Source organism: Momordica charantia (genome assembly GCF_013281855.1).
Source record: "Momordica charantia cultivar OHB3-1 chromosome 11 unlocalized genomic scaffold, Mcharantia_2.0 BLBB01000011.1, whole genome shotgun sequence".
NCBI classification, from domain to species: domain Eukaryota; kingdom Viridiplantae; phylum Streptophyta; class Magnoliopsida; order Cucurbitales; family Cucurbitaceae; genus Momordica; species Momordica charantia.
The window spans coordinates 20,226,730-20,370,908 of NW_028275159.1; the positions used below are offsets into that span (position 1 = coordinate 20,226,730).

At 38.2% G+C, this 144,179-nt stretch overlaps 3 protein-coding genes, 1 non-coding gene and 3 pseudogenes across 4 annotated transcripts; 1 reads left to right on the forward strand and 6 right to left on the reverse strand.

Moving 5' to 3' along the window:
* Positions 1-19,810: 19,810 nt before the first annotated feature.
* On the reverse strand, positions 19,811-21,099 carry LOC148208281 (putative carboxylesterase 18 pseudogene; annotated as a pseudogene).
* A 6,492-nt stretch (positions 21,100-27,591) lies between these two features.
* Positions 27,592-29,014, reverse strand: LOC111025630 (putative carboxylesterase 18 pseudogene; annotated as a pseudogene).
* Positions 29,015-29,688: 674 nt separating this feature from the next.
* LOC111025628 (glucan endo-1,3-beta-D-glucosidase) lies at positions 29,689-32,159 on the reverse strand. The gene has a single exon (XM_022303516.2). It carries the CDS (start codon positions 31,892-31,894, stop codon positions 29,831-29,833), a length of 2,064 nt encoding a protein of 687 aa, XP_022159208.1. The 5' UTR covers positions 31,895-32,159; the 3' UTR covers positions 29,689-29,830.
* Positions 32,160-44,346: 12,187 nt separating this feature from the next.
* On the reverse strand, positions 44,347-45,643 carry LOC148208282 (putative carboxylesterase 18 pseudogene; annotated as a pseudogene).
* Positions 45,644-46,441: 798 nt separating this feature from the next.
* On the reverse strand, positions 46,442-48,937 carry LOC148208283 (glucan endo-1,3-beta-D-glucosidase-like). Its single transcript, XM_088119286.1, has one exon. It carries the CDS (start codon positions 48,627-48,629, stop codon positions 46,584-46,586), a length of 2,046 nt encoding a protein of 681 aa, XP_087975412.1. The 5' UTR covers positions 48,630-48,937; the 3' UTR covers positions 46,442-46,583.
* Positions 48,938-69,548: 20,611 nt separating this feature from the next.
* LOC111025629 (F-box protein At2g17036-like) lies at positions 69,549-71,374 on the reverse strand. The gene has a single exon (XM_022303517.2). The coding sequence runs from the start codon at positions 70,584-70,586 to the stop codon at positions 69,633-69,635; it is 954 nt and encodes a 317-aa protein (XP_022159209.2). The 5' UTR covers positions 70,587-71,374; the 3' UTR covers positions 69,549-69,632.
* Positions 71,375-90,334: 18,960 nt separating this feature from the next.
* LOC148208284 (small nucleolar RNA R71) lies at positions 90,335-90,441 on the forward strand. The gene has a single exon (XR_015789134.1). It is a non-coding gene; the product is annotated as a small nucleolar RNA R71 (small nucleolar RNA).
* Positions 90,442-144,179: the final 53,738 nt, after the last annotated feature.

Consider the following 144,179-nt stretch of genomic DNA (forward strand, 5'->3'; position numbering starts at 1 on the left):
GGAGCAGCTCTTCCTCATTTGCCATAGGCTCGTAACGCTCTACTCTGTCAGATGGCATGCCGATCTCAACCGGGACTACAGCTTCGGAGCCGAAGGCCAGGGAGAACGGGGTCTCACCCGTCGATTCTCTTTGGGTGGTCTGGTACGACCATAGAACCTCTGGTAGCTCCTCGGCCCACCTGCCTTTCTTGGAGTCCAGTCTAAGTTTGATGTCTCGCTTGATGATCTTGTTCACTGCCTCCACCTGCCCATTTGCTTGCGGATGTGTGGGGGACGAGCTAAGGTGACTTATGCCAAGCTTGCTGCAAAAGTCTTTGAACTTGGCGTTGTCAAACTGCTTCCCATTGTCTGTCACAATGGCCTGCGGTATACCAAAGCGACATATGATATTTGTCCATACGAAGGACGTGACTCTGGATTCCGTTATGTGGGAGAGCGCCTCGGCCTCGGCCCACTTTGTGAAGTAATCCACAGCAACCACAGCGAACTTGGTCTGGCCCTTGCCCAAAGGGAAAGGACCAATGATATCTACCCCCCACTGCGCGAATGGTCACGGGGCCGAGATGGGGGTGAGCAGCTCAGGAGGTTGGTGGATTATGGTTCCGTAGCGTTAGCAATTGTCGCAAGTTCTAACGAACTTCTTGGCGTCCTGGCTGAGGGTCGGCCAATAGTATCCTTGTCGGATCACTTTGGCTGACCGCGACCGGGCGCCTGAGTGATTGCCGCACACTCCTTCGTGGATTTCTCTGAGGACGTACAAGCCCTCTTCAGGGGTTAGGCATCTCAATAGAGGCAGGGAAAAGCCGCGTCGGTACAATGCTCCACCTCGGACCACGAACAGAGTTGCTCGCCTTGCCAACTTTCTGCGCTCCTTGGGGTCTTGTGGTGAATTGCCCCTAATGAAGTCCGCAATCGGGTCCATCCATGAGGACTCTGGAGCGCCGATCTCCATCAGATCTGGCTCTGAGATCGAGGGATTATCTAAGATCTCGACGGGGACCGGCCTGGCCAGGTCGGTCTTGTACGCCGATGCTAACTTGGCCAAGGCGTCAGCATTAGAATTTTCTGCTCGGGGAACCCGGCTTACTTCGTAAGTTCGAAACTGGGCGAGGTACGATCTGACCTTGCCCAAATACTTCTCCATTCGGGAGTCTTTGGCTTGGTACTCTTCCTTGATCTGGCTCACAACCAGCTGGGAGTCGCTGAAGACCTTAACACAAGAGGCCCCCGATGCTCTAGCGATTCGCAGGCCGGCAATAAATGCTTCATACTCAGCCTCGTTGTTAGAAGTCCAGAAGCCGAACCGCAAGGCATACTCAAATCGCTCGCCTCCTGGTCCGAGCAAGAGGACCCCGGCCCCGCACCCCTTCTCATTGGAGGATCCGTCGACATAGATTGTCCACGGTAGGTCGGACTCGCTCAGCTCGGAAGGTGGTGTGAGCTCGACTATGAAATCTGCCGCTGCTTGTCCTTTCAACGCAGTTCTGGGTTCGAACTGGATGTCGTACTCACTTAGCTCCATTGCCCACTTCATCAGGCGTTCAGAAGCTTCTGGCTTATGGAAGATGTTTTTTAGGGGCAAGTTAGTGAGCACCACCACAGTATGGGCTTGGAAGTATGGTCTAAGCCGTCGGGCCGAGGTGACTAAAGCAAGAGCCAACTTTTCCATTTGAGGGTATCTGGTCTCGGCTTCGGTCATAGCCTTGCTTGTGTAGTAGACCGGGTTTTGCCGCGCTTCCTCTTGCCTGATTAGGGCCGAGCTGACGGTGGTGTCAGACACTGCTAAGTACAATTGGAGCTTGTCCCCCGGCATGGGCTTGGCAAGCAAAGGTGCCGAACAGAGGTAGCTTTTCAACTGCTGAAATGCTTGCTCGCACTCCGCTGTCCATTCAAACGGCCCTTTCCTCCGTAGGACTTTGAAGAAAGGAAGGCACTTACCTGTCGATCTTGAAACAAACCGGTTCAGGGCCGCAATCCTGCCATTGAGGCACTGAAGCTGCTTCAGCGTCTTAGGTGCCTCCATCTCGAGCACGGCTTTAATCTTTTCGGGGTTGGCCTCGATTCCCCGGTTGTTCACCATGAAGCCAAGGAATTTTCCCGAACAGACTCCAAAGGCACATTTAGCTGGGTTGAGCTTCATTTTATATGTCCTCAGAACCTCGAAGGCTTCGGTCAGATCGGAGAGATGCGACTTATACTGCTTGCTCTTGATAAGCATGTCGTCCACATACACTTCCATATTCCGGCCGATCTGCTTCGCGAACATTTTGTTCACCATTCTCTGGTAGGTCGCTCATGCGTTCTTTAACCCGAAGGGCATGACCTTGTAACAGTACAGACCTTGGTCTGTTATGAATGCGGTATGACCTTGATCTGGGACATGCATCTTGATTTGGTTGTACCCAGAGTAGGCGTCCATGAAGGTGAGCAGTTTGTGCCCGGCTGTGGCGTCCACGAGCTGATCAATCCTCGGCAGTGGGAAGCAATCTTTCGGGCATGCCTTATTTAGCTGGCTTTAATCTTTTCGGGGTTGGCCTCGATTCCCTGGTTGTTCACCATGAAGCCAAGGAATTTTCCCGAAGAGACTCCAAAGGCACATTTAGCTGGGTTGAGCTTCATTTGATATGTCCTCAGAACCTCGAAGGCTTCGGTCAGATCGGAGAGATGCGACTTAGACTGCTTGCTCTTGATAAGCATGTCGTCCACATACACTTCCATATTCCGGCCGATCTGCTTGGCGAACATTTTGTTCACCATTCTCTAGTAGGTCGCTCCTGCGTTCTTTAACCCGAAGGGCATGACCTTGTAACAGTTCAGACCTTGGTCTGTTATGAATGCGGTATGACCTTGATCTGGGACATGCATCTTGATTTGGTTGTACCCAGAGTAGGCGTCCATGAAGGTGAGCAGTTCGTGCCCGGCTGTGGCGTCCACGAGCTGATCAATCCTCGGCAGTGGGAAGCAATCTTTCGGGCATGCCTTATTTAAGTTCGTAAAATCTACGCACATTCTCCACTTTCCGTTAGATTTTTTAACTAATACAACATTGGAGAGCCACTCGGGATACGAAATTTCTCTTATGTATTCAGCTTTCAAAAGTTTGCTAACTTCCTCAACAATTACATCACTTCGCTCCTTGTTTATAGGTCTTCTTTTTTGCTTTACAGGTCGGAATGACGGATCTATGCTGAGGCGATGCGTCATAATTTTCGGGTCAATGCCAGGCATGTCCTCATGGGACCACGCAAAGACATCCGAGTTGGATCTGAGGAAGTGGATTAGCTCCTCTCTGTCGGTGGCCCCCAGCTTGTTTCTTATGCTTACTTGCTTCTCGGGACTAAGCAGAGGAACAAGTTCGAGCTCCTCAGTGGGTGCGGCAAACTCCCTCCTCGGCAGGTCGGCCTCGAACTCGAGCGTCCCATCCCTACCGGCGAGAGTTTCGAGGGCGCAGACGGATGAGCCTTTGAGTGCGGAGGCATAACACTCCCTCGAAGCGGTCTGTTCTCCTCGGACCGTGCCCACGCCATTGGGGGTGGAATACTTCAAAATTTGATGAAGTGTCGAGGGAATGGCCCGAAATGAGTGGATGATGGGTCTCCCAAAGATGGCGTTATAGGCCGATCTACCGTCAATTACCACGAACTCGGCCATTTGGGTGACCTGAGTTTGGTCCTGCCCAAGTGTGACCGGCAAGTCAATGCAACCCTCTGGGATGACCGATTCTCCAGAGAACCCAACCAGCGGTGTCGGACTTTTCGTCAATTGCGACCTCGTCCAACCCAGGGCGGGTAAGTCGGTAAGGACAGGATGTTAGCAGATGCGCCTCCGTCTATCAGCACCCTCCTGACCACCACATGATCAATCAAGGGAGCGATCACAAGTGCATCATTGTGGGGCAGGTGGACCTCCTCTAAGTCTGTACTGTCGAAGGTGATTGGACAGGTCGGCCTCTGCTCCCTGATGATGCACACCTCGCGCCTGGCTGCACGAGCTAGCTCCTTTCTTTTATGTCCGGACTGACCCCCGCTTGGCCCTCCGAAAATGGTATTGATGACCGCAGGTCGGTCAGTGCGCCGGGGCGGCGTCCTCGAACGCTTCCGCTCTTCCTTTTTCTCTGCCGAGCTGGTCCTGGGCTTTCCCACAAATTTCTTGAAGTAGCCATCTTGAATTAGATCCTCAATTTGGCGCTTCAACTCCCAGCAGTCCGACGTGTTATGGCCGTGCTCCCGATGGAAGCGGCAATACTTGTCCTTGCTGCGCCTTTCCGGGGCTCCCGAAGCTTCTCAGGACGCTTGAGTAGTTTTTCCATTCCAGCTCGGCCGCCCTTCGATACTCAGCTTGGAATCGTGGTCGGGGTGAAACGTTCGTAAGGTCGGCTCCTGGTAGGTCCGTTCTCCGCCCTTCGATACTCAGCTCGGCCGCTGGAAAAGGATCCCTTGTCCTTGGACTTGGGATCTGCCTTTTCTATATCCTTTCCACTTCTGCCCCGACCGATCTTTCGTTCTGGTCGGCCGGTTTTGGTTCGAAGGAGCTCCTGTCCATCGATGACTTTCTTCGCCTTCTGAAGCACCTCGGCGAAGGTGGCCGGGGCCTCCTCTCCAAGTTTCACCGTGAGGGCTTCGTCGGCTAGACCGGTGAGGAAATAGCACATGGCCGAGTCATCGGAGCAGTGTGCGACCTTCAATTGCTCCTCCTGGAATCTGGTGACATATTCTCGCAGCGTCTCACCCTCCTTCTGTCTGATGGTGGCGAGATGGGTCGCTGTCTTTTTGTCATAATGCCGAGAAGAGAACTGGGCAAGGAACTCCCTTCTCAGCTGAGAGTAGGTCGAGATCGACCTAGCTGGCAGTCTCCGATACCACAATCGCGCGCTGCCAGTAAGCGCGATCTGAAAAGCGCGGCATTTGATTGCGTCTGATGCCGCTTGGAAATCCATGAGGCCTTCAAAGACCTCAACATAATCCTTGGGGTCCTTCGACCCATCATAAGGCTTCACGGTAGGAGCTTTGAACTTCGGAGGGATCGGTGCTTCCAAAACGTCCGAGGTGAAGGGCGATTCTCCCAAGTCGCCATCGTTCAGTGAACCTTCTTTCTGCTCACATTTGGCCTTTAAGGCCTCCACCTGAGCGTCGAGCTTGCCCCTCAGCTGGTCGAACTCCGCCCTTGTGATCACCCCTGCGGGAGTTGCTGGGTTGTGAGAGGATTCAGCCTGCTGGTTGGGCTCCTGTGTGAGCGGGATGGTGACTGTCCTTTTCGGAGAGATGAGCCTCTCTTTCTGTTGAGGTGTTCACGAAGGTTTCCCCTCTGGCGAGTGTGTCCCTCGCTCTCGTTGTCTTCGGGATGTTCCTCCTCGACTGGGCCGAGGTGGGAACCCCTTTGCTCGCGTATGTCAATGCGCGTCATTCGATTTTCAGATCGGGACCCTGCGCCTGCAGCTAGTATTATCTCGTTATACATTTCCTCCATGGACCGCATTTGTGTGCGCATTGCCTCCATTTCTCTCTGGAGTGCGTCAAAGTTCTCACTTGGTGGAGCCGGGGCTGGACCCCGGGCGCCCTTCTTAGAGGTCCCACCTCGGCCACGAGTGGCCTTGGATGTCCTTGGGTGCGCAGGTGGTAGGACAGGCGCGGTGATTCGTGCCGACCTGTGGAGGGGTTCTGTTGCTAGGCCGTTGTGACCTTGCCCCTCTACCACTGCTGCTCCGACCTCCCTCTGGTGGGCATCGCTGGCAGCTAGAGTCCTTCGATCTGCCGTATTGGTCGAGTTTGCTGGTTGAACCATTTTCGCTCACGTATTGATTTAAAAGGATTGGGATGACTTAGATTGTCGTTCCCACAGACGGCGCCAAATGTTTATGCAAGGATATGCACAACAGTGTATTTCAGATTGCAGCTCGAACTCGGCCTCCGGACCGATCTGAATACTTGGGCGGACCTGCACGAAAAGGTGAGCACTCCGACGATCAAGTCAGTATAGGTCGGATTCCCAGTTTAGTTCGAGGTCAGAAATCATCGTACCTGATCGTGGAGTGAAGTCCTCTACTTATGGGTGGTAGTCCCGCTAATCTCGCGACGGTTACACCCGGTAATCTCGGGACCGTCGGTTACACCCGGTAATCTCGGGACCGACGGTTATACCCGATAATCACGCCGCTGACAGTAGCTCACATCGGCCCCCACCGAGCTTCCCGGTAGGTCGGTCCTCGGCCCTCATACTTAGCATTTGTCAACGCTAGTGGTGGTGATCTCGGCGGTCCGAGCTGAGGCATGACTCATGGTCACCTTGGGGCACCAATGGCTGTCCTCCACATGTCCAGGGTATTCTTTCCCCCAAACACACCTGCATGCGTCGTATTTGTTCCTCTCCTCTATTCACCTTCATCGTATTTGTTCAATTTTATATTTTGAGTATAATTTTCAATAATGATTTTCTTGTTCAAATTTTGTTTTATATTGTAATTTAATGAATATTTTTCTAGTATAATTCTCCTAAAAATTGGTTGGGAAAATATTTGAATCAGAAAAGATAGGTAAGATTCTAAAAATATTTGAATTATCATAAAATAGAAAAATGTAGTAGGATTTTCCTGTTAAAAATGAAAAATAATATATTCATTTTAAAACCATTTTAGGGAGGGTAATTTCATACTGTTGTTATTCCTATTAATATAAATTATAAATTTGGTCACTAAATTTTGATAATTGTATCTCTTAATTAGCAAGGATTAAAATATTTCAATCATATCACTAAACTTTTGTTTTTTATCCTAACAATTTTTTTTAGTACAACATGTGAGGGTGGAGGATCAAACTCACAACCTCATCGTTGAAGGTATATGTCAATTACCGCTGAGTTATGATCACTTTGGCTTTTCTAGTAAAATTAAGTTGTCTTTTTTTATTTTAAGTATAAGTTGTCTTAATTGTTACTTTTTGTTATTTAAAAGTTGATATGACATATTTATCCTGCTAGTGATGATTTTATATAATTTTACATTATAAACAAAAAAAAATTTATATTTTAAATCATACTTTTAGCTCACTCTAATTATCATATCTAATAGTCCTGCTCATATCTAATCTAATAGTCCTGCTCAGTATATATATTTTTTTCAATTATCTTTTTCTATTTTATATATTTTTTTTAACTCCTTTCTTTTTTTTTCTAACCTCTTTTTTTTTTAACATCTCATTTAAGTCAAATTTTATCTAATCAATCCATGTTTTCTTAGAGATAAAAAGACTGTTTAGAAACAAACAAATTTAAGAAAAGTCTATCGATCAAGAAAATTGAAAAATAGTTATTTAATTTTACAATTAAACTTTACAAAAATATTTTATTTAATAGGGCGACTATCCACATATGTCTCAAAATGAAGTCGGTTTTTTGGTAGAGAAATGAGATAACTACAAAAAAAAAAAAAAAAAAATAGGTTTTGAGATCAAGAGAGGTAGGGTGTGAGATTGAGAAAATGAGATTAAAAAATGTTTTAATTATAGTGGGGAGGGTTATATTCTGTCTTTTTAACCATTTAAAGATGGTCTAATTGCATGAACCAAAAATGATCGAGAGAAAAAAAGGAGGGAGTGAAAGGGGAAATTGTCATTTCTTTGCCATACAGGTTTCATTTTAGAAGTTTGAATCAATTTTTAAGAACTTGCTTTTTTTTAGTTTTTTTCATTTTGGGCATGAAGTATACTTTGAAATTATTTTTGGGTTTTTGGGCTGAACAGCCTTTCTCAAATGTTCATTATGAAATATGGTATCTCTCCCCATTTTTATGTTTTGTAAACATTTGCTGACATCATCCCATATACCAAATGACCATTATGTCCATCCATTACTGTTAAATTTTTACTTTTTCTCCCTCTTTTTCATTTGAATCTGATTTTCTCTCTCCTTCTCTTTCTTCTCGTTCATCATCTTCTTCTCTCCCTCATCTCTCTTTGTGTTCCTTCTCTCTCTTCCCTCTCCCTAAAACTTTCTCTATCTTCAACGAAGAAATGAAAGAAACCGCCTCGCTTTTTCTGTCATTCAAAGAACATTGCAAGCGTAAAGTAGATCTTGTTCTCAATCCAGGATCGAAAAAGAGGAGATGATTTCCTGATGTAAGGATAGAAAATTGTTTATGAAAGACGTTGTCGCCGCCCGGAATGCCTTCGTGGAGAAAACAACAAAACGAGAAGGGAGAACAATAAAACGAGAAGAGAGAGAGGGAGAAAAACGAGAAAAGAGAGAAAGCGAGAAAGAGAACGAAAGAGGAGAGAGAAAACGAGAAGAGAGAGAAAAAGAAAACGAGAGAGGAGAAAGAGAACGAGAGAGTGAGAAAGAGAGAGAAGATAGAGCGAGAAAGAAAATGAGAAAGAGGAGAGAGAGCGACAAGAGAGCGTGAAAGAGGGTGAAAAAATCCAAGTTTGATTGCTTAATTTTTGAAACGTTTGAAATGAGTTTTTATTAAAAATTGAAATGATGAATCTTTTTAATTTGAGAATCAATTGCCAATTCAACAAATCAACAAAAACCCTCCAATCTTCCAATAACAGAATTCATGCAAATCTTTTCAAAAAAGGAAAAAAAAATCCACCTAAATCAACATAAATGCTCCGCATAAATGCATTGATATTTAAAGAAAAAAAAGAGAAACTGAAACAACTGCTATCCCCATTGATGTTAAAAATATAATAATAATAAAATAAAATAAAACGAAACTGCAATCCCAGCTGGGATTGCACTTTCAGTTTTTTTTTTTTTAATATCAGTGGGGATAGCAGTTTCAGTTTTTCTTTTTTTTTTTAAATATCAGTGCATTTATGTGGAACATTTAAGTTAAGACGTGAATTTTTTTTTCTTTTTTTGAAAATATTTGCATGAATTCTGTTATTGGAAGATTAAGCTGTATATGAGAGGATTAGAGGATTTTTGTTGGTTTGTTGAATAAGTAATTGATTCTCAAATTAAAAAGATTCATCATTTCAGTTTTGAAAAAAAAAAAAAAAAACTCATTTCAAACATTTCCAAAATTAAGCAGTCAAATTTGGTTTTTTTTTTCTCCCTCTTTCACACTCTCTTTGTCGCTCTCTCTCCTTTCTCTCTCGTTCTCTTTCTCGCTCTGTCTTCTCTCTCTCCTCTCTCATTCTCTTTCTCGTTTTCTCTCTCCTCTATCATTCTCTTTCTCGTTTCCTCTCTCTTCTCGTTTTTCTCCCTCTCTCTATTCTTATTTTTTCTCTCACTGTCTTTCTTTAAAGTTGCTCCCAAAAACAACTTTTTTTATTGGAACTAAAACTTTTTATTTCTTAAAGATAAACCTTTTGTTTTAAAAATTAATTTTAAAAGATAATTTGTTTTTAGATCTTTTTTAAAGAAAGGGTTTTATTAGAAGATAAATCTTTATATTTTTAGGTTAGACTTTTTTTAAAAAAAGATTTTAACTCTAGGTTTTATTTTCTTAGACGCCTAGACCTAGTTTTCTGTTGAGAGGAAAAAATAAAAAAATAAAAGAGGAATGGTATTTTCTCTCAAGATCGGTAAGTTTTTTTCCCTATTGTTTTTATTTTATTTTTCTAGTTCTTTAATTCAATTTGTTGGGAAAAATTTTTAGGTCTTTGTTATTAGAATAAAATAGTTTGGAAACTTTTTGCCGTAAAAATTTTCCAGAATTTTTTGTTCGAATCTTTGTTGTTTATAAAACTGTTTTTAGGCTATTTTGAGACTCTTTTTGCATAAAAAGTTTACCTATTTGAATCTCATAAACTATAGCTTATTGTTTGATTTTTACATGAAAAATTGTATGTTTTTACCAAATTTTAAAGGTTTTCTATACAATTTTTCAGATCTGATTTTTCTATAAAAATCAGTAAAATCATCAAATTTTCAATTGTTTAGAAGGTTTTAAGTTTGTTTTGTTGAGAAACTTTTTGTAAATTTAGCCCGTATTGATAAGTATCGATTCTTGGACTGTTAAAGTTGTTATTTTTAAATTTTGAGGCTTCTTAACCTAGTTTTTAAGATCTGGTTTTAGATTTGCTTAGTAATTGGTTGAATTTTAAATCCTTATGTAAGATTTTAGGATTGATTTTGGATATTGGTTGTGTTTTAGGCCTCTAACAAAGTTGAGAATAAGTTAGTTAGATTTGTAGTATTTTCGATAGAGGTAAGTGATTTACCATATCCCTTCAAAAAATATTGTAAAGAATTTGTCATATCCCTTCGTGATAAATATTTTGGTAATTGATATTATATTTATTTGCAAAATATTTGAAGTATGTTTTGTATGACTTGATAAAGTTTGTTTGAAATTATTTAAATGTTTGAATTTGATATTTGGTTATTCGCAAACAAGGATGCATCGCATAGTCCACAATGATGTTGCCGCTTGTGAAGCAGCAAAAGAGGCGGTGTGGCTTAGAAAGTTCTTAACTAATTTGGAAGTTGTTTCAAACATGACTTTGCCCATCACACTTTATTGTCATAACAGTGGTGCAGTGACAAATTCTAAAGAACCCAGAAGTCACAAAAGAGGCAAACACATCGAGAGGAAATATCACTTGATACGAGAAATAGTGCTACGAGGGGACGTGATCGTCACGAAGATCGCTTCGGAGCATAACATTGCTGACTCGTTTACAAAGGCTCTTACGGCTAAAGTATTCGAGGACCATCTAGATAGTCTAGGCCTACAAGATATGTACTAGTGGGAGACTTGTAAAGGGTATAGTGTATGCTCTAGTTTATTGTATTTGTACTTTATTGTACAACTCTCTGTTGCTTTTAGTTTTTGTACACCCTACTAGAGTTTAGTTCAAGTGGGAGTTTATTGGGTTTTATGCCCTAAACTCGTGGTTTATAAACATAAAACAAATATTCATTCAATAAAGTTGTTATTGATAGAATTGTATTAACCCAAATCCAATAAACTAACAGTTAGGTTATGTGATGTAACTGGAATAGTATATAACAGATATACATTATATATTTAATATACAACGTATATATTTGATATACAGTATATATAGATATAGTATATATTCGATATACAGGTGGATAATGTTCCAGTAGTAACCTAAAGGGTCTATAGTATATGGATAAGGTTTGGTACCTTATCCTGGTAACACTATGGATACGGCCCACTTTGTAATAGTTACAAATGACTTGATCTAGGTCATTCATGTGGAGACATGCGAGTGGGGATATCCTATACAATGAGTTTGTATAAAACCGGACCACAAAATAATTAATCTTTAGCTGTAACACCGTTAGCTAATAGATTAATATTTCAATAGGATGACCAGGTAACTCAATCTCAATCCTGAGTGAGTTATGGACTCCTGCCTGTTAGAGCTCGTCCTTTGATTTGTATGGGTGAGAGTGGCTCGAGTCGCCGACTCAATATGCCTACCATTTTGGAGACGAGACCGAATGGGGAGCTGGGAACATAACTACACAATATGAAATTCACTCCTTCCCGACTTTAGGGTAAGTAGATGAGTGTTCTCTTAAGTGCTGACTCCGGGACTTGAACAAGGGGCCCCACCCTCTCACTGGCCCGAAAGGAACTTCCGATTATTGGTTGGACCATAACCGAGTTGTTCATTAGAGGATCAGTGGTACTTAAGGTACAAGATGTAACACAGGGGTAAAACGGTAATTTGACCCAACTGTGGTTACGAACACTCGTGAAGAATTGACTTACCGTTAATGGTCAAAATCCATGGACACAAAATATTCTACAGTGAGAAGAGTGCAACTGTGGGTCTTTAGTGGAGTTAACGAATGTTGATTAATACTATGGGTCTTTAGTGGAGTTAACGAATGTTGATTAATATGGTTAATGAATTTAATCAATTAATCTCGTATCATTGGAGCTTCCGATCTGTAGGTCCATTTGGTCTTCTTGTTAGCTCGTAAAGGATAGTTAAGAACAGTTAATCTTGAAAAGAATTTGAATTGTTCAAATTAGTTAAAGAGAATTAAGATTAATTATATGAGATGCAATTAATATAATGTATGTTGATACATTATAACATAAAGTTAATTTTGAATTGGATTCAAAATTATGAGAGAGATAAATATTAGAATTTGATTCTAATATAATTGATTAATTTAATTAAATGTGATTTAATTAAATTAATGTGATATATTAATTTGGTTAAATTAAATTAGTTTTAATTTAATTAAGTTAATAATTTTTTTGTAATTAATTAAATTAGATTTAATTAATTATTATTTTAATTAAACTTGTTTTAACTAAAATAAAAGAAAAAAGAAAGAAAGAAAATGGGAGAAAACCTCCCACTTTCCACCTTTAACGGTGGGAAGTGGGGAAGTGGTGAATTCCCCCTCACTCCTCCTTCCCTGTAAAAGGGAGGTTCTCCCATTTCTTTTCGATCGCCTGAACGTCAATTGGTTGAGTTTCTGAAACTCCAACGAGAAAATCTCTCTCTTGATTTCTCAGTTTCCCTTTGAATTATAAGACGGTTCCCACAAACCGAGTTCGTAACTTCCAGAAGATAGCAAGGAAGACTTTGTGGTGGCGTTGGTGTCTACATTAAAGAGGTGTCTTCAAAGGTATGTATCACTGACTTTCCCTTTATTCATGCTTATATGTCTTTTCTTTGTTGTAATTCTAAGACAAGATCAAAGCACACGCGTTCGCGCGCTTCCGCTGCAGAATCTGATCCTTCAATAGTGTGGCGCACGATTTGGCAAAGAAGGCATGCGAGGAGAACGTTTCATCTTCTTGGGTTTTGACATGCCCCATGTGGCTAGTTGATTTATTATTTGTTGACACTTATTAATTTCTTTTGTTGTACTGCTCCAAAAAAAAAGCAAGTATTTGTTTTGCATATTTATTTAAAAGATATTTTTTTATTAATTTGATAAGACTATACAATTATGTCATTTTTGTTTTGAGGAATATTTTGTCTTTTTGGTAGTAGCCTAATTTGGAATTGATGGATTTCTGTTCTGACTTATTTGTAGGAAGATACTTTTGTGATTTAGCATTCCTTAGGAATGAAGATTCATGTGTATGTTATTCACTTGCTTGACCTCACACTTAAGTAACCGCTATATTTATTCTAGTCGATATTATTTCGACAACTCTGTTCTGGTCAATATTAGTTCGACAACTCTGATTGAAGCTTCTGATTGATTGGTGCTACCAACAAGTAATCACATATGTTATTGTGGATTTAGTGTAGTTGAAACCAATTGAAAGTTGGGTAATTAGCTTTAACCATAAGTGGATAGATCAAAAAAAGCTATAAATGCATGTAATAATCCTTTGGTCAAAAGGCTTCATCTTGTCATAAAAATTACTCCAAGACAGTGAAAGAATACCTGCCCTTGACGGTGGATGTAGGCAATTGTTGAACCACACTAAATCTTGTCTCATTCTTCTTCTCCTTTGTCTTCTTCCTTTAGCTCTTCTGTGATCCCTAACGGTTATGTTGTCTACCCAAATAATGTAACTTCCTACTCTGATTTTGAAAGTATGAATGAATGAAATATTGTTTTAAACGTTTGAATAATTTAGTTTATTTGAAAGTTTGAAAGTTGTACTAAATGTTTTAGGACTTTTATAAGTTTTTATCTGTTTACATTTTTGTTTACAAATGTTTTGAAAGGAAAATTCAAAATTTGATATGTAAATTGCTTATTGAGTATTTTTGTACTCATTTTTCTGCTTTCTAAATGTTTTCAGATGAAACTTCGAATGACCGCTCAGATAGTGATTGAGGAATACCATTCTGACATGAGAAGTTGGAAATCTTTAGTATTTTCCATTTTTTTTCAAAGTTGGACTTGTCCTTATCTTTTGTGTAGTATCAGTGTTTATTTGTGTACGCTTCTACATTTTTGTTAAAATGACCGTATTAGAAAATACGGATTGTTACACCTATTATTTGCCGTATTTATGCTGGCTTGGATTTAAAACACAAAAAAGCAATTCAAGCCAGTATATTGGCCAAAATTCTTGTCGAAATCATTGACTCCAGTTGGTATTCTAGTAGAGTGGAAGTGGTGGAGGAGCGTTGCAAAAACCGAAAGTCTCACCAAAAAAAAATTATATCTTCCTCTCGTTCCTAAAACGATTCTCAACTTGGTGATGTCTTTGCCCATCGTCACCATAGCCTGATAGTTCGTCATAATCAATTTCACCTCCAACTGATTTATTTCTGTGAGAGGTTGAAGTATTTCTTCAAGATAAAAGAAAAAAAATGAAGAAAGGTAAAAGGTTTTTAAGTTTTCAAAGAAAGAAAGAAAACTGAGAACTTATAGGTTGAAACAAGAAGAATGAGTTTGAACTGTAAAAAGAATAACTGTGTGGTACAAAAATGGCAATACATTTTAATTTCTAGAGATAGAGAAATAAAAGACAATTGAGTATTAGAAAGAAACTTTTAACTTTCGTTTCAGCAATCAGCCTTTCCATGAAATTCTTCATCTCCCCCATTCAAATAAAAAACTTCAAAAATTAGGTGTAGCAAATAATTTTATTTTCTAAATTCGTATCTAAAAATGAAAAAAAATAATGTATATTCTTATTTCAACTTTATCCTCACATATATATATATATAACTGATGTTCTATTTGAGATAGGGCATGCAGAGCCCTACCCTTAAAAAAATAAAATAAAATTATTCACTGTACTGATAAACTGAATATTTAATTACAAATTTGGTCGATGAATTTTGATAATTGTATCTATTTAATCTATAAACATTAAAATATTTCAATTATAATTTCAAATAATATAGTAGGGATAAGTACACTTAGAGATTCAATTTAGATAATGGTTCGTATAGGATGGAGCCCTCTAGAATTTTACAAATTTGTCATCTTAAATATTTATTTAATAAATAATTAAAAAATTCACATATGCGAAAATCTTTAATTTAGAAAATTTGAATTTCAAATCTATTTTCTCTCAAAAATCATATCTCCCTCCCTCTTTCTCTACTTCCTTCAATAAAATCGTAATCTCTCTCTTAAAAGAGTATAATATTTATCATATTATTGAAAAAAGGATATCAGAAAAAAAATAATATATTATGGAAAATTCAAACAAGAACAACCCAACGATTAAAGGATTTGAATGTTTATTTTGATTATATAAAAATATGAGAAATTTGTTTTTGTTATAAAAATGGAATGTTTTAGAGTATATCAGGTAGAAAATTAAGGAAATAAATGAATTTGGTCCACGAGAAATTAATATTTGAAAATCTAAATATATCATATTTGATATGACAAATTTAAATTTGGAAATATTTAATTAAAAATAATATTTAAATAAAACACAAATCTTATTAAATATAAAAGTAATAAAGTAATAATAAATAATAAATGAGGACAATCTTATGTAAAATTGAAAACGCAACCCATTGATAAAAAATAGTTTTAAAGGACTCACGTAATATAATTCCTCAATATAGTGTGAACAACTAAACAAAACCATAGTGTAAGTTAAAAAATATATTTTAAACCAAACTTTTAGCTCACTTTAATTTAATTATCATATCTAATAGCCCTCCTCACCTATGCTATTTAAAACTGTATATATATTTTTTTCAATTACCTTTTTCTACTTTTTATATTGTTTTAACTCCTTTTATTTTTTAATTCCTTTATTTCCTTTGTTTTCTTTTTTCTTTTTTCTTTTTTTAACATCTTAGTTTAAGCCAATTTTATCTAATCCATCCAAAGAAACAAACAAACAAATTTAAGAAAATCCTATCCATCAAGAAAATTAAAAATAATATTTAATTTTGCAATTAAATTTTACTAAAATATCTTATTCACGACCCTCCATATGTCCCAATATAAAGTCTCTTTTTTTCAGAGAAATGAGAGAACTACGAAAAGGTTTTAAGATTAAGGTAGGATTGAGAGTGATTTTAGCGGGTTAAAATCAATTTTGCCGTGTCAAAATCATTAAGAACACATTTGGTAACAATTACATTTTTAGTTTTTAGTTTTTTAAAAAATAGGGAGGTTTCATAACCAATTTAATTTTTTGTTTTTTAAAAACCATTTTCAAATTCTACGAAATTTTAAAAAAAAAATAGTTTAAAAACATATTTCTTGATCTGATTTTTTTCTCCTAATGGTCAACTTTTTTTTCTTTCTCATATTTATCTCTAAAACATTTCTTTCTCATTCTAAAATATTTTTCTTTCTAAATTTCTCTTTACAAAATTTATCTTTTTCTCTCTAAAATTTTCCTATTTTGAATATTTATTATTATTTGTTTTCTAACCCATCAATTTCATTTCTCTCTCTAAAAATTTAATATCTTTCCAAATTTTTTTCTCTCTAAAATATCCTCTTTTATAACCTTTCTTCCTATTTGTAATACATTTTTTCCTTTCAAAATTATATCTTATTTTCTCGTTCAGTTTTCTTTTACTGTAACTTTTATTTATCTCTATATTTATTTTTTTTGCTCTAAAAATTATATTTTGAATATTATTTTTATCTCTAAATTTTTTTCAACTATAATTTTTATCTTTCTTTCCAATTTCTTTTTTTCTTTAACATATCTTTTCCAATTTTTGTCTTTTAACTTTTCTTTCACTATTTTTTTAAATCTTTTTATTTATCTCTCTAAAATTTATTTTCCAAAAGTTTATTTACATCTGTCTAAACTTGTATTTTCATGTCTCTTAAGGTAATGCATGTCTCGACCCCGTCCCCGATTCATTTTTTAAATAATTAATATATATTTATTACACTTTTTTATTTTTAAAATTCTAAAAACAATTATAAACAATTATAAAATCGATAATTTTTCTCGAGAACATCTCTCAGACCGAAGAACGAGGTGGAGACGAGGATTAAAAATTTTCACGACCACGAGAATGGAGGAGAGCATCCTCACTTTCACCCACACTATTTTCATATCTTCTTTACATAGATTTTTCTTTCTCTAATATGTATTTTCAATTTTCTAACTTTTAAAAAACAAAAAACTAAAAATGGTTACCAAACATATATGGTTTTTGTTTTTTAAAAACAAAAAACCAAAAACCAAAAACTAAAAACCAAAAACCAAAAACCAAAAACAGAAATGGTTATCAAACGGGCACTTGGTGATTTTTTAAAATCAATTATACTTAAATCTTTTTTTCAAAATAATTCATTCTACCTTCATTCCCAAACACTCTAAGGTCATGTTTACTTCAAGGAATGGAAATCAATTTTTTCATTCCTTTGATAGTGTTTAACAAATTGTTGGGATGTGAATAAAATGGTGGGACCCACCCACTTTTTTCATTTTCATCCCCTAAAAGGGGCAATCTCATTTCTCTACTACACCCTCATCAATTCTATTCTTTCGTGGGTCTCACATATTTATTGCATTCACTTTTCTATCTTTACCGACTAATGAGACTCATAACTTTTTATTTAATTGTTTTATACTTTTATTTTTTTTCATTTATACTACTAATATTTTTTTCTTTTAGTAAAAATTTATACCACTTTTATTAGCTAATGTGATATTATTATAAAAAAAAATTATTTTTTAATTCAATTTTGTTATTATTAATTAATGTCAGATTTTCTAAAAATAATAAAATTTAATTACATTATTATTAAATATTATTTATAATAAAATTTAATAATATTTTACATTACATAAGGATGGTTGTAATAAAATAGTATTTTAGTGGATGTAATTAGGGGATGTAATTTTATTTTCATTATTTATTATCTCTTAATATTGATATTAAATAAATTGTTTTGGTAAAAAAAAATTTACTAACAATGATATAGTAATAAAATAAATTATTACTGTAATTAAAAAATTAGCACCACAATGTATGTGTGATTAGTTACAAAGTAGACAAATGTATACTAGTAATTGTCGTATATTTGATTCTGATTTCGATTCCAGATAGTTTTAGTAAATAACATCAAAGAGTTCTGATTCCAATTCGAGAAAATTGTTGGTAAACAGCATCCAAAGAATAACATTCTCATTCCGATTAATTTGATTCCAATTGATTTTCATTCCGATTTGTTTGCATTCTGATTTCTAATAGGTAAACAAAGGTTAAGAGAGAGGTAGAGGGTGGGATTGAGAAAATGAGATTAAAAGAAGGTTTTAATTATAGTGGGGGAGGGTTTTAGAGTTAAATGGTTCTATTCTATGTCCTTTTAACCATTTAAAGATTGTCTTAATTACATGTGCTTTTAACCATTTAAAGATTGTCTTAATTACATGGACCAATAAGCTCATTTTCATATGTATCTCCACCCCAAAATTTATGTTTGTCAACCGCTGGTTGACATCATCATATAAAGCAAATGAACATCACTATCCCTCCACTAACTTTGACTTAAATTTTTACTTTCCTTTTTCTTTTTTTTTTTTCATTTGATCTTTCTTCCACATTTTCATCTTCTTCTCCCTTCCTTATCTCTCTTCATGTTTCCTTCTCTCTCTCCTCAATTGTTTGAAGTTGAATCCTAACAAGTGCATGCTCGGAGTCATCTCAGGAAATTTCTCGACTTCATGGTCCATCAACGTGAAATAATGCATCAAAAATTGCTAATTACCTGAAGCGTACAAGTCAAGTTCTAATATAGTTAGTAAGTTAATATGATATCATCATCTAGATTGAGTTCTAACTCAGAGTACCACAGGTACAATTGCTCAATCTCACAAATGCACCATTCATATTGAATCTGGATTGTGATCACTATGTCAACAGCAAAGTTGTAAGGGAGGCCATGTGCTTTCCAATGGATCCTCAGCTTTGGCAAGAAGCTATGCTATGTTCACTTTCCTCGAAGATTTGATGGTATTGATCGTCACGATAGATGTGCTAATCGAAATATTCTGTTCTTCGATGTAAGTCATGAGTTTTTTTAGAATTTTACGGATTTTCAAAATTAAAATGTACAATTTTTTCCCTACTTCCCTCTACTTCCCTCCCACTCTCCCCTGTTTCGCATTTTTTTTTTGCATGAATTAACGAATTTTTTTTAATATTCTTTGATCAACGAAGTAGATGGATTCTATACATGAGTAACTTCATTTTTTTTTCCTGTGAGAAAATCAAGAACTGGGCTTGGGTGTGGGAGAAAACCAAAGCGAGATTGAGGGAGAGAAGAGGAAGAAAAGAGAGAAGAGAGAGCAAGAAAAGAGAGAGAAAAGAGAGCGAGACCGAGGTTGAGCCTGAGAGCAAGACCGAGACCGAGAAGAGAGAGAAAAGGAATCCCCGATGAATTATGTCATCAATTTTGACGGAGGCAGAGATTAGAATCCCGATTCGTTTTTTTTAATTCAATTTTTAATAGATTTGAAATACCATTAATATTTATTTATTATTATTATTATTTTATATCATTGATTGAAGAAGCAACTCCACCCAGTATGTCCAAATTCTGGTCGAAATTATTGATTCTGATCGGTATTCTCTAGCTGGAATCACAAGAACTGAAAGTCTCAAACAGAAAAAATAAAGACAACATCTTCCCCGCTGTCATAAAAGATTCTCAACTCGGGTCGGCTCGGTTTTAAATTAATTAACAGTCCGATTCGGTTTATAGTTTGGCTCTAAAATCAAGCTGAACCAAACCGTTTACACCCCTTATCATGGCCCAACAGTCCGTCGGAACCAATTTCACATTTGTTTTCTCAAGTTTTCTTCTTTTCTTTGATAAATCCACACAGAGGTTGAAGTTTTTGTAAAAGTTAAAAGAAAAAATTAAAAAAAAAAAAAAGGGTGAAAAGTTGAAGTTCCTTTGCTGAGAGAGAAAAGTTAAAAGGAAAAAAGAAAGAAAAGTGAGAACTAACCGATTGAAAAATAATTTCAAACCATACCGGCAAGAAAAACAAACTTTTAATAAACCACCCAGAATTCTAAAAAGAAAATTTTACAGTACAAAAATGACAAACAATACATTTTAATTTCTAGAGATAGAGAAACAAAGGACCCGAAATACCTAACATTTGGAGCCTCCATCAACAATCGGCCTGGCCATGAAATTCTTCATCTCCCCAATCATGGAAGCATATTCCGGCAGCGCCGGGAAGCCGGAGAATCCATGGATTGCGTTCGGAAACTCCACCAATTCCACATCTTTTCCCGATCTCTTCAGCCACTCCTCATACCTTCTCTGTCGATCTCGTAGCAGATCAAATCCTCCGACCATGATCAGCGTCGCCGGAAATTTCGCCAGCCCTGAAATCTCCCTCCCGTTGGGTCCGACGACGTTTGCCGCCGCGTGATCCCGATCCGACCCCACCGGCAGAAACGCCTTCCAGAACCAATCCGCAGTTTTCAGAGTCAATGGAAGCTGATTACAGAGTCGGATCTCGGACTCTGTTCTCTCCTCTCCGCCGAAAAACGGCTGCACGGCCACAAATCCGGCAACCGTCACCTTCTTGGACGCGTACTCGCTCGCCCTCACCGCCACGTGGTGCCCCAGATTCCCGCCGGCGCTCTCGCCCAGGATGAAGCAACGGCTCAGATCTGCCGCCGCCGGCAGCGCGGCGCCGTCGATTTCGTCGAGGAATTTCAGAGCGTCGAACCCGTCGTCGTACGGACACGGAAATCGGAACTCCGGAGCAAGGCGGTAGTTTACGGAGATCACGACGGCGCGTAACTCCGTGGCGTACCGGCGAGCGGCGACGTCGAAGGCGACGGAATCGGCGTGGAAGAGGGCGAATCCGCCGCCGTGGAAGTACAGAACAACCGGGAGGGTGGGGGAATCGCCGCCGTGGGCGGTGGGGGTGAAGATTCTTACAAAGAGGTTGCGAGAAGAATCGACGGTGAGATCGGAAGAGGAAACGCCGTCGCGTGGTTCAGAGGAGGCGGGGGCTTTCCGGTCAACGAATTGGAGAAGCCGGCGATTGACGGTGAAATCTGATCGGAGAGCGGTGTGGAAGAACAGAGAAGCAAATCGGAGCATTGCCCGATGCTTCCATGGAAGCTGGGGTTCAGATTTTGAAACTTCAGAAGAAGAATTTGACGATGCCATTTTCAATTTCTCAGCTCTGTGTGGTTCAGATTTTTTAGTTTTTTTACCAACTTTTTAGCCGAAGATATAGTCTTTCGAAAAATATAAATTTCTTGAACGAAGAAAAGAACTTGTACGAAAATTCCAAATTGAATACTATTATTACATTGAATTACAAAGAAAACAAATACAATTATTACACATAGATATACGTTGCCAAAACAGCGAGCATGGTTCAATAATAATTAGCATGTACCTCCGTGAGTTCGAATCCCTTCTCGCGACACTTGAGTGGTTGTGGCTACCAAGTTTGTTTCCCATGAATTTAGTAACGATATTTTTCAAGTGTATAATTCTAGATAGTCATTATTATAATACTCAGAAGTAAGATACACATAATTGTATGGTGATATCTTGAACGAGATCTTCATTGTAATGTTTCCAACTATGGTAGGACCCGTTTTAGTAATATTTTTTTGGCACTAACATTTTTGCATAATAATCATCGCACAATCGATGCAAATTAAAGTTGCTTGAAACCTTATTTATTTATAAATTTGAACTTTCTTCGTCTAAAAATTTACGAAAGTAATAATTCACATCATTTAACTTATTTTTACAGTCAAGAACAACTATAATATATAACAATAAATTGATTCTTCTCAGTACTTATACTCCAATATTTATTAAATTTTGTTTGCATGCTTGATGTCATCTTACTCAACAACACATTTTTATACCAACAATATTCACAAATCGTTTCCTGTACATTTCATGGAAAGTATGTTCGAAATCATAGATATGTATGCAAAACAATTTAGAGTAACATCTGATAAAGTTTTAAAAAACCTATAAATACTTTAACGTTATCATAATTCTCATTGGTATTTGCAATATGGTAGGAGATGACCAAACATACTTCACAACATTCCTATTATGAATGATAGATACATGCAAATCCATCACAAGAAATAAATTTCAAGATGTGAAAACACATCATACATTGAGAAATTCACCATCTAACACCAACACAGTTCTTTCCTTTAACTTTCTAATCAACAATCACACTAAAAAGTTTGTCAATATCCCAACTTTGTAAGTATTTTTCAATTGCTTTTTCTATTGTATCTTCTTTGTGATTAGCTACTTAAAAAAATTCAAAACCTTTTTGTGTAAGTTCCAATCACCATAAATATTATGAGCTCTTATAATCATATAATTAATATTTTGAACTAAAGTCCGTCAGGGAGAAGGTCCCGATGTCATTCGTCGAGAAACTCTATTTTCGCATTGAATTTTAAAAAGTATTTATTTTTAACTAAAAATAAAACCCCCACATTACATTTCAATTCCAAATTTTTTACTTTTTTAGTACAAAATGTAAAGTAGAGATTCAAACTCGTAACTAGAGAGAAGTGACTTAACCAATTAACTAGGTTGAGATTTGTTTCAATTCTAGTCTCTAGAAACGAATAAATAAATAAATTTGATTAAATAAATCTTAAAAGAATTCGACAAAAAAAAAATCTACACGTGAAACCCGTGAAAGTTTTACTTTAGCTCGAGTCGGTGCACACTTGATCGGCGAGGAGCTAGGTGTTTGATTTCACGGCGTTAGAGTTCCGACCTCGCCCCAGGCGATGAAGTATTATTGCTACAGAAAAATGAGCTAGCTATTTGTGTTTCTAATTATTATTGCTACAGAAAAATATTAAAAAAAAAGGAGAAATGGGTAATCAACATGAGTGAAAAATAGTACATAAATAATAATATTTAAAACATAACTAATAATACGACTTCCTGGTACAGTATTATTTATTTATTGCATAAATCTTGGTCCCTTGATTTTTTTAAAAATTTATTTGGGATATGACCATTAACATCGAACTTGAATCTCACCCGAGATTGCATAAATCTCACTTAAGACTCATGCAAATTTACCCAAAACTCAGGCGAATTTAAAGGGAACACATCCTAGATTCATGTAAAACTCAAGCTAAGTTCAAAAAAATTTGTCCGAGAATCATGGGAAACTCGGGCAAGTTCGTAGAAACTTTGTCCAAATTATGAAATTGCGGATTCACACAATAATTTAGAATGAATTTTAGATGAAGTCAAATGGTAGGTCATTTGAGTAAATTGAATTTTTTTTTTTCAGAATAAAATATCAGGCTGTTGTGGGCCAAAACAAAGAAGCCAACTATGTCAACAAGAGTTCCATCTCTCACTTCCAAGAGCTCTCCTCACAATTGAAAAACTCGTTGTTTCATATTTGTCAAATTGAAATAGGTATATTGATTAATAAATCTTAAAAGAATTTGAAAAAAAATAATAAAATCTACACGTGAAACCCGTGGAAAACATGGCAATCAAAAATCAAAATCCCCTTTCTACCAACTCTGTCCTGGCCGGCTGTAAATCCCCTTTCTACCCCTGGTCGGTAAACAGCCGCTCCGTCACCGGGGCACCACCGGCAGCACTGAATCCGAAATCCTCCGTCGTGCTCGAAGCGCCGTTTTCCATCACCAATCCGGCCCCTTTCCGTTCATACAGAAACCCGTTTTTACCAAATTTCCCGTTCAGCCACGGCCGAATCCCGTTCCTCAAGAACTTCGCCACCGCTGGAATTGTTGATTCAATAGATACAATTTTTAAAATATCAAAGACAAAATATGCATTCTAACTTTGTAATTTGTAAATCATATGTAACAACAATTCAAAAACTTCAAGAATTAAGTGCGGTGAATAATTTTTTTTTCTAACTTCGTTCCTATTTAAGGAAAAAAAATGGAAGGTATTTTCTTCTATTTGAATCTATTTAACCTTAAAAATTAATATATTTTAAGTTTTGATTTTTGGTTTTCTGTTTTTAAAAAACAAAATTCTTGATAAACATTTTTTGTTTCTTGTTTTTAAAAAATAAAAAACCAAAATATATTTGGTAACAATTTTTAGTTTTTTGTTTTTAAAAAGTTAGAAAATTGAAAATACATATTAGAGACAAAATTTTATATAGAGTAGAGATGGTGTGAGTGCGAGTGAGGATGTTCTCCCCCATTATCGGGCTCGTGAAAATTTTTAGTCTCCGTCTCCACCTCGTTCTTGGATCCGAGAGATGTTCTCGAGAAAAATTATCGATTTTATAATTGTTTTTAATTATTTTTATAATTTAAATATAAAAAAGTGTAATAAAAATATATTAATTATTTAAAAAATGAAATCGGGGATAGGGATGGGGTCGGAACATGCATTTTCTATTTTTTGGACCAAATCCTGCGGAAATGTTTGTCTTCCCCTGATGTAGAAACATGAAATAGAGATGTAAATAAACTTTTGGAAGATAAATTTTAGAGAGATAAATAAAAATATTTAGAAAAAAAATAGGTTGGGAAAAATTAAAGACAAAAAAGAGAAAAATTTTGGAGAAAAAAATAAAGTTGAGAGGAAAAGATATGTTAAAAAAAATTATAAAGAAAGAGAAAATTACAGTGGAAACAAATTTAGAGATAAAAACAATATTCAAAATATAATTTTTATATAAAATAAATAAAAACAAAGATAAATAAAAGTTACAGTGAAAGAAAATTGAACGAGAAAATAAAATATAATTTTTAGAAAAAAAAAGATTACTAGAGACAGAAAAATAAAATATTAAATTTTCGAGAGAGAAAAATTAGAAAAAATATTAATTTTTTAGCGAGAGAAATGAAACTGACTTGTTAGAAAAAAAACAAAAATACAGAAAATGTTGAAGAGAGACAAATAACAATAAATATTCAAAATATGAAAATTTTAAAGAGAGAAAAAATACATTTTGTAGAGAGAAATTTAGAAATAAAAAATTAGAGTAAAAAATAAATTTTTTAGGGATAAATATAAGAAAGAAAAAAAAGTTGAATATTAGAAGAAGAAATGAGATTTTGAAAAACAAAAATCTGATCTTTGAAAACTACCTTTTTTTTTAATTTACATAGAATTTGAAAATGGTTTTTGAAAAACAAAAAATAGAAAATTGAATATCAAGCAATCCTGTTTTTAAAAAACTAAAAACAAAAATCGAAAAACCTAAACTTTTGGTTTTTTATTCTAACAGTTAAATTGTTCTCTCCAATATTGTTTAAATGTTGATGTGACGGTGTTTATTGGGCTAACAAGTGATGATTTTGTATAATTTTACATAATATAGTACGTATAATTAAATAAAACAACAATGTTTGATTAGGATAAATTTAAGAGGGAACGAGCGAATGACTTATTTGTAAATTAGTATACGAAGTCCCCCGACAAAGTTTTTGGATTGCCACCGACTATATCGATGTTAGAACTAATTTCTAGTCTTTGTAGAAGCTAACGAAGAAATGAAGAGGGGTGAAAAAGTTGATTTTTTTTTTTCAGAGGTTAAAAGAAGAAATGAAGAGAAGTGAGAACTAATGGGTTGAAACGTAATTTCAAAGTATACAGGCAAGAAACACAGTACACCCAAAATTCTAAAAAGAAAAACTTTGTTACAAAAATGACCCTGCATTTTAATTTCTAGAGATAGAGAAGAAATAAAGGGGGAAATTGCCTCAAATCAAATGACCCACCCCTTAAAATGTGGGGAAATTGATCCAAATGACATTTAAAAGTTTTATTTTTGCTCAAATAATCTACCTATCAGTGAGTGTGAAAGTACGAAACTGTCCTTGATGAAAAATCTCAAGTTTGAAGAAAAAATCCTGGCCCGAACTTGGGTGAGTTCGTGGATAACTCGCCCGAGTTTTATGAAATTTGGTCGAAACTATTAGTTCAGGAGCGAGTTTTTGGAATTCTCGGGCGAATTTATAATTTACACTATATAGTTTAATTTCTAAATGTGGTAGAAAAACAATGTTAGGCTCGGTGGTATGTGTCTCTGTGTTTTAGTCTCCACCATAGTCAAAGCCAACGAGCAACATACAACTTTTTACAGAAGGAATCAAATATTATTATTTATATTAAATTTTAATCTCGGCCTAAAAACAATTCCACTCATGGAAACTCACTCGTGTACCCATTGTTTCGGGCGAGTTATCTCCAAACTCGAGCGAGTTTTGCCCAACTTGTGTCACAGAATTCTAAAGCCTCCAACAAAGCTTACTCGATTTTTGAATCCAATCTTGCCCGATATTAAAGCTTGAGATTTATGATCATTTAATTTCAAAAGACCAAATAAAAAAATCGAGAGATTCAAGCAAACTTGGTGAAATTGCATGAATCTCAACCGAGATTTATGCGATCTCGGACGAGATTCATGCTCAAGATTTATTATCATTTAATTTTAACGAATCCAAATAAAAAGAAAAAAATGAAGGGACTAGATTTATTCAATCTCGGTGGAAGTCAAGTTTGATATTTATGTCCATTTTAATTTTAATGAGACTAAATAAAATGAAGAAGAAAGATTGAAGAGAAGAAGAGGAACGAAGAAGACAACCGAAGGGGAAAAAAGGAAGAGAAAGAGAGATTTCTTTTTTGGATGGAGGGATACGGCTGTAATTTCACTTCCATTTAAATTTAATTAAATATTAAAGTGTATCATACACTTTACATAGGTGGGTCATTTGAGCATTTAAAAAACAATTGGGGTCATTTGGGTCAATTTCTCCAAAATGTGCCCAAATGACCCACTTGAATATTTAATTAATCTTAAAAGTTAGCGAAATTACATTACTACCTTTTGTTCAAAAACCCAAACTGTTCGAGCTACCTTTACCCCTTCCTCGCCGTTTTCAGCCTAAGTTCGTCATCTCGGTTTTTCTTTGCAGTCCCTTCGAATTTCTTCTTCATTTTCGTTTCTCTTGGCGACTGACTTTGATTTTATGTGTGTTGAGGAGTTGAATGGTTGTTTATTTGTGTCGATTCAGTTTTTCGATGTTTAGATGAACGAATACATGTATAACATTGCATCGATTTAGGTTTTTTCCCGTTGATTTTGTTTTCCGATGTTCTTCTTTGTTTCGTTTCCTATTTTTTCTTCGATTTTTCATTTATGTTGGAATTAAGGTCTGTGGCTGCGGGAGTTTGATTTGAAACATTTGAAGTGGTGTGGTGGGAGGTTGAAGACAAAGAAGTATTTCGAGCGAAGTGGGATGGACCTCAAGCGAGGTTGAAGAGATTTGAAATGTCGCTCAAGGTTTGGTAAGCCTCTGTCATTTTTTTTCGGGTTCGACATCGGGCGAGGTTGAGTCCGAGATAATTGAAAGAGGATCAACCTTGAGAAACCTCACTCGAGGCTGAGCCTTTTTCAATTACCTCGGGCTCAATCTCGCCCGAGGTCGAACCCGAGAAAAATGACAGAGGCTTAGAAATGTCGAGGTTGCGTCAACTTTTTCTATCACCAACTGTTGACCTCGGGCGAAACTTACAAAACCCAGCCCGAGGCTCATCGTTTCTTATGAAACTCGGTCGGGAAACCATAACTCCCGCTCGAGGTTCATAGTCAACCTTTACAGAATCAATGCCGACAAAACTAAATTAAATCAAAGCAAACAAAACAGCAAAATTGCTTTTCAAATGTAGTTCAATCTTAAGAAGAAATCGAAAGCATCAAAATTAAGGGCAATGGTTGTTGTGAATTAAATCATTCCCGAGGGAGAATTAAAATGACCCCAATCGAGGTTTTGTCAACGATCATGTCTTATAATTAAGACCATTTTGGTAATTTCATCACCTCTAATACATCATTAATTCCTAAAGTAGGTCATTTGGACACATTGCATTGGTGGATCATTTGAGCATTTAAAAAACTTGAGCATTTAAAAAACTTTGAAGAGTCAATTTCCCAAACAAAGGATAATTGAGTATTAGAAAAGAAACTTTTTAACTTTAAGCCAAAATAGCTAAAATTTTGGAGCCCTTTCCATGAAATTCTTCATCTCTCTAATCATGGAAGAATATTCCGGCAGGTCCGGGAGGCCGGAGAATCCATGAATTGCATTTGAAAACTCCACAAGCTCTACTTTCTTTCCCGATCTCTTCAGCCACTCCTCATACATCCTCTGTCGATCACATAACAGATCAAATCCTCCGACCAAAATCAGCGTCGCCGGAAACTTCCTCCTGGAAATGTCCTCTCCCTTGGGTCCGAACACGTTCGCCGCCGCGTGGTCCCGGTCCGACCCGACCGGCAAAAACGCCTTCCAAAACCAATCCGCCATTTCCCGAGTGAATGGAGGCTGATTACACAGCCGGATCTCCGACTTTGTTCTCTCCTCTCCGCCGAAAAACGGCTGCACGGCGACAAATCCGGCCACCGTCACCTTCTTGAACGCGTACTCGCTCGCCCTCACCGCCACGTGGTGCCCCAGATTCCCGCCGGCGCTCTCGCCGAGGATGAAGCAACGGCCCAGATCGGCCGCCGCCGGCAGCACGCCGTCGTCGATTTCGTCCAGAAATTTCAAAGCGTCGAATCCGTCGTCGTACGGAGACGGAAATCGGAACTCCGGAGCGAGGCGGTAGTTGACGGAGATTACGACGGCGCGTAACTCTCCGGCGTACCGGCGAGCGGCAACGTCGCAGGCAAGTGTATCGGCGTGAAAGAGGGCGAATCCTCCGCCGTGGAAGAACAGAACAACCGGCAGCTTGGGAGAATCGCCGCCGTGAGCAGTGGGGGTGTAGATTCGGATCCACAGGCTTCGAGAAGTATCGATGGTGAGATCGGAAGAGGAAATGCCGTCGAGTGGCTCGGAGGAGGCGGGGGCTTTCCGGTCAACAAATTGGAGAAGCCGGCGATTGACGGTGGAATCCGATCGGAAAGCAATGTGGAAGAACAGAGGAGCAAATCGGAGCATCACCCGATACTTCCATGGAAGCTGGGGCCGGTTTGAAACTTCGGAAGAACAACTTGACGATGCCATTCTTCGATCTCTCAACTCTCAGTGGTTAAGATTTTTTTTATCTCTTTCCCACTTTTTAGCCTAGGATATAGTTTTTATAAAAAATCCAAATTGAATACTATTATACATTGTATTCAGAAACAACAAATACAATTATTACACATAGATATATACCTATTAGGATTGAGCATCGACCTAGTCGGTTTCTTTGATATTGGAAGAGCCGATCGACCGACTAATCGATTTTTTACGGTGAAAAACCGACATCGACCGACTCATCCCTTAAACCGACCGACCGACGTCGGTTCGGTCGGTTTTAGTTGGTCGGATCGGTTTTTCGACTTGGTTTGATCACCCCTAATAAATGTCATGAAAGTATAGATGTCTTAATTTTATGGAAATGTCGTTAGGTTATCAATGTCGATGAATATTTTTCGAAAAAGATACGTGATAATATCGATATGTCGACGGATATTTCGTGTATTGCTGCACAAACGTACATTTTTGTTTAAGTTAATGACTACCATTAACCATACAACTTAAAAAAAAAAAAGAAGAATATATATAAAAATACATTTAGACTATGTACTTTAGTTAAAGTAAGGTATCGTTGTACTGTAAAATTTGTTACAATTTGGTGTCCAACTAGAATCAGTTAACACTTGACAGGTGAGGAGGTGTTTTATTTCACAGCGGTCGAGTCTGCCATCGTCATCGTTTCGACTTCCCCCAACTTGATGATGGTGAGTTGACTCGATGGACGAATCAGTAGCTAGAATATTTTATTTGTATTTCTAATTATTGTTGATAAAGAAAATATTGTTAAAGGAAATGGGTATTCAAAACGAGAAATAGTACATAATTGTGAAACCCATATGAGTATGTATATTGATTAATAAACCTTGAAAGAATTCTAAAGAATAAATCACTCACAAAAAGATAAATCTACACCTGAAAAACGTGGAAAACATCACAATCAAAAATATCAAAATCTCTGTTCTTCAAGAACTTCCGTTCGGCCGGCTGTAAATCCACCACAGAAGATTACTGAGAGAATTCCCATCATCATGATTCTTCAACTTCTTAATTTTCTCAACTCCATTTTTCTTATCATAAATCCCTTCCAACGCGTACGCAAATCCCTTCCACCCTTCCCCGGCGTCCTCCCGCTCCACCGCCGCCGCCGCCCACTCCACCGCCTCCCTCACATACTCCTCGTCGGAAAACAGCCGCTCCGTCACCGGCAGCACCGGCAGCACCTGAATCCCCAGCCGGCACTCCCTCCACTCCGCTGGCGCAAACCACAGCCGGCTCTCCCTCGCGCCGCTCCACAAAATCCCCACCACTCTGTTTTCCTCCACAAATCCCCTCTCGTAAATCCCGCTGTCTCTCCTCACGTGCCACCACGTCTGCGCCGCGAGAATCTCCGCCGTCGCCAGCGCCGTCCCGGCGGCAGCGAAGGACTCGTCGCCGTACGCCAGACCCAGCAGCGCCGCCGCGTAATATGCGTTCACGGCCTCGCTGGTGCTCTCCTGATTCCGGCCGTCGGGAAATGGGTGCAATCCAGCGGCCCAGGAATGGAGCTTCCAGAAATCGAAATTTCTAAACGGAATTGAGAATGGGAATTTTTTGGGTCTGAAATTCATGTAATCGGAGACCAAAGCGTACGCGTGGGGCTTGTATTTTTCCCCCCAATTTGGGTCAATTTTTGCAAGAACGGCGATTGAGTAAACGAAATAGCCCAAATGAAAATGGTGGTCGTTGTAAACTCCGAATCCGAAATCCTCCGTCGTGCTCGAAGCGCCGTTTTCCGTCACCAATCCGGCCCATTTCCGTTCATACCGGAACCCGTTTCGCCCAAATTTCCCGTCCAGCCACGGCTGAATCCCGTTTCTCAAGAACTTCGCCACCGCCGGAACCACGTCGCCGGCGAAATCCACCTCCTCGGCGATCAGCGCTAATCTCGCCGCTCTCGCAATCAACTTCCCGTAGAAATAAGACGACGCCGTGGAGGAAAGCTCTGTCGTGTTCAGAGCCTTCACGTCCCGGCGAAGCGCGGCGGCGATCTCCGGGAAGAATTGCTTATTGATTCCGTTGATTGAGTGCCAAGTCACCGGAATAGGATCGAAATTCAAATCCCACGAGCCTCCTCCGACGACGCCCACAAGGTCGCCGTCTATGCTGCCGTACCGGAGATTTTGGAGAACCGTTTGATTTTCAGGCAAGAGTCGGCGGTGCAATGGGTGAGCCAGCATGAGGAGATCTCCACTACCCCTCTTCTGCCATTTGTATTGAACTCCAAATTTCTCCGACAATTTCGCAAACCCAGAAACAGGGTAGCATCCCCTGTACCGATCAAGAATTTTCTCCGACTCCCCCTCTGAATCCGGCAGAACAGCAACTCGGATCACGCCGGAGAATCCGCCGGAAGTGACGATCCGATAAGTACTAGACTTAATTAGATCAATCGCCGCCGTGGAGTAAAGTACCCAGTTCCGGCCGTTGCTCAGCCGAACGATGTGTTTGGTGGAAAAATCGTAAGAATCAACAGAACGGACGCCATGGCCAGTGGAAATGGAAACAGAGGAGGTTTCGAGAACAGAGAAAGTCAAATAAGGACTCCCACGAACGAGATGGAATCTGAAATCGCCGATGTCCAAATCAACGGCAAGATCGCTGAAGGAAGAAACGAAATGGGTTCTGTTGAAGGAATCAATGGTGAGATCGGGGACGAAGGGCAATTGGGTGATTGAGGAATTGGAAGAACGAGATGGGTAAGAAACAGAGAGCGAGGAATTTGCGATTCTGATGAGATACGGGTGAATGTATTCCGGCAGGTCGCCATTGGAGAGGACAAAGTTTTGGAAGAAGGAATTGGTGGGAAGTGGGGAGGAGAGGAGTGAGGGGGAGAAGAAATTGGCCGGGTCGGGAACCACCGTGGAGGCGGTTTCCGGGAAGGGGAATTGGGAGGTCGACGGCGGAGGGTGGTCGGGAACCGCCGCTGCAAATGCAGAGAAGAAAAGGAAGAAGAAGAGGGAAATTGGCCATGGTTTGGGCTCTGCCATGGCGATTGTGTACAGAGATGAGAAATTGTTGCAGAACAATTTTATAAAAAGATCACAGTGGATTTTTTTCTTAAGAAATGGTCTCTTTTTTAACGTTATGATTTGTTTTTCAAAAGGAAGAGTTTAACGTCATTATTCCCTCGGGAACAGAAGCAAATAATAATATAATGTAAAGAAGAAAAAGTTTCAATTATATAATTTCTTCAAAAGGAGGCAATAAATACGGACAGAGATCGAAGTTTACGGTTTTATTTATTTATATTTAACCTTTTTTTTTCTTGAAAATGATCTAAGTTTATGGTTAATTAAATTGGAGTGAACTTTTGAAGAACTTGAGGATACTCAAATTGATTGGGTTGGCGTAAAGAGCTGAATTTGGGAAAACTCTGATAGTTTTTGTTTCTTGTTCTCTCTCTTATTACATTTTGATTTTTGAATTCAAATATAGTTTCTCGTTGAATGCTTAAATTAAAATCCAATTTTAATTGGTAAATAGAGTATTAAATTTTCATTGACACGTCATATTTCTATAGTATTTTCATATGTTAATAGATTCGGTTACATTTTCATAGTATTATAAAGAATATGTACATCCACATTTTAAACTTCCTTCTCAAACTTATACTTTTTTTTTTCTCATAACATCCGGATTTAGAGTGCTCAAATTTTACCAACAATAAATCTTTAAACTTCTTGCTAACATGAGTTTAGTTCAACTGTAAATGTCGTGTGTCTTTGACCAAGAGTTTATGAGTCCGGATCTCCACCCCACTTCACTATTTTGACATGTTTTAGAGACTAAATAGGAAGTTTAAAATTTAAGGGAATAAAATAAAAGAATTGGAGTAGAAAAAATAGAAAAATAAAATATAATGTAAATTTAATTTGATTTGATTTGATTAGAATCTGAAAGGGACAAAAGATAGTAGGTGGGAAAGAAGAATGAAGAGACAAGAATTGGCTGAACGAATCCATGAAAATGTGACCAACTAAAGTGACTCTTTCACATGCATTTGAGAGCTTTCCATAACTTTTGAATTATAAAAGAAGGTTGGTGGAGTTTGAGCTTTCTCAAATCATCCATCAAAATATGGTAAATCTTTTGTGACCGTTGGAGAAGAGAATTTTGAAAACTTTTAAAATAATTTATAATTTATATAAAATGTGATGGTTGGTCCACGCGTCTTTTCGATTACGCCGATGAATAAATCAACCTGCAACAATAGACCTCGACACTACTGTGATGCTCGCCTATGATCTTCTGATAGTCAAGTTAGTAAGTCGGGGGATAAAGGAGGATAATAGAGAGCATCTCATGTCTAGAGTGATAGATTTTTTACTTACCTTGTGAGGTGAAATTTTATCCCTTTTTATAGATGACAGGGCCGACCATGGAGAACATTTGACTTGGACCGTGGTTAGTCCCATTTGCATACGGACACTGGCAGGTTGTTAGGGGACATTCTGGACGCGTGGTATCGTCCTCCATCGCCTATCATCTAGACCCACCGCAGCGAGGTGTGTTTCGTAACTGTTCGCACGGTATTGTCGTCCCTCCCTCAGTTGATCGTATGTCCATAGTGGGGTTGGTCTCTACTACCATGTGTTACCCTACGCTCCGTAGCGTAATTTTTACCCTCAACATAAAAAATTAATTCATCAATCTTTTATATATATATACATATAATTAATTCCTGTGGTAGTTATTTTAAACCAAAAAATAAAATAATTTGTACGAACGTGCCAGCATGATCCAACTACAAGGGGTGTGTACACGCTAATATTATAAGTATTCATTTTTTATTTTCTATTTTGAAAAATTATACTTAGATTTCCCAACATTTATTATTGTACCTTCTTTTAGAAACACATTTAAATTATTGACTAGATTTCAAAAATAAATTTTTAAAAACTTTTTTTTTCTTTTTCAAAATTTGATCGGGATTTCGTAGAAACACCGACGTCTTTAACCTATATCTGTATATGTATCTATACTGTATCTAAACGAGACTATGAATCTTTACCTCCTCATTTTGCCCCCAACTTTTAAATACATACCTATTTTGCCCTTCAAATTTCTACGACTGTTCAAGTTAAAGTGTCTGTTGAGATAACAAATCCAAAAAAATTGTGGCCATTCGATGAAACAAGGAATTTAATCCAAAAGAGTTGTAACTGTTCGAGTGAAAAGGTGTATTGAGAGAAGTTAATCCGATGAAAAGTAACTGTTTGATGAAGAGAGACATCTATCCACGTATAGGTGCCCTAATAAATCTATAAAATGAAAGATTATGTCTTTTTTTTCTATGACCTAAAGCTCATTTCCAAAATATTAATGAAGATTTTTCTTATCTTCATGAGTGAAAACTGAACCATGTCAAAACAATATTTGAGAATTCAGAAACATATTTAATCGATTAAGAGGCAGAGTAACAAAATTATGTATTCGTATTATCTTCGACTTTTATTTTTTCAGATTATTTTAATATTTTTATGTAGATTACTTTTAAGTTATATATTCATGATACCTTCGTGTTTTAATATTTAGTTAATGTTATTTTCAAGTTTGATTTAATATTTAGTTAATGTTGGTTTGATTTATATTTTAATATTAGTTTTCTTATTTATCTTAATATGACTTTTTGATTGCTGTTGTTCTTATTTTTTTTTTATTGGTCATGTGATTCTTTATCCCACATTTTTCAATAATTTCATGGTAGTATACAGTATTCAATTTCTTTCTCAAATTTCAATTCTTTAATTTTGGTTCATTCTTCCTTATTACATAATATACAAAAGATAAAAGAATGAGTAAATAATTTAAGAAAACACACAAAAAGATTATTGTTGTATTCTTTAAAAAAAAATTGACAACGAATAAGAATTGTTCCGTTCAAATGAATTTTGCATTGAAATTATGTTTGCATAGATAGTAATGAATCATTGTGGGCACTGGGCAGATGGAAGTTTAGGAGAGAGCAATATAAAGTTCTCACTTTAAAAATATTTTAAAAAAATAATTATTGAAACTAATAATTAATAAATTGAGGAGGAAAGAGACAGATCCTCATTCAGAGAAGATTATATTTTTTTTTCTTACTTACTATTTTGGTTTAATTTATATTTACGTCATAAACTTCAATTTTTGTATTCTGTCTATTTTATTTTTAGTTTTTTAATATCAAAACAATATTTCTTTAACCACATAATATTACCTTAATATATTTAATTATACCATCCATTTTTTAAATTGTATCCATATTTATATTAAGAAAGTTGTTAATAATTGTGCCAATACGTATAGATTGTATTTTTTAATTATTATTATATTTAAATGGTGTAGTATAATTTATATTTATCCTTTTAAAAATAGAAAAAAATATATTTGATTTTTCAATTTTAGAAGGTAGCTTAAGAGTAAAAATAAGTAATTTTATTTGTTCAAATCATTTAATATTTAATTATAATTTTGACAATCTAACAAAGTATTTCACTACTGTTCAAATTTTTAGTTACATAATTTGATTTAATTTATTATGTCTCAATTAACAATAAACTTGATTATCAAAAATTGATAACCACATTAATTATTTCAATTTTATAGTATATTCAATATTTTTTATACCTCTTATTTTATTGTTTTAGTGTGAAGACTGTACTTTTTTTTATTGAAAATGTCAACAAATAATAATATATTTTATTTGAAACAAAATATTAGTACCATTTTTGTTATTCTATATGTTAAATTGGTAGAAATATTATATTAATATATTTTATTTGAAACAAAATATTAGTACATTTAAAAGTTCCGTTGAGTTGTTATTCTATATGTTAAATTGTTAGAAATATTATATTAAAATGTTTATAACCACGTGCAATGCACGTGATACTAACTAGTCTATATATTTCTGACCTATCTTTGACCAAAAGGTCATGAGTTCAAACCCCCATCCCCACATGTTGTATCAAAAAAAAAAAATACTAACTAGTCTATATAAAAGGGGCTATAGGGAGAAACTTTTTCTCCCTATTTTGCCCATTTAATTTCAACATTCCCAGATATTTTGGGGGCAATTTTGTCCTTCAAATATAAATTTTTCTCTCTCACTCCCCCTCTCCCACGCCACTTTCCGTTTTTTTTTCATTTCTTTTGAAATATTTAATCTCCATTCTTACAAATTTTACTTTTCTTAAATTAATTTTTTCTTTCTAATAAACTCTCCCTCTCAAAGGTTAGAATATAAAGAGTTAGAATATGAAGGGTTTTGTCTCTTTATTTCTATGAATTAATTAAAAAGTTATAATTTATTTTGAATTATAATTAGTAAGGAATTTTAAAAGTTTCGTAACTTTTTATTTTCTACAACCATATAAAGAGTTTTTTCTTACTCTTCTCCCAACTTTTTCTTCATCAAAACTTGAGTTTCTTTTCTCTTTCGGTATGTTAATTTTCTCCTTTAGTCAATGTCTTGTGTTTTCTTATATTTAGTTAGATTGTTTAATCGAATATTTAACTTTTTTAGTTATTTTTTTCCAATGCAAGTCTTGAAAACGACTCAATCAACTGGAAAAAAAGGAAAGGGAAAATGAGTGATAAGATTGAATCACTTTAGACGGATCCACTCTGGGATGACACTTGATAATCGTAAGGACTCAAAATTTGCTAAGGCAAGGAATTCCGACGAGCTAGGGCAAGGAATCGAACCAGAACTCGAACATAGCGAAGAACGGCTGCCCTGAACGCCATCTCTTTCTCTATCACTTTTCTTCATGGGGTGACTCCTCAATTGCTCGAACTCGGGAACTTATTAGTGATCCAATAGAATCTGAAGGGAATGTGCATTTGGCCTGCACAAAACACATGTATTTTAAAGAATACTTGATCACCTACAATATATAAGTATTTTATTCAAAAAGTTTAAGAGATGACATGCTTGCTGCTTTTTTTTTGTTGCCATTTTTTTTCAATGACTAAAATAAGAAATCGAAACAAAATTTTATTTACTTTTATGTATTGTTATGTTTAGGGAAAAAAAAAGACGAAAAATCCATGAATATGTGTTTTTTAGGAAAAAATTTAATTAATTGAAAAATAATACTTTTAGTCACACTAATCGAATCAGTGGGTGATGAGAATTATTGAAATATTGATTTTTTGAGATAAACATGGAAAATACGGAAAAACTTGGTGAGGTAAATATTTAGAGATAAGAAAAGCCAAATTATATTATAAATTTTAACTATTTAATTAATTTTTATATCTTTAAACATTGAAATAAAAACTATGAGGTGCACGTGTTTCTTACTGTTAAATTAAAATCAGAGATTCTTGAAATTAAAATTGGAGAGATTATTAGAGAAAGAGATTCACTGAGATCTTTCTATCTTCAATTATCTTTCCATAATTGAATTGGAATTGGAGAGAGTCCCACGAAATCCTTCCAATTACCATCTTGAAATTGAATTGAGAACCTAAAAATCTTTATCTTTGTTATAGAGAACAAAAACGACCCGAAACGAGACAAGAGATTGAAGTCCGAGATCATCGACTAGGGGAGGCCGGCCCGTGACGTAATGGACCGGCCCATGCCAAAAGATGACCCGTCATCGAGGCCATCACGGCGCCTCGGCACCGACTTCTCACCTTGGCCTTCAGGCCAAGGTGCAATTCGACTTCCTCTGCTCGGATCTAATGTCAAGAGGTTAAACACACCTGGGGCCGAGCCCAACATCCACCATCTTCTATTGATTAACAATCGTTGAGCCTTGTAACTTCGAATTAGGGCTCGACTACAGAAGGTTCTGGAACCATCATCACAACTATAAATAACAGTGCAGCCTAACCCTAAAGAGGCAAGTAACATGCTTGAAACTCACTATTTCACAACTCCCCTTTGCTAACTTAGGCATCGGAGCTCATGTGTGATTAGTTACAAAGTAGACAAATGTATACTAGTAATTGTCGTATATTTGATTCTGATTTCGATTCCAGATAGTTTTAGTAAATAACATCAAAAGAGTTCTGATTCCAATTCGAGAAAATTGTTGGTAAACAGCATCCAAAGAATAACATTCTCATTCCGATTAATTTGATTCCAATTGATTTTCATTCCGATTTGTTTGCATTCTGATTTCTAATAGGTAAACAAAGGTTAAGAGAGAGGTAGGAGGGTGGGATTGAGAAAAATGAGATAAAAGAAGGTTTTTAATTATAGTGGGGGAGGGTTTTAGAGTTAAATGTGTCTATTCTATGTCCTTTTAACCATTTAAAGATTGTCTTAATTACATGTGCTTTTAACCATTTAAAGATTGTCTTAATTACATGGACCAATAAGCTCATTTTCAGATGTATCTCCACCCCAAAATTTATGTTTGTCAACCGCTGGTTGACATCATCATATAAAGCAAATGAACATCACTATCCCTCCACTAACTTTGACTTAAATTTTTACTTTCCTTTTTCTTTTTTTTTTTTCATTTGATCTTTCTTCCACATTTTCATCTTCTTCTCCCTTCCTTATCTCTCTTCAGGTTCCTTCTCTCTCTCCTCAATTGTTTTGAAGTTGAATCCTAACAAGTGCATGCTCGGAGTCATCTCAGGAAAATTTCTCGACTTCATGGTCCATCAACGTGAATAATGCATCAAAAATTGCTAATTACCTGAAGCGTACAAGTCAAGTTCTAATATAGTTAGTAAGTTAATATGATATCATCATCTAGATTGAGTTCTAAACTCAGAGTACCACAGGTACAATTGCTCAATCATTCCTATTATGAATGATAGATACATGCAAATCCATCACAAGAAATAAATTTCAAGATGTGAAACACATCATACATTGAGAAATTCACCATCTAACACCAACACAGTTCTTTCCTTTAACTTTCTAATCAACAATCACACTAAAAAGTTTGTCAATATCCCAACTTTGTAAGTATTTTTCAATTGCTTTTTCTATTGTATCTTCTTTGTGATTAGCTACTTAAAAAATTCAAAACCTTTTTGTGTAAGTTCCAATCACCATAAATATTATGAGCTCTTATAATCATATAATTAATATTTTGAACTAAAGTCCGTCAGGGAGAAGGTCCCGATGTCATTCGTCAGAGAAACTCTATTTTCGCATTGAATTTTAAAAAGTATTTATTTTTAACTAAAAATAAAACCCCCACATTACATTTCAATTCCAAATTTTTTACTTTTTAGTACAAAATGTAAAGTAGAGATTCAAACTCGTAACTAGAGAGAAGTGACTTAACCAATTAACTAGGTTGAGATTTGTTTCAATTCTAGTCTCTAGAAACGAATAAATAAATAAATTTGATTAAATAAATCTTAAAAGAATTCGACAAAAAAAAAATCTACACGTGAAACCCGTGAAAGTTTTACTTTAGCTCGAGTCGGTGCACACTTGATCGGCGAGGAGCTAGGTGTTTGATTTCACGGCGTTAGAGTTCCGACCTCGCCCCAGGCGATGAAGTATTATTGCTACAGAAAAATGAGCTAGCTATTTGTGTTTCTAATTATTATTGCTACAGAAAAATATTAAAAAAAAAGGAGAAATGGGTAATCAACATGAGTGAAAAATAGTACATAAATAATAATATTTAAAACATAACTAATAATACGACTTCCTGGTACAGTATTATTTATTTATTGCATAAATCTTGGTCCCTTGATTTTTTTAAAAATTTATTTGGGATATGACCATTAACATCGAACTTGAATCTCACCCGAGATTGCATAAATCTCACTTAAGACTCATGCAAATTTACCCAAAACTCAGGCGAATTTAAAGGGAACACATCCTAGATTCATGTAAAACTCAAGCTAAGTTCAAAAAAATTTGTCCGAGAATCATGGGAAACTCGGGCAAGTTCGTAGAAACTTTGTCCAAATTATGAAATTGCGGATTCACACAATAATTTAGAATGAATTTTAGATGAAGTCAAATGGTAGGTCATTTGAGTAAATTGAATTTTTTTTTTTCAGAATAAAATATCAGGCTGTTGTGGGCCAAAACAAAGAAGCCAACTATGTCAACAAGAGTTCCATCTCTCACTTCCAAGAGCTCTCCTCACAATTGAAAAACTCGTTGTTTCATATTTGTCAAATTGAAATAGGTATATTGATTAATAAATCTTAAAAGAATTTGAAAAAAAATAATAAAATCTACACGTGAAACCCGTGGAAAACATGGCAATCAAAAATCAAAATCCCCTTTCTACCAACTCTGTCCTGGCCGGCTGTAAATCCCCTTTCTACCCCTGGTCGGTAAACAGCCGCTCCGTCACCGGGGCACAACCGGCAGCACTGAATCCGAAATCCTCCGTCGTGCTCGAAGCGCCGTTTTCCATCACCAATCCGCGCCCCTTTCCGTTCATACAGAAACCCGTTTTTACCAAATTTCCCGTTCAGCCACGGCCGAATCCCGTTCCTCAAGAACTTCGCCACCGCTGGAATTGTTGATTCAATAGATACAATTTTTAAAATATCAAAGACAAAATATGCATTCTAACTTTGTAATTTGTAAATCATATGTAACAACAATTCAAAAACTTCAAGAATTAAGTGCGGTGAATAATTTTTTTTTCTAACTTCGTTCCTATTTAAGGAAAAAAAATGGAAGGTATTTCTTCTATTTGAATCTATTTAACCTTAAAAATTAATATATTTTAAGTTTTGATTTTTGGTTTTCTGTTTTTAAAAAACAAAATTCTTGATAAACATTTTTTGTTTCTTGTTTTTTAAAAAATAAAAAACAAAATATATTTGGTAACAATTTTTAGTTTTTTGTTTTTAAAAAGTTAGAAAATTGAAAATACATATTAGAGACAAAATTTTATATAGATAGTAGTAGATGGTGTGAGTGCGAGTGAGGATGTTCTCCCCCATTATCGGGCTCGTGAAAATTTTTAGTCTCCGTCTCCACCTCGTTCTTGGATCCGAGAGATGTTCTCGAGAAAAATTATCGATTTTATAATTGTTTTTAATTATTTTTATAATTTAAATATAAAAAAGTGTAATAAAATATATTAATTATTTAAAAAAATGAAATCGGGGATAGGGATGGGGTCGGAACATGCATTTTCTATTTTTTGGACCAAATCCTGCGGAAATGTTTGTCTTCCCCTGATGTAGAAACATGAAATAGAGATGTAAATAAACTTTTGGAAGATAAATTTTAGAGAGATAAATAAAAATATTTAGAAAAAAATAGGTTGGGAAAAATTAAAGACAAAAAAAGAGAAAAATTTGGGAGAAAAAAATAAAGTTGAGAGGAAAGATATGTTAAAAAAAATTATAAAGAAAGAGAAAATTACAGTGGAAACAAATTTAGAGATAAAAACAATATTCAAAATATAATTTTTATATAAAATAAATAAAAACAAAGATAAATAAAAGTTACAGTGAAAGAAAATTGAACGAGAAAATAAAATATAATTTTTAGAAAAAAAAAGATTACTAGAGACAGAAAAATAAAATATTAAATTTTCGAGAGAGAAAAATTAGAAAAAATATTAATTTTTTAGCGAGAGAAAATGAAACTGACTTGTTAGAAAAAAAACAAAAATACAGAAAATGTTGAAGAGAGACAAATAACAATAAATATTCAAAATATGAAAATTTAAAGAGAGAAAAAATACATTTTGTAGAGAGAAATTTAGAAATAAAAAATTAGAGTAAAAAATAAATTTTTTAGGGATAAATATAAGAAAGAAAAAAAAGTTGAATATTAGAAGAAGAATGAGATTTTGAAAAACAAAAATCTGATCTTTGAAAACTACCTTTTTTTTTAATTTACATAGAATTTGAAAATGGTTTTTGAAAAACAAAAAATAGAAAATTGAATATCAAGCAATCCTGTTTTTAAAAAACTAAAAACAAAAATCGAAAAACCTAAACTTTTGGTTTTTTTATTCTAACAGTTAAATTGTTTCTCTCAATATTGTTTAAATGTTGATGTGACGGTGTTTATTGGGCTAACAAGTGATGATTTTGTATAATTTTACACAATATAGTACGTATAATTAAATAAAACAACAATGTTTGATTAGGATAAATTTAAGAGGGAACGAGCGAATGACTTATTTGTAAATTAGTATACGAAGTCCCCCGACAAAGTTTTTGGATTGCCACCGACTATATCGATGTTAGAACTAATTTCTAGTCTTTGTAGAAGCTAACGAAGAAATGAAGAGGGGTGAAAAAGTTGATTTTTTTTTTTCAGAGGTTAAAAGAAGAAATGAAGAGAAGTGAGAACTAATGGGTTGAAACGTAATTTCAAAGTATACAGGCAAGAAACACAGTACACCCAAAATTCTAAAAAGAAAAACTTTGTTACAAAAATGACCCTGCATTTTAATTTCTAGAGATAGAGAAGAAATAAAGGGGGAAATTGCCTCAAATCAAATGACCCCCCCTTAAAATGTGGGGAAATTGATCCAAATGACATTTAAAAGTTTTATTTTGCTCAAATAATCTACCTATCAGTGAGTGTGAAAGTACGAAACTGTCCTTGATGAAAAATCTCAAGTTTGAAGAAAAAATCCTGGCCCGAACTTGGGTGAGTTCGTGGATAACTCGCCCGAGTTTTATGAAATTTGGTCGAAACTATTAGTTCAGGAGCGAGTTTTTGGAATTCTCGGGCGAATTTATAATTTACACTATATAGTTTAATTTCTAAATGTGGTAGAAAAAACAATGTTAGGCTCGGTGGTATGTGTCTCTGTGTTTTAGTCTCCACCATAGTCAAAGCCAACGAGCAACATACAACTTTTTACAGAAGGAATCAAATATTATTATTTATATTAAATTTAATCTCGGCCTAAAACAATTCCACTCATGGAAACTCACTCGTGTACCCATTGTTTCGGGCGAGTTATCTCCAAACTCGAGCGAGTTTTGCCCAACTTGTGTCACAGAATTCTAAAGCCTCCAACAAAGCTTACTCGATTTTTGAATCCAATCTTGCCCGATATTAAAGCTTGAGATTTATGATCATTTAATTTCAAAAGACCAAATAAAAAAATCGAGAGATTCAAGCAAACTTGGTGAAATTGCATGAATCTCAACCGAGATTTATGCGATCTCGGACGAGATTCATGCTCAAGATTTATTATCATTTAATTTTAACGAATCCAAATAAAAAGAAAAAAATGAAGGGACTAGATTTATTCAATCTCGGTGGAAGTCAAGTTTGATATTTATGTCCATTTTAATTTTAATGAGACTAAATAAAATGAAGAAGAAAGATTGAAGAGAAGAAGAGGAACGAAGAAGACAACCGAAGGGAAAAAAAGGAAGAGAAGAGAGAGATTTCTTTTTTGGATGGAGGGATACGGCTGTAATTTCACTTCCATTTAAATTTAATTAAATATTAAAGTGTATCATACACTTTACATAGGTGGGTCATTTGAGCATTTAAAAAACAATTGGGGTCATTTGGGTCAATTTCTCCAAAATGTGCCCAAATGACCCACTTGAATATTTAATTAATCTTAAAAGTTAGCGAAATTACATTACTACCTTTTGTTCAAAAACCCAAACTGTTCGAGCTACCTTTACCCCTTCCTCGCCGTTTTCAGCCTAAGTTCGTCATCTCGGTTTTTCTTTGCAGTCCCTTCGAATTTCTTCTTCATTTTCGTTTCTCTTGGCGACTGACTTTGATTTTATGTGTGTTGAGGAGTTGAATGGTTGTTTATTTGTGTCGATTCAGTTTTTCGATGTTTAGATGAACGAATACATGTATAACATTGCATCGATTTAGGTTTTTTCCCGTTGATTTTGTTTTCCGATGTTCTTCTTTGTTTCGTTTCCTATTTTTTCTTCGATTTTTCATTTATGTTGGAATTAAGGTCTGTGGCTGCGGGAGTTTGATTTGAAACATTTGAAGTGGTGTGGTGGGAGGTTGAAGACAAAGAAGTATTTCGAGCGAAGTGGGATGGACCTCAAGCGAGGTTGAAGAGATTTGAAATGTCGCTCAAGGTTTGGTAAGCCTCTGTCATTTTTTTTCGGGTTCGACATCGGGCGAGGTTGAGTCCGAGATAATTGAAAGAGGATCAACCTTGAGAAACCTCACTCGAGGCTGAGCCTTTTTCAATTACCTCGGGCTCAATCTCGCCCGAGGTCGAACCCGAGAAAATGACAGAGGCTTAGAAATGTCGAGGTTGCGTCAACTTTTTCTATCACCAACTGTTGACCTCGGGCGAAACTTACAAAACCCAGCCCGAGGCTCATCGTTTCTTATGAAACTCGGTCGGGAAACCATAACTCCCGCTCGAGGTTCATAGTCAACCTTTACAGAATCAATGCCGACAAAACTAAATTAAATCAAAGCAAACAAAACAGCAAAATTGCTTTTCAAATGTAGTTCAATCTTAAGAAGAAATCGAAAGCATCAAAATTAAGGGCAATGGTTGTTGTGAATTAAATCATTCCCGAGGGAGAATTAAAATGACCCCAATCGAGGTTTTGTCAACGATCATGTCTTATAATTAAGACCATTTTGGTAATTTCATCACCTCTAATACATCATTAATTCCTAAAGTAGGTCATTTGGACACATTGCATTGGTGGATCATTTGAGCATTTAAAAAACTTGAGCATTTAAAAAACTTTGAAGAGTCAATTTCCCAAACAAAGGATAATTGAGTATTAGAAAAGAAACTTTTTAACTTTAAGCCAAAATAGCTAAAATTTTGGAGCCCTTTCCATGAAATTCTTCATCTCTCTAATCATGGAAGAATATTCCGGCAGGTCCGGGAGGCCGGAGAATCCATGAATTGCATTTGAAAACTCCACAAGCTCTACTTTCTTTCCCGATCTCTTCAGCCACTCCTCATACATCCTCTGTCGATCACATAACAGATCAAATCCTCCGACCAAAATCAGCGTCGCCGGAAACTTCCTCCTGGAAATGTCCTCTCCCTTGGGTCCGAACACGTTCGCCGCCGCGTGGTCCCGGTCCGACCCGACCGGCAAAAACGCCTTCCAAAACCAATCCGCCATTTCCCGAGTGAATGGAGGCTGATTACACAGCCGGATCTCCGACTTTGTTCTCTCCTCTCCGCCGAAAAACGGCTGCACGGCGACAAATCCGGCCACCGTCACCTTCTTGAACGCGTACTCGCTCGCCCTCACCGCCACGTGGTGCCCCAGATTCCCGCCGGCGCTCTCGCCGAGGATGAAGCAACGGCCCAGATCGGCCGCCGCCGGCAGCACGCCGTCGTCGATTTCGTCCAGAAATTTCAAAGCGTCGAATCCGTCGTCGTACGGAGACGGAAATCGGAACTCCGGAGCGAGGCGGTAGTTGACGGAGATTACGACGGCGCGTAACTCTCCGGCGTACCGGCGAGCGGCAACGTCGCAGGCAAGTGTATCGGCGTGAAAGAGGGCGAATCCTCCGCCGTGGAAGAACAGAACAACCGGCAGCTTGGGAGAATCGCCGCCGTGAGCAGTGGGGGTGTAGATTCGGATCCACAGGCTTCGAGAAGTATCGATGGTGAGATCGGAAGAGGAAATGCCGTCGAGTGGCTCGGAGGAGGCGGGGGCTTTCCGGTCAACAAATTGGAGAAGCCGGCGATTGACGGTGGAATCCGATCGGAAAGCAATGTGGAAGAACAGAGGAGCAAATCGGAGCATCACCCGATACTTCCATGGAAGCTGGGGCCGGTTTGAAACTTCGGAAGAACAACTTGACGATGCCATTCTTCGATCTCTCAACTCTCAGTGGTTAAGATTTTTTTATCTCTTTCCCACTTTTTAGCCTAGGATATAGTTTTTATAAAAAATCCAAATTGAATACTATTATACATTGTATTCAGAAACAACAAATACAATTATTACACATAGATATATACCTATTAGGATTGAGCATCGACCTAGTCGGTTTCTTTGATATTGGAAGAGCCGATCGACCGACTAATCGATTTTTTACGGTGAAAAACCGACATCGACCGACTCATCCCTTAAACCGACCGACCGACGTCGGTTCGGTCGGTTTTAGTTGGTCGGATCGGTTTTTCGACTTGGTTTGATCACCCCTAATAAATGTCATGAAAGTATAGATGTCTTAATTTTATGGAAATGTCGTTAGGTTATCAATGTCGATGAATATTTTTCGAAAAAGATACGTGATAATATCGATATGTCGACGGATATTTCGTGTATTGCTGCACAAACGTACATTTTGTTTAAGTTAATGACTACCATTAACCATACAACTTAAAAAAAAAAAAGAAGAATATATATAAAAATACATTTAGACTATGTACTTTAGTTAAAGTAAGGTATCGTTGTACTGTAAAATTTGTTACAATTTGGTGTCCAACTAGAATCAGTTAACACTTGACAGGTGAGGAGGTGTTTTATTTCACAGCGGTCGAGTCTGCCATCGTCATCGTTTCGACTTCCCCCAACTTGATGATGGTGAGTTGACTCGATGGACGAATCAGTAGCTAGAATATTTTATTTGTATTTCTAATTATTGTTGATAAAGAAAATATTGTTAAAGGAAATGGGTATTCAAAACGAGAAATAGTACATAATTGTGAAACCCATATGAGTATGTATATTGATTAATAAACCTTGAAAGAATTCTAAAGAATAAATCACTCACAAAAAGATAAATCTACACCTGAAAAACGTGGAAAACATCACAATCAAAAATATCAAAATCTCTGTTCTTCAAGAACTTCCGTTCGGCCGGCTGTAAATCCACCACAGAAGATTACTGAGAGAATTCCCATCATCATGATTCTTCAACTTCTTAATTTTCTCAACTCCATTTTTCTTATCATAAATCCCTTCCAACGCGTACGCAAATCCCTTCCACCCTTCCCCGGCGTCCTCCCGCTCCACCGCCGCCGCCGCCCACTCCACCGCCTCCCTCACATACTCCTCGTCGGAAAACAGCCGCTCCGTCACCGGCAGCACCGGCAGCACCTGAATCCCCAGCCGGCACTCCCTCCACTCCGCTGGCGCAAACCACAGCCGGCTCTCCCTCGCGCCGCTCCACAAAATCCCCACCACTCTGTTTTCCTCCACAAATCCCCTCTCGTAAATCCCGCTGTCTCTCCTCACGTGCCACCACGTCTGCGCCGCGAGAATCTCCGCCGTCGCCAGCGCCGTCCCGGCGGCAGCGAAGGACTCGTCGCCGTACGCCAGACCCAGCAGCGCCGCCGCGTAATATGCGTTCACGGCCTCGCTGGTGCTCTCCTGATTCCGGCCGTCGGGAAATGGGTGCAATCCAGCGGCCCAGGAATGGAGCTTCCAGAAATCGAAATTTCTAAACGGAATTGAGAATGGGAATTTTTTGGGTCTGAAATTCATGTAATCGGAGACCAAAGCGTACGCGTGGGGCTTGTATTTTTCCCCCCAATTTGGGTCAATTTTTGCAAGAACGGCGATTGAGTAAACGAAATAGCCCAAATGAAAATGGTGGTCGTTGTAAACTCCGAATCCGAAATCCTCCGTCGTGCTCGAAGCGCCGTTTTCCGTCACCAATCCGGCCCATTTCCGTTCATACCGGAACCCGTTTCGCCCAAATTTCCCGTCCAGCCACGGCTGAATCCCGTTTCTCAAGAACTTCGCCACCGCCGGAACCACGTCGCCGGCGAAATCCACCTCCTCGGCGATCAGCGCTAATCTCGCCGCTCTCGCAATCAACTTCCCGTAGAAATAAGACGACGCCGTGGAGGAAAGCTCTGTCGTGTTCAGAGCCTTCACGTCCCGGCGAAGCGCGGCGGCGATCTCCGGGAAGAATTGCTTATTGATTCCGTTGATTGAGTGCCAAGTCACCGGAATAGGATCGAAATTCAAATCCCACGAGCCTCCTCCGACGACGCCCACAAGGTCGCCGTCTATGCTGCCGTACCGGAGATTTTGGAGAACCGTTTGATTTTCAGGCAAGAGTCGGCGGTGCAATGGGTGAGCCAGCATGAGGAGATCTCCACTACCCCTCTTCTGCCATTTGTATTGAACTCCAAATTTCTCCGACAATTTCGCAAACCCAGAAACAGGGTAGCATCCCCTGTACCGATCAAGAATTTTCTCCGACTCCCCCTCTGAATCCGGCAGAACAGCAACTCGGATCACGCCGGAGAATCCGCCGGAAGTGACGATCCGATAAGTACTAGACTTAATTAGATCAATCGCCGCCGTGGAGTAAAGTACCCAGTTCCGGCCGTTGCTCAGCCGAACGATGTGTTTGGTGGAAAAATCGTAAGAATCAACAGAACGGACGCCATGGCCAGTGGAAATGGAAACAGAGGAGGTTTCGAGAACAGAGAAAGTCAAATAAGGACTCCCACGAACGAGATGGAATCTGAAATCGCCGATGTCCAAATCAACGGCAAGATCGCTGAAGGAAGAAACGAAATGGGTTCTGTTGAAGGAATCAATGGTGAGATCGGGGACGAAGGGCAATTGGGTGATTGAGGAATTGGAAGAACGAGATGGGTAAGAAACAGAGAGCGAGGAATTTGCGATTCTGATGAGATACGGGTGAATGTATTCCGGCAGGTCGCCATTGGAGAGGACAAAGTTTTGGAAGAAGGAATTGGTGGGAAGTGGGGAGGAGAGGAGTGAGGGGGAGAAGAAATTGGCCGGGTCGGGAACCACCGTGGAGGCGGTTTCCGGGAAGGGGAATTGGAGGTCGACGGCGGAGGGTGGTCGGGAACCGCCGCTGCAAATGCAGAGAAGAAAAGGAAGAAGAAGAGGGAAATTGGCCATGGTTTGGGCTCTGCCATGGCGATTGTGTACAGAGATGAGAAATTGTTGCAGAACAATTTTATAAAAAGATCACAGTGGATTTTTTTCTTAAGAAATGGTCTCTTTTTTAACGTTATGATTTGTTTTTCAAAAGGAAGAGTTTAACGTCATTATTCCCTCGGGAACAGAAGCAAATAATAATATAATGTAAAGAAGAAAAAGTTTCAATTATATAATTTCTTCAAAAGGAGGCAATAAATACGGACAGAGATCGAAGTTTACGGTTTTATTTATTTATATTTAACCTTTTTTTTTCTTGAAAATGATCTAAGTTTATGGTTAATTAAATTGGAGTGAACTTTTGAAGAACTTGAGGATACTCAAATTGATTGGGTTGGCGTAAAGAGCTGAATTTGGGAAAACTCTGATAGTTTTTGTTTCTTGTTCTCTCTCTTATTACATTTTGATTTTTGAATTCAAATATAGTTTCTCGTTGAATGCTTAAATTAAAATCCAATTTTAATTGGTAAATAGAGTATTAAATTTTCATTGACACGTCATATTTCTATAGTATTTTCATATGTTAATAGATTCGGTTACATTTTCATAGTATTATAAAGAATATGTACATCCACATTTTAAACTTCCTTCTCAAACTTATACTTTTTTTTTTCTCATAACATCCGGATTTAGAGTGCTCAAATTTTACCAACAATAAATCTTTAAACTTCTTGCTAACATGAGTTTAGTTCAACTGTAAATGTCGTGTGTCTTTGACCAAGAGTTTATGAGTCCGGATCTCCACCCCACTTCACTATTTTGACATGTTTTAGAGACTAAATAGGAAGTTTAAAATTTAAGGGAATAAAATAAAAGAATTGGAGTAGAAAAAATAGAAAAATAAAATATAATGTAAATTTAATTTGATTTGATTTGATTAGAATCTGAAAGGGACAAAAGATAGTAGGTGGGAAAGAAGAATGAAGAGACAAGAATTGGCTGAACGAATCCATGAAAATGTGACCAACTAAAGTGACTCTTTCACATGCATTTGAGAGCTTTCCATAACTTTTGAATTATAAAAGAAGGTTGGTGGAGTTTGAGCTTTCTCAAATCATCCATCAAAATATGGTAAATCTTTTGTGACCGTTGGAGAAGAGAATTTTGAAAACTTTTAAAATAATTTATAATTTATATAAAATGTGATGGTTGGTCCACGCGTCTTTTCGATTACGCCGATGAATAAATCAACCTGCAACAATAGACCTCGACACTACTGTGATGCTCGCCTATGATCTTCTGATAGTCAAGTTAGTAAGTCGGGGGATAAAGGAGGATAATAGAGAGCATCTCATGTCTAGAGTGATAGATTTTTTACTTACCTTGTGAGGTGAAATTTTATCCCTTTTTATAGATGACAGGGCCGACCATGGAGAACATTTGACTTGGACCGTGGTTAGTCCCATTTGCATACGGACACTGGCAGGTTGTTAGGGGACATTCTGGACGCGTGGTATCGTCCTCCATCGCCTATCATCTAGACCCACCGCAGCGAGGTGTGTTTCGTAACTGTTCGCACGGTATTGTCGTCCCTCCCTCAGTTGATCGTATGTCCATAGTGGGGTTGGTCTCTACTACCATGTGTTACCCTACGCTCCGTAGCGTAATTTTTACCCTCAACATAAAAAATTAATTCATCAATCTTTTATATATATATACATATAATTAATTCCTGTGGTAGTTATTTTAAACCAAAAAATAAAATAATTTGTACGAACGTGCCAGCATGATCCAACTACAAGGGGTGTGTACACGCTAATATTATAAGTATTCATTTTTTATTTTCTATTTTGAAAAATTATACTTAGATTTCCCAACATTTATTATTGTACCTTCTTTTAGAAACACATTTAAATTATTGACTAGATTTCAAAAATAAATTTTTAAAAACTTTTTTTTTCTTTTTCAAAATTTGATCGGGATTTCGTAGAAACACCGACGTCTTTAACCTATATCTGTATATGTATCTATACTGTATCTAAACGAGACTATGAATCTTTACCTCCTCATTTTGCCCCCAACTTTTAAATACATACCTATTTTGCCCTTCAAATTTCTACGACTGTTCAAGTTAAAGTGTCTGTTGAGATAACAAATCCAAAAAAATTGTGGCCATTCGATGAAACAAGGAATTTAATCCAAAAGAGTTGTAACTGTTCGAGTGAAAAGGTGTATTGAGAGAAGTTAATCCGATGAAAAGTAACTGTTTGATGAAGAGAGACATCTATCCACGTATAGGTGCCCTAATAAATCTATAAAATGAAAGATTATGTCTTTTTTTTCTATGACCTAAAGCTCATTTCCAAAATATTAATGAAGATTTTTCTTATCTTCATGAGTGAAAACTGAACCATGTCAAAACAATATTTGAGAATTCAGAAACATATTTAATCGATTAAGAGGCAGAGTAACAAAATTATGTATTCGTATTATCTTCGACTTTTATTTTTTCAGATTATTTTAATATTTTTATGTAGATTACTTTTAAGTTATATATTCATGATACCTTCGTGTTTTAATATTTAGTTAATGTTATTTTCAAGTTTGATTTAATATTTAGTTAATGTTGGTTTGATTTATATTTTAATATTAGTTTTCTTATTTATCTTAATATGACTTTTTGATTGCTGTTGTTCTTATTTTTTTTTTATTGGTCATGTGATTCTTTATCCCACATTTTTCAATAATTTCATGGTAGTATACAGTATTCAATTTCTTTCTCAAATTTCAATTCTTTAATTTTGGTTCATTCTTCCTTATTACATAATATACAAAAGATAAAAGAATGAGTAAATAATTTAAGAAAACACACAAAAAGATTATTGTTGTATTCTTTAAAAAAAAATTGACAACGAATAAGAATTGTTCCGTTCAAATGAATTTTGCATTGAAATTATGTTTGCATAGATAGTAATGAATCATTGTGGGCACTGGGCAGATGGAAGTTTAGGAGAGAGCAATATAAAGTTCTCACTTTAAAAATATTTTAAAAAAATAATTATTGAAACTAATAATTAATAAATTGAGGAGGAAAGAGACAGATCCTCATTCAGAGAAGATTATATTTTTTTTTCTTACTTACTATTTTGGTTTAATTTATATTTACGTCATAAACTTCAATTTTTGTATTCTGTCTATTTTATTTTTAGTTTTTTAATATCAAAACAATATTTCTTTAACCACATAATATTACCTTAATATATTTAATTATACCATCCATTTTTTAAATTGTATCCATATTTATATTAAGAAAGTTGTTAATAATTGTGCCAATACGTATAGATTGTATTTTTTAATTATTATTATATTTAAATGGTGTAGTATAATTTATATTTATCCTTTTAAAAATAGAAAAAAATATATTTGATTTTTCAATTTTAGAAGGTAGCTTAAGAGTAAAAATAAGTAATTTTATTTGTTCAAATCATTTAATATTTAATTATAATTTTGACAATCTAACAAAGTATTTCACTACTGTTCAAATTTTTAGTTACATAATTTGATTTAATTTATTATGTCTCAATTAACAATAAACTTGATTATCAAAAATTGATAACCACATTAATTATTTCAATTTTATAGTATATTCAATATTTTTTATACCTCTTATTTTATTGTTTTAGTGTGAAGACTGTACTTTTTTTTATTGAAAATGTCAACAAATAATAATATATTTTATTTGAAACAAAATATTAGTACCATTTTTGTTATTCTATATGTTAAATTGGTAGAAATATTATATTAAATATATTTTATTTGAAACAAAATATTAGTACATTTAAAAGTTCCGTTGAGTTGTTATTCTATATGTTAAATTGTTAGAAATATTATATTAAAATGTTTATAACCACGTGCAATGCACGTGATACTAACTAGTCTATATATTTCTGACCTATCTTTGACCAAAAGGTCATGAGTTCAAACCCCCATCCCCACATGTTGTATCAAAAAAAAAAAATACTAACTAGTCTATATAAAAGGGGCTATAGGGAGAAACTTTTTCTCCCTATTTTGCCCATTTAATTTCAACATTCCCAGATATTTTGGGGGCAATTTTGTCCTTCAAATATAAATTTTTCTCTCTCACTCCCCCTCTCCCACGCCACTTTCCGTTTTTTTTTCATTTCTTTTGAAATATTTAATCTCCATTCTTACAAATTTTACTTTTCTTAAATTAATTTTTTCTTTCTAATAAACTCTCCCTCTCAAAGGTTAGAATATAAAGAGTTAGAATATGAAGGGTTTTGTCTCTTTATTTCTATGAATTAATTAAAAAGTTATAATTTATTTTGAATTATAATTAGTAAGGAATTTTAAAAGTTTCGTAACTTTTTATTTTCTACAACCATATAAAGAGTTTTTTCTTACTCTTTCTCCCAACTTTTTCTTCATCAAAACTTGAGTTTCTTTTCTCTTTCGGTATGTTAATTTTCTCCTTTAGTCAATGTCTTGTGTTTTCTTATATTTAGTTAGATTGTTTAATCGAATATTTAACTTTTTTAGTTATTTTTTTCCAATGCAAGTCTTGAAAACGACTCAATCAACTGGAAAAAAAGGAAAGGGAAAATGAGTGATAAGATTGAATCACTTTAGACGGATCCACTCTGGGATGACACTTGATAATCGTAAGGACTCAAAATTTTGCTAAGGCAAGGAATTCCGACGAGCTAGGGCAAGGAATCGAACCAGAACTCGAACATAGCGAAGAACGGCTGCCCTGAACGCCATCTCTTTCTCTATCACTTTTCTTCATGGGGTGACTCCTCAATTGCTCGAACTCGGGAACTTATTAGTGATCCAATAGAATCTGAAGGGAATGTGCATTTGGCCTGCACAAAACACATGTATTTTTAAAGAATACTTGATCACCTACAATATATAAGTATTTTATTCAAAAAGTTTAAGAGATGACATGCTTGCTGCTTTTTTTTTGTTGCCATTTTCTTTTTCAATGACTAAAATAAGAAATCGAAACAAAATTTTATTTACTTTTATGTATTGTTATGTTTAGGGAAAAAAAAGACGAAAAATCCATGAATATGTGTTTTTTTAGGAAAAAAATTTAATTAATTGAAAAATAATACTTTTAGTCACACTAATCGAATCAGTGGGTGATGAGAATTATTGAAATATTGATTTTTTGAGATAAACATGGAAAATACGGAAAAACTTGGTGAGGTAAATATTTAGAGATAAGAAAAGCCAAATTATATTATAAATTTTAACTATTTAATTAATTTTTATATCTTTAAACATTGAAATAAAAACTATGAGGTGCACGTGTTTCTTACTGTTAAATTAAAATCAGAGATTCTTGAAATTAAAATTGGAGAGATTATTAGAGAAAGAGATTCACTGAGATCTTTCTATCTTCAATTATCTTTCCATAATTGAATTGGAATTGGAGAGAGTCCCACGAAATCCTTCCAATTACCATCTTGAAATTGAATTGAGAACCTAAAAATCTTTATCTTTGTTATAGAGAACAAAAACGACCCGAAACGAGACAAGAGATTGAAGTCCGAGATCATCGACTAGGGGAGGCCGGCCCGTGACGTAATGGACCGGCCCATGCCAAAAGATGACCCGTCATCGAGGCCATCACGGCGCCTCGGCACCGACTTCTCACCTTGGCCTTCAGGCCAAGGTGCAATTCGACTTCCTCTGCTCGGATCTAATGTCAAGAGGTTAAACACACCTGGGGCCGAGCCCAACATCCACCATCTTCTATTGATTAACAATCGTTGAGCCTTGTAACTTCGAATTAGGGCTCGACTACAGAAGGTTCTGGAACCATCATCACAACTATAAATAACAGTGCAGCCTAACCCTAAAGAGGCAAGTAACATGCTTGAAACTCACTATTTCACAACTCCCCTTTGCTAACTTAGGCATCGGAGCTCATGTGACTAAGGTCACACCAGTTTAGATTGGTTTGGTTTTGCAGGTATCAGTTCCCGTATAATCGAGTTAGGTGTGTGCGAGGAGGCAAACTGGAGGGTCGAAATCCACACATCAACAATTGGCGCTATTTGTGGGAACGATACATCAAAGCAAGCTTAGTAGAAACGAAATCCCGATCTGAGGCGAAACCCCGATCCGAGGAGTGTAGAGTGGAGCAAGACGACATGAATCTTGGTGAGAGCCAGCGGTGTTTCGAAAAGAAGAGCCTGAATGAAGCGGCCGACCACTCGGATGAGGCCAGACCGAGCCCTGATCATCGACTTAATCCGACCACCCTTGACAGGGGAGAGCCAACTTCGAGCCTGGATGAAGCATCCAACCATTTGGGTGAGGCAAAACCGAGCCCTGGTCATCGACTTAATTTGACCACCCTTGACAAGGGAGAATCATCTGAGGAGGTAGAATCCGTCCCTCTGACAACTGAAAATCGACGAGTCAACATTGGAACCAGATTGGGGAATGACGAAAGAGAAATACTTATAAACTTCCTCAGAAGCAACGCAGACGTGTTCGTATGGTCACATGAGGACATGCCGAGAATCGATCGAGGAGTCATGATACATTGACTCAATATTGACAAGAGCTGTAAGCCAGTGAAACAGAAGTGTCCCGCGTTCAACGAAGAAAGGAATGAGATCGTAGCTGAGCAGGTGGAGGAGCTACTGAAAGCAGGCTTCATTCGGGAAGTACATTATCCTCAGTGGATATCCAACGTAGTGCTGGTAAAAAAGCCAAATGACAAATGGAGAATGTGCATCGACTTCACAGACCTAAATAAGGCTGGTCCAAAGGATTCTTTTCCCTTGCCTCGAATAGATCAACTGGTCGATGCCACTGCAGGACATGAAAGATTGAGCTTCATGGACGCCTACTCCGGATATAATCAAATCAAGATGCATTTACCAGATCAGGAGAAAACCTCTTTTGTCACGAGCCGAGGTTTGTATTGCTACACGGTGATGCCGTTCGGATTGAAGAATGCAGGTGCGACCTACCAACGAATGGTGAATCGGATGTTTGCAGCCTTAATCGGCAAAAATATGGAAGTCTACGTAGACGATATGTTGGTAAAGAGTCGAAAGAACAAGCGACACGAGGAGGATTTTGCAGAAGCATTCGACGTTTTGTGAAAGTACAACATAAAGCTGAATCCTACCAAATGCACGTTTGGAGTAACCTCAGGCAAGTTCCTGGGATTTTTAGTACACACCAAAGAGGAATCGAAGCCAATTCAGATAAGATCAAAGCTATTCTAGAGATGGATCCACCTAGAAATCTAAAGCAACTACTGGGGCTCAACGGAAGGATAACAGCACTCAACAGATTCGTTAGCCGTTCAACTGACAAGTGCTTGCCATTCTTCAAAATCCTGAGGAAGAAAGGGCAATTTGAATGGATAGAAGACTGTGAGGTTGCCTTTAAGGAGCTAAAGCAATACCTGGGGGCAGCCTCACTCCTCTCAAAGCCGATTGTGGGTGATGAACTCTACTTATACTTAGCTGTATCCAACACTGCAGTGAGTTCCGCGTTGATAAAAGAAGAAGATGGACGACGGTCTCCAATCTACTACACAAGCAAAGCAATGGTAGATGCATAGCTTAGATACCCGCAAATGGAGAAATTGGCGTGAGCACTGGTCACTTCGGCTCGGAGACTACATATGTATTTCCAAACTCACAAAATAATTGTCCTCACCAACTTTCCCTTGCGACAGATTTTGCAAAGGCTAGACACTTTTGGGCGATTGGTAAAATGGGCTATGGAGTTCAGCGAGTACGACATTCACTATAAGCCAATAACTACCATGAAATGGCAGGCTATGACAGACTTCATAGCAGAATTAACACCAACCGAACCTCAAGTATATAGTATCGACCCACAATTGGTTGAGGAAGAGCAACCCTGGACACTCTATGTAGATTGGTCCTCAAATTTTCGGGTATGCGGGGCAGGACTTCTACTAGTCTCTTCAGATAGAGAGAGATTCAAATATGCACTGCGGTTAAGTTTTTATGCATCCAACAATGAAGCCGAGTATGAAGCTCTACTAGCAAAACTAAAAGTGGCCAGGTACATTTGAGTCAGGAACATACTGATACTCAGTGATTCACAGCTGATTGTAGGTCGGGTGAATGAGGAGTTTCAGGTTAGAGAACCGCGAATGGCGAAATACCTTTGTCAGGTAAAAGACCAGCTCGACCAATTCTCAAAATATGAAATTCGACAAATTCCACGTACTCAAAACGTCAACGCAGATGCGTTAGCTCGATTGGCTGCAACTTATGAAACCGACCTAGGAAGAATTGTACCAGTCGAGATTCTGCCTGAGCCAAGCATAGAAGCTCAGGGAGCAATGGATATCGACGAATAAGGGCAACCAGAAGAAAATTGGATGAGCCATTTGATCAAATATTTAAGAGACGAGATCCTACCTACTAAGAAGATAGAGGCCCAGCAGCTACAACGACGAGCAACCAGATATGTGCTTAAAGGCGACAATCTGTACAAAAGAGGCTACTCGTTGCTGCTTTTAAAATGTCTAACGCCCGACGAAGCTGACTACGTCATGAGAGAGATACATGAGGGTGTTTGTGAGAACCATTCTGGAGCACGGGCCCTAAGTTACAAAATAGTTCGACAAGGGTACTACTGGCCGACTATGTTAAATGACACGAAGCAATTCACCAAAAAATGCGACAAATGCTAACGGTTTGCAATGGTACCTAGACAACTGCCAGAGCCTCTAACAAGTATAATGAGTCCTTGGCCCTTTGCTCAGTGGGGAATAGACCTTATAGGACCCCTCCAACTAGGAAAGGGTCAGACCAAATTTGCAGTGGTGGCAGTCGACTATTTTACTAAATGGGCCGAAGCCAAAGCCCTAGCTACAATTACTGAGAAAAAGGTTACCGACTTTATCTGGAAGAACATAATTTGTCGCTTTGGAATACCCTACACCATTATCAGTGATAATGGGAAGCAGTTCGACAATGCTGCCTTTCGAGAATTTTGCAGGGAGTTGGGTATTAAGCACGTATGTTCCTCGCCAGCACATCTGCAAGCTAATGGGCAGGTTGAAGCAGTCAACAAAATCATCAAAAGAACTTTGAAGACCAGATTATAAAAGCTTAAAGGGTTGTGGGCAGAAGAACTTCCCAATGCATTATGGGCCTACAGAACAACGCCTTGTACTTCAACGGAAGAAACGCCGTTTTCACTATCATTTGGCTCTGAAGCGGTAGTGCCAGTAGAAATTGGTCTCCCCTCTCTAAGGGTAGAGCAGTTCAGTCTACTCGACAACAAAATGAGTTCGTGCAGCTCAACCTCGACTTATTAGAAGAACATCGAGAAACAGCACGACTACGAACGGCTGATTACAAAAATCGAATAGCTTGATACTACAACTTGAAGGTTAAGAAACGTGACTTTAAAGAAGGTGATCTAGTGTTAAGAAAGATCATGCCTAATACCAAAGATTCAACTAGCGGGGCGTTCGGGCCAACATGGGAAGACCCATACAAAGTCACTAAAGTGGCTCGAACATGCACTTATGCTTTGGAAGACCAACGAGGGAAGACCTTACTACACTCATGGTACGCTCAACACCTCAAAAGATACTACTACTAGTTCGACACATTGGTTCTATACATTTTATGTTTTTTCATTATTTAAGCCAACTAAAGTTATTGTAACTAAACCTTCGACATGACGATCTTCCTACTAATAAAGTCTCCGATATTCGACGTGATACTTGAGTTTTTATGTTCATTCTGAAATAAATTTCTCAAGCAAGGGGCATCATATGTAAATATCTACATATCTACGACCAATCAAGAAACTCAAAATTGGGATAGACGTAGAAGCAAGCCAAACAGGCAAAAAGCCGGTAACGACTCAACATGGTCAAAACTAAAGCAGAAAAATACAGGATATAAAACTATTTGGCATAAAAAGCCAGACGAGTTAGAAATCCAAAGGTATCGACATTAGTTCTGTTAAAGTTAGATCCCCACGCCAAAAGTAAATGGTTTAAACTCAGATGAGAATAAAACCAAGCTCAGTGGACTTGATTATGACCAACGAAAATTGGAAAAACTTCAAATTCATGAAGTAGTATTGACAAGCTCAAAGCACAAAACTAGTAGCATGAGCCAAGCAGCTAAAATCCAAAATTGGATCAAAAGCTTTTGGTAGAAGCTCTGTGCGTTAGAGATCTTGACATAATTAGCCATTGATATGCATATGAATTAGGTTATGTTATAGAATGATCTCGTGGTAACAACAAACGACAGATACTCTCAAAACAAAGATCTTGACACAGTTATTCGTCTTGTGTTTTGAGAGTGTGAACCATTGTTATAGAGAACAAAACGACCCGAAACGAGACAAGAGATTGAAGCCCGAGATCATCGACTAGGGGAGGCGTAACGGGCCGACCCATGCCAAAAGACGACCCGGCGCCGACCCCACCTCGGTGTCGAGACCTCCTCGGCGCCGGCTTCTCACCTTGGCCTTCGGGCCAAGGTACAATTCGACTTCCTCCGCTCAGATTTAACATCAAGAGGTTAAACACACCTGTCCTTGGAATAACAATAATAAATCAACAACCACAAGAATTGAACCTATGTCCTTGGAATTAACAAGTATCTTAAAGCCAAACTACATGTTAGTTAAAAATTTTACAGAAATATATATTATTAATTTAACTTTATTCGAAATTCATCCTAAATTACACAAACCCGCCCGTGAATCCCCAAATTACATAACTTGGGTGAGATTTCTTCAAACTCGCTTGAGTTTTGCATGAATCTTGAGCGAGCAAGTTTTTTTTTAACTCGCCCGAGTTTTACATGAATCCTCTAGACATGTTTTCTTTAAACTCGCCCGAGTTTTGCTTGAATCCTGCGAGAATTTGCACGAATCTCGAGCGAGATTTATGAATTCCGCTCAAGATTTATTCAATATCGGGTAAGATTCAAGCTCCATATTAATGGTCATTTAATTTCAATGAACCCAAATTAAAGAGAAAAAAACAAGGGGACGTGATTTATGCAATATGGATTGAAGTCCGAGATTTATGCACATTCTAATTTCAACGAACCAAAAAAAAATTATTGGAGATTATAGTTGTATCTCAATCCTCATTCGAATTTGAAGAAAGTGACGAAAACCGAAACCAAAAAATAGGAGAAGAGAAAGAAAATAAAAAAACAAGAGTAAAGATAAATAAAAAAATGAAAAGGGGCGTAATATGTCAGAATCAAAAGTCCGTTGCAATTACTTTTATAAAATAGAAGTCAGAAAGGATGTTATAAGAAAGAAATGGAGTGGGGAAGAGAAAAAAAAAGAGAAATTTGAGAATGGAAGAAAAATAGGGAAAAAAAGAGAAGGGAGAAAGGTCATTATTGTAATTGAACAATTCTTTTAATTAAATAAAATATTGATTTAGATTAGAAAAATAAATTTTGAAAGATTAGGTTATTCGAGTAAAGTGAAAACTTTATTGAATTATTTATGTCAATATCGACCAAATCCAATACTCATCCTCGTTCCTCAACTGTGCGTTTAAGGTTTCCTAGAGGCATTAATGGTGAAACTCAACAACTACAACAAATTAATTGATGAATCCAAAAGTTATATATTTACACCGAATTTATGCATTGGTAACTTGAAACAAAAGGAAAGAGAAGTAAAGGAGAAAAAATGGGTCGTAAGTCCAAATCAAGAGATCAAGATTTCAAATGTAGATGGATATTTTTGGAAATGTTATAAAAATAAATAGTTGGTAAAAAAAAAATTAATTAACAAACAAGTATTTCACCTTTTCTAAAAATAATTAATATTAATATTTTTTTAAACAAATTAATGTTAATATTATGTCTATATTTTATTGATATTTTTCATACTTTTCGATTAAAAAAAAACTATAGATACATGGAAATGTAATATTTAATACCGTGGTGGTGACACATTAGTATTAACAATCAACTTAACTTAATGGGAAGGATATATGACCCCTCCCAATAAAACATTTTGGATTTTTGACCCCTTTGATTCTAATTAGTGACCATTTCCACTTTTTGTCTTTGTAAAATTACCATAATATTCCTGTTTTTTAAGGTAAAATTATCTATCACTCTCCCAACCCTTACAATTTATTTTTAATTTGAATCTAATATGGAAAAAAAATCAACATTTTAATTTAGGAATCAGTTACTTAACAACCGAATCCACACAAAAAATTCTCCAATAACTAAATTAAGGTGAAAAAAAGATTTGCATTCCAAGAATAAATGCATAACATTTGTTCGGATTTAATTATAAAAAAAATTTGCATCCAATGCGTAAGTTTTCATAAATTTCGGCCCATTAAATGACCGAGATTTAATGGACAACAAATAGGGCTAAGAGAGGAGAGAAGACAAAAAAAATGATTGGTGCGGATCCCGGTCCGAGATAGCACAATCCCGGACCGGGATTGAACAAACCCGGACCAGGATTGCATAATCTCGGACCGGGTTAGAAGATGTGATATCACGAACCGGGTTTGTTCAATCCCGGTCTGGGATTATGCTATCGTGGATTGGGATCTGCACATCAGTCCAATTTTTTTTTCCTCTCCCTCCCCTCTTGGCCCTATTTGTTCTCAATTAAATCTCGAGCATTTAATGAAATCTTGACTTTTTTTATGAAATCTTGGCCCGAAATTTATGAAATCTTAATTGTTTTTGTAATTAAATCCGGACAAATCTGACGTAATTATGTATATTTAATTTTACATATTAAACAATTAAATATCTAATATTCAATTGTGTAATTTCAACTTTTTTTTATCGTATTAAATTTTTAATTAACTATTTGAGAGATTTGTGGCGGGAATTGATTTTTCAATTTTAAAAGTTAGATTTTTTAAGTTTGTAATTGATTATTGTGAGAGATTTGTGGAGGGAATAAGGAGGGAATAAGGATTGAAAAGAAATTTGTTTTTTGTATGAGCGGGGGAGAGATTGTTGATTTGAAACATGAGGGTACCACATAATTTCACATTTAAAAATTATGAAACGGTCAAAAAATAAGGAGAGTGGGTCACAAACTAGTTTTAGGGTCATAAATTCAAAATGGATTATTGAAGAAGTCCTATATCCAAATTTCCCAGAAAGATCATGTCAAAGCGAGTATATCTCAGCGTTAATTGACATTTACCACCTAGAACTATTTTTGAACTAAATTCTTTGTTTTAAAACTCGTTCGATAAAGCGTATTTTACCCCATTTCAATTATATAATATAATTTAAACCCTAAAATATATGAATTTAATCGATTGAAACAATATAATTCATTAATTTTTTAATGAAAATTAATTAATAACAAAATTTAAAATTAATTAATAACAAAATTTATCTACGTGATTGCCTTCTGCGTGCGACCAATTGCTTTTTTGTTGTCCTCGGCTTGCGCCAGCAGCTTCTTCATCCCAATTTCAACAGCTTGACGTTGGACAGACGCACGTGAGCACTCACGATTATTTCAAATATTATATATGATTTGAAAAATTATGATACGTTGGTTAGAAATATATACATTGTTGAGGGTGAGAATTAAGTCACAGACATAAGAGCACGTATAGCAACACATGACAGTAGGGACCAACCTCATTACGAATATACGATCATTGGAAGAAGCGATGCTAGGATTGGCGGTGGCGTGCGGATGGTTACATGCACGCTTTGCTACGTAGTGCGCTTGCAGTGAGTCAAGATGGTAGGCAACAAGGGATGATATCAGGTGTCGAGAATGTCCCCTAACGACTCGAGCCCGTACGCGAATGGGGCGCCCACACCAGACGTTCTTCCTGGTCAACTCCGTCAATTAGTCACCTATAAAAGGGATAAGATCCTACCTCATAAGGTAAGTGAAAAATCTGTCACAATCATGAGGTGCTCATTTTTCCCCCCTCTTCCAGTTACTAACCTATTGTCGGACTGCCCTTAAACAGGGTATTGCACCAGTATCTAAGTCTGTTGTTGCAGGTTACACATTTGATGACCCCATTGTAGAACAAGTGGACCAACTAGATTTTGGCAGCACCATAGACTCATGGCTCAATTACTTATTTGGAAGTTTCAAAAATTAAAATATAATGCCAAAACATATGCTTAAAGAGCCAAATTCTCATATATCAACGTTGGAAAAAGAAATTTTTTTACAAAAAAAATCCCAACTTTTAATTAAAATGGCTAAAAGATTCTATACCAAACACTTTAAATTGGATCATATTAAAAGTTTGTCCAAATGAAGATCTTCAATGACTACTTTTAATTTAAAAGTATTATTTTGAAAAGGAAAAGGAATTGAATCTCTTAAAAATCATTCAAAGCTTTTCTTGATCTTAGGAATTTTAATAAAATTTATTCATTCAAAGCTTTTCTTGATCTTAGGAATTTTAATAAAATTTATTATTAATATTCGTTGAGACAATGGTACTCTAAGTACTCCAACTACCTTCATAATAGTATGCTATTATCTACTTTGGTATAATTCTCTATACTCATGATATTCCCCTTATTTAGTCAGTGTGAGGCTTTGGTTGCATTCCCGACAATATCAAAATAAAACAATATTCACTTAAGATGGTATAAGACTTTATGAATTTATAGCTTTGAGCTCCAATAGTTAATAATTATTTAAGGGTAAAATACACTTTAGTCCTTGAGGTTTAAACTTAGTTTCTATTTGGTTCTTGAAAAATCATCATTTTTTGTTAGTTGAAATTTAAATTTAGTTTCAATTCGGTCTTTGAAGTTTCAAAAGTTACGTGTTTAGTTCTGAAAGTTTGGATTTAAATTTTAATTAGTCATTGAAATTTGAATTTGTTAATTGGTAACTCATTGATTGTCAGTTAACCTAAATTCAAACTAAATTTAAGCACAAAAGATGTCACTTTTGAAACTTAAAAGAGCAAATAAAAAATTAAATTTAATCTTAAGGACCAAAAGTGATAGTTTTTTAAATTTAGGGACCAAATAAAAATTTTAGGGACCAAAAATGTATTTTATTCCACATTTAATTAATCTAATTTTACCATTAATTTAAAGTAACTTCACTATTAACCTAGAATTATCATACACTAATTTAGATCCACAATATAATTAAAACAACATAGTGATGTATGGGAGAAGAAGAGGAGCAACCTTAGCTAGAGAGATGAAGTTTTCTTCACAAATAGGATATATATATACAAGAGAATTTAACCAATATTTAATGAGAAATTATGTTTAGGTTTGGGCTAACAACTTTGGGCCCAGATCAATTCAAGCAATGGGCTTTATCTCTTCTTTGGGCTGGACATACTAAAGGCCCAAAGAATATTTAATGAGAAATTATAGTTATAGTCACTTTTAGATCTCTTTTTTGAAATATGGTCTTATGATCCTTTTTAAATATCAAACAAAATCATTTAGAATATTTAAGTTATATATATATATATATATATATTTATTGTATTGCCAAAGCGACAACACAGGTCGAATGGGAGGGGCAGTCAACTAGTTGCTTCTGGGTCACGCCCCTGATTCACGATCTTTGCTGCTGAAGTGATCCCCCTTGTGTTGGGATCTCCTATTTCTCGAGATTTCTCCCTTCTCGACCAGAAGATTCATACGCTCCATGGACGGAACAAAAAGTGGAGTCTTGGTCTCCGATTTTGATACAAGTCCACGATGGAGCACTTTTATTTGTCCAATTCTGTCCCAATAAACGGGTAACTAAGGTCTACTCGTCTTGGGACACTTAGATGCTCTACGTGAATTAAAGCAGACATTTTCTCCCTTTTATCAAAGAAAAAGAAGGCTATGCAATCCTTGCTTTTAATAAAGTAGAGGCCAATCATATATCTTTAACCAAGAAATTGTGAGTTTGGTACCCATTCCTACGCCTGGGGAGTATGCGCAGTGTCCTAGTGTCCTCATATCCGTACATGGGCAAATGAATAAATGAAATCTGATAATAGAGATTTTTATTGGAAACGCTCAAATCCATTTTTTTACCTTTACCTTTAATTAAGTTTTATAATTTAAAGATAAAGAGTTTTTTATCCGCTTAACTATTTTCTAAAAAATATTACATTGAATTAAAAATTGATTCTATTCTTTTAATCTTGACTGTTGAATAATAATAGGTTATTATGATTTCGAGAAAATCGTTATGATGAAATCGGTAGACACGCTGCTCTTAGGAAGCAATACCAGAGTATCTCGATTCGAGTCCGAGTCGTGACATGACATTTTTTATTATAAAAAAAGTTCTATAATATAATTAATTCAAGTCCCATATATTAATTCAAATAATTGAATTGAGGGACCCTTATTTGGAAGGTAATAGAAGAAAAATAGATACAGTTATTTAATATTTATGTATAGAAGTATATACATTATATATGTAAATTACTTACAAGTATATATGGTTTATTAATTATATATTAACATATACTATATATATGAATACTAATTTTGTTTCATTCTATATGTTTATAAGTATACTAGATTTTTGGCTTAAACCATGGGATAAAAAGGTATATGTATATTAGAAAGGAATAAAGTACAAAAATAAATTTCATATTATTCCTAAAAAAATAGATATATAAAATTCATATTTATAAACAAATAGTCGAGAAATGGAATTGATGTGAAGCAGCGTACTTTGAATGCATCAATAGGGGTGTTCAAAAAACCCGACAACCCGATAAACCTGACAAACCCAATCCAATCCGCGGGTTGGGTTTGAATAAACCTTGGGTTGGGTTTGATTGAAAAATTCTCAACCCGACCGGGTTGGATTGGGTCTCGGGTTAAGCCTTAAAATTTTCGGGTTGACCCAACCCGATAATACTTTATTTTTATTTTTTAATATATATATATAATATATATATAAATTTTATATATATTAAACCTAACCTGCCGCCTCCCTCCCTCCTCCCTTTCTCTCTCTTCTCCCCCACTCCTTTCGCCTCCCTTCCTCCTCCCTCCCCCTTTCTCTCTCTTCTCCCCCACTCCTCTCATCTCCCTCTCTGTCTTCTTCCCTCCATCCCATTCCTTTCATCTCCCTATCATTCTCCTTGGTCTTTCCCTCCCCTCTTCTCCCTCAATCGATCCCTTCTCTAGTCTCCCCCTCCTTTCTTCTCCCCTCATTCTGCATACTCTTCCTCATTTTTATCCTCTTCTGATGATGGCGGCTGGGATAGTGAATAGTGTGAATAGTTTTCTCTATGATGAACAATCGATTTCTGCAGATTTTGATTGAATCCTCTTTCGTTTGACTGCCTTCTTTCTCTCGTCTCAACCCGACCGAATCTGAAAATATAAAGGTTGGGTTGGGTTGGGTTGACCTTCTTGTTCGATTCCATCGGTTCTCTATTCTACCCAACCCGAAAATTCGGGTTGGTCCAAAAAAACTCCTCTAACCCGACCCAACCCAACCCGTAAACACTCTAAAGCGTGCTCGGTGCGGTACCCAACACTCTTGTGACTACTCGGCTCGGTACCCAACACTCTTGTGACTTCTCGGCTCGGTACCCAACACCTCGTGATCTCAAAGTCATGGGTCTACTGTAGATGTGACAATTGCATGACAGGTTGCCTCGGGTCTTGCAAGGAAAGGGAAAATCGACATACACTTTCTTGTGCCTCGTGAAGATAGGACAGCTCATTGCGACTAGGGTGCCATGAGCCCCACAATGATTCGACAACTCAATCGGCTCGGGCCACGATCCTTGATAGCTAGACCGAAACATTCTTGGTGCGAACCCCGAAAAACTCGCATTCTCCTTGATCACGGGCCTACATGACAAGATAAGTCACTACAAAGGCTATACTCCCAATGAGATCGAAAGCATCGCATTGGGAGTAGGGGGAATCTGTTATGCAACGGGAATCGATAATCGAGCTACAGGAGGGAAGCCCACTGGGCCACGAGGGGCTCGGTCCCGACCCGTGCTCGGCCCACGGCCCAGCCAACGATCCCCCATCTTCGATCGACGATTTCGCCCAGGCCCTGCAACGGTGAATTAGGGTTAGCTACGGAAAGTTCTAGAACAACTTCACGCTATAAGTAGCGATCCAGCCTTAGAGGTAGAGGCATCTAAAAGTGGATTACATTTATGTTATTCTCTTGCTAACTTAAGCATCAGAGCCCGTGTGACTAGAGTCACACTGGTTTAGCTCGATTTGGTTTTGCAGGTACTAGTCCCGAATCAACAAGTTTGGTGGGTGCGAGGAGGAGGACCGGAGGATCGAAATCCACGCATCAACACATTCAACTACGATATTTGAAAAATATTTTTGAATTATATTATCTCCAATAAAATTTTAAATTTACGAAATGGGCCACTTACCATTAATTACTATTAATTCGTAACTTATATATTTAATTTAAATCTATAAAATATATTAAAAAGTTGCCATCTAAAAAAAACTTTGGTAAAATTTTAAATAACACGAGAAAAATATGTCTATAATCATATTTATATTTTTTGACTTTTTTTTATTATTATTGGGAAAACATGTCACTTACAAATTACCATTAATAATTATTTTTTAATTAATAACTTATATATTTAATTCTTTTAATAAATGTATGTATTTAATTTAGATTATAAAATGATTTGAAAGTTAAAATATAAAAAGTTTACTCACCTAAATGAGTTTGAATTATTTTTACCTTTAATTATATTATATTTAATTTAAGAATAATGAGATTTTTCGAATCTTTAAATATTTTTAATTTTAGTATATATTTTACACTATTATTAGTAGCGTACATTTAATATTTTACTTTTACTCATAATTAATTATATATATATTTTTAGTACAATGAGTAAGATTCATTGTAGAATTATAAATGAGTTGGAATTTAAAAGTTTTATAACTCTGTAGTTCTATACTGTTATAAAAATGAGTCTTTCTATCGTTCTTTCACCAACAATTTGACATATTGAGGGAGTATGAGATAATTAGTCAATTCATATTTTATATGTTATGTTTGAGAGATTACGATTCGATTTTGAAGTTGTGTGTTTGCTTTAAAACATATTTTGTTTTCAAATAAATAAATATATTTTGAGAAAGTTTGCCTATATAGACATCTTAATTTTCTTCTTTGTTTATTATTGTTTTTTTAACAATTAATGGTATTACTATTTGTCATTTTATTTATTGATTTTCCTATTAAATTAAATTAAATTAAAAATATTCCGTGCACCCCGTTTGGTAGAATACTAGTATACGTAAAAGTACAGACGTGAAAAAAACTTTTTTTTGGACAATTTTATCCTTAGTGTTAAAATTAATACCTAAATTATCCTTATTAAATTATTATTTTTATTTAAAATCCTTCACTCCCCTCCCCCTCCCACGTTGCTTCTTCTCTCCTTCATGTGAGTGAGGCCTTTTTTTTCCTTCTTTTTAATACCTTCATTTAAGTTTATTTATTGATTAATTATTTTATTTTTAAGTATAATCAATAACTGAACTTCAAAAGTTATGGTATTTTATATTGAAACTAATAATTAGGTGCATTCCTAATATTGAAATAACAAAAATATAAAATGTTTGAATAAAAGAAACTTTTGTGAATTTATTTTCTAAAAGTAATTTTAAAATTTATAACTACAGAAAATAAATTAAAAAAAACTACCCTATTTTAGAAATACTTTTGTACAATTTTATTTCTCCATAAATTTTAAAATAATTTTAAAAATATGTAACTCAGAATTAATTGTGAATAACTATTAAAATATATTAATTTAATTTAAATCATAAAATGTAATAGGAGAAGTTGTAATTTAACTTACATAAATGAATTAATTAATTCAATAATTATAACCCTTAATTATATTTATTTTTTAATATAAAGAGTTTTTGAAATTTAAAAAAGATTCACGACTCCTTCATGTCCTACCATTATAAAATGAGTGATATGTTTTTCATCTCCTATCAACATTTTCTCAATGGTTGACAACAACAAAATGATTTCACCGTCAAATTTTTGGAAGAAAAAAATTAGTTATATAATCAAAAGTCTGAGAAATAGACTTATTGCTCTTTAAGAAAATGGGCGCATCAGTTTTTTAGCAAAAGGTACGACAATAGAAAAAATAAATTCAATTTGAGATTTTTTTTTTTATAACAAAAAGCCATTATGATTTTCTTTTTTTGAAATTATTACTCATTCAAATAGAGAAAAAGGAAAATATTTTCTTGCTTTTTTATAAGCTAGGTAGGATTTCTCAATAAATAAAAAAAAGTTTTTCCATTTTCTAGATATAAAATAGAAATATACTTTCATATTTATTTTTTTTCCTTCAAAATATTGACTTAAAAGAAAAAAAAGGCTCAACATTTTTTAATACCATTTAATCTCACTCCAATTAGTGTGATTGGAGGATATATGTCATAATCTACTATTTTCTAACACATATTATCTCAACGTAACGTATTGCACTAGTAATATAAAACACACTTAGATCAAATAAATATATGCTATATTTGAAAAAATATATATAGTATAAATTTGATCTTACTATAGTAATAAAATCCTTATATTTAAAACATTGTTCGGTCTAAATCAGAGTGCCTATCTAGGCACTAAAAAAATCCATTATTGAAAAATGATTCTCACAATTTTCAATGTACCCATATTGATAAACCTTAGTATTCTATCACGAGCATTCAAATCGCTCGTTTAAACTTGATATGAATTATACTATATATTTTTTTTGTGATCTTTTAAAATTTTTGGGAGTTTTTAAAATAGATATGTCATTTATGTAAATACCTACAAAAGTCTATTAAAATCAATATATCTCAAAATATACACAGATATTTATTATGAATTTACTGCATAAAGAACAGAAAACAACATTCATTGGATTAAAAAAATAAAAAAAATGATTGATGAAAAATAAAAGCTATTAACGACTGAAAATTATTTGTGAGCATCAGATTTTCAGCCTATCCTCCGGCGAAGAAGAGCAATGGACGCTTCCCAAAACCAACACTTCATTCCCACCGAGAAACTTCCCTCAAAATCCACCTCCACCAATCCATCAAAATCCACTCTGAAAACTCTGTAAACAGCTCCTTTTCCTCGCGAATCGAATCGATCCACCGCATAAAGTTTGCCGCACTTCACCAGATGTTTGCGTTCCCCCGAATCACGCAGCGGAGGAGAAATTCGTTTCAACTTCATCGACTCTGAATCGATTCTGAAAACTGCTCCGTTTCTATCAATGGCGTAAAATTGTCCTCCCCACGCAACCACATCCTCGCAATTGAGATCGTTCTGTTCCTCAATCAGCGTCCATTCGCTGCTCTCCGACCTCAATTTAACGAACCCTAACTTTCCGTCTCCGCGAAGTGCTAAAACGGTGCAGTCCTGGGCGTGGATCCAGGGAGAATCGGGAGACATTACGATTTTGTCGATTCCAGGAATGTGAGAATGGGGATCGGTAGATAGAAGAAAATACGATGTGTTTACTTCCAGAATTCGAAAGTCCAGTAAGTTAACTTTCCTCCGAACGGCGGATCCAGATCCAGGGGGGCTCTGTTTTCGAATCTTTGTCCTCATCCTCACCACCATTTTAGACCAGTCCTCTGTCACCATTTCAGACCAGTCTGCCGCGGAAGAAGAAGAAGTTTGACGGAGGGGACCGAGGCGATAGGTTATCTCTCGGATGAGTATAGCGCCTTTGATCGGAAGATCGTCGTCGTTGAGCGGTGGGATAGGGACAGAGAGCGGTACAAAAGGAGAAACGGCGTTCAAACGAGGAAGAGAAGCACGCCACAGACGGCACACGCTGCGACATCGGAGAACGTCGATGAACGAATCCAAGCACTTTGCGATCGCCGTCCAAAGCTCCGGAGGCAGATCGGACCACCGTACGCTGCCGCCGTCGTCCATCGGAGCAAAATACGGTATGTATATTTGATATAAATACACCGTTTTAAGAAGATTAGTTATTTTTTATACTATATTTTTAAGGAAGATAGTTACAGATTTACCATAATCTTTAAAAAAAAGTTACAGATTTACCAGAATCTTTAAAATCTTTAAGTACTTCCCTTAGAGTAACCGTATAGTCATTTTATTTTAACTCGTAACGATTTAGTCCCTGTAGTTTAAAGTGAGTAACAATTTAGTACCTATCGTAAATTTTTTTTATTAAAATTAAAAATCAAATTTTATCCTATAAAAATTTAATATTTCTAATTCATAAACATTTATCCATCCATACATACAAGAAACTTAACAAAAGAAAAGTTTTACGATAAGGACTAAATCGTTACCAACTTTAAATTACAAGGACTAAATTGTTACCTATTAAAATTAACTAAATTGTTATTTTAGCTACAAATTAAAGTTCAGAACTAAATTCTTACTTTACAGTAAAAGAGTTTTTTAACTTTAGACTTTCTTCTCATTTATTATTTATGGTTGTTGTTATTATAATTATTTACAAAGGTATTTTATTTATTTATTGTTGTTTCCGGTTAATGCCTTTAGTTTTTGAATTATGTGCACAATTTCTTGCCAAATTTCGATAATCAAATTTGATTTTTTTTTAATTGTAATGATAATAAAATCTATGCTAAATCCATTTTATTTTGAATTTATTTTTTTTCCAATTATAATATAATGGGATTGCCTTTTATATTACACTTGAGTTTGAATTTGATTGAGGTTTGGTTACTTTTATAAAATTTGTAACCTTTGAATTTTGATAATAAATGGTTAAAAAAATATAACAAGGTATTATATATTTAAATATGATCTATTGTTTTATTATTTAATATTTTATTTTATTTCCGTAAATACCCTTATTCAATGTGATTATGTTTTGCATTATTTTTTTCTGTTCATATTCTTACTTAGATGTTTCGGTAATTGAACCGAAAGGATAAAAAAAAAAGTCTAATTTTGGGGTTTTTTTAATCGCATCATCTTGTGACTATAATCCACAAATAATCAATTAATCCACAAAAAAATCCTGAAAATCAGAGTAAAACTCACCTAAATCAAAGGAAAAGTATAAACAAAATAGTTACATAAATAGCACAAAATAAACCGGTATTTTCAAATTTAAAATTTTATAAAAATAGCATAGTTCAATTAAAAACTTTAACTCAAATATAATACACTAAAAAAAAATTAAATTTATGCTATATTCGAAAGAAAAAGAAAATTGTAACATTTTTAAAAATGCATATTAAATTTATACTATATAATGTAATTTCTATATAAAAAAGAAACCAATAGAGATATAGTGGAATGTGCCTAATTTTTTTTTTTTTTTTACTTTAAAATTTAGACCAACTATGTTGACAAAATCATTATATTATTTATAATAACGACGTCGATCAAAGTAATAATCAAGAAAAACAAAATTCAAATGTATAAACCAACTTTAAAATAGACTGCTTGTTAAAAATAAAATTACTCAAGAATTCAAATATATTTACAAAGAAGGTAAAAAATCAGAAAAGGAATCCTCCAATATTTCTAAAAACTTCACCCAAAACTATTTGCAACTTTCTTTTGGTTTGTTCCAGCCTAAGAATTCTCACAAATTCAGATTGGCGAAGAGCTATTCCCAGTTGAGATGAACAAGAACAACTAAGAAGTTCTTCAGCAAAATTATTTTTCTTATCAATCTACGTTCAGCCCCAACGCCCATGGATGCATCATTTTTTTACTATAGTAAAAAGGTGAGAAAATGAAAAAATTTCAAATTAAAGGTTTACTATGAATGTAATATTTTTTAATTTTTTTCTTTAATTTTTATTGGTCATTAATATTTTGAGTACAATTTTATTATGGAAGAAGTTAGAATTTTTTTTAAAGATTTTTTTTTCTTTTATAGATATAATTTGTATTATTACCAGTAAGTGAGTCCGATGAGTTCTAATAGGATTTTAGTAGTTTTACCATAAAAGATTTATTTATTTATTTATTTATTTTGTTTAAATATTTTAAGCAGAGATGTGTTATGGAAGAAGTTATAAAGTTTTTTCTTTTAGAATTTTTTTTTATAGTATAATCTGTGTTATTATCATGAGTGTATGTGAAAGTATTTTATTTTTTATACAAATAATTTGTGCCATTTAACTGGGTGGGGGTGATTTTTGATGTAAATTAGAGGGGTGAGTTTTAATAAAGTTCATTTAATTAAAAAAATAATTTAGATATTATTTAAACAAATGTTTTAAAAAAGAATAATTTAGATATTATATAAAAAAATAAAGGTTATCTTTGTAAAAAAAAAAAAGTGAAAAGACTACTAGAAAAAAAAATTCTTTCCTTTCATATCTATGTTTGTTGTCTAAATATTAAATATATGCATGTTTATCTCTACTCACTTCTACATATTTTATAAGTATATACATTATATATGCAATAAATATATATTATAATGATATATGTTATGTTATAGTTATATATATTAGATTGTCGTAAGCTTAATTTTTTCTTCCATTTGGTTTTCTTTTAATCCTTATTTCATTTTAGATTTATTTATTTAGAATATGATTTTATTTTAAAATTAATGTGATTTGACAATTAAAATGATGGGACACTTTATTTTTTTTAATATTTTCTTTATTGAAAACGATTCCATTCATTTCTAAAAAATGGATTCAACTTTGGGTTTACTGTAATTTATCAAATGTGTTTGTTAGAATCTTAATATAGTAGCCGGCTATTTGTTTAAATTTTGCAAACTTTTAGTTAAATTTCAAAAATCTCTTAAAAATTGGGTATCCCAAGATGATTTCGAGATCATCGAACAAACTTTAGGATTTGATGTGGTCCCGACTACCGGTCTTTTGGAGTAGTCATAGCTTGGCAATATAATGATTTCTCTATTGAAAAAAAAAGATGTTGTGTCAGCTGACTGAAATCTTCTGAAGTCAACTAAACAAGCATAAACTGATGGCAAAGCGTGCATAAGTGGTAATTGACATATATCTCCAACTAAGAGATTATAAGTTCAATCTCCCACCCCACATGTTCTACTAAAAAAACTAAAAAGACGGATAATTATAGCTCATATTTAATCTCATAAACAATCGTAATAAATCCATAATTATAAAGTAAGACCCGATCTAAAATCAAGGGCTTACAATGACTTATTACAAATGATTAATTTGAAATCGACCCTAACAAAAATACAATCTCAAATACAGGTATCATACTATCATATAAATGTTTTCACGTCATTTTATAATTAATATTTGTTACTGTTTTTTTTCTAATATGATTATTAATGAATTTTCTATTATCTAACCATAATCATAATTGTTCAAATAAATGATACCTTGGTAAAATTGGTAAATAAATTTTGAATATGAAAAAACTGATTCGGGGGACTTTGGAATTGTTCAAATAATTATACTTATAGCATACGACTCTCATGTTCAAAATTTTCTTGGACTTTGAATTTGTTGTTCTTCGGAAATACTACAGGTTTACCAGCTTTGAAACGAATGTTTTTTTTTTTAATTATTTAAAGTATTAATGTGTGATTTTCTTTCTTTACTATTTTAAGTCCACAATTTACTTTTTTTTTTTTTTTAATATTCATGAACATTCAAGCCAGTTTATGCAAACTTCGATTAATCTCACGGGATAACCACCTGATCTTATAACATGCGGTGCTGGAAAATACATAGGAGTTAATTCCCAAAGTAGGTGGTCATCATGGAGTTTGAATCCAATCCCTCTCACTTCACCTTAGCCCCTCTCGATTTAAGTCTAATCTACTCAACTAAAAAAATTGATTTTTCTGTGGCCTTTGTTTTTTAAAAGAAATTTTTTCTATAAATACATGTTTTTTTTTTCTTTCTCTTTACCGAACACTTCTTCTCCTTATCTTCTTCTATTTTCTTCTAGGTAATTGTAGTGGTTGTTACAACTCTTAGCTACGACTGCACGTGTCTTGGAGTTTTGTGTTAACCTTAAGGGTGAATGACTGAATCTCGGTTGCACCATGATCCAGTCAAAATTTTACTTTTAGGATAGTGGTTCTTCCAACAATCTTAAAATAAAACCTATTTATTTTCCACCTGTTTACGCAAAGAATTGCACAACGCTGTTAAACGAACCAAACTTGAACCCGGTCCCCGGTTTGACCTGAACTCAAGAGTGAACCTGCACAAGAGGACAAACTCTCCGACGCTCAAGTCAGTGTAAGTCGGGCTCAATATAAAGTTCGAGATGAAATTCGATACCTGAGCAGGAAATGAAGCCCTCTATTTATAGGTGGCGGGTCCGACAGTACTCACGACCAGCGATTACCTTTGTCCTTTTTCAAGTCGAACCTGTCGGGTTTGAGCAGATCGAACCCGTCCAGGTCGGACCGGGGCTTTTTACACTTAGCCTTGTTGATGGGGGAACCCAATCTCCTCGGTAGGTTCGAGGTGGACCTGGGGTACGTTACTCCTTGAACACCAATGAGCGTCCTCCACGTGTCCCAGGTATTTTTACCCCCAAACATTGGCCCCCTCTCTGTCTGGTCCGATCTCGATCTGGCAGAGAAGTTATCCGACTCAATTTTAGACACGTGGAGACTTCTAATTCGCAGGGAAAGTATGACCGTTGTGGAAGGTGTTTCGACTTTCCAGGCTGTCGGAGTACTTGAGTATTCCGTCGTTATGAATTTCGAGATGATCCTGGCCGCTCGTTCTTTACACGTGTACGGCGTAGAGGTTTTTCTGATTAACTATAAATAGTTCCGAGACTTCAGGTCAAACCTTACGTTCCTTGAATTTCTGAAGTTCGATCTGAAACCAGCTCGAACCTTCCGTAGGTCAGTCATTCTCGTTTTACTCTTGTTTTCGAATATGGTAGTTTTCATGTCTTCCCCTTCCAGTAGTGATAGTTTAGGTAGTGCAGGTCGAATTATAAGCAGTTCACCCCCAAAACCTAGTGACTCTGGGGGGACCTAGCTCTTAGGTTAGAGTCCGAGCTGGAAGAGATAGAAAATTTTAGGTTTTCTGATGATGGGGAGAATAGTGACACTTCCACCTCGGACCTGGGTTTGGAATACCCTTCGAAGATGCCTGAACATTACCTCGGACCCCTCCGTAAGGGGTTTAGTATTCCCAATGACATCCTCCTTAGGATCCCGGAGGAAGGGGAAAGAGCTGGCAATCCTCTAGAGGGATAGGTCACTCTTTATTTAAAAATGTTTGAGTACGGCCTCAGACTTGCCCTTCATCCTTTTGCCCAAGAGTTCTTAAACCGAACTGGACTGACACCTGCTCAAGTGGCCCCCAGCGGATGGGGTGTCATTTTTGCTTTGGCCATCCTTTTCTGGTTACTAGCTTGAGATGAGGACGAGAACGAGCTACTCAGTGTCGAGCAACTTCTTGGGTGCTTCGAAGCCAAGAGAATAGCTAAGAAGCTAGGTTGGTACTATATGTGTGCAAGGAAAGGCGCGGGTGGTATAGTCAAAGGACCGACCTCTATCAAAGGATGGGTAGGGAAATGGTTCTTTGCCTCTGGAGAGTGGCTGGCAAAGAATGAATCAGGTCGTCCCTTCTTTGACGTGCCTGTTAAGTTTGGGAACCTAGGTATGAGGTCATTATGATTACTTCTTGCATCTTTAAATCTTTATGTTCTATCTTTTTCATATCTAACTTGAATTCTTCTCTGTCTTGTGCAGTATCGATCAGACCGATTCCCGAGCTCACTCAAGCCTCCTTCGACACCCTCAAGTATTACAAAGATCACTTCCCAATGGGCCGGAAGATCGGAACCTTGGTGACCGACAAGCTGCTCCTGGAATCTGGGTTGCTGGACTAGAATCCCTTGGTGTGTCCAGTTGAAGCTTTAAGGCCAAACTCTGAGCTTGGTAAGTCGAGCTCGGTCTTACTTCAAATTGCACCCCAACTTTTATTTCTGACTTTTTGCTTGATTTACCTTGCAACAATGGTGTGCGGATTCCCAGGCAGCGTGAAGCGCAAATCCAAGGGCCGTGTTCACGCCTTTAAGTCTGTTGAGGGTACGGAGCTTGCAACCCCTACTGTGGCTCAACCTGCGGTTCAGGACAAGGCTGAACTGTTTTCTGAAGTTCCAACTCCGGTGATCGAGTTGGACTCTGCTGGGGAGCACTCCAGAGAAAAGCGCCCAAGGAATGAGTCCGAGGTGCTAGACGTATCTCCCCTGAACGAGGTAAGGGGCGAGTCTCCTTTGAAGAGGAGACGGAAGAAGAAGAAGACCACCTCCTCCTCGGAGGTCAGACCTCGTGGACCCCTGCCCACGAGCCACGTCGACTTAGTGGACGACCCCAAAGCTCGGATGGGGGGGACGTCCGACGTGAAGATGGGGTTCAGAACGGAATCGTCGAGCTCCGGGGTGAAGAACCAGGTGTCCTGCATCTCGGCTGTGTGCTTGGACCGCTGCCTTAGGAGAGCGTCCAAGTTTGTAAGCGACCCAGGGTCCGTGCTGGCAAAGGACCATTGACCACACTGCCGAGGTAAGACTTGCTCCTGCACTAACTTTGTTTTCCCAACTTGTGGCTTGGTCTGACCTTTGTGTGCTTTGTGTTCGCAGGCGTTCATTGCTTCCATTCATTCGGCAGTTATGATAAAGGCCGAATTGGATGGAAGGGAGGCTTTGGTAGTAAAGGAGAAGGAGAACTCCTCTGCTGCCTTAGAGGCTGCCACCACAATGAAGGGCGAGCTATTGAAGGCTCGCTCCGAAGTGGATATCCTGAGGGCCGAAGTGGAAGCCAAGGCCGAGCTGCTGAAGAGGGAGGATGAGAAGCATAAGGCTCACCTCCGAGCTGCTCATGCCATCACTAAAGGGATGGAGAAGGAAAAGTTCCAACTTCTAAAGGAGAAGGACGCATGCTCCAGGCCCTTGAGGCAAAGGACGCTGTGATAGGGCGTCTAACTGCCGAGCTTAAGGAGGTGAGGGAGCGCCTCACCAACGGAACGCTTTTGGAGGAAGCTTTCAGGCAGCACCCAGACTTCAATGGGTTTGCCAAGGACTTTAGTGATGCGGGCTTCAAGTTCTTGATGAAGGGCATTGCTATCAACATGCCTGATCTTCAGATCGATCTCAGCGGTCTGAAGAAGAAGTACGCTAAAAAGTGAGCCTCTGGGCCCAACTGTACTCCAGGCCCCCAGTCGCTGGTGAAGAAGTATGTCAGAGAACCGGATTCTGACTACTCCGATCTCGAAGAGGATGACGCTCCTAGCCAGGAGCCGAATGAGGTCGGCAGCACTCAAGAAGAAGTCCCTTTACAACAGGGCGGATCCCAGAAGGTCAACCTTCTAGGCTCCCCAGGTGAGCTGTCTTCTCATCTTGGGAGTAGCTGAGGTTTCTTGTTTTTGTTGTTTTTTTTTTGTGTAAGTCTTTGGGCAGAGCTGCAAGGTATACAAGCTTTAGCTCTGTCCATTAACCAATGAAATCTTCGTTTCTCCACTTCTGTACACTAAGCTCTGTCTTTTTTTTTATTGCTTTTTCCTTAAGTTTTTGAACTTGCTTTTGTAGATTTGAACTCATATATGGTAAACTTCATCTCGTACCTCTAACTCGTAAGCTTAAAGGATTGAGTTTGGGAGGAACTCTTTCCACATCGCCCCTTTCATTTATGTTTGTCTTTAAGGTTTGAATTTGAGAGTTTCCTTCTCTGGTCTTTAATATTTCTCCTCGAACTCGGAAGGCCAAAAGATAATATTACACAATTTGAACTTTTTACATCGCACTTTTAACTTAAACGTTCAAAGGGTTGAATGTTGAGTCCATAATTAATATTCACATCGCACCTAGAACCCGTGGGTTTAGAAGTTTGAATTTCTTGAACCTTCCACATCGCACCTTTAACCTAGAAGGATTGAATTTTGGTTCACAATTGATTTTAACATCGCACCTCGAACCCGTGGGCTTTGAGGGTTGAATTTAATCAATTTTTACAATTACTTTACCGGTTTTTAAGTTTTATGGGAGTCCGTGGCCCCCATTTAATTTCTGATCGAACTCGGAGTCATGAAATTAAATTACCCCGTTTATTAAAAGTTCCGCCCCTTGAAAATTTTTACAAGTCCACTTTAGGACCATTTTGACATTTCAAGGGTAATAGCGTTAGGTGCTCTGCGTTCCATGGATGCGCAAGAACATTTCCTTCCAGATCGGCCAGCATATACGTTCCAGGTCGGACTATGCCTTTTAACTCGAACGGTCCCTCCCAATTTGGGTCAAGGGTGCCCACATGACTCTAAATCTTCCTTAAGACTAAATGTCCGACTTGGAAGGTTCGAGGTCGAACTCGGGCATTGTAATGTTTGGCCATTCTGTTCTGATACTCCGATAAGCATAGCTGAGCTATTTCCCTTTTTTCTTCTAATAAATCAAGGTTAAAGAGTAGCTCTTCCTTGTTTCTTATTGGCTCGTACTGCTCTACTCTGTCCGTTGGCATGCCGATCTCGACTGGGATGATAGCTTCAGAGCCAAAGGCCAGTGAGAATGAGGTTTCGCCAGTTGATTCTCTTGAGGTGGTCCGATATGACCATAATACTTCGGGTAGCTCCTCGGCCCATCTCCCCTTCCTGGAGTCCAATCTCAGCTCGAGACCTCGTTTTATAATTTTATTTATCGCTTCAACTTGCCCATTTGCTTTTGGATGCGTAGGGGACGAGCTGAGATGACTTATACCTAGCTTCCTGCAAAAATCCTTGAACTTTGCATTGTCGAATTGTTTTCCGTTGTCTGTCATAATGGCGTTTGGTATACCGAAGCGGCATACAATGCTTGTCCATATGAAAGATGTGACTCTGGATTCCGTGATGTGAGAGAGCGCCTCGGCCTCGGTCCACTTGGTGAAGTAGTCCACAGCGACAACGACGAACTTGGTTTGCCCTTTACCTAGAGGAAAAAGGACTTATGATATCTACTCCCCATTGTGGGAATGGCCATGGGGCCGAGATGGGGGTGAGCAGTTCGGGAGGCTGATGGATGATATTTGCAAAGTGCTGACAGTTGACTGGGATGTTTATGCTGAACGCACGCACTAAGCGTGGTAACAATTATATAGATGCAAGCGCACACCTGTCAGAGTAATATAAAATGGATGGAGTATCCAAGTATCGATCCTCAAGGACTTCTAAATAATTTCCAAACTCTGAAGTTTTAAAGAATAGTGAATGTTGAAATGAGTGATTCTTGTAAAATGGGAAGTGGTCACAAATAATGGTTTTGGATTTGGGATTTGGACTTATAATAATAAAACCTAGCCCGATTTACTTCAAGTTAACCAACAAAGAATCAAGGACATGCTAAGGATAATATGCATTTTACTTTAGAAACTAACGACTACGCTTCTCACTTTACTTATGTCTAAGCAAGTTCAAAGTCCTAAGACATTCCCTAATATGTCTATTATGAGATATATCTTAGTTTTAGAATAGAAATAGTCGCAACCTCGGGTTAAGGTCCTATGTCTAGGCTACTTAAGCGGAACCCTTATGTCTAAGGCGCTTCTCTCCTCGGTTTAACCACTCAACAATGCAAATAAGCAACCTTTTCAGTATTGACTTGTTAAGACTTACAGTGGCCTTCTCTAAATCCTAACTTTTTTGGGAAAACATGTTGAGCAATGAATGGAAAGTAAAAACACTACTTCTTAGCAACCCTTTTTAGACATAAAAGGCTAACTATCCATAACCGGGCTAGAGACAGGAATTTAGAAAGACATATTGAAGAAAATACAGCAAGTAAAGTGGTTGAATGTGGAATGCATGTGTGAAAAACAAAAGTTAACTAATGGAGAGTTTTTATCGGGATTGAGAGCTTCGCCCTTCTCTTTCAAGCAAGGGAGAGTGTCACGTGCTCTTTCCTCCAAAAACACAACTCTCTTAACTAAAAATAAAGTAAAGACAAAGAGAAGATAAGCAAAGTGCTAGATTTTTATATATTTGAATAAGTAGAAAATAACTAAGTACAAATGGAAACAAAACAAAGCTCAATAAAAGAATGTAAAGTGCTCGGGATTTAAAAACCAAAAGCAACTAATGAAAGCAACTCAAAAGTACTTAGAAAGCAACAAAGAAACACTAAAAATGATCAAGAGAAGGAAGCAAGGCTTGATGATTTTGGTGGAGAAGTTGCTGGAATTTATAGCTGTGCAGAATTGGTTAGGTAGGTCCTAAAACGATGGTGAATCACCCATTTCCAACTCTTTTGACTGACCAAATCGTGCTCAAACTGATAGTGGAACACTTCTTCTACACGTATGCATCGGTTGGAACCACTAAAACGCATTGGAAGACGCGTTTCATTAAGGGCAAAGTTGGAAGAAAAACAGTTTTCTGCAGGCTTCCCAGGCGCCTGGCGCCTCCTGAGGTGTTTTTTCGTCTTTTCGCTTCTTTTGATTAATTTGCACTCCCAAATGGTCCTAAAATGTCATAAATACAACATAAGCCATCCACAAACCATAATATATGAATTTTGCATGAATTGGAACTCAAACGACCGAGAAAAATCCGAAACAAAGCTGAAACATTGTAAAAACAGCATCTAAAACCTTCTTTTTACGCATGTAAACAAGCGTAATCACACCCCCAAACTTAACTTTTTGCTTGTCCTCAAGCAAAACTTAGCAACTTTAATCAGCTTTCTAACACATGGACAAGGAAAAGCAAAAGCAACCGAGATGTTCAATCATAAATTGTCTCAAGGAAAAGATGTCAAAGCCTACCATTCTATTGCCTTGTAAACTTAGTCACTATAAACCAAGTTTGAAATGATAAAAACTTTTTCTTTCAAAATCTTTTTTTCTCTTTCAAAAACAGAAAACGTTTTCAAATACCCCTAAGGAATCTGCACACTCCCTCCTTACACTAAGACTTTTACATCTGAAAGACCGGCTACTAGCCCCTGAGGTTTCCACACACTAACATCGGTTTCAACCACAGCTACTCGTAGAAAGACTTTGAAACTAACAGCTAGGTCATAAAACGACGACAATGAGAAACACGAAGTCACTTATCACCATCCTTACTGCTATTTTCAAAGTCAACACCCAACCTAAAACTAAATGGGTGTCTACAGTAGGACTCGGGAATCATAAATACATTTTCTTTAATTCTCAATGTTTTTACCGCTCTTTTCTTTCTAACACAAGTCTTTTCCCCACTCTTATTTTCTCTCAACAAGACTCTTTTTACTCTTTTGCAACTTTTTTCTTTCTTTCTTTCGTTTTTATATATTTTTTTTTTTTAGCTAAGTGCTTTTTCAACATTTTCTTTCTTTCCAACTGACTCTTTTTCAAAAGAAAATAGCATGATTTTTTAAATATAAATAACACCTTATCTTTTTGAAACAACGACTGACACAACGACTGTCCCCCCCAAACTTAAGAGAGACAGTGTCCTCACTGGGAAAAGACTTTTGCATCGGATGAAAAAGGCTTAACAGTAAAAAGGACAAGGACTTCCTATATAGGGGCAAAGAAAAAGCTTAAAGTCTGTAAAGATCAAAAAGACATAAAAGAAAATGAGTTTATCATATAAACAAAGGAAATAGCTCAAAGCTTAGTCAGGCATAGAACCGAAAACTCAACAATCTCTTATAATCATCATCGACATGAAATCACATGCACAGCACAGATGCTTCAAAATAGGCATGTGAAAAGCTAAACTAAGGTTAAGTGAAGGCATACTTTAAGTGATCAGAAGATAAACGATACTAATTTATTCATGCTTCAACTGAGCTCGAAACATAATCAATACAAAAAAAACATGCGTAGTAATGCTAGAAAACTACGTCATTAACCAAAAAGAATAAAACACAAAAAATAGCAAAGAAGGAACCTCCCCTTCATGAAGTCGGAGGTTGTGGACTAGGATCAGTGTCAGTACTGGAAGATGGATGACCAAGGATAGCAGCTAGCGCTGGAGGCCATGAAGGTAAAACCGCAAAATCCAATGAAGTCCGTAAGTTGTAGATATGTTGCACGACTTCTCGAACCTGATCTCGCAGCTGTTGGTTCTCCTCTCGAAGACGACGGATCTCCGATGTAGGAGACATCCCAGTACCTTCCCTTCTTTGTAACGCATGGGCGATAATACGCCGAATATTCTTCTCTTCCATAATTGGGGCATCTCTCTTAATTTGATCCTCAGGGAGCTGTACACCTTGTCGTAAGCATAAAGAAGTGACCAAACGTGGGTGATAAAGCTTACCACGTGTCCGGTGGGCACACTCATGGATACTGGTATTGAGCAATTCTCCATAATTCACATCTATGCCCTTTAGCATGACATAAACCAGCAATGCCCTATCCTGAGTGACATGCTCATCATGCTCCGTTGGCAGAATTCTGTTTTTGACTATGTATAACCATCCTGCAGCAGCTAGGGAAACATCATCGGGTTTTAGTCGTACCTTGCCATGAGTAGTCAAATCCCAAGTGGCAGAGGGCTTCCCAACACATTCTAAAGCCTCATCAAGCTGTTCCAGAGTCGGAGTCACTAACATCTTATTGCCCACAGCATCTCTGATATTCTCAATGTTAAAGGTGTAGTTGATCTGAGTGGCATCAAACCGTATTTCCTTCCCGCGCACTATGGCTATATGTGACTGGGGATGGACAGCAGCATAGAACTCTCTGACTAACTCCAAAGCCTCACATTGTATGGGCTGAATGAGTGGTCTCCATTCTTTGTCTCTAGCGGTCTCCCTCCAATCATCAGGCACATCTCCTAGGGTGAGATCAAATCCCAATTCTGTCATAATCTTACGGGATTTCATTAATGAAGTTCGAGTGGCTAAATTTTCCGCGTTCCATTTCGTCGCGACCTCCTCTCCCTCAGATAAGTCCAGTTCAATTGTATCAACTGGCCCAGGTGCCACTACCTTCTTCTTAGCTTCAGCTGCTTTAGCTTTCGCAGCTCTCGTTTTAGGTTCATTCATGGGCACTGTTGGCTTCTTAGCCTGAACTGCACGTCGTTTTGAACTCTTTTTCTCCCGTCTCTTGTATTGAAACATTTCCCTTATCGTCTGCGTGTCCTCAGGATCTTCTTCGCTGGTGGGTTCTTGAGTACTATTCTCCCCAACCTTGGATCTACCTGTATCACACCCAAGCGGGTTAACTGTATTAGAAGGAATAGTATGAACATCCCTTACCCCTGGTAGAGTGGCCATCGGTGTGACATATTCATCCGTTGCCAACGGAGTAGATCCAGTTGCCCCAGTAGGCAACTCTTGGTGACCACAAAATGCTCCTTCTGTAGGTGTATCCAATGGGGAAGGTTCCTGAGTATCTGTTCTCACCACTTCGTTCTCGGTATCCTCTGTTTCTGGCATATTTGAACAATGTCCTCGTGAAACCAGTAGAAAATCATCATTACCATCTTCCGGTGTAATAATCAATGGAGATGAATAAAACTGCTCCTCGTCCCTGTTCTCCATAGATGAATCCTTAGGCGTCAGACGCCTACTACTCCCATCTTCCTCAATTTCTGGGTCTATCATCACCTCCTTGCCCTTCCTCTTTTGCCCTATCGAAACCCCGGGCTCTAGCCTATGGCTATGGCTCTTCTCTTGCTCTCCTCCATGCTCATCTCCTGCATCCATTGGCATATTGGTTGGGGTTGGCATCCTAGGAGGCTCTAAGGGTTTTAGTTGTCCCATGTTGAAGGTACTCGATATGTTAGGGTTCAATTGGGGTGCTTGAGGTCTTCTTTCTAGGAATGGAAGTTGAGGTGGTGGGGAAACTCTAGGTGAAAGCATCCCATAATTATGTGGAGGTACCCAATGACCCATTCCATAATAAGGTGGAAGGCTAGGAAATAGAGTAGATGGGTTTGGCATTCCATAAGGATGAACACTAGCTGGAATTTGCATTTGGGACAAGGGAAAATGATATGAAGGAACCGGGTTAAACATAAACGGTTGGTACATACCCGGATTGATCATTGGAGGAAGTTGTTGAGGATTTTCAGCCCTAAACTCACTGTTTTGAGGTATATTAAAGGTGGGTAGTTGCTGAAAATTAACATAACCATGTGGGCTCACTATAGGATGTTGTGTAGGAGCTTGGGATGGAGGACATTCAAATGTTTGAAGCGGGTTTCCTCCCCTAACAGCAGCTAGCCTAGAATCTGAACCCATGTGGTGTTGGAAGTTCTCCAATGGTGGAAAAGGAATGCTTGTGGCATTTGGAGCTTGAGTGGAAGAGGTAGGAAGTGAAGTATGTTGAGAAGAAGAAGCCATAGATGTAAGCAAATGCTGGAAATTTCTTCTTCTCTTTGGTGGCTGAAAATCGAAAACAAGGGTGATGAAGGGAGTGGTTTTTTTTTTCGAAAAAACAAGGGGAAGAAGAGAGTTGTGTGGGTTTTGGTGGAGTTGTAAAGCTTAGGCAATGGGTCTATTTAAAGCCTTCCCAAAACTAAATCCTAAATGGAGAGGGATTGACATTTAAGTTCAACCAAGTTTTCCTAAACCTAAAAGGAAAAGAAAACAAATTTGAATACAAAATAGGATTAGGGAAACAAAATTTGAGTTTGAAGAGAAGTTCTTAAAGCTAAATCATAGAGGATTAATGTTTGACCCAAAATAAAGCCCATGCTATCGAAAATTAAAACCCAAACCGTGAAGGAAAACGAAACTCGAACTGCTGGAAAACAGGGCAGGCGCCAGGCGCCTGCGTGATTTATTTTCGCAAAGGGCAGGCGCCAGGCGCCTGCGTAAAAATTTTTCAATGTTTTTTTTTTTTTTTTTTTTTTTGTTTTTCAACGTTTTCCAAAAACATTAATAAGCAAAACTTTTTATGATTAGACAAAAAGAATGTAAGATACAAAAATTTCCTTCCTTTACTTTTGTTCTTTCCAAACAGATAAGAAGGAAAAACATTTTTCGCAAACATTTATTGACCTGAAAGTTGAATAGAGGTTTTTCCTCTATCCACTGGTTCTCCAAAATACGGCTTAAGTCTCTGCCCATTTACTTTAAAAACATTTCCTTTAGAGTCAACTAGATCCACTGCCCCATATGGGTAGACTTTAAAAATATGAAAGGGACCGGACCATCTAGACTTAAGTTTTCCAGGGAAAAGTTTCAACCTAGAGTTGAATAACAGAACCAGATCACCTTCTTGAAGATTGTTCGGCCGAAGACGCCTATCATGCCACTGTTTAGTTTTTTCCTTAAACAACTTAGCATTCTCATAAGAAAAGTGCCTGTGTTCTTCTAATTCCAACAATTGTAACTTCCTCGCTTCACCTGCAGCCAACAAATCAAAATTTAATTTCTTAGTAGCCCAAAATGCTTTATATTCTAGCTCAAGAGGCAAATGACATGCTTTTCCAAAAACTAGCCTATAGGGGGACATGCCGAGGGGAGTCTTAAATGCTGTCCTATATGCCCAAAGTGAATCATCAAGCTTAAAAGACCAATCCCTACGGTTAAGATTTACAGTTTTTTCTAAAATATTTTTTATCTCCCTATTAGATATTTCGGCTAACCCATTCGACTGAGGATGATATGCTGTTGCAACCCTATGACGCACATTGTATTTAGTCAGCAACTTTTGCATAGACCTATTCACAAAATGAGCCCCCCCATCGCTTATCAGACAACGCGGGGTTCCATAACGCGTAAAAATGTGCTTTTGCAGAAAACGAATGACAACTTTGGAATCATTGGTAGCAGTTGCAATGGCTTCTATCCATTTCGAAACATAATCTACTGCTAACAAGATATAAAGCTTACCATTAGAAGATGGAAATGGACCCATAAAATCTATACCCCACACATCAAATATTTCAATCTCCAGGATCGGGGTTTGAGGCATTTCGTGGCGTTTAGATATATTACCTGTCCGTTGGCATTTGTCACAAACCTGGGCAAACTTATGTGCATCTTTGAACAGAGTGGGCCAAAAGAACCCACTTTGCAAAACTTTGGCTGCGGTTTTGTGTCCTGCAAAATGTCCTCCATATGGAGACATATGACAAGCGTCTAATATCGCCTCGTGCTCTCCTTCTGCGACACACCTGCGTAAGATATTGTCAGGTCCTAGCTTATATAAAAAAGGCTCATCCCAACGATAACATCGAACTTCATTTAGAAACTTCTTTACCTGTTGCTTGTTGAACTCATAAGGAACTATTCGACTTACCAAATAATTTGCTATATCGGCATACCACGGAACTGAATCAACTCGCAAGAGTTGCTCGTCAATAAACTGTTCACGTATAACAGTTCCATCATCACAGAGCGGGGATTCCAATCTAGACAGGTGATCAGCAACTTGGTTTTCAGTACCCTTCCTGTCCCTAACTTCAATATCAAACTCTTGAAGTAACAAAATCCACCGTATCAAACGTGGTTTAGCATCTTTTTTAGCAAATAAATATTTTAAAGCAGAATGGTCAGTAAAAACAATGACTTTTGTGCCTATCAAGTAAGACCTAAACTTATCAAAGGCGAACACAACTGCTAACAGTTCCTTTTCAGTAGTAGTGTAATTGAGTTGTGCACCGGTCAGAGTCTTACTAGCATAATACACAGGATGCAAGATCTTGTTTTTACGTTGTCCTAACATAGCTCCTATTGCATAATCACTGGCATCACACATGAGCTCAAAAGGTAAATCCCAATTAGGTTCGATAATTATAGGAGCTGAACTTAGAGCAACTTTCAACATTTCAAATGATTTTAAACAGTCATCATCAAAAACAAATGGTCTATCATGTTCTAACAATTGACACAAGGGTTTAGAAATTTTAGCAAAGTCTTTTATAAAGCGGCGGTAAAATCCCCCATGCCCTAAAAAACTTCTAATCCCTTTGACATTTGTAGGAGGAGGTAGCTTTGAAATGATATCTATCTTAGCGTGGTCTACCTCTATTCCTTGCTTGGAAATTTTGTGACCCAAAACAATACCCTCTTGTACCATGAAATGACACTTCTCCCAATTTAGGACTAGGTTTGTTTGTTCACATCTCTCCAATACTCTCTCCAAATTAACTAAACAAGCGTCGAAAGAATTTCCAAAAACAGAAAAGTCATCCATAAAAACCTCTAGAATATTTTCTACCATGTCAGAGAAGATGGCCATCATACACCTCTGAAAAGTCGCGGGTGCATTGCATAGTCCAAAGGGCATTCGCCTAAAAGCGAACGTCCCATACGGACACGTAAATGTTGTCTTCTCCTGGTCTTCTGGAGCAATAGTAATTTGATTATAACCCGAATATCCATCTAAAAAACAATAGAAATCCTTACCTGCCAGACGGTCGAGCATCTGGTCAATAAACGGGAGAGGAAAATGGTCTTTCTTTGTTACCTTGTTGAGTTTGCGATAATCAATGCAAACTCTCCACCCGCTCACAGTTCGGGTTGAGATGAGCTCATTCTCCTCGTTGGCCACCACAGTTATACCCCCTTTCTTTGGTACACACTGTACTGGGCTTACCCAGCTGCTGTCGGATATTGGGTATATAACACCGGCGTCAAGCCATTTAAGAATTTCTTTTCTTACAACCTCTTTCATCTTCGGGTTCAACCGCCTTTGACTCTCAATAGAGTTCTTAGCATCTTCTTCCAATAGAATTTTGTGCATGCAAAAGGCCGGGCTTATCCCTCGGATATCTGCTATCGTCCATCCAATGGCCTTTTTGTGCTTCTCCAAAATCTGCAATAAAGAATATTCATTAGTAGGTGATAAATTGGAAGCTATAATAACTGGTAAAGTGTCGTTATCCCCTAGATACGCATATTTCAAATGCGACGGCAATGGCTTCTGCTCCAACGTGGGTGGTTCCACTATGGACGGAAGTAACGACTTGCATTCTTCTTTTTGTATTTTTTCAATAGGACTAGCCACATCTTCTGGTCCTTCTGCTATCTTATCAAGCTCTTCTTCAATCTCTGTAACTAACGAGTCATAAAACTCATCAAACATAATAGGATTCAAGCTATTTATAGCAGAGCACTCTTCAAAGTCTCCTGGTAATTTCATGGCATCTAGAACGTTAAATTTAACTTCTTCATTATTTACCCTCATTGTAATTTCTCCCTTCCTTACATTAAAAACTGTATCCCCAGTGGCTAGAAATGGTCTTCCCAAAATAATGGGAACGTCTAAGTCCGCCTCGCTATCTAGAATGATAAAGTCCGCAGGGAAAATGAATTTGTCCACCTGGACTAAAACATCTTCTATCTTTCCCTCAGGTCTTATGATAGATCTATCTGCTAGTTGGAGGGTAACCGTAGTAGGTCTAGCTTCTCCTATGCCTAAAGATTTGAAAACTGATAATGGCATAAGATTAATGCTAGCGCCTAGATCACATAATGCCCTACCTAAGTTTTTTCCTCCTATGGAACATGGAATGGTAAAACTGCCCGGATCATTACATTTCATGGGTAGCGGGCTGCCTACAGCTTCACTACTACATTTTGTCATGGCTACCAGTTCATGCTCTCCTATTTTTTTCTTCCTAGAAACTATATCTTTCAAAAACTTAGCATAATTTGGCATCTGTTCTAGAGCATCTACTAATGGTATATTTATATGCAGTTGTTTTAAAATATCTAAAAATTTTCTAAACTGGGAATCATTATTTTTCTTAACTAATCTTTGTGGAAACGGGGGAGTAGGAGTAAAAGAAGGCTGTACCTGTGGAGGAACACTCGGGGTGTCCTCATTACCTTTTCTAATATTCTCTTTTTCTGGTGTTGTTGGATTTTCTGGTATCTTTACAATTGGTTCAGTGGACGGAATCTGTACATCTGCTGTTGGCATTGTTGGTCCATCATATGCCAGTCCACTCCTGAGGGTGACAGCTTTGCACTGTTCTTTCCCTTCTCGTTTTGGTAATTCAGTATGGCCTGGAAAAGAACCTTGTGGTCTATTCTTCAATTCATTGGCGAGTTGTCCCAATTGGGTCTCAAAATTCCTCATTGATGCCGCTTGGGATTGTATCACTGCGTCGGTTCGGGCCATGTACTCCTTCATCATATTCTCAAGATTTGAGTTGTTATTTTGAACTGGTGGAGTCTGTGTTCTCTGATTGTACTGCTGTTGCGGTGGTGGGATGTATTGCTGTGTAGGTGGAACATAGGGCTGCTTGTTCTGTTGGCTCTGCCCTTGATTAAAACCGCTCGAACCTCCTTGTCCTCCCCATGAGAAATTAGGGTGGTGCCTCCAACCTGGGTTGTAGGTGTTCGAATATGGGTTAAAGTTCCTATTGTTCCCATGTCCTACATAAAAAACAGAAGCAGGGTTATGTGGACAATTATCATAAATATGGTTTTCACTGCAGAATGAACAAATGAGATCATTGACTTGGCAAACAGGGGCAGGAGTGCAATAATCCGACTGCACAGGTTGTATCGGCGTGGCTAATGGATTTTTTATTCCCAATGCCATCTCTTTCAGCCTCTGGTTCATTGTAACCATCTCTTTTTGCATCGAGGTCGCAATGTCCAGAGCCAAAACTCCAGCTGGATCTTGCTTCTTTGGTGCTGCCCTAGATCTTTGCGAACACCATAGTTCGTTGTGTGAAGCTAAGTCATTTAGGATGTCAACTATCTCGTTGAATGTCTTCTTTGTAAAGGCTCCGTTGGCAGCATTGTTTAGCATCATCTTAGTAGGATGATCTAAGCCTCTAAAGAAATGTTCTATCTGGATGCATGCCGGCAAGCCATGGTTCGGACATTTCCTGATTAGTTCTTTAAATCTCTCCCACGCCTCGTGAACAGGTTCACGATCATACTGTCTAAAGGAGATGATCTCCTCTCTGATATCAGCGTGGCGAGTAGGTGTCACTATGGGGCAAATGGACCCCTCCAGGTCGACGTTGTCGAAGGTAATGAAGGAGGTCGGTCTCTGCTCCCTAATGATGCATACCTCGCGCCTGGCTTCGCGAGCTAGCTCGTTTCTTTTATTTCCAGATTAGCCCCCCACTTGGGCCTCCGAAAATGGTATTGATGACCGCAGGTCGGTCATCTCGGCGAGGTGGCGTCCTCGAACGCTTCCTCTCTTCTTTCTTTTCCACCAAGTTGGACCTCGGTTTGCCAACGAATTTTTTGAAGTAGCCATCTTGAATGAGATCTTCAATCTGACGCTTAAGTTCCTAGCAGTTCGACGTATTATGGCTGTGATCGCAACGACAATATTTATCTTTATTGCGCTTCTCTGGGTCTCCTCGGAGCTTCTCAGGTCGCTTGAGGAGCTTTTCCATCCCAGTCTCCTCAATGTTTGTAATTATTTTAGAGATTGGGATGGTGGTCAGAGTTTAACGCTCATAAGGTCGGCTCCGGCTGGGACCATTATCCGACCTCCAATACTCAGCTCGGCCACTGGAGGAAGATGACCCCTTGTCCTTAGACTTGGACTCAGCCTTCCTCTTCTCTTATCTGGGTTTTTTCTGGTCAATCTGCTTCTCTGGTCGGCCAGTTTTGGTTCAGAGAAGTTCCTGTCTGTCAATGACTTTTTTAGCTATTTGCAGCACTTCGATGAAAGTGGCTGGGGCTTCTTCTCCAAGCTTCACGGTTAAGGTCTCATCGGCCAGGCCGGTGAGGAAGTAGCACATGGCCGAATCATCGGACCAGTGTGCGACCTTCAGCTGCTCCTCCTGGAACCTTGTGACAGTTGGGTGTGTTGCCCTAAACTCGTAGTTTGTATTTTGTAAAAACAAATGTCTATTTAATAAAGTTTTATTCAATAAATTTGTTGTTGAATCATAGCTTTGCATTGTCCAAAATCCAATAAACTAAACATCCAAGGTTATTTTTGATGTAATCGGGACAGTATATATACTGGGTATATAGTTGATATACGGGGTATATATTTGATATACCCTGATATATGAATGGATAATATCCCGTGAATAACCTAAAGGGTCTATAGTATATGGATAAGGTTGGGTACTTTATCCTGGCAACACTATGGATACGCCCACTCTGTAAAGGTTACTGACGACTCGATCCAGGTCGTTCGTGTGGAGACATGCGAGTGGGGGTATCCTGTACAATAAGTTTGTATAAGACCGAACCGCGAAATAGGCAATCTTTAGGTGTAACACCGTTAACTAATAGATTGCTATTTCTTAGGATGACCAGACAACTCATTCTCAATCCTGAGTGAGTTATGGACTCCTGCCCGTGAGAGCTCGTCCTTTGATCTGTATGGATGAGAGTGGCCCGAGTCGCTGACTCAATATTCCTACCATTTTGGGGATGAGACCGAGTGGGGAGCTGAAAACATAACTTCACAAGATGGAATTCACTCCTCCCCACTTTAGGGGAGTAGATGAGTGTTCCCTTAAATGCTGACTCCGGGACTTGAACAAGGGGCCCACCCTCTCATTGGCTGAGAGAGACTTCCGGTTATTGGTTGGACCATAACCGAGTTGTTCATTAGAGGAGCAGTGATGTTTAAGGAGTAAGATGTAACTCAGGGGTAAAACGGTAATTTGACCCAACTTGAGTTATGAACACTAGTGAAGGATTGACTCGTCATTAATGGTCGTATATCCATGGACACGAAAACATTCTGCAGTGAGAAGAGTGCAATTGCGGGTCTTTAGTGGAATGACCCGTAGTTAACAAATCTAGATTAACTCAGTCAATGAGTTTGACCGATTAATCTTGCATCGTTGGAGCTTCGGATCTGTAGGTCCATTAGGTCCCCTTGCTAGCTCGTAACGGGTAAAACGAGGATCAAGTTTTTGGAAGAATTTGAATTGTTCAAATTACTTAAAGGGATTATATGTATATTGAAACATTATAATATATAGTTAATTGTGAATTAAAACTATAGGTTAAAAATAATGTGCATAAGATGTACATTAAAACTATAGGTTATACGAGAGAAATGTTATAGAATATGATTCTATTTTTGTGATAAATAATTAAGTGTTAATTATTTATTTGATTTATATATATATATTAATTATTAATTGGATTAATAATTAATAATTAATAATTAATTAATATGATTAATTAATAAATTAATTTTATATTTTAATTATTATATATATATATTATATATATTAATTATTTATATAAATATATATATATATATTATTAATATTATTAATATTAATTATTAACTCCCCTGTATTATTGCAGGGGAGTGGGGAGTTAAGTGACGTGGGGTGGGAGTTACCCCACTGGTTTTCTGGGGAAAATTTGCAGAAAGGTTCTGCAAAAACAGAACATCACGACACTCCTAAGGTGAAGCTCTCAAGGTCTCTCTCAACTCTCCCGAACACTCAAAACAAAACGCTCCCACAAGGAAGACTCGGTGGTGCTGTTCGGGTGGTAATCGTTGAAGAAAAGTTCTTCAAAGGTAATAGCATTCCTCTGTATTTTCCTTCTTTGCAAATTGATTTTGTTTCTCAAATGTCGCGAACAACGGTCCGCTTCCGCTCCGGGATTCGCATCCCTTCAGTGACATATTCTCTCAGCGTCTCACCCTCCTTCTGTTTGATGGTGGCGAGGTGAGTTGCTGTTTTTCTATCATAATGTCGAGAAGAGAATTGACTAATAAACTCTTTTCTCAGCTGGGAGTAGGTCGAGATCGACTTGGCCGATAGTCTTCGATACCACAAGCGCGCGCTGCCGATGAGTGCAATCTGGAAGGCGCGACACTTGATTGCATCCGTTGCCGCCTGAAAATCCATGAGGCCTTCGAAGACCTCAACATAGTCTTTTGGGTCCTTAGACCCATCATAAGGCTTCATGGTCGGAGTCTTGAACTTCGGAGGGATTGGAGCCTCCAAGATGTCCGAGGTGAATGACGATTCCCCTAGGTCGCCATCATCGAACGAGCTTTCTTTTTTCTCGCACCTAGCCTTCAAGGCTTCAACCTGAGCATCGAGCTTGCTCTTAAGCTGGTCGAACTCCTCCCTTGTGATCATTCCTTCGGGAGTTACTAGGTTGTAAGAAGATTCAGCCTGCTGGTTGGAATTCTTGTGCGAGCAGGACGGAGATCGTCCCTTTCAGAGAGACGAGCTTCTCTTTCTGTTGAGATGATCGCGGAAATCACCTCTCTGATAAGTGTACTCCTCATCTTCATCTCCTCCAGGGTGCTCTTCATCGACTGGGTCGAGGTGAAGACTTCTTTGTTCACGCACCTCTTCGCGCGCCGGCCAATCTTCAGATCGAGACCCAGCACCTGCGGCTTGCACCATCTCGTTGTACATTTCCTCCATAGTGCGCATCTGGGTGCGCATTGCCTCCATTTCTTTTTGGAGTGCATCAAAATTCTCCATGGTAGGAGTTGGGGCTGCTCCTCGAGTGGTTCTCCTCGAGGCACCACCTAGGCCGCGATTGGCCTTAGACGGTTTTGGATGTGCCGGTGGTAGGACGGGCGTGGTGATGCGTGCCGAGCTACGGAGTGGTTCGGTCCCAAGGCCTTCATGAATCTGTACCTCTACCACTTCTGCGCAGCCTCCCTCTGGTGGCCATCATTGGCAGCCAGAGCTCTTCGGTCGGCCGTGTTAGTTGAGTTTGCTGGTTGAACCATCTTTGTTCACGCTTTTTAGATCGGGATGACTTAGACTGTCCTTCCCCACAGACGACGCCAAATGTTTACGCAAAGAATTGCACAACGCTGTTAAACGAACCAAGCTCGAACCCGGTCCCCGGTTTGACCTGAACTCAAGAGTGAACCTGCACAAGAGGGCAAACTCTCAGACGCTCAAGTCAGTGTAGGTTGGGCTCAATATAAAGTTCGAGATGAAATTCGATACCTGAGCAGGAAATGAGGCCCTCTATTTATAGGTGGCGGGTTCGACAGTACTCACGACCGGCGGTTACCTTTGTCATTTTTCACGTCGAACCATTCGGGTTTGAGCAAATCGAACCCGTCCAGGTCGGACTGGGGCTTTTTACACTTAGCCTTGTCGATGGGGGAACCCAATCACCTCGGCAGGTTCGAGGTGGACTGGGATACGTTACTCCTTGAACACCAATGAGAATCCTCCACGTGTCCCAGGTATTTTTACCCCCAAACACCACCGATGGTTGTCCCGATTATAGAAAATGTGCAATATATGTTCTACTGGAAAAAATCTCACTGACCTAGAACGATTATAGAAACCATTTGAAACACGAGAAAAATGGATCCGACACTTTAGGAATTGATTAGTCATATGAGGACTGAGAACGCTAATCGATTGAAATATAAGCAAAATTATATTTCCGCAATTTTTGTTAAAGCTAATTTAGTTTAATCTACTGCTTTAGACCGCTAAAAAAATGAAAAGAAATTCCAGAAAGACAACAATAAAAGATTTCATTGTTGCTATGGTAATGAGGCGAACCTACTAAAAAAAGAAAAGTTGATAGGTTACTTGATACAAGTGTCAGCTTCCAAAAATTAATCTTTATTCACCTAAAAAATAAATGAAAAATAATTATTAAATCAATAAACTTAAAAGAAAAACAACATAAACTATATGATACATGAATATAAAATTATATACAGAATCAAATACATTATGCCATTTCGTATATTTAACTAAAAGTAAAATACAAAATAAAATTATATAGAATTATATTCAATTGTGATATTTATTTATTTTTCTTATAGAGATGTAGGGTAGATCCCTCTCTCAAATGGGGTTTCTCTTCTCTCCCTAAAGATTGAGTTTTTTCAAAGGAGTTAGAAAAAAGAGTGAGAAGGGTGGCCAATGGCCAATGACTTGCTCCCCTCCTCTCCTTGTCCTCTTCGTGAAAGATGTTCGTTTTCTCAATCTTTGAGATCAGGTAGGTGAAGCATCTAGCGGGCCGGGGGGGGGGCATTGGCTTACTCCCCTCCTCTCCTTGTCCTCTTCGTGAAGGATGTTCGTTTTCTCAATCTCTGAGGTCAGGTAGGTGAAGCGTCTAGCGCGGGGGGGGGGGGGGGGGGGGGGGGGGGGGGGGGGGGGCGTGGGGCGAGGGGCGTCGAATCACTAAAAGGCCTTGGTGATTCTCCAATTTGGTAATGTGAAGATAGAAACCACAATGATTCCAAACTGAACTTCCCTCGTCTCGTATCCATGGCTTTCTTTTTTCGCTTGTTCGTCAAGCTTTCGAGCAGCTCTTTCAACTGCCGCCTAATCTCCCAACATGCTAAAAGACCGAGAGCCTAATCTTCTGGTTGAGTTTTTTTTTTCTGAAGGTGTTCCTCTCTTCTTTGTTCCAGTTCTTTCATGGTTTTTCTCAAGAAGTAAGTAGCATAGATCGATATATAATAGGGACCTCTCTTACTGTTGTGGAGGCGATTTTCTAACAGGGCTTTCTTTCCTGTTGGTTTCTATGATGGTGAACGATCATTGGATATCGATAGTGTTGTTGCGATTGACAAAATCAAAGGCAACATTGTTATGTATAGTCTGTAACTTCATCATCAGGCGTCTTGAAGAGTTATTAGACACAAAATTGGAGAGGGCACTTGCATGCGATTTCTTGGGATGACCTTTTATCTTCGTTGTATCATAGTTTAGAGAACTTCCATGGTCCGAGGGCAAGGATGACGAATCAGAAGGTGGACAACGACAGAGGTGTAGCGACGATCGGCTTGAACGCAGTTTTGGAATTTGTGAAGGCTATTAGTCTTAATTGTATTGAGATCCATCACTAGCGTGATTTGGGGGGAAGGGGGAATCTGTCTAATCCTTCTGAGAATAAGGCAACATTGGAGTCAATTATTTCCCTTCTAATCCTAAAGAGGTGTGCCATAATTTACAAGATCTCTCCATTAATTTAGGAGTCTCACTCAACATCATTGAATGAGGTTGAAGATATTGTGACTTTGGAGGAGATGTTTAATGTGTTAAAATTTGATCATGTCCCTAGTTCATTTAACATACAAGTTATTTTATTAGCCAAGTGTGTGATTTATGATCATTTCTCTAGAAATAATTGTTTTCATTTGTAGATTCTCATTGTGGTGCGTGGTCACCACTACTCTACTCATGTAACCTTTAGTGGTTCAGTTCTTTTTAATGTAGTATTTCTTTGATAAATAAAATTGTGATATTTATTTAATTTAAGGAAACCAAAATGACAAAGGGAACAAAAAAGGAAAGAGGCAAAACAGGGAGAGAAAATTTATCCCTACAACCCCTTTTAAATTTCCCCATCATTTTAATAATTTATTATAAAAAATAATAAAATAAATCTTTGGAAAATGACTAGTTTTGCATTTTTGTAAGGAAAAAAATAGATTTAGTTTGATCATTGGAATTTGAAAGATATTATGCCATTGGAAAGGGATAAGGTATATATGAATTGTGGAATGTCAATGGGGAAATTAAAACATGCCAACTTTGGATTGACTTTCCTTCCATTTCATTAAGAATAAGGTTTTGGATGCCTAATAATGGAAACAACTTATGCCTTATTCCTTGCCTCTTTATAACATTAATTTGCCTCATGAGTTTCTTAAGAGCCAACCTTAGTTGTTCCACCAATAGGGAATGTCAAATCTATATATATATATTTTGTTTTTAGGACCCCTCAGAAAAGATGGTATTCTCTAATTTTATCTTTATCTACACAAATTTTTTGATGTATTTTTTTAGTACGGGTGGACGAATTCGAATTCATGATCTTTTGATTAGAAATAGATGTCAATTATGTCTGCTCATGTTTGACAAATTTATTAATGTGTTTATGCACTTTTTTTTCATGTCATGCATTACTTAATAAAAGCGATTAGATAACTGTAGTCTATAGGTAAAGTCACTTATTCGTTCTCTTGAAGTTGAAGATTTAAATCTATACATCTTTAGAAATTGGGTTTTCTTTATATTTCAATTTTAAAAACACGTTTTTTTTAATATTTTTTGAATAATTAATTATAAAACAATTAAAAAAGAGACCATTACTCATAGCAATCTGATCTAAAATAATAACAAATCTAGCACAAGTTAAAAATGTATTTGCAAATAAGGCATAATTATAAAAAAAAAAAAAAAACTCATCAACAGATCTCAACCACATACGTCTATCAATGATAGATTCAATCTTGTTGAGATATTTATAGATTCATTAATGATTTAATCATGTTTAATAAAATCAATATTCATCTATAATAGACCGTTCTTACTACTAGATTATATCAAGACGTGTGATAGACTTTATTAGTAAACCATTAGACATTTGTCTTTGATAGACACTAATAGATGCATGATAAATCCTTATTAAAGATAGACATCTGACATAGATGTCTTAACCTACGAGATTATCATATTTGTAAATATGCAAAACTATTTTCCACCTCTTACTATTTCAAACCTTTCAAAGTTTTTTTTTCTTTATTTTATTTTAATTAGTACAATATGTGGTGAGGAAATTCAAACTCGCAATCTTTCGATTGGAGGTATATACCAATTACCGCGAACTATGTTCGCTTTGACGAGATTCTTGCAAAGTCGAGGATAGATAAGGAGGCATATATTGAATTCTTGACATACCACTGTTATTATTGTCCTCTCTATTTTTGTATTTATATATCACTTCCACCCTCTAATCTAAATTGATGGGTGTTGATATGATTATAGTTCAAATAGTTGAGATATTAGTAATGGTTCTTAACAAAGCTGTATGTTTAAATCAAAATTAACATGCATTGGTACGATGATGATAACACATTAATTGATGGAGTTAATAATTTTGGAAAATTTTAGGTTCAATCTATGTACTTGTTAATGTAACTCGACTTTAATTCATTGAATTGAATTCTAAATCGACCTAAGTTGTGAATTTGATATAATATGCTAGTTTGAGTTGATATTTTTAAGTTTATAACTAAATAAACCATATTTAGAGAAGACTGTTTTTGTGAGGGTCCGATCTTTTTTTGTTTAATTGTTTTAGTAAATCATCATTTCTCTGACCTGTCTTAACCAGTTGAGTTATGTTCCGGTTGCACATCTTATGACTGTGTTGTTAGATGTTTTTTTTTAATTCTATAAGTGTCGGTGATTTATGTCAATCTAACCATAATTGAATAGGTAGGTCGCTTATTACTCACTTTTATGATCAACATGCAATCGTTGAACTTATGTACTTCTAGGCGGGGACGGGACTGAGTGTTAATTTCATAAACCAAAAGTAAAAATAAACTTTTAGAATTGTTTTTGAAATAATAGCGAGAACTTTAATAGTCGAGGAAAAACCTGTTTTATTTTACTAATTTGTAAGGTTTAAAAGCTTAAAAATATCATTATCAAATGGTTTGAACCTTTTCCATTTTTTTTTAACGTATAAAAATTAAACTTTAAAGGTCAATGCAAATTAAATTTTATTTTTAAATAGAAGGAAACTCTTTTCCACTTTAGAATATCACACAAAAATTCACATATAAAGTTGTTGGATGTTTGGGGAAGGGAATACCTGGACACGTGGAGGACCCCTATTGGTGCTCCAAGATGGCTCATGAGTCATGCCCAGCTCGGATAGCCGAGATGGCCGCCACTAACGCCGACAAATGCTAGGTATGAGGGCCGAGGTGAACGTGGCCCATGTCTGACCTACCGGGGAGCTCGGTAGGGGCCGATGTGAGCAACTGTCTGCGGCGTGATTATCGGGCGTAACCGTCGGTCCCGAGATTACCGGGTGTAACCGACGGTCCCGAGATTACCGAATGTAACCGTCGCAAGATTAGCGGGACTACCACCCATAAGTAGAGGACCTCACTCCCCGATCAGGTACGACGATTTCTGGCCTCTAACTAAACTTGGAATCCGACCTATACTGACTTAATCGTCGGAGTGCTCACCTTTTTGTGCAGGTCCGCCCAAGTATTCAGGTCGGTCCGGAAGCCGAGTTCGAGCTGCAATCTGGAACACACTGTTGTGCATATCTTGCATAAACATTTGGCGCCGTCTGTGGGAAACGACAATCTAAGTCATCCCAATTCCTTTAAACCAACACGCGAGCGAACATGGTTCAACCAGCGAACTCGACCAATACGACAGATCGAAGGACTCTAGCTGCCAGCGATGCCCACTAGAGGGAGGTCGGAGCAGCAGCGGTAAAGGGGCAAGGTCACGACGGCCTAGTAACGGAACCCCTCCGCAGGTCGGCACGGATCACCGCACCTGCCCTACCGCTTGCGCACTCGGGGACGTCCAAGGCCACCCGTGGCCGAGGTGGGACCTCTAAGAAGGGCGCCCAGGGTCCAGCCCCGGATCCAACAAACGAGAACCTTGATGCGCTCAAGAGAGAGATGGAGGCAATGCGCACACAAATGCGCTCCATGGAGGAAATGTATAACGAAATGATGCTGGCTGCAGGCGCAGGGTCCCGATCTGAAAATCGAGTGACGCGCGTGGACGTACGCGAGCAAAGGGGTTCCCACCTCGGCCCGGCCGAGGAGGAACGTCCCGAAGACAACGAGAGCGAGGGGTATACTCGCCAGAGGGGAGACCTCCGTGAGCATCTCAACAGAAAGAGAGGCTCGTCTCTCCGAAAAGGGCAGTCACCATCCCGCTCACACAGGAGCTCCAACCAGCAGGCTGAATCCTCTCACAATCCCGCAGGGATAATCACAAGGGAGGAGTTCGACCAGCTGAGGGGGGAGCTCGATGCTCAGGTGGAGGCCTTAAAGGCCAAATGTGAGCAGAAAGACGATTCACTGAACGATGACGACTTGGGAGAATCGCCTTTCACCTCGGACGTTTTGGAAGCACCAATCCCTCCGAAGTTCAAAGCTCCTACCGTGAAGCCTTATGACGGGACGAAGGACCCCAAGGACTATGTTGAGGTCTTTGAAGGCCTCATGGATTTCCAAGCGGCATCAGACGCAATCAAGTGCCGCGCCTTTCAGATCGCGCTTACTGGCAGCGCGCGATTGTGGTATCGGAGACTGCCAGCCAGGTCGATCTCGACCTACTCTCAGCAGAGAAGGGAGTTCATCGCCCAGTTCTCTTCTCGGCACTATGACAAAAAGACAGCGACCCATCTCGGCACCATCAGGCAGAAGGAGAGTGAGACGCTGCGGGAGTATGTCACCAGATTCCAGGAGGAGCAGTTGAGGGTTGCACACTGCTCCGATGACTCGGCCATATGCTATTTCCTCACCGGTCTAGCCGACGAAACCCTCACGGTGAAACTTGGAGAGGAGGCCCCGTCCACCTTCGCCGAGGTGCTTCAGAAGGCGAAGAAAGTCATCGATGGACAGGATCTCCTCCGAACCAAAACCGGCCGACCAGAGCGAAAGATCGGCCGGGGCAGAAGCGGGAAAGATGTAGAAAGGGCAGATCCCAAGTCCAAGGACAAGCGATCCTTTTCCAGCGGCCGAGCTGAGTATCGAAGGGCGGAGAACGGACCTACCAGGAGCCGACCTTATGAGCGCTTCACCCCGACCACGATTCCAATTTCCGAGATCCTAACAAACATCGAGGAATCTGGAATGGAAAAACTACTCAAGCGTCCTAAGAAGCTTCGGGGAGCCCCGGAGAGGCGCAGCAAGGACAATTATTGCCGCTTCCATCGTGAGCACGGCCATAACACGTCAGACTGTTGGGAGTTGAAGCACCAAATTGAGGATCTAATTCAAGATGGCTACTTCAAGAAATTTGTGGGAAAGCCCAGGACCAGCTCAGCAGAGAAAAAGGAAGAGCGAAAGCGTTCAAGGATGCCGCCCCGGCGCACTGACCGACCTGCGGTCATCAATACCATTTTTGGAGGGCAAGCGGGGGTCAGTCCGGACATAAAAGAAAGGAGTTAGCTCGTGCGGCGAGGCGCGAGGTGTGCATCATCAGGGAGCAGGGGCCGACCTGCCCAATCACCTTCGACGGTGCAGACTTGGAGGAGGTCCACCTGCCCCACAATGATGCACTTGTGATTGCTCCCTTGATTGATCATGTGGTGGTCAGGAGAGTGCTGGTAGACGGGGGCGCATCCGCTAACATCCTGTCCTTACCGACCTACTTCGCCTTGGGATGGACGAGGTCGCAATTGAAGAGAAGCCCGACACCGCTGGTTGGGTTCTCTGGAGAATCGGTCATCCCAGAGGGTTGCATCGACTTGCCGGTCACGCTGGGGCAGGACCAAACTCGGGTCACTCAAATGGCCGAGTTCGTGGTAATTGACGGTAGATCGGCCTATAACGCCATCTTTGGGAGACCCATCATCCACTCATTTCGGGCCATTCCCTCCACACTTCATCAAGTTTTGAAGTATCCCACCCCCAATGGCGTGGGCACGGTCTGAGGAGAATATACCGCTTCGAGGGAGTGTTATGCCTCCGCACTCAAAGGCTCATCGGTCTGCGCCCTCGAAACTCTCGCCGGTAGGGGTGGGATGCTCGAGTTCGAGGCCGACCTGTCGAGGAAGGAATTTGCCGCACCCACTGAGGAGCTCGAGCTTGTTCCTCTGCTTAGTCCCGAGAAGCAGGTAAGCATAGGAACCAAGCTGGGGGCCACCGACAGAGAGAAGCTAATCCACTTCCTCAGATCCAACTCGGACGTCTTTGCGTGGTCCCATGAGGACATGCCTGGCATAGACCCACGAATTATGACGCATCGCCTCAGCATAGATCCATCATTCTGACCTGTGAAACAAAAGAGAAGACCTATAAACAAGGAGAGGAGTGATGTAATTGTTGAGGAAGTTAACAAACTTTTGAAAGCTGAATACATAAGAGAAATTTCGTATCCCGAGTGGCTCTCCAATGTTGTATTAGTTAAAAAATCTAACGGCAAGTGGAGAATGTGCGTAGATTTTACGAATTTAAATAAGGCATGCCCGAAAGATTGCTTCCCACTGCCGAGGATTGATCAGCTCGTGGACGCCACAGCCGGGCACGAACTGCTCACCTTCATGGACGCCTACTCTGGGTACAACCAAATCAAGATGCATGTCCCAGATGAAGGTCATACCGCTTTCATAACAGACCAAGGTCTGTACTGCTACAAGGTCATGCCCTTCGGGTTAAAGAACGCAGGAGCGACCTACCAGAGAATGGTGAACAAAATGTTCGCCAAGCAGATCGGCCGGAATATGGAAGTGTATGTGGACGACATGCTTGTCAAGAGCAAGCAGTCTAAGTCGCATCTCTCCGACCTGACCGAAGCCTTCGAGGTCTTGAGGGCATATCAAATGAAGCTCAACCCGGCTAAATGTGCCTTTGGAGTCTCTTCGGGAAAATTCCTTGGCTTCATGGTGAACAACCGGGGAATCGAGGCCAACCCCGAAAAGATTAAAGCCGTGATCGAGATGGAGGCACCTAAAACGCTGAGGCAGCTTCAGTGCCTCAATGGCAGGATTGCGGCCCTGAACCGGTTTGTTTCAAGGTCGACAGATAAGTGCCTTCCTTTCTTCAAGGTCCTGCGAAAGAAAAGGGCCGTTTGAATGGACAGCGGAGTGCGAGCAAGCGTTCCAGCAATTGAAGAGCTACCTCTGTTCGGCACCTTTGCTCGCCAAGCCCATGCCGGGGGACAAGCTCCAATTGTACTTAGCAGTGTCTGACAGTGCCGTCAGCTCGGCCCTAATCAGGCAAGAGGAAGCGCGGCAAAACCCGGTCTACTACACAAGTAAGGCTATGACCGAAGCCGAGACTAGATACCCTCAGATGGAGAAGTTGGCTCTCGCTTTGGTCACCTCGGCCCGACGACTTAGACCATATTTCCAATCCCATACGGTGGTGGTGCTCACTAACTTGCCCCTAAAAAGTATCTTCCATAAGCCGGAAGCTTTTGGACGCCTAATGAAGTGGGCAATAGAGCTAAGTGAGTACGACATCCAGTTCGAACCCAGAACTGCGTTGAAAGGACAAGCAGCGACAGATTTCATAGCCGAGCTCACACCACCCTCCGAGTTGCGCGAGTCCGACCTACCTTGGACAGTCTACGTCGACGGATCCTCCAATGAGAAGGGGTACGGAGCCGGGGTCCTCTTGCTCGGACCAGGAGGCGAGCGATTTGAGTACGCCTTGCGGTTCGGCTTCCAGACTTCTAACAACGAGACTGAGTATGAAGCATTTATTGCCGGCCTGCGAATCGCTAGAGCATTGGGGGCCTCTCGTGTTAAGGTCTTTAGTGACTCTCAGCTGGTTGTGAGCCAGATCAAGAACGAGTACCAAGCCAAAGACACCCGAATGGAGAAGTACTTGGGCAAGGTCAGATCGTACCTCGCCCAGTTTCGAACTTACGAAGTAAGCCGGATTCCACGAGCAGAAAATTCTAATGCTGACGCCTTGGCCAAGTTAGCATCGGCGTACGAGACCGACCTTGCCAGGTCGGTCCCCGTCGAGATCTTAGATAATCCTTCGATCTTGGAGCCAGATCTGATGGAGATCGGCGCTCCAGAATCCTCATGGATAGACCCGATCGCGGACTTCATTAAGGGCAACTCACCACAAGACCCCAAGGAGCGCAGAAAGTTGGCAAGGCGGGCAGCTCGGTTCGTGGTTCGAGATGGGGCATTGTACCGACGTGGCTTTTCCCTGCCTCTATTGAGATGCCTAACCCCTGAAGAGGGCCTGTATGTCCTCAGAGAGATCCACGAAGGGGTGTGCGGCAATCACTCAGGCGCTCGGTCGCTGTCAGCCAAAGTGATCCGACAAGGATACTATTGGCCGACCCTCAGCCAGGACGCCAAGAAGTTCGTTAGAACTTGCGACAATTGCCAACGCTACGGAACCATAATCCACCAACCTCCCGAGCTGCTCACCCCCATCTCGGCCCCGTGGCCATTCGCGCAGTGGGGGGTAGATATCATTGGTCCTTTCCCCTTGCGCAAGGGTCAGACCAAGTTCGCTGTGGTCGCTGTGGATTACTTCACCAAGTGGGCCGAGGCCGAAGCGCTCTCCCACATAACGGAATCCAGGGTCACGTCCTTCGTATGGACGAATATCATATGTCGCTTTGGTATACCGCAGGCCATAGTGACAGACAATGGGAAGCAGTTTGACAATGCCAAGTTCAAAGACTTTTGCAGCAAACTTGGCATAAGTCATCTTAGCTCGTCCCCCGCACATCCGCAAGCAAATGGGCAGGTGGAGGCAGTCAACAACATCATCAAGCGAGGCATCAAACTTAGACTGGATTCCAAGAAAGGCAGGTGGGCCGAGGAGCTACCAGAGGTTCTATGGTCGTACCGGACCACCCAACGAGAGTCGACGGGTGAAACCCCGTTCTCCCTGGCCTTCGGCTCCGAAGCTGTAGTCCCGGTTGAGATCGGCATGCCATCTGACAGAGTAGAGCATTACGAGCCTACGACAAATGAGGAAGAGCTGCTCCTCAACCTCGACTTGTTGGAAGAAAGAAGAGCAATGGCCCAGCTACGCCTGGCGGAATATCAGGGCAGGATGGCCAGACACTATAATGCCCGCGTTCGACCTCGGGCCTTTCAGGTCGGACATCTGGTCTTAAGGAGGGTCCAAACGCATGTGGGTACCCTTGATCCAGCCTGGGAGGGCCCGTTTGAGATCAAGGGCATAGTCTGACCTGGGACGTACATATTGGCCGATCTGAAAGGAGACGTCCTCGCGCACCCGTGGAACGCGGAGCACCTGAAGCGTTATTATCCTTGAAATGCCAAAAGGATTTTCAATGAATCTGTAAAGACTGTTCCAAAAGAATTATGATCGGAATAAATGTGATGATTTAATTTCATGTTTCCGAGTTCGACCAGAAATTAAATGGGGGCCACGGACTCCCACGCGATCACATTCCAGCAGTTGGTTCAAATTCAATCCTCCGAAGCCTAACGGTACGAGGTGCGATGCCAAAACCACTGACGAACTTAAAATTCAAACCTTCAAGGCAAAGAGGCGATGTGCAAAGTTCAAGATGATCAAGCCTCCGAACTTGGGGGTACGAGGAACGATATGAAGAATAGCTACGGACTTAGGATTTTAGCCTTTTAACCTTTTTTAAGTTAAGGGTGAAATGTTAAAAATCCAGAGTTGGTGCAATGTATTGAACATTAAGGGATTCAAACTCAAGCTTACAACTATTTTAACTGAAGGCGCGACCTCAAAAGTAAGAGGTGCGAGGTGACATTAGCTGCTGTTCAAAGGAAAATCAAAGAAAAGAGGTTTCCAACAACAAAGTAGAAACAAATGGGAGCCTCTTTATTGAATGAAGAGCAGAGCCAAGGCTTATATACCTTGCAGCTCTGCCCTGACACTTACAAACAAAAAAGAAAAGGGAGGAAGAACAGCGAAAAGCCTCGTGAAGGGTGGTCGCCTAAGAGCCTGCTTGAGGAGCGCCCTCTTGAGTGGAGCCGACCTGGTCCTCTTCGGGATCGGAGTAGTCAGAGTCCAGATCTCTGACATACTGATCCACCAACGCTTGGGGGACAGGGGTGCCGCCAGGCCCAGACGCCCACTTCTCGGCATACCTCCTTTTCAGACCGCTGAGATCGATCTGAAGGTCGGGCATGTCGGAAGCAATGCCCTTCATGAGGAACTTGAAGCCCGCGTCAGAAAAGTCCTTGGCAAATCCATCGAAGTCAGGATGTTGCCTAAACGATTCCTCCAATAGGACTCCATTGCTGAGGCGCTCCTTCGCCGTCTCCAGCTCGGCAGTCGCATGCTCCAGCTCCTTGTCCTTCGCTTCAAGCACCTGGAGCATGTCGTCCTTCTCCTTCAGGAGCTGGAACTTCTCCCTCTCCAAGCCCATGGTGATAGCGTGGGCAGCTCGGAGTTGGGCCTTGCGCCTGTCCTCTTCCTTCTTCAGCAGCTCGGCCTGGGACTCCACCTCGGCCTTCAAAGTCTCCACCTCAGAGTGAGCCTTCAGCAGCTCATCCTTCATGGTGGAGGAAGCAGCCTCCAAGGCCGCGGAGAACTCCTCTTTCTCCCTCGCTGCCAGAACTTCCCTCCCATCCAGCTCGGCCTTTACAGCCAGAGCCGATTGAATGGAAGCAACGAACGCCTGAGAAACGGTACGAGGAAAAGTTAGACCGAACTACCTGTTGGGCGAAATTAAGCAAAAATGGGGACACTAGTCTTACCTCAGCGGCGTAATCGATGGTCCTCTGCAGAACGGACCCAGGGTCGCTCACAAATTTGGACGCCCTCCTGAGGCAGCGGTCCAAACTTGCAGCTGAGATGTGGGACACCTGGTCCCTCACCCCGGAACTTGACGACTCAACTCTGAACCGTGCCGTCACGTCGGACGTCCCGCCCATCCTGGCCGCAGGATCGTCCACCCGATCTGCGAAACTTGCAGGCAAGACCCTGCAAGCTCCGACCTCCGAGGGGGAGATCGCCTTCTTTTTCTTCCTTCTTCGCTTCAGAGGGGCTTCCTCCCTCACCTCCTCGCCCAAAGGCGGGGCGTCCACCGCCTCGGTCTGGGCGTCCACCGCCTCAGTCTGATCTCTGGGGCGCTTCTCCCTCGAGGGACCCCCAGAAGACTCCAGCTCGATCAGTGGGGCTGGATCTTCCGAGGCAGGCCCTGCCACGGCAGGGGTGGCAGGTTTCGAACTCTGGGCGGTCTCAAGAGCATGGGCTCGGCCCTTGGACTTGCGCTTCACGCTGCTTGCAAACCCGCAAACCATGGCTGCGAAATAAAAACAGGGGTCAATACAAGGTTAGAGGAAAAAGGGGAAGGCAAGCTTGGCATACCAAGTTCAGAGTTCGGCCTTGAGGATTCAATGGGACGAACTGCAGGGTTGTAATCTAGCAGCCCGGACTCAAGCAGCAGCTCGTCCGTCACCAGGGTTCCGACCTTCCTACCCCTCGGAAAGCGCTCCTTGTAGTATTTCAGCGTGTCGAAGGAGGCTTGCGTAAGCTCGGGGACTGGTCGGATTGAAACTGCACAAAGACAAAATCTGAGTTAGACCTGAATGACAGAAGAAAATTACGAAAAGCAAGAACTACTCCGTACCTAGGTTCCCAAACCTAGTGGGGACGTCAAAGAAGGAACGACCTGACTCGTCCTTTGCGAGCCATTCCCCGGAAGCGTAGAACCACTTCCTCACCCATCCCTTGATGGAGGTCGGCCCCATAACTATACCGCCTGCGTCTTTCCTTGCGCACATATAGAACCGACCAGGCTTCTTAGCTATCCTTTTCGCTTCGAAGCACGCGAGGAGCTGGTCTACGTCCAACAGCTCGGCCTCCTCACTATCCCGAGCTCGTAGCCAAAAGAGGATGGCCAAAGCGAAAATGACACCCCACCCATTGGGGGCCACTTGAGCCGGAGCCAATCCAGTCCGGAAGAGAAATTCTTGGACAAAAGGGTGAAGGGGAAGTCTGAGGCCGTACTCAAACATTTTGAAGTAGAGAGTGACCCCATCCCTCTGGAGGATTGTCAGCTCTCTCCCCCTCCTCCGGAAGCCTGAGGAGGATGTTCTCAGGGATAGCGAACCCCCTACGAAAGGATCCGAGGTAGTGCTCAGGTATCCTAGAAGGGTATTCCAAACCCTGACCTGAAGTGGAGGCGTCACTATCCTCCCCGTCATCGGAGATTCTAAAGTTTTCTATCTCCTCGAGCTCGGACTCTAACCTACGAGCTAAATCGGAACCTAGGTTGCTGCTAATAGAGGACGACATAACAACTACGTTCGAAAGAGAGAGGGAAGAGACCGACCTACCAAGGGTTCGAGCTGCCTTCAGATCGAACTCCAAGAATTCAGGGAACGTAAGGTATGATCTGAAGGATTGGGGGCATTTATAGCCCGTCGGAAGAATTTCCCCACCGTACACGTGTAATCAACGAGCGGCTAGGATCCTCTCTGAGATCCGAAGCGTGGAAATATTTGAATATTCCGACGATAAATCTTCCGCGACGGTTGTATTTTCCCATGAATAGGAAGTCGCCACGTGTCCAAAGCAAGTCGAATGAACTTATTTGCCAGGTCGAGATCGGACCAGATAGAGAGGGGGCCAATGTTTGGGGAAGGGAATACCCTGGACACGTGGAGGACCCCTATTGGTGCTCCAAGATGGCTCATGAGTCATGCCAGCTCGGATAGCCGAGATGGCCGCCACTAACGCCGACAAATGCTAAGTATGAGGGCCGAGGTGAACCTGGCCCAGGTCTGACCTATCGGGGAGCTCGGTAGGGGCCGATGTGAGCAACTGTCTGCGGCGTGATTATCGGGCGTAACCGTCGGTCCCGAGATTACCGGGTGTAATCGACGGTCCCGAGATTACCGAATGTAACCGTCGCGAGATTAGCGGGACTACCACCCATAAGTAGAGGACCTCACTCCCCGATCAGGTACGACGATTTCTGGCCTCGAACTAAACTTGGAATCCGACTTATACTGACTTGATCGTCGGAGTGCTCACCTTTTTGTGCAGGTCCGCCCAAGTGTTCAGGTCGGTCCGGAGGCCGAGTTCGAGCTGCAATCTGGAACACACTGTTGTGCATATCCTTGCATAAACATTAGAGAAGAACCATTTTGTAAAATGTCCAAATTAATCAGAATTATAATACATATTCAATACATTTATTATGTTAGAAAATTGGAAAATAATTCATTTCTTACCCTAATATATTTAACTAAGTGATTTAATTTTAAACTTTAAAAAGGTTTTTTTTATTACATCAAGTTGAACTAGAGGCTTGAGTAAATGGTAAAATTAATATATTCTCAAAATTAAGTTTGAAAAATTTTCGTAAACAAACAATTGTATCAAAGAAAATTCAATCAACAAAATATAAAAGCAAGTTGTGGAAATAACCAAATTTAATCAGGAAAACCACCAAAACCTCATCAAACTCGGTTGATGTAGAATTCTTGACCTTTAAGTGGATGAGCCTAATCTATGAAGAAGCAAGGTATTCGATGGAAGACCTTCAAATAGAGATCGAGTAGACACTCTGATGCTCAAATCAGCAAATAGTTCGAGGTAATTGCTCTCAAGACGAATCGCCAGAATGGCATACCTGCACATGGAGTAAGTCTCTAGTTATGTTTGTAAGAGTAGGTTGATGGGTCCCACTCATGCAAAATCTGGAGTGCGATTAGTGGGTAGTTACAAGTGGTTTTGTGATACGACTCATCGGGTAAACAATACATTAATGTTGAGGTATTGCTTTTCGGAACATCCGATCGGAAACTTCAAAACCTCAGCCAATGGTAAAGTTCTCCTTACTAGTCCATGTGTCTGCGTTATTTTTTATCACCTAAAAAATTTAATCATGAAAACACCAAAACTTTACCACAAAATATGTTGGTGTCCAGATTCAATAACAAAAAACTCTAACCTTACAAAGCCATAAGAACAATCAGTCTACAAAAGTAGTCTTCCAATAAAAAAAAGTGCATGCAACTATTAAAATTTTAAAGTTAAAACTTGACTCAGTCAATTAAATTACGGGAACGTATTTCTCCCATAAAAACTATATTGGATGTGCAATCAAAGCCACACACTGACTAAGACATAGGCAGTTTCATGAGGTCCATTTAACTGCGCCGCTCCCTTCTTAGTAAATAGGGCAGCAGGTTTGGCATCCACTAGAAAAGAGAGAATCCACTTCAGATAACCACGCCTCTACATGGCACTAAAGAGAAGAGAAAGGAAAGGAGGCATTCGTCAGCGTAGGAAGGCCCACCGAGCGAAGCTCTTTCTTATAAGTGAGGGACAACATCTCTCCATCGGTATGAAGCCTTTTAAGTAAAACAAAAAACAAAATCATAAAAATTTATGTCCATAGGACAACCATACCATTGTAGAACAATAAATTACTTAGAACACTTGTCAATAAATAAAAATAAAAAATTGTTCAAAATAAATCCCAATATTTATATCCATGTAGCACAAAGGAATTTAAAACAAAAGTGGTTCCTTTTAGATTAGATTCATATATTCATTCAATTTGAAATAAGTTGTGAATTGGAATTAGGAGCATTTCACTCATGGCCATATATTTAAAGATTATAAGAGAATCCTAACTTTTAGCTTTGCAAAACCAAACCAGCTCTATAAAAAGTGACCTTCCTAAGCTTTTCTTCTTCTAAGAGTTAGATTTGCTATCTAAAAGACATTCTCTTTGCTTTCTCTCCCTCAAGGGCTTCTGACATGACTGCCAAACATGATTCGTCGCATCGATGCCCGTTGCCCGAAGCCCTAGGGGAGGGATGCAAAAGGTATGCCTTGCTAATGTTATAGAAAGTTGAGTGATCTCTCGGTCAAAATATTTTGGTGATATAATTTCCAAACATAACCTATATATTGCACATATATCTACACGAGTGGCAGATCCAAAAATTTTGAGTAAGCTTAATTATTTATAAATGTATTGTTTTTAGGCTGACAAAGTCATTTTTAGAAATACATTCTCTATGAACTTGATCTCTATTAAAACTGTTATTACTTTCTTTCAATAGATATGATGATCATCAGGTTTCTTTTATAGTATCTTTCCATTTAGATTCTAAATTAAATATTATTAATATTCATGGAGTTACATCTCAAAATCAATTGACGATGAAAGAGTAGCTCACTTATATTATAAATCTTTGTTAGGTCACTTGTCTTTCAATGTGGGATCCTTGACATGCACTACTCAAGATCATGGCTCTTTTGACTCATTGATCTTGGCTGAATTTCAGTTTTGGATTGTATGCTCGTTTAAGCGTTTTGGGCTACAATAATAAATTTTAGGGAGGAAAGAAAATAGAGAGAATAACAAAATACAATTTCATTGAATTGAATCCTTCAATTTGGATACAAACCTCCCCACCTATTTATATAAGAAAATTCATAATCATAATAGGAATAGAAAATCAAAATCAAATAATATAATTCATAATCATAACTTTAATTCAAATAATATCTAATAATATTATCTACCCAATAAAATTCAAATCATAATTGAAACCTAATACTAATATAATTCCAATCATATCAAATTACATTATTTGATTAGATTTTCTATTCATATCGTGACTATGAATTTTCTTATATAAATAGGTGATTAGGTTTGTATCCAAATTAAGGGATTCAATTTAATGAAATTGTATTTATCATGGTATCAAAGCCTACCTAAGGTCAGTAGAATTTTTTTTTTTCATATTTCATTCCGTATTTTTGTGATGCTGGTGACATATAAAAGGGTTGAATGTGTTTGAGAAGAAGATGCGTCGGGGAATTGTTTAGAGATAGCTATAATATTTTGATTAGTGCAATGTTTGTGAGGAATTTTTTTTGATGATTTAGTGGTTTTTGGGGAGTTGTTGCTTGAGATGATTGATAGATGATTTCTACCTTGAAAGTCGGTGGTCTCTCTTCCAAGAAAATCAAATTCGTGGTCTTTCATGTCAGAAAATTTAATTGGTGGTCTCTTGTGCTAGAAAAATGGGTTCATGGTCTCTTGTGCCAAAAAAAGGAGTTCGGGATATCGTCGTTGTGACCGTGTTATGATTTGCAAGCGATTTGACCTTCTTCCTTGCAAGTGGAGCATTTTGTAACTGGCGAACTTCCACTTGAGGAGGGTGATATATGATTTGATATTATCCATCATATATTAAAAAATGCGGATGTGAAGAAATTTTTTATAAACAAAATTATCTTTCATATTTTATTAAATACCATACCTACCCATCATTAATTGGTGTAAGTGGTTTTTTTCTTTTTCTTTTTTTTTTTTTGGAAATTTGGTGTTGCCCGTAGTCAAATTTATTAGTTTTTTTTGGATTTTTTTAAATATTTTTGTTGATGATATTATTAAAATTAAATATATTAATTTATTTGCCTTTTAGAATTCTATTTCACCTTCATTTATTTTGCATTTAAAATGTTAGAATATGAAAACTTTTATCAGGATTATTTAATAGTGTTTAATTATTGAATACTAAAAGTTGCAGAATCTCGAAAGTTTTGAAGCCCATCTTTTTTACAACTATAAAATGACTCTCTCCCATCCATTTTCAACAAAGGTTAGTTTTTTCCTTCTTCTTCTACTTTTTTTTTGTTTGTTATTATTTTTACGTTTCTCTATCACCATTTATTATTTTTAAAGTTTCTTAATTAGTGCAGTTGATCACATTCCAATTTTTCAGATTAGTATTGCTTAACAGTCATGAACCTTGGTGAAAGGTACATATATATAATTCATTATTCTAATATAATTAATTATATTTATATATTTAAAATTTTGTTTATTAAAGATTTTTTTTATAGAGAATATTAACAATATGTTTTATTTTTAATAAAAAGACGTTAGTTTTGTTCAACTAAATAACCTCTCTATTCTTCATTTAAAATATTCACTATTAAAATTTATGATTTTTCATTTTTCACTTATAACAATTAAATAAATTTTTAAATAAAGTACAAATACACATTAAAACTAATAATTCAAGTACATTCATGAAATAACAGTGAAAAATAATATAAAAAATTTGAATATACATTTTATCAATTTATTCCTAAAAATTAATTTAAAAAACTATAATTTTATCTATAATTATAATTGATACTTAAATTTTAAAAGTGATAGTGTTTTAATAGTTAAACAAGGTTAAAAAAATAAAAAATAAAAATATATTAAAACTAATAATTAGATACATTCATAAATTTGTTATTATCAAATAAACCTCTCTATATTCTTTATTTAAAACATTGATTTTTAAAATTTGTGATTTTTCATTTTTCACATTTTAATAAAGTTATAAATTTGCTTTTATCTCTAATTATAATTAAAAATAGAATTTGAGAAATATAGTGCTTAATAATTAAACAATGTTTAAAGAAATAAAAATATAAAAAATATTGTAACTAATAATTAGATGTATTCATAAATTACGATTGCAAAATAAACATCTCTATGTTCTTTATTCAAAACATTCACTCATGAAATTTATGATTTTTAATTTTTCTTTTCACTTTGTTTAGACAATTTTTTTTTTCACTTTTAGTAATTAAACAAATTTTAAAATAAAAGTTAAAATACAAAACTAATAATTTAAAATTAATAATGGAAATAATGTGAAAAGTCTTAGTATACATTTTTTTCTCCATTTGTTCCTAAATTTAATTCTAAAATTTATGATTTTATCTTTAACTATAGATTATAATACTATCTAACTATTTAAAAATACTGTAACTTTTTTTAAAAATATATTGAAACTAATTATTTCATAAAATTTAAATGACAAAAAGTGAGAAATGTGAATATGAAGTTGTTGTCATTTTATTATTAAAATTAATTCTAAAATTTATGAATTTATTTTAATTATAATTAATAATTAAATTTCAAAAAGTTGTAACGTTTAATGGTAAAATAATAAAGGTATAAAAATATATTAAAACTAATTATCACATAAAATTGAAATACAACAAATGTGAGAAGTTTGAATATAGAAAAGTTTTGTCAGTTTATTTTTAAAATCCTTTGCAAAAAATTAATTTTAAAATTTATGACGTTATTTTTAATTATAATTATTGACGATGAAAATTTAAAAATTTTAGAATTCTAATAGATCTGCAATCTCCCTCACATTTTCTACAACTATATCAAAAATTCTCCCATCTCTTTCTTAAAAAAAAAAAAAAAAAACCCTCTCATCTATTTTTTACACACAATTAAACTTTTACATAACCTCTAAGTTTGTTTTTATTTCTCCTTTCTATTTCCCTTGAAGAGCATAATTGACTAAGTTTTTTTTTTTCTTTTTTTACTTTGAATGGCAAAGTAGTGTTATCTAGTCATTAGTTTGATCTAAACAATAATAAGAGACAAAGATATGCTTCAAGAAAATAGTCTCAAATACAAGAAATATTGACTTAGATTTAAATTAAGTTATAACGTACAACGCACGTGTTAAGTTAACAGTTAGAATATAAGTATTAAGTTTCCAATTATGATTTGTATTAAAAAAAGAAAATTTCCAATATGAATTGGGTTTATTGGGTAGATAATATTATTAGATATTATTTGAATTAAAGTTATGATTAGGAATTATCTTATTTGATTTAGATTTTCAATTCCTATTATAATTATGAATTTTCTTATATAAATAGGTGGGTAGGTTTCTATCACGGATTCAACTCAATGTGTATTTTGTTACTTTTTCTATTTTCTTTCCTCCCTAAAATTTATCAAATATACAAGATTATTAAAAATAAAATAAAATAAAAGGTTATAACATAAAATAAGAATGACAATAATTATAGGTAGAAAAGTAGTTGAAACATGACAATTTAATATTCTAGTCCAGCTTTTTTTTTTACCAAATATTATATTTAAAATAACCTAAAATAGCAAAATTCATAGCATATATCATGTGATATAAAGTTAAAAATGGAGCTTAGACAATTAATTATCTCCAAATTTTTCAACTTCATTCTGCAAATTTGAAACTAAGAATTATATAAAATAAGAAAAGTTGAATCTCAAAAAAAAGACATCAGTAAAATAAATTACAAAAATATTATTACCTACATGTAATGGTAACATATAAATTGAAAAAAAAAACACTGAAACTGTTGACGACAATTAGATAAAAGATGTATAAATGGAAAGAATTTCTAATAATTTCGAAAGAGTATGTGACAACTACCCAAATTAAAATTAGTGTTAGAATGATCCAACTAACTTGTATATTCTGATTTTTTCTCTTTTGAAAATTGACATACTTAATATAGAAAATTGTAATTTCTTTTTTTTTTTGTGTTTCTATTATTTTTTTAATTGACCTGATCTATGATACTTTTTCCTTAAATAAAATCGATGAAACTTTTTTCCTTATTTAAAAATAAACTTGATGAAATTATTTTCCTTATATAAATCACACTAAAAGAAACTAAATAGAAAATTTGGAAAATAAAATTGAAGAAAATTGAAGAAAATTTTTTTTCTTGTATAAATCACATAATCACGAAAATAATAAAAATAAAAAATAAAAGATTGAACAGAAAACTATGAAAAAATAACGAATCACGGAAAAAAAATAATAATAATCAAATCTGGTTTAGAACAAAGGTGCGTAGTCAGCCACTACAGCAAAGGTAACTATGACAATCTAAACTTGACTGTTATATATTAATACTATGCATTCTAAGTCGAATGTTAGTCCTCCCCGGCCTAAAGCTAGGACCAAGAAAAGCTACATATTACATTTTTAATGTTTGAAGAAGTCTATGTTGGGAATGCAAAAAAAATAAAAATATATTTTAAAAAGTTCTATCTTTGATTGGTTGTCCCACATGAATAGATTTAGAAGTTGGAAAGGTGTTTATATTGAGAATTGTTTTATTTTGCTTGTAAAAAGTATTTGAGGTAGGCCCAAGACCTCTCCACATATGCGCCGCTGCAGCTGTCCATCACATGCACGATAAAAATAAACACCTTTGATTTTTTTGGAAAAAATATTTTAATTACCTAATTTAAAGGTTAAACACATTTTGTACGTTTGAATTAATTTTTAAAACGTTTTGAAATCTTTCCTATATAAAGAAAGAAGTTTTGGCATTTATGAGACAACACTCCAATTCGTTCTCCTCTCCTCACAGTTCTCTCTAACAATTTCTAAGCTTGATTTCGATTCCAGTCCACTCCGACAAGTGCACGTCAGAGTTGGACGTTGTGTTAACCTTAGGTAACAACCGATGACAACAATATTTAGCACCAAGGTCGTGCTGTAATTGCTTTCAAGTTAGTGGTTCCACCCACGACACAACAACATTCTTGATTTGCTTTTCTGTGTTCGTGAATCTACACTCTACTTTCCCTACAAGTTGAAAGCAATTATCATGGCTACTATTCGATCCAGGAAGATTATGTCAAATCTTTCCAAATTGGAACCACTCGATGTGTCCAATTACTGTCGCTGGTCTCAGAAGTTGCTGATATTCTTCGAGCAATTGGAGGTCACCATCCTTGCAGCTCAGCCCACTGCCACTGCTGCTGGTTCATCCTTTGATTCTGACAAATTCGAGAAAGGCAATCATACGATATGTGGCCATCTCCTCAACCATATGAACGATTCCCTCTTTGATCTATTCATATCCCAAAACTCTGTGAAGGTTATATGGGATACATTGGATTCCAGATATGGAGGGGACAATGAAGATAGGAAAAAATACGTGGTCGGTAAGTGGCTACAATTTCAAATGTCGGATGACAAACCCATCATGGACCAGGTGCACGAGTACGAGAATTTGGCAACAAATGTACTGTTTGAGGGGATGAAGATGTGTGAGATTCTTTAGGCGAATATTCTGCTCTAGAAATTTCCTCTTTCCTGGAGTGATTATCGCAACCACTTGAAACACAATAAAAAAGATTTAACTTTGCAAGAGTTGATCGGTCACATACGCATAGAAGAAGCCAATAGGCAAAAAGATAAGCTCTCTTCCCAATCTTAAAATTCAATTAATGCTAACTTAGTTGAATCTTCTTGTGCAAACAAAGACATATTCAAAAGTAAAGGAAAACAAGTTACTAAGAATAGAGTTCAAAACAAGAAAGACTTCCAATTCAAAACTTGTGAAGGAAGAATTGAGAAGTCCAAAATATTTTGTTATGTCTTTGAGAAACAGGATACAAGTTCTACCAGTGCATAATGAGGAAAGGAAAGCCATATCACAAGCATGTTCCACAGGCCAACCTTGCTGAGACAGACGAAATCGTTGTTGCTATGGTCGTTGTGGCGAATTTGGTAAAAAACAAATCCAACTGGATTCTCGATACTGGAGCTTCCAGACACTTCTGTTCGAATCAGGACCTCTGCTGATGGCGATTATGTCTTTATGGGGAACTCAGTAACTACTGTATAGTACTTGGGATAGGAAAGGTTCTTTTAAAGCTTACCTCTGGAAAAAACTTTATCTTTGAATGATGTTTTGTATGTTTCCTCACTACGCAGGAACTTGGTGTCCATGAGTCTTCTGAACAAGGTTGGAATTAGAATTGTGTTTCAAGCTGGCAAGGTTGTCATCACAAAAAATGGTGACTTTATTTGTAAGGGTTATTTAGCTGATGGTTTGTTTGTTCTGAACACAATTTCTAATTCTGCTTCAATAAATGAAATTAATCCTCATTCGGTTTATATCGTTGAGTCTATTGATGTGTGGCATGCTAGACTAGGACATGTGTTAAGGGATTGAATCCCAGCGGAAGATGCAAACACTTTGTTCTTGATTTTTCATTTGAATTGAAAACACACAAAACTAAGAATTTTACAGAGAGGTTTAATACCTTTGCAGAACTTTTCCTTGATCCAACAGTTGGACGGCTCCGATCAGGACTTCCTCGCTATATCTCTAGTGACGATCGGCTTGTGGGAGTCGGATGGAAGAATTTACAGGGGAATTCTTTGAGAAAGAGGCCTTCTTGGGAGGATCTCGGTCGAGTAAAAAAAACCAGATGATGTCAAATGCATGCCTCTTGCATTTATCAATAAAGGAGGGGAATAACCCCTCCACTTGCCTCCTCCCCACTCCCCTCCTAAAATGGGGTGGAGTGATTTAATTAATTTAAAATTTATTAATATAATTAATTAATCAATTAATATTAATAATTATTAATCTGATTAATAATTAATAATTAAATATCCTATATTTAATTAATTTGAATGATATCCAAATGCTCCTCTCATTTATAATCTATTGTTTTAATTTTGAATCTCTTCCAAATTAATCTTTAACCTATAGAATTGATATGAATATAATTCATATCAATTATTAATTGAATAATCTTATTCAATCAATTTCTATCATTTATATTATAATGTATCCATCACTATAGTTTAATTGTATCTTATACAATTAATGTACAATCCCTAACTCAATTTGAACATTTCAAAAATCTTCCAAATTCTTGATCCTCGTTTTACCCGTGGTGAGCTAGCAAGATGACCTAATGGACCTATAGGCAATAAGCTCAAATGATCTGAGGTTAATTAATTAAACTCATAAATTGATTAATAAACATTCATTAACTATAGGGCATTCCACTACAGACCTATGATTAGGGGTGCACACAAAGGGGGTAAAATCGACCCGACCGACCGAAATAGGGTCGGTCGGTCGATTTTGAGAGTGCATAAGCGGTTGGTCGATCTCCCTCCCTCCCTCATTTCGCACGGCCTCCATCCCTCTCCCCATTTCCATTTCGTCTCTGTCTCTCTCACGCTCAGTCACAAACACTCACTGTCGTCGCACGGCCTCCCTCCCTCCCTCATTTCGTCTCTGTCTCTCTCACACTCACAGTCTCTCTCCCCCTCGTGACCTCGCTGTCGCCGGCTCGCCTCATCTCTCTCGTGACCTCGTCGTCGCCGCCGCACTCCGATGCAATTGTCATTGCTCGCTGCCGCCGCCGCACTTTGCACCCAGTGCTTGTTGCTGTCGATCGGTGAGTATTTTTCTTCTATTTTCTCCATTTTCTCGCCGGATTAGAGTTTCCATTCATAAATCTCGTTTATTTCATAATGAACAGCCTTGTTTGACCCAACCGCTGCCGCGACCAAGTCTCACAGCCGCCGGCCGTCGCTGGATTTTGCCCTTCCCATCAAGGATCTCCATTTTCAATCTGGATTCGAGTTCAGAAGATTAAGTTTTTCTATTTTGTAGTGATTTGGTGTTATTTAGTTTACTTCTAAAATTGTATTTGTAGATCTGAGTGTTTTCAAAGTTTTTCTATGCTCAAAGTTAGTTTCTAGTGTTCTTTAGTTTACTTTTAAAATTAAATTTGTAGATTTGTATGTTTTCAAAGTTTTTTTGTGCTCAAAGTTAGTTTCTGATGTTCTTTAGTTTACTTTTAAAATTAAATTTGTAGATCTGTATGTTTTCAAAGTTTTTCTATTCTCAAAGTTAGTTTCTAGTGTTTTTTAGTTTACTTTTAAAATTATATTTGTAGATCTGTGTGTTTTCAAAGTTTTATATTCTTAAAGTTAGTTTCTAGTATTTTTAGTTTATTTTTAAAATTATATTTGTAGATCTGTGTGTTTTCAACGTTTTCTACCACATTACGAGTCGATTTATAAAGTGGTACAAGTTGTTCACATCACTTGTTGACAATATTGTTATATATTTTGCAGAGTTAATATGAATACATCGAAACATCCAAGTGGTATGATAGTTGGGGAGAAAGTTGGTACTATCAACATAGATCTAGATCCAGTGGCAAATTGTTCTTCAAGTTCGAAAGCAGGAAGCGTAAGCAGAATATCAAAAGTATAGTCTGGGATCATTTTGAGAAATTGAAAGGTGATCCTGCTAATCCTCAAGCTAACTGTAAATATTGTGAAAATATGTATGCATGTCATCCTAATCGTAATGGGATGGGGTCTTTAAAATTTCATATAGAAAATTGCAAGAAATACCCTTACCAAAAGAATAGAGATCTTACCCAAAAAGTTTTAGCTTTCAAAAAGCAAGAACATGTTGGTAGTGATAGTGTTTTCGAATCTGATTCGAAACTTGTTTGTGAATCATTTGATTTGGAGAGTTGTAGAAATGCTTTAGTTGAGATGGTCATTATCGATGAGTTGCCTTTTAAGTTTGTGGAGAGTAAGGGTTTCCGAAGATTTATAAATAAATCAATAGGTCTGCTTGAGCCTAGGTTTGTTGTTCCATCTCGAACGACTGTGGCTAGAGATGTTTTGAAGATATATCGTAGTGAGAAACAACGTTTGAAAGACACGTTTAAGACAAAAAATTATAACGTTTCTCTCACTACCGATTGTTGGACTTCTGGAGAAAATATAAACTATATGGTATTGACTGCTCATTTCATTGATTCTTATTGGAAATTTCATAAGAGGATTCTTAGCTTTAGTCCAATTGAGAATCATAAAGGAGATACCATTGGTAGGACTATTGAGAAAAAATTGGAGGAATGGGAGATTGAAAGAGTTATGGCTTTAACTGTTGACAATGCTAATTCGAATGATATTGCTGTTGCATATCTTATCAAGAGGGTTAGTGAGGGGTTGTTATTTGAGGGCGAATTTATGCATGTTCGATGTTACACACACATATTAAATCTTATTGTGTGTGATGCTTTGAAGGATCATAATGTTTGCATTAGTAATATTCGCAATGCTGTGAGATTTGTGAGATCTTCTCCTGCACGTGCTTTGAAATTTAGGAAGTATGTTGAAATTGCTAAGATATCGTATAAGACTGTTGCTTGTCTTGATTGTTGCTACTAGAAGGAAATCCACATATTTGATGCTTGATGCAGCTACAAAGCTTGAAAAAGCTTTTATTAGATTAGAGGATGAAGAACCTGCTTATATGAGTGAAATACGACCTAGTAAGAAGGATTGGGCGAATGCTAGGATGTTGGTTAGGTTTTTGAAAGTCTTTTACAATGTGACTTTGAAGATTTCTGGATCTATGTATACCACATCAAATTTGATTTATCATGAGATTAGCACAGTTTAAAATTGCATACATTTGAATTCAATGAAGCAGGGAAATTCAATTCTTTGTAATATGGCTAAGAGCGTGCAGGCTAAATTTGATAAGTATTGGGGGAATTGTGAGAAGACCAATATTTTGTTGTATGTTGCGATTGTGTTAGATCCACAGTATAAGTTGAAATTTTTGTCATATTGTTTGAACAAATTAGGACTTGAAATGGCTAAAAGCATAATAGATAATGTGGAGTATGTTTTGAGGCGTCTCTTTGTTAGATATAGTGTGTCTTATAGTAGTGTAAGTGGTAGTGGTAGTACATCCATTGTTGCTCCACGTACATACCAATACTACTAGTATGGACTTGGATACAGATTTTGATGAAGGTTCTGATTTGGGTTCTGATTTCTCAACCAAAGAGACTACAACTCATAATAACGATTCGGAGATCAATGTGTACTTGTTAGAATCTCTTGCTAAGAATGATAGTAATTTTGACATACTTCTATGGTGGATGACTGGCGTTATGCTAAACGCACGCACTAAGCGTGGTAACAATTCTATAGATGCAAGCGCACACTTGTCAGAGTAATATAAAATGGATGGAGTATCCAAGTATCGATCCTCAAGGACTTCTAAATAATTTCCAAACTCTAAAGTTTTAATGAATAGTGAACGTTGAAATGAGTGATTCTTGTAAAATGGGAAGTGGTCACAAATAATGGTTTTGGATTTGGGATTTGGTCTTATAATGGTAAAACCTAGCCCGAATTACTTCAAGTTAGCCAACAAAGAATCAAGGATACGCTAAGGACGATATGCATTTTACTTTAGGAACCAACGACTACGCTTTTCACTTGACTTATGTCTAAGCAAGTTCAAAGTCCTAAGACATTCCCTAATATGTCTATTATGAGAGATATCTTAGTTTTAGGATGGAAATCGTCGCAACCTCGGGTTAAGGTCCTATGTCTAGGCTACTTAACCGGAACCCTTATATCTAAGGCGCTCCTCTCCTCGGTTTAACCACTCAACAATGCAAATAAGCAACCTTTTCAGTATTGACTTGTTAAGACTTACAGTGGCCTTCTCTAAATCCTAACTTTTTGGGAAAACATGTTGAGCAATGAATGGAAAGCAAAAACACTACTTCTTAGCAACCCTTATTAGAAATAAAAGGCTAACTATCCATAACCGGGCTAGAGACGGGAATTTAGAAAGACATATTGAAGAAAATACAGCAAGTAAAATGGTTGAAATTGAAATGCATGTGTGAAAAACAAAAGTTAACTAACGGAGAGTTTTTCTCGGGATTGAGAGCTTCGCCTTTCTCTTTCAAGGGGGAGTGTCACGTGCTCTTTCCTCCTAAAACACAATTCTCTTAACGAAAAAATAAAGTAAAGGCAAAGTAAAGATAAGCTAAGTGCTGGGTTTTTATAAATTTGAATGGGTAGAAAATAACTAAGTACAAACGAAAACAAAACAAAGCTCAATAAAGGAATGTAAAGTGCTCGGGATTTAAAAACTAAAAGCAACTAATGAAAGCAACTCAAAAGTACTTAGAAAGCAATAAAGAAACACTAAAAATGATGAAGAGAAGGAAGCAAGGCTTGATGATTTTGGTGGAGAAGCTGCTGGAATTTATAATTGTGCAGAATTGGTTAGGTAGGTCCTAAAACGCTGGTGGATCACCAATTTCCAACTCCTTTGACTGACTAAATCGTGCTCAAACTGATAGTGGAACACTTCTTCTACACGTATGCATTGGTTGGAACCACCAAAACGCATTGGAAGACGCGTTTCATTAAGGGCAAAGTTGGAAGAAAAACAGTTTTCTGCAGCCTTCCCAGGCGCCTGGCGCCTTTCATGAGGATGTTTCCGACTTTTTGCTTCTTTTGATTAATTTGCACTCCCAAATAGTCCTAAAATGTCATAAATACAATATAAGCCAACCACAAACCATCATATATGAATTTTGCAAGAATTGGAACTCAAACGACCGAGAAAAAGTCCGAAACAAAGTTAAAACATAGTAAAAACAGCATCTAAAACATTCTTTTTACGCATGTAAACAAGCGTAATCAGTGGAAGCAGAATAGTTGTCGATTTGAGATTCTTAGCAAAATTAGTAGAGATATTTTGGCGATTCCGGTCTCCACTGTAGCATCTAAGTCGGCTTTCAGTACTAGAGGGCGTGTAGTTGACTTTTAACGTTGTTCATTGGTTCCAAAAACAGTTGAAGCTTTTATATGTTCTCAGAATTGGTTAAATTCCGAGTCGGTAGATGTTGATTTTCAGAAATACTTAGATGAAGATTCAATGCTCGAAGAAGGTATCAATTCAACATTTGTTTTTCATTTTTCTAAATCTTTTTCTATTAAATCTTAACATTATTTATTTTTTTTATTTCATCTAATTTTATAGGATTCAGAGTCGTTATGGATGAGGAAAAGAATATTGAAGACGTTCAAGATCGTATAAAACTTTTGATGTAATAGTTTGTGACTTTCTGGAAGACTAAGACTTGAGGATGTGTTAGACTTTTGTTGATATTTCTATTTTCTAAGTTGTTAGTACTTTTAGCACTCGAACTTTGGACTTTATTTAGAATGTAGACTTGGATTTTGAACTCTATTTTTAATTTGAATATGATTTGAACACTATTTTCAATTTGAATATGGACTTGGACTATTATTGATTTTTGAATTTTAATTAGAATTATTTATGTTATTTTGTATGGATTTTGCATTGTATAAGAAATTAAAATAGATTTGATATTTTATTAGAATATTTTGAAATTTGACTTGAATATTGAATTTTTTGCATTAAAATTATTTTTGATTTTGTATGAAATTTGCATTAGATTAGAAATTGAATGATTGAAATTGAATTTAATTATTGATTAAATTTTGGAATAAGAAAGGATGCAGAAAAATATATATATAAAAAACAAGACAAAACAAGACACTGATTTAAAAAAAATTGTCGGTCGGTTATATATATAATTTTCAGTCGATCGATTTCCATTTTTGGAAACTGACAACATGTCGGTCAGTTGGGATTTCAGCCTAATAACCGCCCCGACCGACCGATGTGCACCCCTACCTATAATTGCACTCTTATGCACTGTAGAACAAGTTGCGTCCATGGATATAATCATTAACAATAAGTCGATCCTTCACGAGTGCCCGTAACCTCAGCTGGATCAAATTACCATTTTACCCCTGGGTTACTTCTTGTACCTTAAGTACCACGGATCCTTTAAAAAACAACCCAGTTATGGTCCGACCAATAACTGGAAGTCCCCCTTGAGCCAATAAGAGGGTAGGGCTTCTTGTTCAAGTCCCGGTGTCAGTTCTTAACAGAGCACTCATCTACTTCCCTAAAGTCGGGAATGAGTGAATTTCATCTCGTGTAGTTACGTTCCCAGCTCCCTACTTGGTTCCGTCCCCAAAATGGTAGGAATGTTGAGTCGGCAACCCGGGTCACTCTCACCCATACAAATCAAAGGACGAACCCTCGTAAACAGGAGCTCGTAACTTACTCAGGATTAAGATCGAGTTACATGATCATCCTGTGAAATATTAATCTAAATAGTTAACAGTGTTACAACTATTGATTAATAAATTCACGGTTTGGTCTTATACAAACTCATTGTATAGGATACCCCGGCTCGCATGTCACTATCTGAACAACCTAGATAGAGTCGTTTGAACTGCTACAAAGCGGGTCGTATCCATATTACCACGATAAGGTACTTGTTGCGTCTACGCAACCGTGTTGGATACACATGCAAGTATACACGATATCTGCCGATTGTAGTACGAAACGAGGTCGAATCCATAGGGACTTAGGAAAATATTCTAAACTACGCTTGAAGATACCAAAAGTGCAAAAAAATAAAATATAGATGATTGTGTTGAAAATAAAGAACAGTATCATAACAAAGCGATAAACGATCTCAGCAGCGAACACCCTTCAGAATGTTGACAACAAGAAGAAGTTACAGCACAACATAGCGAAAGTGGGGGTTAAATAAATCTGGAAAAGTGGGGGAGACATAACATGCTTTCACTCAATCCCAACCTACACTCTAGCACGAAATCAGTTGTTAATGCACAACTCTAGATGGTTCTCTTCCAAGACACCCAAACATGAATACCCACAACTCCCATTGCTAAATATTAAAGCAATAGACGCAAGTTCTAAGCATAATTAGGGGACCTCATTCCTAAGCATCCACGACCCTATTAGAAAAAAGTAGCTAATCACAAATAGAGCAAGTTAGCAATCCGTAAGCCCTCCCGGATCATACAGATGCTTGCATACAAAACAAAGTGGCGAACAATGTTCAGTAAGGATTAAGAAATAAACACAACTATATTTATTAACAAATGAAATTAGCAAGAGTTCAGTTGTTCATCAGTTACAGCATGTAAATCTCCCTCAAAATGAGGTTTAGCTCATGGAGGAAGAAGAAAATACAATGGGTAAAGAAATAGTACAACCCATTTCAAGAAAAGAGAAGAAAATCGAGAATATATGACAGCTCGAAGCAGCAACCAAATATCCTCCTCTGTCGCCAGCTCTCTCTACCCGAAAATGGTGAGATTACTCTTCCTTGTCGTTTCCAACGCTAAAAAATGTGTCTCTATTGTGATCTGTGTGTGTCGGCTAGGTCAAAATGTCCCTTTTACTTCTGGTCTCAATTTTAGAGCACCCGGTTAGAGGTTGTACGGGCATGGTACCTTATCCCGTTTCTGGGATAGTTACTGCACTGTAAATTCATGGTCCTGCTATTCTTCGCTTCAGCTCTTATCTGCTCTGCCTTGAACATGCTTCATCTACTCTTTTCTGGCTTAACACGTTCTTCATGCCTTGTCGTTTCTATCCAAACATGTGCAATTAAGCCAAAAAAATAATAGAGTTTAACACAAGTTTTAGCCAAAGGATTCAGGACAAGTCACTTTTAGCTCGAACTTTGATTTCTAATAGCATTTATGAGATTTGAGAGTTAAAATAGACACACTTTGACAATTCTTCGTATAAAATTACCCAAATAAATACTAGAATAACTCTCTTTTGGAGAGTTATCACTATCCAACCTTTCCATATACTATAGACCATTTAGGTTATTACTAGAACATTATCCATTTGTATATCGATAATATATATAATTTATATACCGGGTATATTAACTGTATATCAAACATATACGTGTTCCAACTACATTAAAGAACATTGAATCTTAGTTTATTGGAATACAAGAAATGAATAGAAATAAAAAATAACTTTTTTTAATAATAAATAAAATGTTTATATATTACAAACTCACGAGCTCAGTGCACCAAAACCAACAATGTGAATATTGTATTGATTAAAAGACTTAAAAATTTACCAAAAAACCTTTTAAACTGGTCACATCTAGGAGTACTGAACTGCTGGAACTAATTCATTCTAATTTGGCCAATTTCAAAAACACTACTAGTAGGAGTGGTAAAAAAAATATTGTATTTCATTTGTTGATGATTTTTCTAGATATACAAAAATTTATCTCCTAAAACCTAAAGATGAAGTAAGTAGTATGTTTTTTAAATCAAATAGAGGTGGTGAATATAGTGATAATTCTCTAAAAGAGTTATGTGAATTCAATGGTATTATAGAACTTAAAAATAGAACTTTAAAAGTAATGATGAATGCTATGCTATGATGAATGCTATGCTATGGTATTATATGAATGCTATGCCAGTGACCATCCTTCATTATGCTGCAAAGCTAGCCTTCACTAGGGTTGAGCACCGTTTCATCACCCTTGGAAAGGTTGTACAGATTCGTCTTGTAGCGTTATTGTGGTGTCATCGTATATTTTTTTTGGAAGACTTTTTTTTTTACCTAGATTTTTTTTAAACTTGGATTTTTTTTATTTGGATTTTTTTTTTGAACTTGGACTGAATTTAAAGTTCTCTTTAAGTTGTCTACGTACCCTCAAACAAAAGGGATCAAGTCATAATGTAGTTCATTTGATTTTTTTTATTTTTTTTGCCATTCACCTTTTAGACTCATGTGGGCTAGGAGTACCATGCAGTATAGGCTCTTGCGATAAGGAGCATTACATTTCAAATGTCATGATTTTAACCATATCCTTCATTTGTAGGATTGGTTGAAATGGCAAAACTTTGCATTACCTTCGAGCAACTTTCCGTACTTATGACAAGATATAATTTTCTCTTCATACGTGAAGGATCGAAAAGGCTGTGAATCTTTTTGCCATCAAATTTTTTCGTCTCCAAGATCTTCATCTTTCCTTTGTTTCGATCGTTTGTCCCCACTTTAAGATGATCCAAAGTATATGTTGAAGCTTGATTTTTTCTTGATATGGAGACACTTAACCTTTGGAAGACTAAAGGTCGAGTCAAACATTGATTTCTTCTTTCATTGCGGCCATACTCATTCTTTGGAAGACCGAAGCTCGAGTGGTTGAAGGCTTGATGTGATCAAAGACAGAAGTCTTTTGTTTGATTTCTTTTTAATCATCAACTTCTTCCACATTTATGTAATGTATATTTGGAAATTCTTCTACATTTTGACCATGAAATGAATTTGAGCATGTTTGACTGCATGTATTTGTGGTTACCGCAATATGATTTGCTTCAGCTAATTCATCAAGTTCTAGCTCGATTTTTCCTTCTTGAGCTAACTTTAGAATTAGTTCCTTTAAGACGAAGCATTTCTCCACTGGATGGCAACAATTCTATGGTATTTGCAGTAGTTGGGATCATTTACTTTTCCCATCTCTTCTTGTCGTTTGCATTCAGGGAGTTCAATCAGTTGTACTTTTAGTAGTTATTCTAACATGTCAGAGATGTCAGAATAAGGAAAAGGATAAAATTTTTCTTGTCTTTCCTTTATAGTTGACGACGCCTTTCATTTTCTTGTCGTTTTTTGACCTTCTTATTCCTTTGCAGTAGTTGAACTTGCCCATAACGCTTTATTGTGATAATAGTGGTGCTGTGGCAAATTTCAAAGAACATTGTTGATCCTTTTACGAAGGCACTCATGACTAAAGTGTTTGAGGGCCATCTAGAAAGTCTAGGTCTATGAGCATTGTACAGTTAGTCTAGGGCAAGTGGGAGAAATGTAACGAGTATAGTGTATGTCCTAGTTTATTGTATTTTCCCTTTGCTTTATGATTATGTACACCCCACTAGAGTTTAGTTGAAGTAGGAGTTTGTTGGGTGTGTTGCCCTAAACTCGTAATTTGTATTTATGTAAAAACAAATGTATATTCAATAGAGTTTTATTCAATCAATTTGTTGTTGAATTCATAGCATTGCATTGTCCAAAATCCAATAAACTAAACATCCAAGGTTATTATCATGTAACCGGGACAATATATCTATTGGGTATATATTTGATATACCTCTGATATACTAGGTATATATTTGATATACCCCTGATATACAAATGGATAATGTTCCGTGAATAACCTAAATGGTCTATAGTATATGGATAAGGTTGGGTACCTTATCCTAACAACATTATGGATACGACCCACTCTGTAAATGTTACAGACGACTAGATCCAGGTCGTTCGTGTGCAGACATGCGAGTGGGGGTATCCTATACAATGAGTTTGTATAAAACTGGACCGCGAAATAGCCAATCTTTAGATGTAACAACATTAACTAACATATTGCTATTTCTTAGGATGACTAGGCAGCTCATTCTCAATCTTGAGTGAGTTATGGACTCCTGTCCATGAGGACTCGTCATTTGATCTGTATGGGTGAGAGTGACCTGAAACGCCGACTCAATATTCCAACCATTTTAGGGATGAGACCGAGTGGGGAGCTGAGAACATAATTTCACAAGATGGAATTCACTCTTCCTCGACTTTAGGGAGTAGATGAGTCTTCTCTTAAATGCTGACTCTGGAACTTGAACCAGAGGCCCCACCCTCTCACTGGCGCAAGAGGGACTTCCGATTATTGGTCGGACCATAATCGAGTTGTTCATTAGAGGAGCAGTGGTATTTAAGGATCAAGATGTAACATAGGGGTAAAACAGTAATTTGACCCATCTGTGGTTACGAACACTCGTGAAGGATTTACTTGTAATTAATGGTCGTATATCCGTGGACACGAAAATATTCTGCAGTAAGAAGAGTGCAGCTGTAGGTCTTTAGTGGAGTGGCCCGTAGTTAAGGAATATTGATTAACTCGGTTAATGAGTTTGACCGATTAATCTTGCATCGTTGGACATTCTGGTCTGTAAGTCCATTAGGCCCCCTTGCTAGCTCATAACGGGTAAAACGATGATCAAGTTTTTGGAAAAATTTGAAATGTTCAAATTGATCAAGGGGTTATATATATGTATAGTGATACATTATAATATACAATTAATTTTAATTGAAACCATATATTATGAAAGAAATTATTTGAATGAGATTCAAATAAAATTAATATGAATATGATTCATATGATTCATATTAAAACTATAGGTTAAAAATGATGTGCATTAGATGTACATTACAACTATAGGTTATACGAGAGAAATGCTATAGAATATGATTCTATTTTTGTAATAAAATAATTAACTATATATATATATTAATTGATTATTAATTAGATTAATAATTAATTAACATTTATTAATTAATATGATTAATTATATATATATATTAATTATTATATATATATTAATTTATTAATATTAATTTAATATTAATATTAACATTCCCCTATTTAATTGCAGGGGAGTGGGGGGACAGTTATGATGTGGGGAGTTAACCTCACGTAATATGTGGTTATTGCAGAACTGTTCTGCAAGAGATCAAGCCCAACGAAGAAATTCTCTCAAAAGAAACTCTTTCAATTCTCCATTACGTTCAAAATCGACGCTCCCACAAGCGTGTTCTCGATACCTAGAGGATAGCACGAAAGATCTATTAGTAGTGTTCAGGAAATTGTTGAAGAACAACTCTTCAAACGTAAGTTTTCCCCTGTATTTCATTTTTGCACATTTGATTTCGTTTCTCAAAATTGGTGAACAACAATCATCGCTTCCGCTGTGGGATTCACATCCCATCAGTGTTGATAACCATCAATTCTTTAGGAGTCGTCTTAGCATTCTTGCTTACTATCTGCGGGGTTTTATTCCTTGAAGAAGTCCCCAATGCATGCCTTGAATGCACAACTCAATAGCAGATAGTTCAATCAGTTGATCTTTGCAATAGAGACTCAAAGCTCTCTACCTGTTGATGTAGTCAACAACAGGTTCATATTTTCGTTGCTTGGTGTTGGTGAATTCCATCATGCTTACGGTTCGCCTTGTGCTATAGAAGTGATTTAAGAACTCTCTTTCCAACTACTCCCAGTCGTTGATGGATTCAGACTCCAGATCTGTGTACCAGTCAAAAGCATTGCCCTTTAGTGTTCAAACGAATTGTTTAACGAGTAGATCTCCTCGAGTGCCAGAATTTTTACATGTCTTAACGAAATGAGCAATATGATGCTTAGGTTGCCCTTTCGTCAAATTGTTGGAACTTTGGAGGCTGATGTTCTTTATTTTGTCACTGACTTTCACAGTGTGATTTTGTCTTCACTCAGCGACATTCGCAACATCTTGAATTTCGATCTGGTTCATAAGGGAAGTAATCTTATAGTTCCTCTCTTCGACCATTTTTGTCAGCATATTAAGTTTCTTCTCAATTTCCACCAACTTTTCTTCCATGGTGGATGAAGCTTCCTTGAATGTCATTACTTTGGTTTGAGAGAAAGAGATGAGAAGTAGAGATGTCCCACTGGGCGTGCCAAATTTGTTTGAAGAGAAATTCAACGAGAGAAAAAGTCGAATTAATGAACTTGTATTTGTATTTATGTATGTGAGTTTTACAATCTCTAATGTATAATCCTATGATTATTCTCTCAAATTTAAACTTTAATTCAAGGGCTCGTGAGCTTCTTCTTGAATCAATGGTTGATGCCTTCAGCTTCTTGCTTGACGAAGGATCTTGAAGTCTTCAGTTTTGAGCTTGTTTGAAGACTTTGACTTGTTGATGAAGTTCTTTGGCTTGTAGCTTGATGAAGACTTTGTGAAGTCTTCGACTTTGAGTTTATTGGAGAATCGTTGAAGGCTCCAACTTTGTGCTTGTGGAATTCTTCGGCTTATAACTTGTGAAGTTCTTCGACTTTGCAACTTGTGAAGTTCTCCAGCTCTATAGCTTGTGAAGTTCTTCGGCTCTATAGCTTGTTGAAGTTCTTCGGCTTTACAGCTTTTTGAAGTCCCTCGACTTTGAAGCTTGAGTCTTTGGCTTCAAGTCTTGCTGCTCGACGAAGAGTTCTTCAGTCGGTTGCTTAACGAAGAGAAAATTCAATGTTTTTGAAGTTTCCAATTTTTCTGGCTTCTGCTCTCTCCAATGATCAACATGTTACATTTTCTGTTTTTAATTCAGTAAAATATCCTGCTCATGTGGAAGAATGCTTTTCTCTTCAGAATTGAGGATGACTTTATGAGTGAAGAAATGCAAAAGGATGCCTTGCTGGACTTCTTGGAGAAACAACATACAATAACCTATGAACCATAGGGAACAGGAGCTGAGTTGATTCAATTTTTAGAAAGCGAAAAACTAGAAAGATAGAGTAGTCAAAACGACATTTGAATCACTTGAGATGGAAGACAGAGAACAATAACCTTTTAAGCGTTTTGTTGAAAAAGTGCCAAGGCTGGAATTAAAAACCTTGCCTCAACATATGAAATACGCCTACTTGGGTGATGCAGAAACACAACCCATTATCATTGCAGTTGACTTAGCTACAGAGAAAGAGTATCAACTGTTACAGTATTAAAGAACCACAAGAAAGCAATAGGTTGGACGCTTGCTGATATAAAGGGTATCAGCCCAAGCTACTCCATGCATAAAATTTTCTTGGAAGAGGATTGCAAGAACGAAGTTGAGCACCAAATGAGGCTTAACCCATCCATGAAGGAAGTGGTTAAAAAGGAGATCATCAAGTGGCTTGATGCTGAGATAATCTATCTTATTGCTAACAGTGATTAGATGAGTCCAGTGCAGTGTGTTCCCAAAAAAAGGAGGAATAACATTGGTCCCAAATTACAACAATGAGCTTATTCCAACTAGGACAGTCATAGGTTGGCGCATATGTATAGATTACAGGAAGTTGACAAAGCAACCAAGAAGGATTACTTCTCATTACCCTTCATAGATCAAATGTTGGATCGTTTGGCTGGACATGAATACTATTGTTTTTAAGATGGGTAGTGGGCACAACCAAATCACCATTAAACCCCAAGACCAACAGAAAACCACTTTCACTTGTCCATATGACACCTTTGCATTTAGAAGGATGTCATTTGGATTGTTCAATGCTCCAGCAAATTCCAACGTTGCATGATGGCCATATTTTCAGACTTAGTTGAGACAGTGGTGAAAGTTTTTATGGACGATTTTTCAGTATTTGGAGAAAGTTTCAACGAATGCCTAACAAACTTGGAGAAAGTGCTAAAGAGATGTGAGGGCACCAACCTAGAGTTAAACTGGGAAAAGTGTCCGTTCATGGTATAAGAAGGAATAGTACTTGGCCATAACGTGTCAAAGAAATAGATAGAGGTTAAGAATGCAAAAATTGAGGTGATAGAGAAGCTGCCTCCTCGAACATCTGTGAAGGGAGTCAGAAGTTTCCTTGGACGAGCTGAATTTTACAGAAGATTTATAAAAGAATTTTCGAAAATCTCTAAACCCTTATGCTCTCTTTTGGAAAATGATAAAACCTTCGACCTTTCTTCCAATTATTTGCAGACATTTAACATGCTCAAGAAGGCACGCATCAAGGCTCTTATCATGACAACTCCATATTGGACAAAGCCATTTGAGGTCATGTGTGACACAAGTGACTACGTAGTGGGTGGCATGTTGGGATAGCGAAAAGAGAAACTCATCCACCCTGTATATTACATTAGCAAAACATTGGTGAAGGCTGAACTAAACTACACAACCACTGAGAATGAACTGTTAGCTGTGATGTTTGCAATAGAAAAATTCAGAGCCTATCTGGTGGGAACAAAAGTGGTTGTTTACATAGACCACACTGCTATTAAATACCTTTTAGCCAAGAAAGACGTAAAACCAAGGCTAATGAGGTGGGTGTTGCTGTTGCAAGAATTTGATTTGGAAATTTATGATAAGAAAGGCTCAGAAAATCAAGTGCCTGACCATATTTCAAGGGTAAAACTTAGAGAGGAAGAGAAGGACCAAGTTCACATTAGGGATGCATTCCTTGATGAACAACTATTGGCTGTCACAAAAGTAAAAAGGGATGAAAAGCCATGGTTTGCAGACTTAGCCAACTACTTAGCAAGTGGAATTTTACCTCCTGATATGAACAAACAACAGTTAAAAATTTCTTCCATGATAGTAACTTTTACTACTCGGATGACCCATACTTGTACAAGTTGTGTAAAGATCAGAATATGTGGAGATGTATGGATAGTGCTAAAGCAACAAGGGTGTTGGAGCATTGTCATGCTGCCCCCTATGGTGCTAAAGCAACAAGGGTGTTGGAGCATTGTCATGCTGCCCCTATGGTGGCCATTTTGGAGGGCAGAGGACAACAACAAAACTCTTTCAAAGTGGGTACTATTGGCCTCTATCTTCCAATATGCCCACAATTATGTGAAAAATTGTGATAGGTGCCGATGCTTGGGACACATCTCCAATAGGTCTGAAATACCCCTAAACTTCATTCTAAAAGTATAACTATCTGGTGTATGGGGTATAGATTTAATGGGACCCTTCCCACCCTCAAATGGGAACTTTTACATTCTTTTGGCAGTAGACTATGTCTCTAAGTGGGTGGAGGCTATAGCATGCATAACCAGCAATGCCAAAATTGTCTTAAAATTTATGCATAAAAATATATTCACGAGGTTTGGGACCCTAGGCCACTCATTAGTGATGAATGGACATATTTTGTCAACAGAGCAATGATTACACTACTTGCAAAACATAATGTGAAGCATAGAGTATCAACAGCTTATCACCCTCATACGAATGGACAAGCAAAGATTTCCAACCGTGAGAAAAAAGGAATCCTTAAGAAAGTAGTAAACAGCAACCGAAGAGACTAGTCTTTCAAGCTAGATGATGCCTTATGTGCGTACATGCTTACAAACCCCTTTGGGCACATCCCTTTATAAACTAGTTTTTGGGAAGGCTTGATGTTGCATGCTCAAAACCAAGGTGAATACTAGTGCATACACTATATTCGTCAGTTGTAGTACGAACGAGGTCGAATCCACAGGGACTTGGTGTAATATTCTAAGACTATGTTCTAGAACACCGAATGTTGCACACAAGTAAATAGTGACGATTATGCTAAAAACAATAAACAATTTAACACAGACAAATGCAGTAAATGATTCTAAGAAACAAACACAGCCTACATATGTTAGACAAGAAAAGCTCTAGCATAGAGAACATAATAAGGGATAACACATATGGTTTAACATGGGGGAGATTTCCTACTTTCAGTCACTTTCAGCCTCTACTATAGCATAACAATACTACTGCTGCTCAACTCGCATGGTTCGCAGCCTCTTCAGCCTCTTTGCTTAATGACAGCTCGGCCGCCACCATTGCTTGCCCCTCATCGACTTTAAGCAGCTTATCTTCAGTTTCCTTCAGAAGCTGCTCTAGGTCCGCGATCCGACTATCCCGAGAGGTCGCCTCCGCCCGTGCCATCTCAAGGTCCTCCTCGAACTTCTTGTGCGCCGCTTCAAAGTCTCTCGTAGCATTCTTAGCACGAGATTATTCCTCAATCACCTAGGCCATACGAGATCGAATGTCCTCCTCTAGCTTACTGATGTGGGCCTCAGTAGAAGTTGCTCGGCATTGGATGCGATCTAACTCAATACACTGGCGAGTAGCCTTCTCCTCTACCCGCGACGCATCCTCCCGAACAATGCTCTTCTTAGACTGAATTTGCTCAGCCTTAGCATAAGTAAAGGTGGATCGGTCAGCTCCACTCAGCAAAGGTTGAAGGCGTTGTACCTTCGGTTGATGCTCTTGCTTCTGAACCCCCTAGTCACCAGTTCATTCTTCAGAGCCAGGGATAGGGCATGGAAACGATCGGCTAGCTAGCAGAAGTAACCTAGAGAGGTCAGGCGAGAATAGGAATAATTAGAAAAAATGGAAGAAAAGAATATCTCACTTCAACTGCATCAAAAGCCCTATCTCGATACTCCCATACAACATGGAAAGACTGAGGAACGAACCTGTGGTCGAAGGAGCGACGAGCCATTTCCTGAACGGATACTCGGATATCACCCAAGAGTCGATAGGGGTTCACAGGGGTGGCCTCGTTCGAGGCGTTGAAGCAGGCCCACGTGACGTCCTCCTCACGCAGAGGAGAGGAAACCACCAATCGAGGGTTCTCAAAGGTGGGATTGTCAAAGGTTTCGTTTCCATCCGACACTGCAACCTCAGAACATGTCGTTCTTCTATTCTTACCCGAGACGGCTCTCACCGTCAACGTTAACTCTTGGTCGGTACAGGGCTCCTGAGAAGTTGCATCACTCGAATTGGGTTCAATAATGTCCGAAATCTGAAAGGCTGGTTTTTCCACGAGTGGAGGGTCAGAAGAAGGCGAAGCATCGCCCAACCTCAACAGATGACGACGTTTGATTGGGGGAACCGAGTCCTTTAGTCGAGGAAGTATTTCTATTGAATGGCTCCCCCCATCAACCCTGGCAGATGGGTCAGGAGAAACAAGAGATGCGACATTAGTCGAAGCAACACTCCCGCTGCTGACCATACTGCCCGGAGAAGCTTGGCCAATCTGATGGAGAGGCTGAGTTACGAGTTCTCGTCTTGTGCGTGAAACGGACAGTGCAAGACCTGCACCAAACAATCGGTGAGTAACCATAGCTGATCAAAAAAAAAAGAAGAAGAAGGAAATCGGCGTCCTTACCTGCCGGAGCCACCCGAGGGACCGGACGCTCATCATTGCCTCTGGTCGGCTCATTAGGATTCTTGATTAAACGATGTTCTGCTAACCTCTCGTTCGTCGTAATAAGCGTAGGGACTCTCTGTGCCCAAGGGATGACGAGGATTTTCTTCAAAACATTGTCCTTCTGAGAGGCGGCGGGAGGGGCCGTACTCGGGAATACTGCTAAAGAAAACCTAAAGCTCAAAAGGTCGAACCAGCCAAAAAGAAAAAAAAATTGTTAAGAACATATCGTGCTCCCTGAAGCAACTGAACACACATCCGACCATCGGGTTGTAGCCAACTAACCACTACCCTCTGACAAACCAATGATCCTTCCAATTCTTATTCGGGGTCGGAGCGTTGAAAAGCATCCCTCGACGAGAATTTAAGCTATAAAACCCGGGGAAGCCTTTGACAGACTTCATCAGGGTTATGATAGACAGTAGCGAGAGAGTCATCTCTTCACCTCCTCCCAATTCTGGTCAAAGGATAGCTAGTGCCATCAAAGCTCCCCATGCATTGAGAGCCAGTTGTGTCGGAGCCACGCCGGAGAAAACTAGGAACGCCTGGGCGAAAAGGGAAAGGGAAATCTTGACCCAACCAGGCAGAGGGGTATCTATTCTTTCGTTCGCAGATGGGAGATGCATGAAGACATAGTCGGGGATGTGGTAAGTGGTGCGAAGCTTCAAAAGGTCTTGTTCGGTGGCCAGTGACGAAACATGGTGGACGAACGAGCGGCGGGCCATTGATATAATCAACTTAGAAATGAAGTAACGAGTAAAAGGTGCAAAGAAAGAGTAATCTTCATCCCGCCTCCATAGGGATTTAAAAAGATCTGTAAGCGCCGCTTCGCATAGCAATGACATAGGAAATTGCATCCGTCGACTCCGTCACTTCGAGCACCATGCGAGGGACGATCACCCGAGAAACAGCTACGGGCACGTGTCCTCCCATCAAGCGACCAGACGTACTGACAACTGACCGATGCAGTCACAATAACTCATGGGCCACACCAACCGACCTCGTGGAGATTCGAACGGAACGCCCACACGCATTGTCCGATTACAAACGCTTTTGGGCCCACCCACTAATTGATAAAGTGACATGGGCTTAAAAGAGGGCTAACTATTGTGGGTGGTGTCCAAATAGGACACACGTCTGTCCTTCCGTGAACGTGAGCCCACTGAGAACCACTTTCTCATAGAGGATGTTGCCGAGCAGAAAACGCATCCACCTAAGAGGGGATGAAGGACTGTAAATGGTTGTGCCGCATACACGGCCACAACTGGCAACGCACGCTGTTGGTACTACAGGCACACCCCACGACTCTAGGCAACATGCCCAGAAGGCACAGTTGGCGGAGCCACCCTACTGCTGTCGGAAATGCCTTCCCTTCTGTCCCACCGTACAGTGTGCGACGTCCCTGCCACCTCCAACCGTTGTTCTTCCTGGTCAACCCTGTGAGGCTATGAAAAGAATAACTACCACCCTCACCATGTAAGTGAAAAATCTGTCACTAACACTTGAAGTGTCTTTTTCTACTGATATTCCGATTACTAACTTGACTGTCATAGTGTATTAGGCGGGACATTGCACCGACGTCGAGTTCTTTGGTTTCAAGTCCAGTGGATCCAAGGTCGGACTGCTCGTCTAGGTACAATGTGACCCTCTACCAAAAATCACCGTCAAGAATATTCATGGACATAACCTGTTCTACGTGTATAAGGGTGCAACTCTAGGTTCATAGTGGAGTAGTAACCTTGAGTTAATGAATGAAAGTTAATTAATTAATGGGTTTAATTAATTAATTTTGTATTATTGGAGCTTATAAACTGTAGGTCCATAATGTTCCATTGTTAGCTCATAATAACATTAATGGATCAATTATTTTGAAAGAAAATTAAATTTTAAATGTTTCAATTCATATTTAATGTATTTGGATACATTTAAAAGGAAAATAATATTTATTAATATATAAGATATATTAATAAAATAATTATTTGATCATGAATCAAATAATATAAAAAAATTTAATATGAGATATCAAAAGACTTTATTTGGCACGAGATTCAATCCTAATTGGTGTAATTGATACATTAACCGGAAAAGATAATATTTTATTAAGACAAAATATTATCAGAATCAAATAATATCAAGATTTTTAATATGTGATATTAAAAATATCCTACCTCAAACTCCTATAAATAGGATGCTTGGGGTAAGCCAAAAACACTATCATTCTTTGCGAATTCTCTCAAAACTCTCTCTCGTTTCGTTCGAGGAGGTTCCCATCATAAAGAAGAAGATCTTTTGGAGAGATTCTATAAAGGTATTTTACTTTCTCAATTAATTTAGTATTCTAAATATAAATTCAATGTCGATCCAAAAATTCCATTGCAGAATGAATCGTTCGTTCTATCAAGGTAGTCACCCAATGAACGTGGACATGAGGCTTGAAGCGTCCAAGTCCACTTATGAGGCATCGGGTTTGACACTCCAACCCCGAGGTGCCACACTCGAAAAAAAAGATCAACGAGTAGCCGGTGCACAAATGATCGAGGTGAAGGGGCGTGCATGCACATGCCTAGGCAAAGAGGTGTGGGGACGCACGCACGCATGCTTGAGGTGCAGAAGTTCGAGTGTGGATACTTGACGCTAAGGGGCACGCGCCCACCTCAGGTCAAGCCTAACTCGAGATGCGGGCCTCAGGTCGACAAGTCTGGTGGGTCTAACCCTGACCCGAGAATCATTTTATTTAAAAAAAATTACAGCAGCTGCGCATACGTCCTGACATTTTGGTCCTGAGGACCTCTTATTTCTTTCCAATATATGTCATAAAAACATCTATATATTTATTCATAGGTCCCTATATAATGCCCAAGCTTGAGGCAAAACTCGAGGCATACGTTAATGCCCAAGTCTGAGGCCATGTATACATAAATGTATGATGTTTTCACATAGTTCAACCTATATCCAACTATCTTGTAGTCCAAATATTTTTTTATTCAACGTTCGTGGAGTATCAACAAAGCGACTACTCTTCGAAGTTGATTTTTGCAGTTCAACGCCCAAAGAGTAAGGGCTACTATTATGAGTGAAATTATCTTACGAAATTCACATGAATTAAAGTTAAGAAAGTGACATGAGTCGAGCCACCCGGTAAACCACCCAAGTCGAACCACCCAACTAGAGCACACACGAGCGAGTCCACTAGAACCAACTCAAGAATATGCCCTCAATAAATAAAAGGACATAACCTATGTACAAGGTACGCTCTAACATCTCTACTTTTGCTACTTTCAACGAAACCCTTTGCTAAATTAGGCATCAGAGTGTGTTGAGATTGGGATCAGACCAGTTTGCACTTCTCTTTGATATCGACACCAGAGATCAAAACCAAATTCCTACGTCAATAGTTAGGATTGGAAAGGGTGAAAACAAAGTCTCATATTGGCTAGGTCAAACTCAACTTAGAAAATAGGCGATCAATGTTGAAGGGTAAAATCTGACATGCCACATGGACCTTTCATGGTAGATCAAGAGACCTACCCCAAGGTGTATAGACAAGGTACGTATACTGACTTAACCTACAGTTTGACCTACATAGCTCAAGAAGAATAAAGGATATTTACTAAGACATCCTTCCGACCTATGACCTTGCCGACCTTGGTCCAACAACCCATAACTACCGTCAGAACAGCCATAACGGTCATGTCTCTCACCACTTGCCTACAAAAAGGAACCTGCTCCTTCATATTAGGTACGCAATTCCTTTTGAGGCTGACTTAGTTTGAACTTGGACTGACTTGAGCTTCAGAGTGTTTGTTTCTTCTCTGTAGGTCTTCCCTTGCGTAGCTTGCTCCTCTGTAGCTCATCCAGGTGAAAACATAGTCGACCTTGATACTTCAACTGAACTCAATATTGTTTATGCAAGGGTTTGCACAACGGTTCTTCACGAATCAAGCTCGAACCCGATCTCCGGTTCCGACCTGAGCACTAGGGTGGACCTGCACAAGAGGGTAAGCACTCCGACGCTCAAGTTAGTATAGATCAGACTCCGTATTTAGTTCGAGGTGAGATCCGATACCTGAGTGTGAAATGAAGCCCTCTATTTATAGGTGATGGATCCGACAGCACACACGACCGGCGGTTATATGTCTTTTCTCATATTGGACCTGTTGGGTTCCGAGCAGGTCGGACCCCAGTCAGGTCAAACCTTGGTGCCCATAATCTTTTATAACGGGCGAACCCGGTCTCCTCGACGGGGCCGAGATGGACCTAGGCAATCCCTTTTTTTTTATTCAGTTTCTTCAAACACTAATAAGGGTCCTCCACGTGTCTTGGGTACGTTTACCCCCAAACATTGGCCCCCTCTCTGTCAGGTTCGGTCTCGACCTCACAGAGAAGTTCATTCGAATCCATTCTGGACACGTGGTGACTTTTCATTCGTAAAGGGAATATGACCGTTGCGGAAGATGTTTCGATCTGCTAGGTTGTCGGAGCACTCAAGTATTCCGTCGTTGCGTATCTCGAGAAGATCCTAGCCGCTCGTTGATTACACGTGTACGGCGCAGAGGTTTTTCCGATCAGCTATAAATAGTCCCGAAACTTCAGGTCAAACCTTACGTTTCCTGAATTTCTGGAGTTCGATCTGAAACCAGCTCGAACCCTTTCTGTAGGTCAGTCACTTTCCCTTATTCTTTGTCTTCTTTCAGATATGGTAGTTTTCTTGTCTTCCCCCTCCAGTAGCGATAGCATAGGTAGCGCGGGTCGGACCATAAGTAGTTCGCCCCCCAAGCCCAGCGATTCTGGGGAGGCCCTAGCTCGTAGGTTAGAGTCTGAGCTAAATGAAATAGAGAACTTTAGGTTCTCAGATGATGGAGAGGATAGTGATACCTCCACCTCAGGCCAGGGTCTGGAGTACCCTTCAAAGATGCCCGAGCACTATCTCGGACCCCTCAGTAGGGGGTTTAAAATTCCGAACAACATCTTCCTTAGGACTCCAGAGGAAGGGGAAAGAGCTGACAATCCTCCAAAGGGATGGGTCACTCTTTACTTAAAAATGTTTGAGTACGGCCTCAGACTTCCCCTTCATCCTTTTGCCCAAGAGTTCTTAAACCGAACTGGACTGGCTCCTGCTCAAGTGGCCCCCAATGGGTGGGGTGTCATTTTTGCTTTAGCCATTCTTTTTTGGTTACGAGCTCGGGACGAGGATGAGGCCGAGCTGCTAAGATTGACCAACTTCTTGGGTGTTTTGAGGCCAAGAGGATAGCTAAAAAACCAGGTCGGTACTATATGTGAGCGAGGAAGGGTGCGGGTGGTATAGTCAAGGGGCCGACCTCCATCAAAGGATGGGTAGATAAGTGGTTCTTTGCCTCTGAAGAGTGGCTGGCAAAGGACGAGTCTAGTCGTGCCTTTTTTGATGTTCCCACTAGGTTTGAGAATTTATGTATGGAGTCTTTCTTGTTTTCTTTCCTTTTAATTTCTTTATTTTCACATCTAACTCAAAGCTTTTGTTTGCTCTGTGCAGTATCGATTAAGCCGATTCCCGAGCTCGCTCAAGCCACTTTCGACACCCTCAAATACTACAAGGACAACTTCCCCAAGGGCAGGAAGATCGGAACCTTGGTCACCGACAAGTTACTCTTGGAGTCGGGGCTACTTGACTACAACCCTCTGGTTCTTCCAATTGAAGCTTCGAGGCCGAACTCTGAGCTCGGTAAGCCGTGTTCGATCTCGACTCCAATTTTGTCTTTCCTTTGATCTCTAACTTTATGCTTGTTTATTTTGCAACAATGGTGTGCGGATTCACTGAAAGTGTGAAGCGCAAGTCCAAGGGCCGTGCTCACGCCCTTAAGATCGTGGTGGGCACTGAACTGGTGACGCCTACGGTGCCACGGACTGAGGCTCAGGGTAACTCTGGGCCATCTTCTGCAGTCCCCACCCCTGTGATCGAGCTAGACTTGTCTGAGGGTCGATCTGAAGAGAAGCGTCCAAGGGAGGAATCTGAGGCGCTTGACGTATCTCCCTTGAATGAGGTGAGGGGAGAGTCTCCTTTGAAGAGAAGAAGAAAGAAGAAGAAGACTTCCTCCTCCTCGGAGGCTGGGGCTCGTGGGACTTTGCCTACGAGCCATGCTGATTTGGTGGATGACCCTGCAGCTCGAATGGGGGGAACATCCGATGTGCGAATGCGGTTCAGGATGGAACCGTCAAGTTCCGGGGTGAAGGACCAGGTGTCCCGCATCTCGGCCACGTGCTTGGACCGCTGCCTGAGGAGAGCATCCAAGTTCGTGAGTGATTCTTGGTCCATATTGCAGATGACCATTGACAACGCTGCCGAGGTAAGATCTACTTTGCATCTACCCTTATTATTATTTTTTCTCAATTTACAGCTTGATCTAACCATTGTGTTTCTTGACTTTCGCAGGCGTTTGTCGCTTCCATTCATTCAGCTATTATGGTCAAGGCCGAACTGGATGGAAGGGAGGCTTTGGCAGCAAAGGAGAGGGAGAACTCCTCTACTGCCTTAGAGGCTGCCACCACGCTGAAGGGCGAGCTGCTAAAGGTCCAAGGCGAGGTGGATATTTTAAGGGCCGAGGTGGATGCCAAGGCCGATCTCTTGATGAAGGACGGTGAGAAACATAAGGCCCACCTTCGAGCAGCCCATACTATCACCAAGGGGCTGGAGAAGGAGAAATTCCAACTCCTCAAGGAGAAGGACGATCTCGCTCAAGTCCTTGAGGAGAAGGATGCCTCAATTGGGCGCCTTATGGCCGAGCTTAAAGACCTGAAGGAGCGCCTTACCTATGGAGCTCTGCTGGAGGAGTCGTTCAAGCAACACCCAGACTTCGATGGGTTTGCCAAGGACTTCAGCGACGCCGGCTTCAAGTTCCTGATGAAGGGCATTGCTGCCGACATGCCTCACCTTCAGATCTATCTCAGTGATCTCAAGAAGAAATACTCTGAGAAGTGGGCTTCTGGGCCTAATGGTACTCCTGGCCCCCAATCACTAGTGGACAAGTACGTCAGGGAGCTGGACTCTGACTACTCCGACGCGGAGGAAGAGGATGCTCCTAGCCAAGAGCATAATGAGATCGGCACGACGCAAGAGGAGGTTCCTTCACAGCAGGACGGATCCCAGGAGGTCAACCTTCTAGGGTCCTAGGGCGAGTTGTCCTCCCACTTCGGAAGTAGCTGAGGCTCAATTTTCTTCTCTCTTTTGTTATTATTTTTTTGTAAGTCTCAGGGTAGAGCTGCAAGGTCTACAAGCCTTGGTTCTGTTCTTCAATTTAATGAATTCTCATTCCCCAAGTTTGATTGTACTTCTATGCTTTTAGCTCTGACTCTTTCTTTCTTTACTTTTCCCTTGAACTTTTAAACTTGCTTTCATAAGTCAGAACTCATGTGTATAATTTCCATCTCGCACCTCTTAACTCGTGAATTTAAAGGTTTGAGCGTGAGATACTCTTTTCACATCGCACCCTTCACTTGAGTTTTGGCTTTGAGAGTTTCCTTAATTGGTCTTTAACACTTCTCCTCGAACTCGGAAGTCCAGAAGATAATATCAAGCAGTTTGAACTTTTCTACATCGCACCTTTAACTTGAACGTTCCAAGGTTTGAATTTTGAGTCCATAATTAATATTCACATCGCACCTCGAACCTGTGGGTTTAGAGGATTGAATTTCCTGAACCTTCAACATCGGACCTTTAACTTAAGCGTTCAAAGGATTGAATTTTGGCTCGTAATTGATTAGATTATTGAATTTTGGCTAGTAATTGATTTTGACATCGCACCTCGAACCCGTGGGTTTTGAGGATCGAATTTGATCAATTTTTGCCCTTACCTTGCCGATTTTGAATCTTATGGGAGTCCGTGGCCCCAATTTAATTTCTAATCGAACTCAGAGTTATGAAATTAAATCACTCCATTTATTAAAAGTTCCGCCCCTTGAAAATTTTTACAAGCCCCTTTTAGGACTATTTTGACATTTCAGGGGTAATAGTGCTCCGCGTTCCATGGATACGCCAAGCACTCTTCTTTCCAGGTCGGCCAGCATATAAGTTCCAGGTTAGACTATGCCTTTGACTACGAACGGTCCCTCCCAACTCGGATCAAGGGTGCCAACATGACTCTGAATTTTTCTTAAGACCAAATGTCCAACATGGAAGCTTCGAGGTCGAACTCGGGCATTGTAATGTCTGGCCATTCTGTTCTGATACTCCGCTAAGCGCAGCTGAGCCATTTCCCTTTTCCCTTCCAATAAGTCCAGG

What these genes read in the sequence shown, in the direction of transcription:
- LOC111025628 (XM_022303516.2), bottom strand. Translation starts at nt 31,894, where the DNA reads ATGGCAGAGCCCAAACCATGGCCAATTTCCCTCTTCTTCTTCCTTTTC.
- LOC148208283 (XM_088119286.1), bottom strand. Translation starts at nt 48,629, where the DNA reads ATGGCCAATTTCCCTCTTCTTCTTCCTTTTCTTCTCTGCATTTGCAGC.
- LOC111025629 (XM_022303517.2), bottom strand. Translation starts at nt 70,586, where the DNA reads ATGGACGACGGCGGCAGCGTACGGTGGTCCGATCTGCCTCCGGAGCTT.